The sequence below is a fragment of the Podarcis melisellensis genome (assembly GCF_964234715.1).
Source record: "Podarcis melisellensis genome assembly, chromosome: 1".
NCBI classification, from domain to species: Eukaryota; Metazoa; Chordata; class Lepidosauria; order Squamata; family Lacertidae; genus Podarcis; species Podarcis melisellensis.
Window position 1 is genome coordinate 65,937,510 of NC_138528.1, and position 144,179 is coordinate 66,081,688.

General features: G+C 41.7%; 3 protein-coding genes across 9 annotated transcripts; 2 read left to right on the forward strand and 1 right to left on the reverse strand.

Annotated features, from left to right (window-relative positions):
* The first annotated feature begins 19,065 nt into the window (after window positions 1-19,065).
* On the forward strand, window positions 19,066-24,774 carry PTH (parathyroid hormone). Its single transcript, XM_081903504.1, has 3 exons — window positions 19,066-19,141; window positions 23,197-23,287; window positions 24,410-24,774. Exons 1-3 carry the CDS (start codon window positions 19,117-19,119, stop codon window positions 24,675-24,677), a joined length of 384 nt encoding a protein of 127 aa, XP_081759630.1. The 5' UTR covers window positions 19,066-19,116; the 3' UTR covers window positions 24,678-24,774.
* Window positions 24,775-30,719: 5,945 nt separating this feature from the next.
* Window positions 30,720-59,615, forward strand: BTBD10 (BTB domain containing 10). Of its 7 annotated transcripts, XM_081926930.1 has the most exons (11): window positions 30,780-30,853; window positions 33,025-33,080; window positions 39,718-39,876; window positions 42,619-42,762; window positions 49,583-49,773; window positions 51,533-51,815; window positions 53,393-53,495; window positions 55,219-55,339; window positions 55,809-56,006; window positions 57,783-57,893; window positions 58,461-59,615. In XM_081926930.1, the coding sequence occupies exons 3-11, from the start codon at window positions 39,776-39,778 to the stop codon at window positions 58,769-58,771; spliced, it is 1,563 nt and encodes a 520-aa protein (XP_081783056.1). In that variant the 5' UTR covers window positions 30,780-30,853; window positions 33,025-33,080; window positions 39,718-39,775; the 3' UTR covers window positions 58,772-59,615. The 7 variants fall into 7 exon arrangements, with proteins under 7 accessions (XP_081783060.1, XP_081783055.1, XP_081783059.1 ...); XM_081926929.1 differs by lacking the exon at window positions 33,025-33,080 and having other exon boundaries at window positions 30,735-30,853; XM_081926931.1 differs by lacking the exon at window positions 33,025-33,080 and having other exon boundaries at window positions 30,757-30,853; window positions 39,747-39,876.
* Window positions 59,616-60,514: 899 nt separating this feature from the next.
* BMAL1 (basic helix-loop-helix ARNT like 1) lies at window positions 60,515-103,803 on the reverse strand. The gene is made up of 19 exons (XM_081926913.1): window positions 103,659-103,803; window positions 83,716-83,849; window positions 82,488-82,635; window positions 81,610-81,630; window positions 80,635-80,673; window positions 80,183-80,224; window positions 78,256-78,413; window positions 77,625-77,704; window positions 75,538-75,630; window positions 75,144-75,261; window positions 74,568-74,717; window positions 72,126-72,372; window positions 69,093-69,199; window positions 68,651-68,801; window positions 67,193-67,281; window positions 66,461-66,569; window positions 65,512-65,605; window positions 62,104-62,206; window positions 60,515-61,196 (listed from the first exon to the last, which is right to left on the reverse strand). Exons 3-19 carry the CDS (start codon window positions 82,625-82,627, stop codon window positions 61,036-61,038), a joined length of 1,902 nt encoding a protein of 633 aa, XP_081783039.1. The 5' UTR covers window positions 82,628-82,635; window positions 83,716-83,849; window positions 103,659-103,803; the 3' UTR covers window positions 60,515-61,035.
* Between the last annotated feature and the right edge of the window lie 40,376 nt (window positions 103,804-144,179).

Consider the following 144,179-nt stretch of genomic DNA (forward strand, 5'->3'; position numbering starts at 1 on the left):
AATTTGGATTTGATCGACATATGGAGGATCAAGAACCCTCTAGGGAAAGAAGGAACTTTCTTTTCTGAGGCCCATATGACATGGACGCGAATCGACCAAATATGGATAACTAGAGGGCTGGCACCTAAGACCAGAAAAGTGGAAATCTGCCCAAAAACCTGCTCCGACCACAACGCCTTGAGAATGGAATTGAGACTAAATACAACCGGATCGTTCAGATGGAGAATGAATGACGCCTTGTTAAGAGATCAGGAGATTGTTAAGAAGGCCCAAAAAGTTTTAAAGGACTATTTTGAAATAAACTTAAAGACAAATGTGGAAAAAAGAATAATTTGGGACGCAAGCAAAGCAGTGATAAGAGGGTTTCTAATACAACAGAACACGATTAAAAAAAGACTCTGGAATGAAAAGAAGGAGAAGATCTTGGAGAAAATAAGAGAAGGAGAGAGAAAACTGAGATCCAGGCCCAAATCGAAGGAAGTATTGAGAGAAGTGAAGTTTTTCCAGGCTCAATATTCGAAACTGATAAATCAAGAGGTGGAATGGAAAATTAAACAAATGAAACAAAGATCCTTTGAATCTGCAAACAAATGTGGAAAATTGTTAGCCTGGCAGTTGAAAAAGAGACAAAAACTTAACACAGTTACAAATCTAGAGATTGAAGGGAAAATGGTTCAGAAACCCGAAGAAATCAGAAGGTCCTTCCAGAAATATTTTAAAGAACTCTATTCTCAAAGGCCACAAAAAAGCTCAGAGGTGGACCAATTTGTCATAACTAATGGATTACAAAAAATACCCCAGGAAATGAGAGCAACCCTGAACTGTAATATTACAACCCAAGAAATTGAATGCGCCATTCAGAACCTCCAACTGGGCAAATCTCCGGGACCTGATGGGCTTACTTCCAAATATTATAAGGTACTGAAGGACTCATTGACACAACCATTGTTGGAAGTTTGCAATCAGATTATGGAGGGGAGGAAGGCACCGGAAACGTGGAAAGAAGCCTTCATCACGTTGATCCCGAAACTAGAATCTGAAAAAACTCAACTTAAAAACTACCGTCCTATCTCACTCCTAAATGTGGATTATAAAATTTTTGCAGACATTTTGGCAAGTAGGTTTAAGAAAGTCTTAAATGAAGTTATTCATAAGGACCAAGCAGGCTTTCTCCCTGGTAGGCATTTATTTGACAACACAAGAAACATCATTGACATTTTGGAGTTTTTACAGATTAATTCAAACACAAGAGCGGTGTTGATTTTTATTGATGCGGAGAAGGCCTTTGACAACATTTCTTGGCTGTTTATGAAGAAAAATTTGGAAAGGATGGGAGTAGGGCGGGGGTTTGAAAATGGAATAGAAGCAATTTATTCAGAACAAAAGGCTAAATTGATAGTAAACAACGTGGTGACAGAGGAGTTTAAAATTGAAAAAGGGACACGACAGGGGTGCCCTCTATCTCCTCTGCTGTTTATTTCAGTTCTGGAGGTGTTACTGAACATGATCAGAAACGACCAGTTGACACAGGGAATTGTGGTCGGAGAGAAACAATATAAACTGAAAGCTTTCGCAGACGACTTGGTATTAACATTACAGGAGCCAGCCTCTAGTACTAAAAGAGCGTTAGAATTAATTTCTGATTTTGGTCGGGTGGCGGGATTCAAGCTGAATAAACAAAAAACTAAAGTTTTAGCAAAAAACTTGACAACTACTGAAATAGAGGAGTTCAGAAAAGAAACAGAACTAAATGTGGTTAAAAAAGTAAAGTACCTAGGGGTCCATTTGACCTCCAAAAATTTGAATTTATTTAAGGACAACTATGAGAAATGTTGGTCAGAGATAAAAAGAGATCTGGAAACATGGTCAAGATTAAAACTTTCCTTGTTGGGCAGAATAGCTGCTATAAAGATGAATGTATTGCCGAAAATGCTATTTTTGTTTCAGTCCCTCCAGGTCGTGGATAAGGTGGAATGTTTTGGAAAATGGCAGAGGGATTTATCCAAATTTGTCTGGCAGGGCAAAAAGCCCCGAATAAAGTTTAAAATACTAACAGATGCGAAAGAAAGAGGGGGGTTTGCCCTGCCGGACTTGAGGTTATATTACGAAGCTGCAGCCCTCTGCTGGTTGAAGGATTGGATCTTATTGGAGAACACCGATGTCCTTGACCTGGAGGGATTTGATAATGCTTTTGGGTGGCATGCATATTTGTGGTATGACAAGGTTAAAGTTCATAAATTGTTCAAAAACCATATTGTCAGAAGGGCAATTTTCATGGTCTGGTCAAAATATAAAGACTTATTGGAGAGTAAAACTCCGAGGTGGCTCTCACCGATGGAGGCCAAAGCACGTAAAAGACTCAATATGGAGGCCCACTGGCCTAAATATTGGGAAATAATTGAAAAAATTGGAGATAAATGGAGGTTACAGAGTATGGAAAAGTTAAAAAACAAGGTGCGAGATTGGTTGCATTATGCTCAAATTCAGGAAGTTTTTAAAGCAGACAAAAAAGTGGGTTTTCAGGAGGAAAAATCGAAACTAGAAACAGAGTTGCTTGAGCCAAAATCCAAGCTAATTTCGAGAATGTATAACTTGCTGCTTAAATGGAACACACAGGATGAGATTGTCAAATCCTCTATGATAAAGTGGGCACAGGATTTGGGGCATAACATTATGCTTGAAGACTGGGAAAGGTTATGGAACACCGGAATGAAATTCACGGCATGTACTGCCTTGAAGGAAAACATTATGAAAATGATATACCGGTGGTACATGACCCCAGTCAAGCTTGCAAAGATATATCACCTGTCTGACAATAAATGCTGGAAATGTAAGGAAGAGGAAGGGACATTTTTACACCTCTGGTGGACCTGCCCGAAAGTGAAGGCCTTCTGGGAAATGATACATAATGAACTAAAAAAGGTGCTGAGATTCACCTTACCTAAGAAACCGGAGGCCTTCCTTCTGGGCATGGTAGACCAGAGGATGGTCAAGAAAGATAGAACTTTCTTTATGTACGCTACTACAGCAGCGAGGATTCTGTTGGCAAAGCACTGGAAGACACAAAATCTACCCACATTGGAAGAATGGCAGACGCAGCTGATGGACTATATGGAGTTGGCTGAAATGACTGGCAGAATTCGAGACTCGGGAGAAGAAGAAAAGGAAGTTTGGAAAAATTTTAAGGACTATTTGAAAAAGTATTATAAGTTGTATGAATGTTAAAAAATGCTCCTTTCTAGGAAGGTATAGCTTCAGTATCGGCAAATTTCTGAATTGATAAATAAGACACTATAAGACAGAAGTGAGGTAACGAAATATTTTTATTGTGTGGAAATTAAAAATTAATGCAATTGTATCGAAATGTTTACATCAGATAACACGATAAAATGGAAGATATATTGTTATGTACAAAACAAGTCAACAATTTGCTGAGGTTTTGGTTACACAGGGAATGCAGTGCTCGGGAGATGGGGGAAGTCCATTGGATTCATGGAAGTATGTATTTGAAAGTGGAAATTTGTTTATTAAAAACCTAATAAAATATTTATAAAAAAAAAAAAAAAAACAAAGGTTCAGGTCATTAATTATTTGTCGGGAGGCCGATTCCGGAAGATGAGCCTTATCAGCTTGGCTGTGGGGAGATCCCGACAAATCCGTCAGGTTGTGCATCCACAGTGGTGACCAGAGGAGGAATGACCACTGGGAGGAGTGCAGAAAGAAGAAATGCTACAGGACACCTGTAGCAGGAAAATCAGATGCCTTCATCTGTCCCAGGTGCAACAAAACAGGTCTCTCCCATATCGGCCTCTACAGCCACAGGAGGTACTGTAACTTCCCAGTGGTTTGACTTCATCCCCGAAGGCCCACTCTTCCATTGCCCTCCCACTCTTCACTGCTTCCCATCAGACCCTCTAGGGGAGGGGTAGCCAACAGATGCTACTGGAATACAACTGCCATCATTCTTGGCCCCATTGGCTGAGGCTGCTGGGTGTTGGAGTCAAACAACATTGGTAGAACATCTGCTTTGCATGTCATCTGTAGACATTTGAGTTCTGTTTGCATTTTCTGACTGTAGATATTGGAATTCTGTTTTCTATTTTGGTTCTGGCTGCTATGCCTGTTGAAATTATACGACTGGACGTTGTAACTGTTGCTGTTTATTGGTTTTAATGGTTAGGTATATATTGTCAACCACTTTGAGATTCATACATTTATAAATGAAAAAGGGAAGTTTTTCCAATAAACAACACGTTTCTTTGAGCTGCCTGTAATCTTCTTTATGTGAAGCACACGCTCTTTTATTATGTCATAGATGCTTTAATTGAAATACCTGCATTGCACTTGCAGGGGTTTGGACTAGATGACCGTCGGGCGTCCCTTCCAACTCTGCAATTCTATGATTTGAGGAACCACTGTTGAATACATAAGAAGGGACATAGAACTGTGGAAGTTCAAAACATAAGATCTGCTAGCCAAGGAAGATTTAGCACATACTAATCTTTAGAGATATCTGAGAAGTAGGAGAACAGGCTCAGTAAAGGAAAGATCCCCATCTAGTGGTGACTGAGGAAATATGTGTTAAAATTGAAGAGATGGACTTTCCAATATACTTTGAAGTTAAGGGTTGTACAGTATTTTCTGAATGAAAAACACCTCCCTGAAGGAAAAACATGTGAAGGTACAGTCTGTCATAGGTAACTAGTCCAGTTCTTCTACCCTCCTTCCTTCTGTATGAATTCATAGATTACCTCAAGGTTTAATTTTAAGTTAGGCCCAGCAAAGCTGAATCTGCCCATCACTTTTCCAGAGTAGGCCCAGGCCTAACTATCACTTTAGCCAGTACTGCCCCTTCCCATTGGAAAATGAAAAGGTATAACTAGTGTTGATATAAGAAACCAATATTTCTCTTTGTTTCCTCACTCTGTGTTTTCTATTTTTCCTCACTGCTTTAGGTACCTTCAACCTTCCCCCCACCCAAGGTTCTTCTGGAGACTGTTTGGCTATGGGCAGGTTTTGGATATCAAGATGGTAATTGGATATTTGGCACCCGGCTTTCTTCAGCTGCTTATTTATATGCAATTATTACAGTTAGTTTTGAAGAATACAGAAATAGCACTTGTCTGAACACACATTTTCTTGGGAACTGTTTACAGGGTGGGTGAGTGGAATTCCCCCCCCCCAAAAAAAAACCATGTCTATTGATACTTTGTTTACTTGCAACTTTTTGAAATTATTATTATGTAGCAGCAGTGCTTTTTTTCTAAAAAAATGTTTAGGGGTACTCTCATTTTCCTACTCATATTGAAATACTGCCCCTCAATGAGGCCAAATTTAGATTCACAAAATGTTTAGGGGTATGCATACCCCCAGAAAAAAGCACTGTGTAGCAGTAAGGTACAACATAGCAATCGGCATGCTAATTATTTGTTATGGTAACATCACATCCTTGCCCACATGTGTTTTTAAGAAGAGTTTTCAAAAGTGAGCTTTTGGGCACTACAAAGCACATTGCAAGACCCTTTGCAAGGGGCTTGGAAAGAGCCCAGAGCTGTGCTTTGAAGACCCAAGGATCATGTGGTTGGAGGCACTTCAAAGCACTGGTTTCACCTGGCATCACCGTCATGCCAGATGACTGACACTTGGGTGGCCCCACCCATCCACCAAATTTGGACTGTGGGGATAGGGGAATAAGGACCTGATGCACCAGTAGGTTCCAGATTCCCACCCCTGATGTATGGTTTAATGGGTCCAGAAAATCCTGTTGCCATCAAGAGTTCAATGTAAGGCCTGGCAGCCAGAGCTTGTTGGCTTTTTCCTACTGTGAAAATCAGCCTAAATTTGCATCTATAAATAAGATGTTGAAAATGCAAATTGGGAAAAGACACCAAAAGCCTCAGCAGCCCAACGTTACCCAATGAATTCAGGTTGTGTATTTGGGCCATCAGAGCCAATCCTTTGTAAAATATTCAAGCATATTTCATCGCTTCCCAGGCCTTTCTGTGCCTAATCCACCCTCCAGACAACCAGTTTATTGAGCATTTGTCTTCTTTGCCAGCACAGTACTTCTGCAGTGGTTAACCTTAGGCTTCACACGGTTTCCTGCATTAGTTTAACTGGCTAACCCTTCTGTCCTGTTTTCTAATGTCCATTTCACACTGCCCTCACCTGTTCCATCATATGTTAACCACTCTACTGCCATGTTGCATTAAATGTCATTGACACTCAACAATGAGCAATGAGCATCTACAGATGTCAACTGAGATGTTCTGTTTGTTTGTTTGTTGTTTGTTTGTTTGCTTGCTTGCATTTATACCTAACCTTTATCTCTGAGGAGCTCAATATATGATGTTTATGCTTCTCCCTCTGTTCTCTTAATCTGCACAACAACACTGTGAGGTGGATTAGGCTGAGAGGCAGTGACTGGCCCAAGGTCACCCAATGAGATTCATGACTGAGTGGGGATTTGAACCCTGGTCTCCCATGTCCTAGTCTAACACTCTAACCACTGTACTACACTGGTTCCACCTGCCCCATATCCACTGCTGTTTCTCCATTATTCACTCCTCTCCCTCTACATCCCGCCATCCTTATGCCCTTTACCTTTCTGGTATGAAAGCTGAAAATACTGGCACACTTTTGTCATCGGGCAAAAGAAAAAAGGTGTGAGACTTGAAATGGGTGGGAATGCAGTACACCCTTGTATGCCATCTCATGGCTCGTCATGCAAACAGCTGTGGCATGAACCTGTGAAAACAGCAAGAATGTTATCATGTGAAACTCCCATGGTTTTCTGGGTTAAGGGGGCTGCAAATGGATTTTTCCAGAACCAAATAACACAGATATGTCCATTAAAATAACACAGATATGCCCATTAGTTTTCCAGAAGTGGCTTTTAAATCATGTGAAAACTCAAAATAACGTGCAAATTAACAGGGAAACAGAATAAACTGCAGAGTGAATCCAGCCTACGTCCGGTCTTTATTGAGCATTCGTTCTGATTTGTTTGTGGGGAGGTTATACAACAATGAACGTTCATCCTGAAATGCTTGTGTGGTGTGTATATATATCTTCCCATAAATAGTTCATTTAAGCTGTATTTCCCCATCACTTTCCCAATGGCAAAAAGCCAATTTTTAAAAAGTGAATTCATTGTGCTAGGGCAACAAAGTGGTTCCATCCTATTTTTATTGCACAAACCGAAATTTCCAGGATGTACTTGGATCCCACACACAAAATACAGTCATCCCAGAGGTGACCTGTCATGAAATGCTGTTTAGTGTGCTACAGTATTGTAACAGAGATGTCAAGGTTTGTCAAATGAATGATGACTACATTGTATTGAACCTGATTGCTTAGTAATGACTACTGATAAGGAGTTGTTTACAAGGAGATACCTGCTTAATGACTCTCTGTGAGAAAAATTTCCTTGTGTGAACATTGGTGACTGCTGAGCTATAACGACACATGCAATATGCTCCATTTCATGCTGGTGGAGCAGTTAGAAAATGGGCAGAATTAAACATTTTTCAGCTGGCTAAGGAAGGAATGGGCGATTCACATTTTGCTTCAGGGTAAGGGCATTCACAGGCAATGAGATTTGATTTGGATCTGTATCTCTGTTGCTTTGGGAAGCAGCCCAGTCTGTTCTAAGTTGCTCTGTTGTCTGTCTGGCTCAATTTTTCTTTCAAGTCCAGAACAGTTTATTTAAGAACAGAGCTGTTTCCCACCATTCACTATTATAAGGAATAATAATAATAATAAACTATAACTTTTTCTTCATTTGACAGAAGTGGATAAAATTTATAGGCATAGGAACAGAGGCATACCTAGGCTCCCTTGTGTCTTTGGCAAGGAGCTGTATCAGTGTCCCCTGTCCCTTGTGCCCGTCGATGAGCAATATCCAGTGACTTCCTCCACGGCCATTGGGGCTGGGTCTTCTCTTCACCTCTTCCCTCCTGCTCCTCCTCTGTTGGTCCGTCTGTCTGAGCTTGCGGACGAGCAGACAGGCTCCTAGCCTTTGAAAAACCAAAGTCTATAGGTTCCCTGCATGAAACCCCCTGGATGTATCTGTCTATAATTTGGTGGTCTTAATCCACTCTGGATGGGCTGCTGTACCTGCAAACCAGTTGTGTGAAAAGCGGGGGGGGAAGCTATAGTCATTTTTAGATTGCACAATGTGAAGGGGCGGGTTCTAATTCTGTCATGAATAAAAAAAGTTGAGTTAGAAAAGCACAAAATAGCTCCAAGACAGCTTCCCAGGGCCACAGATTCTAGTCACAGCTTTTGGCCAGTGGGTTCCTCTGTGGAAACAGAACAGGACATTGGGAACAGATGGGATTGGGGTGGGAGAGCAGCTGCCCCTCTCTCAGCACCCACTGGCTGAAGTGCCCCCCTTACTTAGGCGAGGCAAGCCCTCATCTGATCAGTGCTGACGAAATGTACTACTGTGCAATTTTGCTGCAAGGCTCAGATTACTTATCTTTTCTACTTCAATACGTGTGAGAATTGTTCGCTAAGGCGCTGGTAATGCCGACGTGATGATAATGCAAGCTAAGGAAATGTGCCCTTCATGGTAAGGGCGTATGAGATCTGTCCCTGCTTGCAAATAGCCATGAGGGAAAGTTCAGAACAAATAAGTGGGCGGGGGGGGGGAGAGAGAAACACGGGCGGTTAAACACCCAAGAACCTGAAATAATTGAGATAGCTGAACAAAAAGCCGCAGTCATAGTATGCTAGGTCGAGTACCATTAGTTATACAGGCATTCCCCCTATTGTGTGCTATCAACACGTGTGGTGCTGGGAAATAATTAAATAATTTAATTCACAGCCAGAAATGGTGAGAGAGAGCTGGAGAGTCCTCATGGCTCACGCAGAGACCCTCCTTGAAGCCGGAAGAGAACGTCAGTGAGGGCAGAGGAAGCCCCAAAGAGAACAGAGGCCCAGTAGGGCTTTGTTGATGCTGCTCAGCCTCCCCACTGAACAGCTGGTAGTGCAGCAGCAGCCACTACTTTCCCATGCATCCTGCAGCCTCCAGCTTGCCCCAGAACTTCAGTTCCAGTTGTGGATGTTTTTGGCACAGTATTTTTTGACTGGATTTGAGAGAGAGTGGCAGAGGGGGTATTTAAAGGGTGTCTAGATGGTGCTTCCCACTTATGCGATGTTCCCTTATATGTGTGGGACTCCGGAACGTAACCCCCGCGGAAATGGAGAGTTGCTTGTATTCAGGTCCGCCGAAATGTTTCACATTCCCCACCCCCACCCCAGCAACAAAAGCTGAGAGGAATACTCCCCCCCCTTTTTTTACCTCATGTCTCTGGTTCTACAAAGGCTATAAATGTACTTGAAAAGAAAGCAAGAAAGCAGAGAAACTGGGTATTTTATTTATTTATAAAAATATTTATAGACCACTATTTTCGAAAAGCTCAAAGTGATTTACAGCAAAACTGTGTGTGAGAGAGAACTTTAAAAACAAACATTAATTGACCTTTTTGAAAGATGTCTTCCTAATTACCTGCATAGGCCTGGCAGAATAGTCAAATTTTTAACAGGCTGTTAAAAGTTGAAACAGAAAGTGCCTGCTGATTATTGTTCATTGTGGGGAATACCCATAGACAGTTGTCATGCGAGCATAACCATAGGTACCTCCAAAGCATGCGGGTAGCTCAGTTGGTACGGATGAGACTCTTAACCTCAGGGTTGTGGGTTCAATCCCCAAGTGAGACAAAGAGATTCCTGCATTGCTCTGGGGTTGACCTAGATAACCCTCGTGCTCCCTTCCAACTGCAGGATCCTATGATTCTACAAAGAAGCATTTTCTTAAAATATGCCTTTCAGGTGTTCAAAGCCCAATGTGGTTAGAGGTGAGTGCAGGTCCTCTCTCTGTTGCATTTCTGTCTCTGATACCTTCCATGTGTTGTAGAGCAAAGGTCTACAGCAGGGAGCTTGCTGTATGCCTGGAAGCTCCCTGTGTGAATTAGAACTCAGGTTTTAAAAACAAAAACACAAACCACATGGGAGCCTAGAACGGGTTCCCTTTTGCCTTCCAACACATGGAAAGTGCCAGGAGCTGAGTGACAGGGACATGCCAGAGGAGGTGGGGTTTCCATCCTAATGCCTTTAGGATCTCGGCGTGCGACTATTTAAAGTCTCAGGCACAGATATTAACTGCATGACTTGTTACCAGCTGTGTTTCACAGTCACAGGAAGATATATGATGCAAGGGAATGCCGGTGACAAAGTAGTTATCGTGCTGGGTTAGTGAGCTAATACGGAGCAGTGTTTTATTACATGACAGGAAAAGGGGTGGGGCCCACGCCAACAGCAGCTGCCGGTGCAAACTGTCTGAGCAATGTCAAGAATGAGAGCCACCCTGTGCATGAGAACGGAAGCAGAGCTCTGCTAGATCAGAGCAAAGGCCCATCTCACCCAGCATCCTGTTCTCTCAGTGGCCAACCAGATGCCTGTGGGAAGCCCACAAGCTGAACATGTATGCAACAGCATGCTCCCCATCAGCAAGAGTCAGTCTGGTGTAGTGGTTAGAGTGTTGGACTAGGACCTGGGAGGCCAGGGTTTGAATCCCCACTTGGCCATAATGCTCACTGGGTAATCTTGAGCCTGTCACTGCTTCTCAGCCTAATCTACCCCAAAGGGTTGTTTGGGGGATTAAACAGGGAGGGTGCAGAACCATGTACACCACCTTAGGCTCCTTAGAGAAAAAGTGGGACATTTGCACAATGAATGAATAAATTCCCAGAAGCTAATTTTTAGGATTTGTACACGCTGCCATTGACTCTGCATCCAGTGTGCTCTTGTGGCTGGTTTGGGAAGTGGTGTACACACGGCATTAACCACACTATATCTATCCTTGTATTTGACCTGTCATTTCTTATGAAATGCTGCAGTTCCCCCAGATCAACTTCAATTCAAATGGAAAAAAGAACAAACTAGCTGAGTTTTAAACTGGCAATGAATCCATCGCTGCAGAGCCATCGTGGCTCTGGCAGTGGAGGTAGAACACAGGTGTTGTGGCTAATAGTCACTGACAGCTTTATCCTCCCTGAATTTCTGAAAACTCTCTTTAAAGACACCCAATTTTGTTTGTGTATTTATTTATTATTGCATTTATATACCACCTTCATCTTCCAAGGAGCTCAAGATGGTGTATATGGTTCCCTCCCTGCATTTCACCCTCACAATAAGCCTGTGAGTAGGTTAGACTAAGAGATAATGACTGGCCCAAGGTCACCCAGTGAGCTTCATGACTGAGTGGGGATTCAAACTCTGGCCTCCCAGGTCATTGTCCACCACTCTAACCATTACACCACACTGGTAGCCATCACTACATCTTGTGGGAATGAATAGTTCAACTGTATACTGTGTGAAAAAGTACTTTCTTCAGTTTGTCCTGAAAGGCCCAATGTTCAGCTACATTGGGTGGCCCAATGCTGTCGCTTTTATCGTTTTTCTGTAGGCAGCGCTTCAGTTCAAATCATAAAGGCTAGTTCAATAACTGATCTTTTCATACTGGCAGGAAATGGCACAGCTAGTGGAGGACACCATGCAGTGAAGAAACGACCTGAGCAAGGTATTGTTTTCTTGGGAACCAATAACATGACCATCATCCCCATGTTGTCGCATCCATCTACAGAACATTTCTGCAGAAGTTATCAGTTCATCTGCAGAAATTGCAGAGAGTGTGAGAACTGGACCTTGGCATTTCTTTCAAGCAGCAGTGCTGGGAAAATCTCTTGTTTCTTTCTGCACCACAGCCAGTACGTCACCTGCTGTGTGCACCTGCTGAACACTCCTCAATAGGGTAGGATTTAGAGTGTGTTCCAAGACTGATTGTTTTATACCTTAAAGCAGGGGTGGCCAACTTCTTCAGGGCCACTCTGTTTTCCAGGTGCTCTCCCAGGAACTGGAATTGATGGATTTAATGTCACCAAGCAGTAAAGGCTTCACAGGTATGGGTTGCATGAGCCCAGATAGTGAACAATCATCCTTTGGGGAGGCTTTCTAGAATGCACATGAGGAAAACAATACAATAAAAGTTGTATGAAAGAAGTCAGACCTGCTAAAAAATGTTACATTGCAGAATAGTCCCCTGTGACTACAGTATATGAGCGCTGGTCTAGAGCATATTTTCTACAGCGTTTATATTTTCTTGCATGTGCTCACTGGAAGGACAGATCGTGAAGCTGAGGCTTCGGTACTTTGGCCACCTCATGATAAGAGAAGACTCCCTGGAAAAGGGAAAGATTGAGGGCACAAGGAGAAAGGGATGACAGAGGACAAGATGGTTGGACAGTGTTCTAGAAGCTACAAGCATGAGTTTGACCAAACTGCGGGAGGCAGTGGAAGACAGGAGTGCCTGGCGTGCTCTGGTCCATGGGGTCACGAAGAGTTGGACACGACTAAACGACTAAACAACAACAACAACAACAAAGGATTGGCTTGTTAAGAAATTGAACTGCATCCTTCTCATGTGAATTATTACAAGTCCGGCTGATGAAGAATTGATCAAGATTGGCTGGTGAAGCATTGAACGAAACAGACTGGTTATCCGGAAACTGTTCTGGCGATATTTGGTGACAGATTATGTATATATCGAACTTTTGAATTATTCTACCGCGACTGGTGAAGATTTAGAGACTTTGATTGTAATTTCTGATCATTTGTATTAGTCTATAAATAGTGTTTAGTGTCATTGTTATTGGCCATCGTGTTGTGTTATATTGCTCAGCTTGTCTATATTGCAAAACAGGGGTCTGTTTAAGGACAAAATGTTACATTGCAGAATACTCCCCTGTGACCCTGTTTTCCTCCCCAACATCCAGCCAGCATTCTGTGCCCGCTGGTGACTCTCAGTCCTCATTGGGATACTTTGGCATGGGGGAGGAGAGTTTCCCCCACTTGGTGTCTCCCCCAAGTTTTTTGGTTCCTCCTCCCTCCTTGTGCAAGAATGGTGCTGTTTTGGCAATGACACTCACCTCTGAACACTGGTAATAGAGACTCACTGCTTCTTATTCTAACAAGCAAAATTGAGAGCAAATTATTTGACCATACCTTGAATGAAATTTGGTAGCTTCCACAGAAGGTAGAATAAGTGCTTTGGGGGCTGTAACAACTTGTGGGCTACCAACGATCTAAAGTCATAAAAATATAAGAGGTCAGCCTGAGCTCAGTTTTAGATTAGACAAGCTGAGTTTGGAGATAGAAGTTGATGGTAAATCAGAAAAAATATAGGGAGCTGTGTGCTTGGGAAGTTCTAGCAGTGATGAACATTTCTTCTCCTTTAACAGCCTTGTGCATTGCCATGCAGGTCAATTTCACATAAGAAGTGGTTCTTGCTTGTTGGTTTGTGAAGTGAATTCAAATCTACATTGGCCTACATGCTCATTCACATTACCAGTGCCTCTCTTCCACTTTTCATCTTCACTACAAACAGTCAGGCATTCATTTAAAAAAAAAAGTGTGATGGATAGCTCAGAGTTGATTTTGTCAGGAGCTCGTCCTACACTCGAGTAGGACCCTAGCAGAGACACATGCCCAACTGGCATCTTCTCTCCCTCCTGGTCGATCAGGAACTTCAAAAGCTTTCTTCTGCCTGAACTTCACAGCGACCGATGCCAACAGACATTGGCACACTTAGGGATCCGCAGAGTCTTTGCAGCTTGCGTAACAGAACTCAGCAACTCAGCATTTTGGCTAATCTACATTTATTACATATAAACACATACGGAGCACGGCAATATGGTTCCCTCTCTCTCTCTCTCTCTCGCATTACACAGCAAAGAGAATGAACTGTCAATAGTCCCACTTCACGGAACACAGTAACACAAACATCCTGCCTCCATCACTTCCTACTCTGTGAAATGGAAACATAGACCATCATGTGATGGACAACAATCCCATGACTGTAATCATGGAGCAGGAATTCTAACAGATTTAGCTCTCTCATATGAGAAATACCTCTGTCCTCAATTGATTGTTGATGTACTCTGCTCTGATTTTTACTTATTTGCTGTGTAAACTCACACTTCACAGTATAAGGTTAAACTGTTTCAGCGTACCTTTGAAAGGCATCTGAACTGCCTCCCATACTTTTAGCAGATTTTAGCAGATTTAGTAGATGGTGCTGAGATCTGAGCTATCTGCACCATTCACAGAAAGCCTAGCAATCCCATGGATTAACACTGTAGAAGGTAAATCTGTTTCTGGGCTCCTTCACACAGTCTGGGATGGAAAGCCTAAATTGCATATGGGGCTCTGGATCATGCCATGCATCAGGTGTGGGGAACCTCTGGCCCTCCAGATGTTGCTCAACTACAACTCCCATTTCCCCCGGCCATTAGCCATGTTTGATGGGGCGGATAGGAGTTGTATTTCAGCAACATCTGGAGGGTCAAAGGTTGCCCACTCCTTTCACACATAATGAGTGTTGCTCGGTGCTTAAAGGACTCAGGACACAGACATATCATGGCACAGATTTGCAGGTGCCATTTTATTTTATTTTCCTTTTATTTGCAGATTCATAAATTGCTTCGCAGCCAAAAGCTACTGAACGATAAGATAAGAACGGATCAAAGATGTAATAAACCAAAGCAATAAACCCATTTCCTACAAATGCATAAAACGATGGCTCCTGTTTTGCAGAAAGCAAAACTCCTTTATTTAATTTCTATCCCCCCTCCTACTCCCTGCCCGCTGCATCAACAATGCCCATCCCATCTATTTAACAAGCAGATTATGTGGGGTCTCAGGCATGCTTTGTCATTCCTGGCGCAGAGTGTCTTTGTTGTTGTTATTGAGCACTGGGGTATGTCTCTGAGCCTAATAAGATGAAGCGCCTCTTCATGACTTTCCTTACCAGCATTCCTCTGCACAGCTCATCAAGCCTGGGATTCTTCTCATTAAAGAGAGATGAGGTAACCATCCTTCCCCATTTAGGCTTCAAAACAGCTATGTAATGCTAGATGAATCCCCCTACGCAAGACAAGGTGTGAAGTGATGGCATGCGGATGACATGTCTGCCTTCAAAACATAGCATATCCAGCACAGAGCACTGTATGGAAAATGCCTGAACTCATGCATGGTGTATGCTTCAGACCACCCTGCCACCTCAGATATATAATGCAAAGTCCACTCAGCAGCTAGTATATATCAATAAATATGCCCTGAGAAATCATGTATTATTGTGACTGGTGCTGAGATTTTAGAAGGTAAGGTCTTCTGCAGAATGACCATGAGACTCAAGGACGGGAAAGCAATTTGATCTTGATTGCATTTAAAGGCTAACCTACCTAATTCATGCATATCAAATACTATGCAAACTGAAACACAGCCATCCTTCAAAATTCACACTTTTTTGCAGTGATATTTTTGCAGCGCTACTATCAGAGCCTTGCAGTGTGTACAAAAATGCACACACTAGGGGAAAGTGTGCATAAAAATGCATATATGAGTGAAAATAGCGTACAAAAATGCATTCTCCTAGGGGAAATTGTTTTGCATATATTAGGAGAAATTTGTAATAAAATGCTGGTGATTTTTCATGAGGACTTTTAAAAAAAGATGAGCTGACATCGAAATGTGAAGAACTGAACTGAAGAGTGCAAAAATGAGAACTTGAGAGAAACCAAAATTGACACATTCTCCCACCCCTACATGAGACTTAGTCTTTCTTATACAGTTTATGCTTTTCTCAATCAGAGACCACCACTGCATTTATAGATATTGTCCACCTGATGAGAGTGACAGAATTAATAAATGCTTGGGATGGTTGCACATTGCACAATATAAAGAGGTAGAGAATATCTTCAGAAACATTCAGATAGTGTTGTTGTTGTTTTCAAGAGGGACAGGTGGGCAAACATGTTCTAGAAATTTGGCCAGCACATTCTAGCTTGTGGGCTTCCCATAGGCATTTGGTTGGCCATAGTGAGGCTCAGATGCAGAACTAGAAGGGTCATTGGGCAGGTTCAGCAAGGCTTTTTCTACATTATTATCATTATTTATTATTTATTGAATTTATATACCGCCCTAAACCTGGGGGCCTCAGGGCGGTTCACAGAATAAAATCAAGATATAAAACCACAAAATACATAATAGAAATAAAAACAACCCAATTGCCCCACCCCATTTTAAAAGGCCATAGGATATAAATCAGATCAACCAAAGGCCTGGTTTAAAAAGGGACGTTTTTGCCTGGCGCCTAAAGGGGTTTAATGAAGGCACCAGGCAAACTTCCCTGGGGAGAGCATTCCACAGGCGGGGAGCCACTGCAGAAAGGGTCCGTTCTCATGTTGCCACCCTCCTGACCTCCCAAGGAGGAAGCGCACAAAGAAGGGTCTCAGAAGATGATCTCAGGGTCTGGGTAGGTTCATATGGAAAGAGGCGGCCCTTGAGGTGTTGTGGTTCTGAGCTGTTTAAGGCTTTATAGGTCAAAACCAGCACTTTGAATTCTTATGTTAATGTTGGGCTCTACAGAGAGCATGGGACTAGTGTGCACAAAATAGGAGTCACCACCTGGTGGAAGGGAAACAGTTCAGCGGTAGGATACATGTCATACATGCAGAAGGTCCCAGGTTCCTTTGAAGAAGATCCAATAAAGAAGATCAGGTAGAAGGTGATATGAAAGATCTCTGTCCAAGTCTCTGGAAAGCAGCTGTCAGTCAGTAGATAATACTGGCCTGAATATTGTTAAGAGTCAACAATAGTGAGCTAAATTATTGTTGTACCTGATATGAAGTAGCTTCCTTTGTTCCTATCTGCACATAACAGAGTGGCTGGGACAACCAAGTTAGATGGGTGGGGTGCAAGGAATAAAATTATTATTATTATGAGTAAAAAAAATGAACTAGTATTTTGAAAGCCCACATTCCACTGACATCCTTTGCCTCTTGTCTAGATGCCCATTGATTGAAGAAGTTATTTTGAAGCTCAAAATGATCAAGAGCTGTTAATAAACAAGTACATTGTCCAAGCATGACATTTTTGTCAGGGCTGTTATAGGGCACCAGGGCCCTTCTGTCAGTTTTTATCCTTCGCTGAAAGCTTCATTTGGTTGCTAGTGTTGCTCAAGAGACACCCGAGGCTACGTCAACTTGGTTATGTTATGGACTAGGCATGCTGCTGTGGTATGTAAGAAGCCACAAATCTTGTCAATCAAATCAAGATCTAAAGGAGTTAACTGACGGTGCTTTCAGATCTCCATTGTGTCAGGAGAGAAACATTCTTTAGACACATTTAGAATGGTTGCCTCACCACAACCATCCATGTGTCACCACTTACTCCTCCTCCTTCCTCTTCCTTGGCTGTGGCATTGTTAGTGAACACATCTAATGCGGCTCCCTCACGTGCGCAAGGAGTCAAGCACTAATGCACTGCACTGTAGCCCCTTCAATAGCTTACAATTTATGAGACTCCCGTAAGTAAATGAAAGTGTTTGCATGCTCAAAGGTAAGGAAAGATTTTTATTGCCCTTTCTCAACTAAAGTTGGGCAAAACAGGAAAAAAATGTTGCATGAGTAGGAGAAGTCAACATCAATGTGATTTGTCCTCTTGTATGGAATACAATACTGTACATTTTATTGCACAATTGCACATAAGTGCATCATTCTTTTTACCAGAGCAAAGACAGCAACATTTATTTATGCTCTGCTGCACATCTTAAGGTCAGTGGAAGATAATGATGTATCTTTACATCTATATTTCATGTTTGGATAAACCAAAACACACAAATAAACCTGACCAGATTGGAGTACAGATAACTGTTTGCTATTCAGTGGGAAAAAGGCCACACTCAGCTTTTTCTCTCAAAATGTGAGACACCAGCATCTTCACTCTATAATTGCTGTCCTTCAGAAGTTCACGATGCCCAGAGCTTTAAATCTGATATCCAAGACAAGGTCGTCATTATAAAGTTATTTACAAATTTTAGATTACTAATAGTGGGTTCAAGAGATGCAATGATAAATGATTAACTCTATCCACGTTAAAGCTCTTTTTTGGAATCATAAAGTCATTGAATCTGAAAACAAATGGTGACCTATGAATGTCTCCTCTTCACACAGAACTTGAATATTTGCAGTTTGACCTCCAGCTTTTCTAATTCTTTTATTTTTTTCAATATCCTCAGCCTTCAGATTTGTCAAACACTTGTGGTCTTGACCCACTGTCAAACAGCCCCAGGCCCTCTCCCCAAAAAGACCCTAATTCGGAATTAATGATTGTACATTGAAATCAACACATAAGTGGGGTCCAGGACTGTCCTCACTCTCCCCACCTGATGTTGCACTTGCATGGTGGTTTGCCTCACCTGTTTACACCATTGTGTTCTGCACAGAACTCCAGATCACATGGATGCCTTTGCACGTACATGTGAAAACTTCCTTACTGCAGATGTATGTAATGAACACATGGATGTCAGTGCGTGGGACAAGGCAGTGTGTGCAATGTTGTGTGCAGGCCCCCACTCACGTGTTGATTCAGTGTGTCATATCATATATATCGTATGCATTTGCTAGGCCAGTGGCTCTGGCTTATGGACCTAATTAGACTGGTCAGGCCTCATCAACTGACCCATGAGGTCATTTTAGCCGAGCCATGTCCACCTTCCCTACACCTGATGCCATACATGATGTCAGATGTGGGACAGGCAAAGGGACAAAAGGGTTTGCAGGTACCGCCAATCAGTTAATTAGTACCTGCATAGGGTTGACATATCTGGAATACTGCAGTCGGCAGCAGCGTCCCGGCAGAAATCAGGAAAATGTCCAGGAAACCCTGGATATATGGCAGCCCATGTTGGCAATGCCATTTTTGCCCCTTTCCCTTAAAAATACCTCAAAAATGGCAAAAACTTTTCTGTCTGGATTTTCAGAGTTCGCAGTATGGCAACCCTACATCTGCATTGTGCGTGGCGCTTTGAAGTCAGCTGATTGTTGGGCTTCAAATTGCCATGCCTAAGCTGTTTTATTTCAAACAATGCAGGTGAGATTCGGTCACTTGGCGCCATTGTGATGTCAGGGGATTGACAGGTGGGTGGCCCATGAGAAGAGAGAAGGATCCAGTCAGCAGGCCAGAGCCAGTTTCCTGTCTCCTTGCTAGTCCATGGGTTGCTTGAAAAAAGCAAGCGGTAACCTTTCCAATGCAGCTGCATCTTTAGGAAGGCCACCCCTTCCCAATTAGTAGTGTGGTGTAGGGGTAAGCCAAAACACTTTTCAAGTCTAATTGCTGGTGGGTGGGAAAGTGTGCATGTGTGATGTCCACAACAATTTCTCCAGGTTGCAAATGTGACTATGGACCAGAAAAGCTGGTGATCCTTGCACTAGGTCAGGCATCTCCAACCTTCGGCCCTCCAGATGTTTTGGACTACAATTCCCATCATCCCTGACCACTGGTCCTGTTAGCTAGGGATCATGGGAGTTGTAGGCCCAAACATCTGGAGGGCCGCAGGTTGGGGATGCCTGCACTAGGTATTATAAAGTAAGTAATGTAGGTAAGTAAAGTAGTCATACTGGGATAGCTCAGTTGGTAGAACAGGAGACTCTTACTGTCAGGGTCATGGGTTAGAGCCCCACGTTGGCCTAATGATTCCTGCATTGCAAGGAGTTGGACTACATGACTCTTGTGGCCCTTCAGCTCTGCAATTTGATGGGTCTATGAAAACGTTTCTTCCTACTTCATTTACCCAGGGAGTACAAATTCATAATCATAAAAAGACAGTGACAAGTTGTTAACATATATCATAGAAGCATATCAGTGAAAGACTTCAAAAATCTAGCTTTGGCCAGGAAATAAGGCCATCCACTTAGCAGTCTTCTGCAGAATAATCTATACGGGATCTAAGGCAAAGCCAAAAAGTGGAGGTGGTGGTGGTGATGGTGGAGAATCAGTGAACTCAAAATGTTGCCTGCACCATCAAGAGATATAAATAACTCAAGCAAGTGAGCCAAGTCACCTGCCATGGTGGAAAACAAGCAGCAAAAAGTCTGAAAAACAAAACAATGCAGCCTTCAGTTACTGAGGAAAACGTGTTCTGTCTGCTTGTGCAGAACCAAGATAACTAATTTAAAGCTTTAATCCTATTGTAATAGTTAAGCTGCTGCATGGGGGGGGGGGATGCTTGCTTTTAGGTGAAAAGTCTGGCTTAATAACAGTTCTACTTTATTTTTCATTGTTTCCAAAAGGAAGGAAATAAAACGTTCCAGTAACTGGTGTCCTCTCGTCTGATTTCATAGCTTTCACAGCAAGACTCGCTTAAATTTTCACAGCAAGTTTATGTTGATGTTGCAGTGTGGGTAACCGGTGACGTTGAAAGTTAGGCTACGGGATTGCTCCCTGTGTTGCGATTTGTACTTAAAATCATTTTTTACTGTTACAATAGTCAGCAGGACACCTGTGTAGCTTTTCCTTTTCCTGACTTGAATAGGTTGGATTTAATGAAGTTGAGCACGCTGGTAAAAGTTTTCTAGAGCTTGGCATTTATTTTATTAGCTGTTTGTAACTCACTCACAAATGTAACCGTTTTAGTCATCCGTGGGCTCATTAACATTTAGAGCTGATCATTAATTAATTAACCCAATGACATAATTTCTTTATAATGCATTTTTCTCCAACCCTAAGCTAAGATTCCCTAAAAGTCAAACTCTTTTGAAGTTGCCCAGGTTACTGTATTTTGCCCTCAACTTTTCTTTTCTTTCAATGCCCCATTAACAAAAGCACATGATGGGTGGTACATGAGGGTCAGGGGGTGTGTTTGGAGTGACATCAACTGAGACAATAAAAGAGCTCCTTAGTTACTTAGAAGTCTTCTAGACCAATTAAGCAGATTTTAAATCAACTTCTGCGGAAAACCTGCTTGAGAAACTTTGGTAAGGACTTTTTCTATTTTCTTTTGAAAGCAATTATTTGTAGCAAAATCAAAATCAATTGTTTCATCCATTATTGGAATGTCAACAGAGGCTTTTGACTGCCAGTCTAAATTGTTTCTTTAACCAGCAGCTTCTGAAATCTGTCAGGGAGACTTTTGCTACGATGGAAACCTATTGACTAGTTCAATAATCATGTAAATCACGTGGAACTGTTTGGATGATAGTCATATAAGATGTAACTATAGGTATTCTTATGCCGCCGTAGTAAAAAATAATATGCATCACAGGTATTGCTTTTAAAAAACACATTGAAAACTTTAATTAAAGTTATTAGGCATCTTACTGCTGTTTCTTTTTTCTTAGTATAACTCTCAAAATGTAAAGCTAGACTTGAAATTGGGCTCAGATTGTTTTCTTTCTGCTCCTTGCATCAGCAGCAGCAATACTGATCACTGCAGAGATTTTCACAGCGCTCTGTCAGTGAAACATCCAATGATTGTGATGGGTTTATGCCGGCATGTAGCTTGAGCACCAGATTTTCTGTGCCTATAAACTTTATGGAGCAAAGCAAAAGGAAATGTGATTTCCTTTCCATAAGGAAGGTAGAGAAAAGAAAAGAAAGAGTTTGCTGCAGTTTTATCTATGTCACAATGAATCTCTGAGTGAGGGGGAGTTTATGGCATAAGCAAGCCAGAATCAGGTTAGAAACAAGCCTTTCTTTTGTCTGTGATGCCATTTGACAAGAAACAGGCAAGCTAATATCACTAGGCACAACCCAGTGCTATTTTATGGCCCATTGATTCATCAACATGCTTAAATCTCTACTATTACAATCAGTGGGACTTGACAGGGCTTAACCTTAGCTTAATGGGATCAAGGGACACAATGCTATTAAGATCTAAATTAACGCAAATTGACAGAGAATTTAGTCTGGATAGATATATGTAGAATTCAGCATGTGATTTGTGTGGCTCTCCCATCTTGAATCTCCCTCCCTAGCTACCTGGGCTGGAATGTCTCAGAGCCATCTCCTTCCATGTACACTCGTCATACACCAGGGAATACGCAAAAATTGAGTTAAGCAGTGGTGTAATGTGTTGGTGCAATATATATATTCTCTCACTCTTTGGTGAGAGAATCCCAGCAGAGTATTAAAGTCACAAAATATGCAGCAAAGTGAAGCATGGAAATGTAGGCTGTTAGATCTTTAAAATATCCCTTTAAAGTTTAAAGTGAGTTTCAAAATGCATGGGCATAGTATGGGCAGGGCAAGAGGGGCCATTGCCCTGGGCTCGTTTATTTATTTTTGGACAGCTCATTTTGCTCCTTATGCCGGACAGATGATCCTCAGGTGCAGAGAAATCATATGTTTTAAGCGTCTCCTTGTACAGTCGTACCTTGGAAGTTGAACAAAATCTGTTCATTCGGGTTCCAAAGAACATCCGCAAAGCAGAACACTTACTTCTGGGTTTGCGACGTTCGGGAGCCAAAATGTTTGAGTCGCAAGGTGTTCGTCAACCAAGGTATATGACTTTAATCATGCGGGTGTTTTCACAGAATCAGTAAAGTATTGTGCATTTTCAAGCCCTCATGTTTGTTGCGTCAATATCCATCAAGGGCAAGACCACTAAAATCCACTTCATATATTTTTAAACAGGCATTCCTGTTAATAACAAAATATTATTTGAGTTGGGGTACAATTCCACTGCATTCAGTCCCTGCTTGTGGGCTTCCTATTGGCTCCTGGTTGGCCACTGTGAGAATGCTGGACTAGATGGGCCATTGGTCTGATCCAGCAGGCTCTTGGACTAGATGGGCCATTGGTCTGATCCAGCAGGCTCTTGTTATGTTTGTATGTTCATTGCCCATGCAGTATTTTTCATTTTATAGAAGGTGGCTAATGAAGCAAAGGGCACTCCCCTTATATGGCTGGCATATGAATATGATGGAGAATTATTTTCACTGGACAAATCTCGTAATGGCTGGTTGCAATACCTCAAGTGGCTTTATGGAATAGACAAATCACATTTATTTTAATAAACACCAATGTTCTGTACTGTTCTCTTCAGTCTAATCTGGGGAAACTATAAGGGAGAGAAACTAATAGGCTTAGTCAAGGTGTTACAAAGTGTGGGGAAGTGAAGTTGTTCCCCAGTTTGCTTCTTTGTTCAAATAAGAAAAATACACTCCCATTACAGTCTTTTGCCTGAACATCGCCTTCTTGAATGCTTTGATATTTATGTATAGCATTCTATTTAATATCTCATATTGTCTAACTCAATCCAACTGTGTGATAACTTTCTTTCATCTCTTATAGTTATCATGACTTCAATCAGAGACATGGCTAAAAGTGCAATCATTTTATGGGCAGTCTGCTTCTTTGCCAACTCCGATGGGAAAGCTGTGGTGTAAGTACAGTATATTGCTGGATTTGTTTAGAAAGTGAAAGGAGTTAATGAGCAACATATTCTAGACATGATGGGGTGGCAGCTGACTGCTGCTGCTTCTTGCTCTGATCACCTCACTAAATTGCATGAATATTTTTTTGTGAGTAAAAATCCATCATGGGGACCACTAGATGGACTGGAATCCTGATGAGGCCCCATTTGGTTCCAAGGAAGAGTTCCTCTTGATACAAATATAAAGGTGTAGAGGGGCCAATCAGAATTGGGGCCACAGTAGGGAGAAAGGAGTTGAAGTCCTGAAACATCCTACCAGAGTGATAATCAGGAACCACCTCCCACCTGGATGCCTTTTAACTCCAAAAAAATAAAAATAAAAGTCAAGGAATTGCTAATTATGTGAACTCGCATCTACTTTGGCCCATAGGTGCAGTTAAAGGTGTTAGCAAACTTTGCAGCCTGGGTGAATTAGATTCTAGAGTTCAAAAACTTTATCCATGCAGGAACTATTCACAGGATGAGTAGAGATGAGAGAGAGGGGGGGGGGACAGACATCCTGTCTCAACAAAGCTGGGGAAGCAGGGGCATCTTACCCATAGAGGCTAGTGGTGCGGGGCACCAGGGCGCCAAGTTCTGGAGGGCACCAGGGAAGAGGTGGAGGCTGGATGTGGCACCTCCTGGCATCAGCTCGCCACCCTAGCCCACCTCCGCCTCGCCCAGAGCCTCCGCGGCCAGCTGAGCCAGGAGGTGCCACCTCCAGGCCTCCGCCTCTTCCCTGCCAGAGGACCTGCCCTCCAGCCACTGCCTGCCTCCTCCAGCCCCACCGGCAGCGCTGTCCTCCCGGAGGGAGCTTTGCACCACTGCGCCAGATATGCTTAAGGTGTCCCTGTGGGGAAGGACAAACAAAATGGCTAGGCTTTTAGGGATGGAATTCACTTAGACAGAGAGGCTTACAAGCAAGTACTGGTTAGATTGCTACACAAACAGTGGCATTGTGTGGTTTGAGGTAACAGATGCATTAATTACAAACTTAAGCGAAGGAAATTTATTTGCTTTTCTCCATCCAAAGGTTGGGCTGTTAATGCTATGTGCTTGTTTTAAATCCCACCTTATTTATCTGTATTACAGGAAGAGGTCAGTGAGTGAAATGCAAATGATGCATAATTTGGGGGAACACCTGCATTCGGCAAACAGGCAAAACTGGCTCCTTGAGAAACTGCAGACCGTGCACCATGACCCCCAGGCTGACGAAGCTGCAGGAGCAGTGGATGTTAAGGCCCGTGAGGTCCGAAGCTGGAGGTTGCTCCCTGATGACCTGCAGGCAAAGCTTCAAAAGAAAGCAGTGGATTCTAACAAAAATTATAGAGATGCCACCTTCAAAGCAAGACTCCAGTGAGAGGGTCCATAGTGTTGTCTTTCCAGCTAAGTGCATACAGTAGTGAGCAATTAGGGCATTTTGTTATTTATTGTTTATAAAATGATGTTTAAGGGCATGTCTGCATGATGCTACTTCTTGGGGATTAGGTGTGCTTCTGCTGTACATCTCATTTCTCCTAGTGTACATGTCAGTGGGGGTTCACACACTACTTCTTCAGCTCTTCATATGGCTTACCAGGTGAATTGCAAGGCAGGTGCAAACTGAGCAGTCTACATTATTATCTTCCATTATTGGGGTAGGTGGCATGAGAGGGACCCTTACCTCCCCAAGGATATCTCCTACACTTCTTGAGTGCTCTACTACTGAGCCTGACACATTGGTCTGCTGCTGTAAGGACATGTCCAAATGAATGAAGAGCATGTATTGCCCAGGTCACTCATTTGGATCTCCAGATGGAGGCAACACAGACAAGCCAGTTGGATCCATTAATCCTCTGGCAGGGTAAGCTGGTGCCGGCACCCACCAGTTACCATCTTCTATCCAGCTTGTTGAAATAATGCAGTTTGTTGCCTTCTCCTGGCATTTAGGAAAGGGAGTGGCATGGAGAAGTCCAGGCATCAATTTGGGATGTTACAGTCCCTGTCTTAGTTTCTGGGAGATGGTAGCCTCCTGTATCCAGGCAGGCAGTAGCTGTGGAGATCTGGTTTCACTCCCATCTCTCATGGAGACAATAATGTGAATCAGCAGTGTGTGTGTGTGTGTGTGTGTGTGTGTGTGTGTGTGTGTGGAAGATGGCACAAAAACATTGATTTGGAATTGTCCCCATTCTTAATACACGGTCACTGGTAAAATTTGAATAGCTTAAGAAATTGACAATGGTTTTTATCCAGAAACGAGTAGCCGTCCTGCAAAGGTACCATACATTTCAGTAAGTCTCCAAATGTGCTAAACTAAGGGCTCGTCCCACCACTTTCCCATGGGACAAACAGCTGTTGAATCAGAACAAACGTCCATTGGTTTTTCTGTGGATTGACGTTTGTTCTGATTCAGTGGTAAACAATGGGTTTTCCCAGAGAAAGCAACGGAGACAAGCAAAAGCAGCGGAGACCTGAGTGGCTTTTGGATTGGCACCACTGCAAACTGACGAAGGGCTTTTGGGGAGACATGGGAGATTCATCGAACTCGGACTGTTAGATAAATGTGCACAGCAGAACCAAATCAGAAGGGACGTGTGTTCTGATACCTGTAGAGTACGCTAGCTTGTAAAATATTTAAGCTCATAGGCTCAAGTTATCAGCACTTTATTTCATAAAGCCATATGGAACGAAGGAGCACGCTCATGGAGCAGACTAAATCTAGTTTAACTGTCATTGCCTCTCCCCGGGGAACTCTGAGAACAGTAGTTCTGGCGGAGAGTCTAGAGCTCTCTTGTAGAGACTTCACTCGGTGCCACACCAAACTACAGTTCCCAGGATTCTTTAGGTCAAACCATGGCACTTAAGCTGGCATAAAACACACATTAGTGTAGATAGGACTTGAGACTTGGACAGTATGAGGATGTGCTGCCACATTCATTGCAAGCCCCGAGCACATTTCCTACCACACATACAAAGGCTTCTCCAACACCAGGGTGGATGTTTGTAGCCCTTGCTTACCCAGAGCCCAAAATGTGCCTCTGAGCACCTTACCTGCAAGTAAGTGTGCTTTGAATCAGAGCCCAGCACCCAGATCTGAAATGTATTTCCGTGGGAGCCCCATTCAAGTCAAAGGAAGTACATCTACATAAATTTGTGAGGCTACAATCCTATGAATTCTTGCTTAGTGGAGACTTGCTCTGAGTAAAAATGCACACAATCCTACGCTATAAGGGGAAAACATCAGGGACACATCATGGGGCACATATAGTCAACTGCCCAAATTGATCCAGGACTGGAGATGCAGATGGTGCAAGATTTGAGACGGAGGCCATAATCTTGCATTCTCAGCAGCCACAAACTTCCAGTTGAAGATGTTTCTTTTTCACGTGAGACCTAAGGAAGATCAGACGCTGCTACTCTGCACTGGCCTAATCCAGTACGGTTGCTTTTATGTCTGTCTCACCTGTTTGTACGTGTGGCACCTCATGCATTTTGCAAGAGTTGGTGAATAAATAATAAATGTCAAAACACATCCGCCATTTTTAGACTAGAAGTGTATTTGCAAATAGCGAGCTGACATTCATTATATCTAGACAGCAAGGAAAATTCTGGCTCCCTTTAAATCAGTGGCAAAGCTTCGATTCAGGGTCAGAATATTATCTTGGACCCCTACTAAAGACATGTTTCTGCAAACAGACAATACATTACTACAGACCCTTGAACCTGCAGAGAACTGCATTCAAATGGCATTCCATGTGGGAGCAAGGTTCTGACATGAGATAGGGTATGTTTGTGGGACTAAGACCTTAATATGCACTTTCTATTTATTATTTTGCTGTATGTTCATGTCTAACTTACACAAATGTATCTTTATTCCTTTATATCTGTATCTTGCTAATGAATTGTCAAATAAAATGGACCAAAAGCTCTTGGACAGTAGTAGTTGAAAAGCATAAACCTTTGGTCTTTTTGTCGTTATTTATGCATGCACTTTCTCATAATTTCGGAAAATAAAACTATTCAGCTTAGTTGAACCAAGTTGTCATTGAGATCAGTATACTATCATGGCAGGGGGAGAGATCAGTATGAAAAATTAGTTTTGACTAAGTTCCTATTTAGCTCAGTGGGGATAGGTTCAACTAACTTAGGGATGACTTCATCATTGTGCTAATGTCTTAATTGAAGCAGGGCAAGCATTTTGGCTTGCCAGATGAAACAATCTTCCCTCTCCACCCCCTGTAAGCCGTTCTGAAGATTCTCCTGCCCCCCTCCCCAAGCCAATTTTGGTGGACATGGAAGGAGAGGAGAGGGGTGAAGTCTCATTGTGCAAGTGGAAGTCCACTGATGGGAGTCACTAGTTGAATCCCACCTTTTATTCTGGATCTATCCTACTGTATTTAGTCAGTAAAGCATGAGACTCTTAATCTCAAGGTCTCCGGTTCGAGCCCCACGTTGAGCAAGATGCCTGCATTGCAGGGGGTTGGACTAAATGATCCTTGTGGTCCCTTCCAATTCTACGATTCTGTGATTCTAACAAAGTATTTATGTTAACCTGGAAACACGAGAAAAAACATGGCGGGGGGAGCAGGGATAACTCTGGGAGGACAAGCTCCCCCTGTAACATGTTCAAATGCTGGGAAGAAAACACCAAGTGCATGGTTTTCCATTTGACAGTTGCAGCTCAAGCTGTGACCCCCTACCAGGGGTGAAAATTGTGCTCTGCAAGTCGCAATGACAAATATGCATCTGTTTGTGACCAGTCCAGTCTCAGCTGTTTAAGTTTATTGCAATGACACCATGAGAAGAACTAAGAGACAACAATGGAAATTTTTTACTGAGCACCACAATGTCTGTAATTACTTGCAATACATAACAGCATGCTCTAGCATTATATTTTGATGAGTTAACTGTGGGGTTTTGCGTAGGCAGAGAGAGGCAGTCTATCTGCAGTGTCTATCCTACTCCCTCCTTATTGACCTAGCCATATTTCGATTTGGTATCAAGATAAGAGTTTGGCCCAAACCATGCCACTTTTTTGGCCCAAACAAAACAAGATATAATGGATAAGAATAAGAAACATCTCAACAGTCCTGCCATTAGAGGTCATTATTGGAGCTGAAAAAAATAAACGTAACCATTCAAGGACTTTGCTCCCATAGTGATATTATCTTCAGGCAGAACAGACAGATGATTAAGCTTTTCAAACAAAGCAGGAGCCCTAAAGACAAAGTCACAAGACCCATTTTTAGCTGGCTTAGTCTGCTAGCGTGTGGACCAGCAGTGCTAGCATGTGGAGAAAACTTTTAAGAGTTTCACAGATGAAACTCTTTCGGATGAGAGCTCATTGTAGGATCAGTGTTACTTATGCACACAAGTTATTCACAGCATCCATACAAGATAAATAAAAATGCCAGCTAGTATTCCCCCCACCCCAATTTAGTTTCCCCTTACCATGGAAAATTGGATAACTAAAAAAAACCTCTTTTACATCTGCAGTCACTGCTGATGTGGCAGCTTCTTAGCATATTATTTTTGTTGAGCAGTTTGCTACCAGTGTGGTGACGTTTCAGTGGGTGGCCTCCATTGCTGCGCTCCAAATTTCATTTGCTTCTCAGCTGAGCACAACCTACCCATTTTGTTTCTGGTGACACAAGCAGGCTACCTAAAGTTGCTGGTGGTTGAACCTTTGACCTTTTGCATGCAAGGCATGCATTGTACCACTAAGGTAAGTTCCCTACCAGATATATGCTCTCCCCTTCCAAGTAACCATACATTGAACTGGACTACAAATCAGAAATCAATTATGGCAGGAGTAGGAGTGGCGGTTATGTGGAACTAAGCTTTGACCTAAGAGCCCCCAGATGTTGCTGGACTACAAGTTCCATCAGCACTAATCCTTGGCAGTGCTGGCTGAGGCTGATGGGAAATGGAGTCCAACAACACCTGTAGGTTCACAACTTGCAAAACCCCTGACATAAGGCGTTAAGGACTTGCCCAAGAAGAGCAACTTGTTGAGCTCACACCCAGGGCTGATATTATTATTAAGGCCAACTAGATAGCCACCTAGGGCACAGACCTCAGAAGGAGCACAGTACTAACCTTTGATGGGCACAGTTTTTGTTATATCTTATAAATTTCTGATTTTTTAAAATTTTTAATTTTGAAGAATTTTATCATTTATGAAGTACCAGTAATTAGTACATTAGAATTAACTCGTGGGCTGCAGAAGTGATGAGGGTTTTCAACAAGTTTTGATAGATGCTACTGAGATTGCAAAGGAACTAGAAATACTACCAAACTTTTGAGAAAGAACAAGTTAGAAAAAGGAGAAACAGCAGCAGTTTAAATTTGTGGCCCAAGAAAAGGAACTGCAAGATCCGAAGCAGATATCCAAAGTTAGGTTTCTGCTATGCTGTCTCACAACACGACCATAACAGCCTGTTGAAAACAGATTCCAACAGCCACCACACTTTAATTCCCTATTTGGCTTTCTCTGTGATATATACAGTATATATATATATATATAAATCAAGATGTACTGAAGGCCTGCAAGAATTTGGAGAAATAACTGATGCTCAATGGAAACAAAGTTATGGATGCTGAAGATCTGTGCTGTGGACCTATACAGCAATAGCTCGAAAACTTTCAAGAGTCTATGCTTCTTCTCTTCATACTACAACAAAAACTCCTGGATAATGTGCTCAACGTTTCTAAACAGTTTTGGATTTGAGAAAGATAATCAGTTTGCTGTTTCACCGATTCTTGCAATTTAAAATAAACTTAGCAGCTTCAACGGTTGTGCTTCTCATTTCTTTTTCCTGCAAGACATCTGTTTCTGAAAACTGAAGTTAGCAAATATGTTTTTTGGGTTGTGGAGATGTGCCAGTACTGTAGTTAGCCTTGCCTAGGGTGCCAAATAGCCAGGCCCCGGTCATGCTTACACACGGTCCGAGCGTGTTTATTATTATTATTATTGTTATTATTATTACCCCGCCCATCTGGCTGGGTTTCCCCAGCCACTCTGGGCGGCTTCCAGCAAAATATTAAAATACAATAAAGTGAAATAAATGAAAGAAGCGCCGTCACAATCCTCCACTGATGCCCAATTCTCGGGGGACGACCGTCCACTTGAGCAGATTCGGGAAAAGCACGGGAGGAAGGAGCAGACGTCGCTGCGACCAGAGGAGCGGGGCTAGAGAAGAGAGCGCCGAGGGGCGACGATGCCGCCGCTGCAGCCACCGCTTCCTTCGAACGCGGCAGGCGCCTGCAGGAAGAGCCGTTCGCCGCGGAGCAGCCAACCCGCGCTCACCTTCCCCCGCCTCGCAGGCAAGCCGCCCGCAGCAGCCCTCGCGCGGTAAGCGAGCTTCGCGCTCTCCACCCGCTTCTCCTCCCTCCCTGCGGCCAGGCGACGCCTCGCGAGCTTTCCGCGCCTACCTCTCGCGAGAGCAGGGGCAGACGGCCGGCCGGGGCCTAGTAGCAGCAACAGTTGCCGGCGAGAGGCGGCGGTGAGGGGGAAGCTCGGCGAGGCTGGAGCCCCGGCGTCGTGGGGCGCAGCAGGTGAGGAAAGTGGGAGGGCGGCGGGAGGCCCTTTAAGCTTCCCCCCGGGGGGTTGTTTGGGGCAGAATGGGAGGGTCGGGGAGACGGTGGTCGGCAGGCAGAGGCAGGACAGCGGGCGGCGGCCACCGGTTGTTTTCTCCCACGGAAGCGAGTCTGAGCCGGAGATCCGAAGCGTCGCGGTGGCAGCCAGGTTGGGGCAGGTGGGCGCTGCTCGTCTGTCCTGGCGGAGGGTGGGTGGCCGTTACCAGGGAGGTCTATAAAATGAGGAGGGTCAGCGGTTGTTGGGAAGCCGGGTACGTGTGGTGGTGAGTGCCGCGTGGTGGTATTAAGGTACGGTTGTGTGTGTACACGCGCATACCTGACAGTGTGAGTGTATGCGTGACGCGCGTCAGATGCGCGTGTATCTGCGTCTACCTGACAAGTGCGGCAAGACAGGTTTCTCTAGGAGGGGGGTATCTGTTTTAAAACCCATGTGGACCACAAAGAGTTGCGAGGAAGGAAGGGCGGGATTGAGGTGGTGGTGGTTGTTGTTATTATTATTATTAATTTATTTATAGGCTGTTTACGGCCTCGTTCATGGTGATTCCCGGTTCCCAGTGCCCTCCTTCCTCTCCTGGTGCTCTTAGCGTTTTCACCGACGGGCTTGTTGGGCGTATGGCTGCTCCCACAGAAGTGCCTTGTCACGGGTAGCTCACCTTTGCCCCCTTCTTTGCCACATCCTGCCCTGCCCTGCCCTTCTGGAAAGGTGTTGGGGGGCATATTGGGGAAAGCCCGGGATGAGGAGGTGGAGAGGTTGTGTGTGTGTGTGGGGGGGGAGAATTTTAAGAATACAATACTGTACTCAAAAAAGTTGGACTGTTTTGAATCTTTTAACGGAAAGCATAGATTTATGGGAAAAGTTGCCTTGTAATTTTCCCAATATATGTGCTGCTCTTTCTGTAGCTTATTCTGACTTTGGTGTTCCAAAGAGAGCAGGCTTAAAATATTTCTAATGTTTACTTGGGAAGATAAGGGATGTTGTTTGTGCCACAAATCATTTACAGTGTCGTTTGTCGGTTTTTTTATTACTATTCTTAGAGTTGGCTACCAGTACAGGAGAATGCAGTTGGGTCCAGTAATTCCGGTATCCCCATATCTGTCACATCACTCGTTCCAGACTTATCATTTATTCTTTTATCCTTGTGTCATTCATGTAACTCAGTTGGTGCCACTGTTTTTGTTTAGTATTGTATTTCAGTATTTTGAAAAATATTTTCTAACAATACTTTTGATGTCATGCCACATACCTTCTTTATAAATTGTTGTTGTTGGCATCCGTCATCTGACAAAAATTAAATTCCAACAGATGGTATTTAGCCAGTTTCTTTCTTTTGGAAAGGAGTTATTGGTTCACATAACATGGTAAACCAAACCTTGGCTTAGCTGACACACTGCACTGACTTTAGGACTAGGAAGGAACAAAGTGGTTACAATTTCCTCTCCTCTCCAGTAGCCTACACATTTCTGCTAAGCTGTGGTTTGGCTTGTGTGTGAATGTGGCCATTTTGTCAGTCATTTTATTCTTGCAGTGTTAAAAGTTTTAAACCATAGATACTTAAGACATGTAAAATGTTTGAGTACTTTTCTTATATTTCAAAACAATTTGGGTGTATTAATGGACTTGTTCAAATATATACATACTTAACTTAGATTTGTATTTAGGCTATACACTTCATGGAAAATAATAGAAAGCGTCTCAGACTAATCTACTGGATTGTAACATGACAGTAGATTATGGATGACATCCAACCCTAGTCATATTTTGATTTCAGTGGGTCTGCTCTGAGTACAACTAATATTGGATATCGCCATTAATATTTTAAAAAATGTTATTCTTGCCTAAATAGAGATTTTAAGCCTCATTAAATCTGTGTGGTGCTTCAGTGAGACACCATGTATCTTTTGTAGTATAAACATCCCATTTTATTGTAAAACAGTTAGCACTTATGATCCTGGAATTTTACACAACAGGCCTTTATGTTTTCTTATCTGCTCTGCTTCTTCAAAACCTACAACTTCATTATTTTCCTTTCACAGAATATTTGCAACTACTAAACTAGTATGCTTTTTTTTCTTCTTTTGCCTTACTTTGGGAGATGCTCCATCACAATTTTTCATTAATTTGTCTCCAGCCTCCTCCAACAATGCCCCCTTTATCATAGTAATGTAGAACAGTGTTCTGGCTTCGGTAAGTAAAAGGAGAGACTTAAATCTGGACAGAAACAGGAATATATTTATGAGAGCATTTTAATTATGTAAATATCAGTAGGAAGAATGTGATTCCTAGAGGCATTGGGCATAAAGGCAAAATGTCCATAATTCTTAAAAATAACTACATGCTGCTGTGAATTATTATTATTATTTATTAAATTTGTTAGTCACTTTATGTTGCCTAGGGCAACCCAAAGCAACTTACAGACAAACAAGCAAGACAATAAACCCCACAGAGATACAATAAAACCAAGAGGAAAATTAAATGCTGTACATTAAAAAATCCCACCCACTCCTAAAAGGCCACAAATAGTTAAAGTCCTGGTTACAGAGGAAAGTTTTTGCTTGGTGCCAAAAGATATGTAGTGAAGGTGCCAGGTGAGCCTCACTGGGGAGAACATTCCATAAACAAGGGAGCCGCCGCAAAAAAAGCCCACAGAACAGTTGCCCCCCTCCAGACGTCTTGTAGAGGGGGCACATGAAGAAGGGTCTTAGATTATGATTGCAGGGTCTGGGACAGTTCATATGAGGAGAGGCAGTCCTTGAGGTATTGCCAGCAGTTTGAATTTGGCTCAATTGCTAACTGACAACCAGTGTCACTATATGCTAAACCGTCTTGCCCTGGTGAGCATCCTGGCTGCTGAAGTTTCTGAACCATCTTCAGAGGCAGCCCCATGTATAATGTATTGCAATAATCTAACCTAGAGGTTACCAGAGCATAGCTGAAAGGTGCAGCTATCGCCACCAGCCACAACTGATGGAAGGCGCTTTGTTGCCACCAAGGCCACCTGAGCCTCAAGTGACAGCTATGGATCCAGAAGTACCCCCAATAATCTTAGCAGGTGCCACAATATTGGTAATGCAACACATTTTGGCTGCTCAGATCTTTAAAGTATGCCTGTAATTTATTATGTATTTATAACCTGCTTTTCAATAACCATCATAAAGTGACTTACAAAATGCAACCAACACAATATAGTTTAAAACATTTAAAACGTCTTCATCATAACATAAAAAGATATTTGAAAATTAGCTGTCCCAGGAACACAACAGTTAAAGATGTGATATTATAGTTTTAACAATGGTTGTTCAGTTCTTTATTATTGTGGAATGTTTTAAATGGCATTTTAATTAAGTTGTAAGCTGCTCTGTGCTTCTGTTTGTGAGGAAGGTTGGGATAGATAAAAAAGTAAATAAACATTACTAAAAGCTAGCACATAACCTCAACAAATACCTAAATACACAAAACCAAACCACAGTATCACTTTCGCAGCTCAGTTTATATTAATCACTGAAGGCCTTGGAAAACAAATGTGTCCTCCCGGCCCACTTAAACGGGATGTCATGCTGTTAAACATGACGAAAACTTTCATTAAAATAGAAAACCAGCTATTAAAATTTTTACTTTGTGAAGGTCCAAATGGATATTTGGTAGAACTTTAGACAATGACTTAAACTGGAAAATAAAATAAGGTGCTGTTTCCTAAAACTTCAACATTACACTAATGTACCTTAACTAGTGTAAGCTCCTCATTATTCTGAAGCAGCAGAATGCTTACCACCCCTCCTTCTCATTCCATCAGTTGTCTATATATCACAGTGGAACAAATAAACTGCTAATTGATAAAAGTTCTCCAGAGGAAGTTTCTTGACATAATGTAATTTCATGTGCAAAACTATGTCATAAAGTGTCAGTTATCTTGTATGAAAGCCATGACTTGAACCTAGAGAAGTTTACTCCATCAGACAAGCCTATCTGGCCCCAATCATCTATTTAGTACCGTGGGACAGGGAGGGTGATGACATGTAAGAAGAAACAAGGAAGAGAGAATGTGAGGGTAAATGGGGAAGAGATGTGTGAAGATGAGGACAGATGAAAAGGAAAGGGGAAGAAGAGTCGGGTAACTAACCCAAGATTTGCTGGGATACGAGAGTTTGGATTTGGCAGATCTTAGTCTTTCCCAGTTGAGTCAGGTAGATTTTTAATTTTTATTTATTAAATGGTTATATCTTCTTCCAAAGATCTCAGGGCACTTCACAGCATAAAATACAAGATAAAAACACAAAATACATAATAAGGACAAGAAAAACAAACAAACCAATAACCCACAAGCACATTTGAAAGGATAATCAGCCAAAGGCTTTGTTGAAGAGGAACTTTCACCTGGTGCCTAAAGGTGTATCATGAAGGTGCCAGCCAAGCCTTCTTTGGGGAGCCACTGCAAAAAAGGCCCGTTCTTGTATTGTGTTAGAGGCACACTAAGATGGGCTCCCAATGGTGATTGCAGGCTCCGTGTCAGTTCATATGGGGAGGGGTGGTCCTTGAGGTATTTTGGTCCTGAGGCATTTAAGGCTTTATAGGTCAAAACCAGCACTTTGAATTTGGCCTGGAAACTAGTTGACAGCCTGTGCAATTGGGCCAGGATCAGTGTAATGTGTTCATACCGTCTTGCCCTGGCAAGTAGCCTGGCCATCAAATTCTTCACCTGCTGAAGTTTCTGAACCATTTTCAGAGGCAGTAATCTAACGTAGAGGTTACCAGCAAATAGACAACAGTAGTAAGGCTGATCTCACCCTGGCTTAGTCTGTGGCTCGGGCAGTGCAATTTATGCTGATGTAAGACCTCAAAAGGGGCATTCCAGAGTGTGGTAGAATGGGGCAAGGAGAAACTTATGCCTATTCTAAACATTTAGCTTGGTCATATTGTGTGACTTTGGGCTAAGTGCTCAGAACTGACCCACACACTTTCCTGCCGTTCAGGTGACAGTAGCCCCCCCCCCCCCCGAGCCTCCTGAATGGAATTTGGAATAGCAGCAAGTTCTGACATCATTGATTATGCTAGTTCAGATTACACCACCTACAATTAGGAGGAGGAGGATTATATTTATATCCTGCCTTTTCATACTGGGACTCAAGGCTGCTTACAAATTAGCAGAATATATACGTTTCTTTCTTTTCAACTCTTGAGTAGTAGTTAATCCTTACATTGAAACTTGTGGCCAGAGTTCTTGGTTTATCCTTTTCAGTGCATTTTCCACAAGAACTCCAATTTCTTTATGCTTACAAATTAGAACAAGACAGATAAAATTCAAAAAGCTAAGAACATATAAAAATAATCATTACAAATAATTAAACTCACGTAGAATGAAAACAATATAAAAACCAAATCTGTTAAATTACAAGTGATAAAATCAATAAAAACAGCACAGCACTATTAAAGCCCTTTCCTTAAAAAAGATACAGTAAAGTGGAATAAAGCATTGTTGCTTTGTTAATGCCCCATATCTTTCAGGTATTGTCCCTTCACTTGTTACATAGAAAGAGCCCAGAGTTTAGTGGTTAGCACACCAGCTAGTTCAAAATTCATTTATTTATCTACACAGTGGTGCTATCCATGCCTGTGATGGTGTACTTTACAGAGTTTTATACTGAAAATACAAGCCACTATCTGTTTCTTGGGGGAAATATAAATGTAGCCCTTGGGAAGATAAAGAAAGAGTGTGTGTCTTGATAATAAGAATCCAGGCAGGGAGGGAGAAGACTGAGGAGGAGCTTCCTCCATTGGAAAAGTTGTACAAAGATCTACCTATAAGAGCATTGACTTAGAAAAGTGTTGCAGAAGCCTAAGGCATAGAAGGAGTCCAGGGGGAGGATTGTCCCAGTTCTCAATGTCACTGATGCTGTCCTTGATAAAGCAGACAGACACCTTTATCCCATGACATGAGAATTGCAAAACCAATTTCAGGAAAACTCAAATTGTATAGGGAAGTTGTAAGTTTAAAGCAGTTTCAGTTCCTTGCATATTGTTTATTTGTAAGGTTCAACACAGTCAGCAAAATGGACCAACTAAAGTGGAGTGACCAGGAATAAACAGTCAGCTTCAATAGCCTGGAAGCAAGGGAAATGAAAGCCTTGCTTGAAATGGCCCTGAAAACAGATATTAGATAACGTCAGAGATGGTTACAGTTTCTGAAAGCTGTGGCATTTGCTAGTATTTGGATTTACATCTGAGCTAATTAGAAATCTGATAAGGTGAAGCTATGAAATGAGATCATGTCAGTAGCCTAATCAGTAGTACGCATATTTAAATACAGTGCTCTTTGAGCCAGAAGCGTAAGGCCTTCTGCCTAAAAGTTACACCTCTGCTCCTTCACATGATCGCACTTCTGATCCAGTTGATTGTCTCATTATTGGATTGATTTGATCTTAAATGTAACACATTGCTTCTCAGTCTAATACTGGTTCATTAAATATGATGGGTATGTAATATGACAAATATAACTTTTATGTATTTTTTAGATTATTCAAAGCACTTCACAGATTATTCAAATATACCTTACAATAACACTATAAAGTCAGTGAGTGTCATTCCCATATTGTAGAGATGGAACTGAAACTGTGAGAAGAGGAACTTGCCTTAGGCCACCTTGGGAATTCAGGCAAGTGAGGGTTGAACAATGGTCTTTTCAGTTCAGAGCTTCCATGTCTAATGATGATATTTGCTGAGTCTCTTCTTGTGGTTAGCATTTATTGAGATTAATTGTATAAATTACAAATTGAAATGAAAAGAATTAAGATTTTAATGAAGCCTTTATCATGACATTTCTCTCTAACCACTCTTGTCTATTTAGAGTATAATAGCAGAGACCCAGTATGTGTATATTAACAAACTACATTCTTTTTTCAAGTCAAAGGGAATTCAGGGCTATATATTTGTGATTCAAATACAGTCTGACAGTTAGGTAGAAACAACAGTTATACTCCTGTATAAATCTGCCTTCTTATGGTAGCTTCAGCAGAGAGACCTTGCCAAAAATGGCTTTCAGTATTATTACATGTACTATGAATTTGAGTCCTGGTTTGAGGGCTAATGGGTTCACAATTCTAAAAGGACGGGACTAGCCTTCCCTCCCTCTGCAGATTTCTTTTCTCATAGGTAAATTCCTTCTCCCAGAGCAGCCTTTGAATGCCTTCATACCTTGAAGGCAAAGTATGGAAGTGGCATTTGACTGGTCAAAACAACAAAAAGTCGACCCTTGGTCACTTGAAGGGTCACATACTTAAGTACTTAAAATGGTAATTTATCAGTAACAAACTGAAGTCAGTATGCTAATTATATAGTTTTGTTCTTCTTAGAAGCATAATGCATTTAGATTGGCAGATGCCTCTAAACTAGTACATTATTGATTTCACATATTACCACAACATGGTAAGTAGCCGACCGTCCAGATAACAATATTTTAGTGCTCAGTTGACAGCCTCTCCAAATCATGCAGGCTACCAGTTTTATTTCTTTCAAAGCCACACAGGACCTACTTGCTCTGTTTTTCTTACCTACCTTCATGTTCAGTCACAGCACTAAGTGAATGGATGATTTCCTATTTTTCTTGAGATGTTTTCTTCCCTTGATCTTCTCCTGCCCTCTATAGTCTTGATTCTTTTAAGTCTTGGATAATTTTGCGTTGCTCGGAGCTTCATTGTATATATTCTCTTGTAGACCAAAGAAGCAGATTGTTGGTGACTTCAGTAACTACTTGTTACATCTGGTTTGGCTTTGAAATACTTCATAAGGGTTTTTTTAAATAGCTCCGATGATTACACTGTCTAAAGAAACTTCATTCCCCTCCCCACCTCTGTTCACCTGTGCAAACAGATGATGATTTTTATGGGGATCGAAACTAGGACTATGCTGAGATTCAAAGTGTTTATCAGAATATATACTATTAGTGGGGAGTGCCCAGCACTGCCCAGATACAAATAAACAAACAAACAAACAAACAAGCACCTGCTTTTTAAATAGTGTAATTTGCAAGTTTTGGGGCTGTGTTTACACACATGTACACACGCACTGCCCTGGCTGTGGAGCACCTGATCTAGTACCTAATTGTTTTTTGGGGGGGAGATGGGCAAGCATGATGTTGAGCCAGCAAGTCAATAAACCAGTTTAATCTAAGCAAGCCTGAACCAGGATATTATCTCCATGCATATGGACATCTAGGCTGTTGAAGAGAAATGCTGTGAATATTCAAAAGCTCTGTATACATCCTAATTATTGGCCAGTATTCAAAGAACTTGACCCTTATCAGATAAACTGAAGGGCACTTTTGCCTTCTTTCAGACAATGAACTGAAAAGGTTTCATGGCAAAGCATAAATTCAAAACATACTTTGGATTAGGTGAGAGGAGGTACCAGCCATTCAAAGGAAATGGTGAAAACTTCCAGTGTTATATCATAAATGGGAGGCTATGAGGCCACATTTTGCTATCTGTCAAAGACAGATATTCCTATGACTCATGCATTAAAGAACCTAGAGTTTCTTGCTTAAACTGTTGATGCATGTGCAGTTAAGCATTTCTGTATGTACTATTAAAAGGTAATTAAAGAGGCTGCTATCAATGTTCCATGTCGGCAAACATTCATGCATATAATTAAAACTGACTTCCCATAGTGGAAATGTCTCTGTACCATTGCCAAGTTCAGGTTTTTTTGTTTCTAAAAGTCTTGTTATGTTGACTGTGTGGGTGCATGTGAATAAATAGCAAAATGCTTCTAATTTTGCTTTATTATTATTATAAATGGCATTTTAAAGGTCAATGCTGCTCTTTTAATGTAGGTTATGAGTGCTGGCTGTATGCTTTTCAGAGCAGTAGTGTGAGGAAGCTTGGAGTGGAATGGCAGGACGGCCTCATCCTTATGACAGTAACTCCAGTGATCCAGAGAATTGTGATCGAAAATTGCATAGTAGACCCCGTAAACTTTGTAAGCATTCAAGGTAGGTAGCACATATGCTGTATAGCATCTCAAAACTTTAATCCAAATTGATTCTGAAAAACTATTGAAAAGTTTGATACTCTCAGTAACAGATGATAAACATCATTCTGAGTTAATGTATCATTTTTTGTATCTTTATTGAGCTTGTTAATCACTTCTCACTTCTGCCAGCTGTAGCCATCTGAGAATGTGTAAAATACAGAATTCAGTTGACCAATTATTGATTATGTCATCTAAAACTTAACAAAAACACCGACCTGGGTAGAAAGATGTTAAATGAAACAAGTACGCCACTAGGTATAAATTATACACATCTAAGGCAATATATATGGTCAAATGAATAATCTGAATAACCATTGTCCTGTCAACAACACTGACTATTTGACATACTTGTCTAACTACATAATTTTTTCTTCTTCTATAACTTGACTCTTACTGTGCTGAACCAATAGGTAAAGGCATTTGATAGCAGAAATAATTGCTTTGCAGCTTGCATTGCCATAATAAAAAATGTTAAGCAAATTAACACCTGGCATCTTTGCATGTAATAACTTTAAATTTAGAAGTTCATATACATTCATTGTACTTCAAAATGATCCTCTCTGCCTCGCTGGGTATTGAAGTATTCATTGCAGAGATGGAAAAAGAAGTCTAGAATATTACTGGCAGAAGGTATCATTGCTACTTTAGCACTAAAAGCATGCTATTGGTTTAAGACTGTTAACAGGACACCTTAGAAGCCACTGTGCTTATATGCTGCCTTGATTAAGGTTACCAGACCATTCCCCAGGACAGTCCCCGGATTTACAAATCAGTCCCCATACAAAATCCATCAAAGTTGAAAAATATCCCTGGATTCATTGAAAAAAATCTGGTAACCTTAGCCTAGATGGCCTTAGTCAGCTGGTGTATATCGACAGAGCTGTCTGTGAATCATCTAAGAAAAGAATGGTGAGCAGGCATATTCTAGGAAGCCGCTTTCCAATTTGAAATTTGCTGTTTCTGGAAAAATCTACTCGGTCCTCAGCTCTGGGTGATTTCCAGAAGTGATAAAAAGCCCGATTTCAGCAGGCTTTCACTAGATGGGGATATGTTGGGTCAGCTGGAATAGCTTGTTTGCTTAATATGCACTGCAAAAAAAGTTGTTACTTACCCTGAGCCTAGGACATCAGGCTTGGTTCAAAAAGCTGAACTGCAAGCAGCAAATTCTGTTGTAACAAATCATGCAAGTAATACAAATGAAAATAAAATTGCATTATATGAATAAAAGTCATTGGCAACTGGGACGCAGGTGGCCCTGTGGGTTAAACCACAGAGCCTAGGACTTGCCGATCAGAAGGTTGGCGGTTCGAATCCCTGCGACGGGGTGAGCTCCCATTGCTCGGTCCCTGCTCCTGCCAACCTAGCAGTTCGAAAGCATGTCAAAGTGCAAGTAGATAAATAGGTACCACTCTGGCGGGAAGGTAAACGGCGTTTCCGTGCGCTGCTCTGGTTCGCCAGAAGTGGCTTAGTCATGCTGGCCACAGGACCCGGAAGCTGTACGCCGGCTCCCTCGGCCAATAAAGCGAGATGAGCCCCGCAACCCCAGAGTCGGTCACAACTGGACCTAATGGTCAGGGGTCCCTTTACCTTTAGCTTTTAATTGGCAACTAGCTTTGTTTTCTGATTTCTATACCACCTTTTATCAAAGGATCACAGGGTGGTTTACAGTATAAAACACAAAAATGCATGACTTTAGTTTTAAAAGTGTACATTTGGAGATAACGTTTAGAACAGAGAACATGGGTCATTATGCTGTGTTTATTTTTTGGAATATTATGGAAAATCTCACAACAAAATTGTTTTCAAGCATTTTAAGATCTCAAAAAACAAACAAACATTTGTTACCAAAGCTGGGTACAGGGCCATCAATAGCAAGTACTCTACTGCAAAACTATGGCATGCTCCCCTTCTAGACTCATTTGTGGAAGCTGTTTGCTAGAGAATTAAATACTGGATCAATCTTGTATTATTTTTGCAACTCCCAAACACAGTGGCGTAGCGTGGGGTGTGCAGGGGGGCCCCGGCCGCACCGAGCGCAACATCTGGGGGTTAGGGTTAGAGGGCGCAAATCCACGGGTTAGGGGGCGCAAATTACTTGCCTTGCCCCGGGTGCTGACAACCCACGCTACGCCACTGCCCAAACAAAATAATAATCTAGCATTTGGGGTCATGTGACACTTTACAGATGAGCATAATTTATTATGAGGGGCTTCCGTCCTTTCTGGAGTTAGAAAGAGCTAAATATTTGTTTGCTTCAATAGTTTCTTGCATTTTTGAGTTAAGAAGAGCTCTGCTGAATCAGACCAAAGGCCCATCCAGTTGAGCATTCTGTTCACAGTGGCCAACCAGATGTCTGTGGAAGCCCACAAGCAAGTCTTGTCCCCTCACATCAGCAGCCTAGATCTTGGTTTGTAATTGTATAACTGAGAAACATTGAAGTTGTGGAAGAAAGTCTGGTTAGAGCAGTTACAGTGGCTCCTGCTTATTCTGCCCAGGCAGTTTCTTAACCTGAGTTATCTTGACTGTTGCCTTTCTCTCCTATGTCTCTAAACAGGGTGGCTTTTATTAAATATCTTTAAATATCCAAGCAAACCATATGATCCCAAATGAAGCTCTTTGATAGTTTGTGTTGCTTTGAATGACTACAAAATCAGGCATGAAAGATGTGTGATAGAATAAACCTTTTCCCTTGTTTTGTTAGTTTATTGAAATCTGACAAGCTGGCAGGACTAGAAATAGCTTCACAGATGGCATTTGGCAATATACCAAGCATCTCTTCTCTTATGCGTTCCTTACACTGTCCATCAACTCTGTTAGCCAATGGCTGCTCAGAGATGAGGAAATGGTAAGCATGAATTCAGCTTACAGGAGGCTGTGAGGTCAGACGTCAGTACTGCACTGTGCACGGCTGAGTCAGTGGCTGCGAGAAAATGAATTGAATTAATATCTAGGGGGCTTGCGTCTCTGAGCACTTAATGGACTGAATAGCTGTAACAGGATTGTTACCCTTGAGGGTGAGAGGAAAAGAGGATGCTAGAAAGTAAGGCAGGCTAATGGTGCAGAGGAGTACTGAGAGGAGGATGGAAATAGCAAATATGCTGAACTTAGCAAGTAATGCCAGAGGATGCTGAGCTGGCTTCCAAATCTACCGCCTGGAAGGGAGCGGATTTCCTTTGTACTTTGGTCTCGATATTTTCCCCATGTTTTTGTGTTTCTTCCTTGTTCTACGCCAAAAGCAGGTGCGTAACCATTAATAATCTGAACAGCATTTAGCAGGAGCTGGAATGCAAAGGAGACTAACTGTCCTTTGTGTAGTCTGATCTCTTTAAATGTCTGATATGACAAAGAGCAGATGTGTGTGTGCATGATCTTTTGTCTCAAGGAAAGACTGTAATATAAACAGAAATGTTATTGTTGGGTGTCAAGATGCATTTATTTAGCTTAATTTAAGAGGAGTTGGAAGTTTGTAGATCCACTCAAATGCAGTTTCTTAGAAGGGGCTATTTTTAAGTTTGGTTGACTAGCTTTTTTAGTGCAAGACAGAATATTCTTTTATTGTTGTTTGAAAGATTCATAGACAAAGTTTTTGTAGGTGTAATATTTATTTGAAATGTACTCTATCACTTAATCAGGAAGATAAAAAGATTTGGTTAGTAAGTCTCTGAAAGTGTTGGCATTTTTTTTTTAAAAAAAGGTACTCTAAAATCTGAGTTTTCTCATTGTTAGTCCCTACACACTTCTTTAAACTATGAATATTGAACATGCTTCTTAAATCTGTAGTTTTAACATATTGCTTTACAGCTCCTAGAGTTGTACTGTATATACTATAAATGCTTATGGCTGATAAAATAGTTGCTTTCATTTTAGTTGACTTGAATATTTTTTTGTAACTGCATCATTTATTGCATAATTGTATTTTTATTGCATTTTTAGTGCATTATTTTTGTAGTGTAGAGCATCATATGAAGTTGTTTAAAATATGAGAAAATTGATGGTTTTATACACAAAATAGCTGATAGAAATTAATGGGTTGTTTTTCTTAAGACTAGTTTGGATTAGTTCAAATCTAATACTGTACTATATAGAGGCTTCTTAAGGTTACATGTATGGTATGTGCTCTGTGCACATCAATATGTTTGTGTGAAGTGACTTGCAACAAACAGTTGCTTTATGTGGTTTGCTGTTGTAGGAAGACAAATAGTGTGGAGTCATCCATTCATGTTGCAAGCCACTACATGGGAATGGCTGGGTGATTCTGTGTGATAATGTTTTGAGTTTACAAACGAGGGTTTATGTCCCCTTCAAATTACCAGGTTTGGGCAGCAATCTGTATTCTAGGTGCACATGTGTTAAAGTACTATGGCTAACTTTTTTTTGGCCTGAGGGCCACATTCATTCTTGATCAACGTCTGATTGCTGCATGCCAATGGTGGAGGTGCCCCCGCCCCATACATATATCAACAGACACACAGCCCAAATGATCAGTCTGATGACTGGGAAGTGGGTGATTTGCATCTCCAGTAGGAAACTGGAAGCCCTTCCCCGGGTTGTGCCTATTCCAATTCCAATTATTCTTTTGGCTCCTGGCACTAAAATGGGTAGGGTTGTAGAAAGGGCAGAAAAACTGCTAGGGGGACTGAGTCACGCCCCCCTAACTGGGGAGTTAGCCCCCCCTACACTACAGTAAAAGGTAAAGAACCCCTGGATGGTTAAGTCCAGTCAAAGGCGACTATGGGGTTGTGGCGCTCATCTCGCTTTCAGGTTGAGGAAGCCGGCGTTTGTCCACAGATAGCTTTCTGGGTCATGTGGCCAGCATGACTAAACCGTTTCTGGCACAACAAAACACCGTGACAGAAACCAGAGTGCACGGAAATACTGTTTACCTTCCCACCACAGTGGTACCTAATTATCTTCTTCCACTGGTGTGCTTTCGAACTGCTAGGTATGCAGGAGCTGAGACAGAGCAATGGGAGCTCACCCTATTGTGTGGATTCAAACCGCCAACCTTCTGATCGGCAAGCCCAAGAGGCCCAGTGTTTTAGACCACAGCGCCACCCACATCCCTTACATTACATTACAATGCATGTTTCCAAAGAACTGTGCTAGCTCCTCTGAGTTGCTGATATTTAGCAAAGACTAAAATATGTCATGTTATTTTTTAAAAGAATATTTTAATTTCTGTTTTTTCATAATACAAGCAAACAGCTTGCCGATCAGAAGGTTGAACCATGTGTCAGCAAAGTCACTTTTTTTGGTCCTCCATCGTAAGTTTTTCTGCTTGTGCAATTTACCAGACATTGCAATGCCAACAGCTAAGAGTTAAGCCAACTCCATTTTCCAGTGTCTACCTATTATTAATTTAAGTGTATAAATAAATACATCATTTTCCCAATAGCCAAAGGAAGTTGAACTGAAATATTTGATGTGGGGGTAAATAATCAATTAAGTGCACTTACTGAGTTTAAATATTAACATTCAACAAGTTCCAATGTTTCACCTGGAAATTTATTTTTATTAAAATGTTTTAAAACATTTGATTTCATTCTGAGTCATGGCAGTTGAATAACATACTCAGAGGTTTTTTAGATTTTAAGAAAACAAATGAAGGCACAGAGACCTGTTAATACACTAATCAGCAACAGAAGCACAGTTTTTGACATGAAAGAGAGACTTTTCTGTGGCTGCTCCTATATTGTGGAATTCCAAACAAAGTTTAGAATGGCTCCCTCTTTGTAGTCTTTCCCATGGCAGCCTAAGACCTTCCTCTTCAGACAGGCCTTTGGAAACTAAGGTGCAGACAGTTCTGATCACTGGGTTGCTGTCAGGGCAAATTGTATCTTAATTGTTGGTTGTAAATATATGGCAATGTATTTTATTTTTGCTTTTAACTAGTTTGCTTTTATTATTCTATATTTTATGATTAATGTTGTAAGCTGCCTTGAACCCCAACTTGGGAGAAAGGTAGGGTATAAATATATTGAATAAATCATTTTAATATCCCTGAAAAGCTTCCTAGGAGTAGTCACCTGGAAAGCTAAGTACAACTTTGATTTTAGATTTTAATGATTCCGTGTTCGTTCCAGTTTGTCCAATTTGATTTGTCACAGATTAATTTTTAGAAATTCATTGTTTCATTAAATTAAACATCTTCCATTCTGAGGTCTCAGAATGGTTCTTCCTTTGGCACACAGGGATAGCTTTCAAAGTGGCAAGTATCTGCTCATCCCCAATACTCTCTTGGTCCTTGCTGCCAACACTCAGTGCATACAAACTTCTTTCATTTCTACTCTTCCCAGTGAAAAAAACGTCTTGAAGCACTCAAGAGTAGAGTTGTTTCTGTAATTCTCCTGTACATAATTGAAGAGAATTGAAGGATATTCTCAGTTCAGCTTCACACTTCAATTTATGCTATTGTTTCATTGTTGTTTGCCTATAATTTTTGGGGTATAAATTTCTGAAACAAACATTTGCTGTGATTTTCATCTGGAAACATATGCCATATTCTTTGTAGAGGAAATAGAGAATATTAGCAATATAAAATGGGAGTAAAATATGTTTTAAAATTAGTTTAGATTTTCCTCCTCAAAATACACATCTCAGTAGCTTGACAAAGAGTTTAGGGATTTTAAAATATATATTTTTTTTACTGTGGTTCAGAATAAAATTCCAGTAGCATGATTATTCTCTATTCTAGAGTTTCAGGCTGCCTAAGGAAGTATATTATTGTGAGTCATCTGCAATACTTCCTGTTGCACCTGTTTACAGTAGATAATTTCCAGGTTTTAATATGCATGAGGTTGGCTTGTTTTTGAAAACAGCCAAAGAGAATTGTATTCTGTGGGTTGTGTAGACTTGCTCTGGGGCAGGACGGACCTTTAGGGGACAAAACAAAAACTTAAGCTTAAATGCAGATGCAAAATCATGACTTAGACTTTTATGAAATTTTACTTCCTTTAGCTAACGTATGTGTCATGTCGTGTTTCCTGCTTTCTTATTTCCTATTCTAGAGTTGGAGATCTCTATCTTTCACTAATGTTCACTCTTTGTCTTAAGCTGCTTATAGATTTGGAAAATGACTTTCAGAAAAGCAGCTTAGCATGCAGTGAAGGGATGGACAGTAATAATAAATACAGCACAGAGTAGTGCCAGCTTTTTTCTCCATCAGTAAACTACTTCGGGCAAACACTTGAATGATCTAGGTAACTGCACTTTCGGTCCCCTCCCTCATATCTTGCAGAAGTTTTGAGAGGTTTGTCAATATGCGTAGGAGGGTGTTTCTCCGTCCTGCCTTTTCAACTGGGCATAGGGTGCATTCATCCTGTGGTGGTTTTGTGTGGGCCGTCTGTCACTCTGAGGCCTGCTTCACACTTTATGGAACAGGAGGGTTCTTGTATTTCTCCAGCTTGCTGATGTGTCTTCTTATTGGCAATGGTAAAGGGAGCGGTGAGGATGCCGTCATATGGACGCCATGGTTCCTTTTGTTTCCTCCAGTGTGCAAACATATAAAACATTCCAGAAATAACCTAGTTGAAATATTGTGGCAATGTGAGAGCTTGTCTTTCCTGTAATATGAAAAGTGTCCCTTTGATGCCATGCATTAGTTACGTTCTGTTGAAGTCAAGAAGGGGTTTTCTCCCACCTAAGATCTTGAGGGTGTGTGTCCCTTCCCTTTTTGGCATAAAGGACCATCACAGAGAGAGGGTTTGCGATGTGTTAGTCATAACATGCAACTAATAAATATATAGGCTTTGCTTCATGCTTGAGATCTGAGATGATAAGAAATTTCTCCTTCATCAGGTTAGCTAATTCTGTCTAGTTTCCGTCAGCCAGTGTGTGGAGGATCTAGTCTTAGAGGCTGGACTTTCTGATACTGCAGTTCCTCCTTGATAGATGAAGACATAATTCTGTGGAACGCAAATACTTTTTGCTTGTCACATTTAATCTTAGACCTGTTTCATCCATGCAGCAATCCATGTGAGGCAAAGGAGGCTATTTGTGTGAGTGGCTTACATTGAAGTTCAGGCACATTTTAACCACATCATTATTTCCTCCACACACACCTCTCCCTCCACCCAGTCATTTTTAATTGGGGTGGAATCCCCCATCATATCAGGCCTCTTCTGTGATCCAGTGCGATGGGACAGAATGTACATGAACTTCACCAACCAGTTTTCAGTCCTCTTCTGCCTGTACCAGGACCTTGCTCCCAGAACTACATAGGTTTTGAGGCAATATAATGGGACAGTTGAAACGGTCAGTTAGCCACCTGTTGCTCATCTGTTGATAATTTGTATATAAAAACCAGGACCATTTATATTGCCCTTTTATCCTACTTGTGGATTTTTGTAGGCATCTAGTTGACAGCATGGGACTGTTGGATTGAAGAGGCCTTTGGTCTGCTCAGCTCTTCTTGTGATCTTATTGGGGGGAGGGGATGATAAATCAAGGCAATTCTATCTATTTAAAATGGCAACAAAAAGCTGATCTAAATAGCTGATTTAAAACAGGTTTCACATTTCTTAAGAGAGAGAAAGAGTGGTGCAAATCTGACCACTAAATTGCATTATATTACAATAAGATTATGTACCGTGTTTCATTCTTACAAGCAGACTTTGCACCAGGACAGTTTCTGTCCTGCTGTTTTGAACAAGCTTTGCTACATTTGCCTACAGCTCTATTGTTCATCCAATTTAATATGCATTCTATTAAAAAGCAATTCCGCATTAGAAGTAGACTGGATTGGTGATTTTTAAATTTGACTGCTCAGATTTTAGAGGAGAGGCTAGGGTCAATCAGAGTGTATGATGTCAAATCACTGTTAATTTTCTTTAAAGGTAAGACACCACTTCTGCAAAAAGGAAGGAGCTATATTAGCTGTGTGAATATGTACAAGTTAGTGGTACCTGCTTTGAAGCTTTCGGAAATGGTCTAAGGCTCCAAGCATGCAAATAAGCAGGGAGAGATTGTTTGATCTGCTGCTGATGTCACAATTGCTTCAAGGGAGAATGGAGCCAAGGGCTGTGGCACAAGGATGTGTCTTGGGAGTCACATAGACTTCCTTCCCCACTTGCATGTAGAAGAGGTGGTGGAACTAGAGTGCAGATGTGGCATTTCTCTGGTTCCCCTTGTAATTAATTTTTCAGCTGACCTTTAAAACTTATTAATTGTACTAATTATAAATATTAGTGTTGCGGTATCCTTTCTGTCAAACTATTTCAAAAAGTTTGAGGGTTTTTAAAAATAGGAATAATTCAAATAATATTTATCTCAATTTTGTTTTACTTCTGTGTCAGTATCTTAAATTTTGTTTCAAAGGCGTTTTACATATTCTTAGTATATTGCATGTTGTGAATATACTTTTCAGTGTGCTCCAATGAATGGTCCATAGGATCTTCTAGAGACAGGGTATTGCAAGCTGTAATAAAGAGGTGAGCAACATAATGATTCTGCCAGGATGGACTTGAACTTTCCCACAAGCAATGTGCCTCTTCCTAATTTTTTCAAAAATAGAACTTGATGTTAGGATGCCACTGAGGTTAGGAAATAATTTCAGCTAACGAAAGATTGGAAATAGACCTGTTAATTATTGATATTCCAGTGTATAGATTGCTTTGTAAATCTTAATATGACAACTGTAAACTAAACATAAACATTTGTCTTTCTAGTTCTTATTCACGTGTTGCTAAAGGAGATTGTAGCAAAATGAGTCTCCATGGTGCTAGTGGTGGGCATGAAAGGTCACGAGACCGACGTAGATCAAGTGATAGATCACGTGACTCCTCCCATGAAAGGCTTGAGTCTCAGCTCACCCCGTGTATCAGAAATGTGACTTCACCAACAAGACAGCATCAAGGAGGTATGTAAGGAGAGAACAGCACCTAAAGTCTTTTTTTAAAAAGTGTACTTTTTAGTAACAATAGCAATCTTGACATTGCCATATGTATGAATCGATCCTTACATTTCCTGAAGACATATGTGTTTGTCTTCTTAACTGAGGTTAAATCTAGGGTTATTTCACACATGTGATGCAAATGCAAAAGCTGCATTGGCCAGTATGTTAATTGGCATTACAGATGTCCATCCTCCACTTTATTTTCACACCAGTAGTTAGCTGTGAACATAAATAGTGCAACAGAGGCCCGAAGGCTAATTTGTTCTGTGTTCATATGCAAAACTTGGATCAAAAGTATGTGAAATCCCAACCCCAAATAGGTTATATTGTCAGAGCCTTCATTGAATCATATGATAATAGAAAGCACTAAAACAATTAAATAGATTTATTAACAGTTGTTTTATATTGTGAACTGTCCTGAGACCTGTGGGTGTAGGGTGTTATACAAAGAAGAAGAAGAAGAATTATTATTATTATCAGGGGATAGTAATCAACCATTGTAGAGTTGGAAGCGATCCTGAGGATCATCTAGTCCAACTTCCTGCAATGCAGGAATCTCAACCAAAGTATCCATGACAGATGGCCATCCAACCTTTGCTTTAAAACCTCCAATGAAGGAGAGTCCACCACCTTCAGAGGGAGTCCATCAGAATTTTTTTTCTGATGTTTAGTTGGAATCTCCTTTCTTGTAACTTGAAGCGATTGGTTTGAGTCTTACCTTCCAGAGTGAGAGAAAACAAGCATGTTCCCTCTTCCATGTGACAGCCCTTAAGATACTTGAAGATGGCTATCCTAGCTCCCCAGTCTCCCCTTATTCAGGCTAAACATACTCACCTCAAGTACTGCACACCCTTTGCACTTTTTAAGTGAACATACTTTTGATTTGCACTTTTGTAAAATGAGGTGATCTTATTTGCTTATCACAGTGAACCAGGGCTTCTGGCCTGTTGTGGTTCACCATGAGCAAGTGGCATGCTGGTGTGCACAGCCCAGTCTCTTCTCACTTCTTTCTTTGCCTGGCGGTACAAAAAGAAATCAACTTGAAAACTTGTCACAGTGTCTGAACCTGAGATCTTAGCTTGTTCCCTAAAAGGCTAGGATTCATAAGCCAACAGCAAACCATGGTTGATTATCTCAAGTCTTGGATGTAAGATGTGACTTTTCCTTCCTCCCCCGCATGTATAGGTTTGCACACTGATAACCTAGGACTAGAGATAACTGAAGCTTATTTGAGAAAAAGTTGTATGTGTGAAATACCACTCCATTCATACAACTTGTCCCCTCCCCAAGTGTTCTGTCCCAGCAGTCTGTGGGAAGGGAAACAGATCACCCACTTCCACTCTTAACCTCAGGAGTTCCTATACTGTGGCAGCGATAATGACTGCTGATCTTCACTTCCTATGTCCATGGACAAGTGCACAGAGAACCCTTCCACTGCCGCTCATAACAATAAGATTCCATTCTGTGCAGCTTTCACCCATGTAATGATAAGCAGAGCGAAGGTTAGGAGACTTTCCCCCTTTGTCGTCCTTCACACCACAAGGTCACACCCTGCTGCCACTGTACCTAAGTCTAAGATCCATGTGGTTTAATCAATACAGTGGCAGCTCTGCTTGTAGGGTCACAATAATAGCTGCCCCCTGTGAGAATGTACTTTCTGATAGTGTAGAATATTTGGACACTGCAACACCATTTACAATATTTTAAAAAATTTTTGTTGCAGAACGTGAGAAAGATCATAGCTCATCTCGTCCAAGCAGCCCTCGACTTCAGAAAACCTCTCCAAATGGTTCCAGTAGTAGTATTGGGAACAGTAGAAACAGCAGCCAGTCAAGTTCAGATGGAAATTGCAAGAATGCTGGCGAAATGGTATTTGTATACGAGAATGCAAAAGAGGGAGCTCGGAACATAAGGACTTCTGAGAGAGTAACGCTCATAGTGGACAACACTCGATTTGTTGTAGATCCTTCTGTTTTTACTGCACAGCCAAATACAATGTTGGGCAGGTCAGCATTTATTTTTTACTGCATATGCATAAACTGTACTCCCTGAATTGCTGCTCAGAACAAATGTTCGGCTTGTTCAATATTTTTATTTGTTTAAACATTTTTATTTATTTAAACAAGGATGTACACTTTGGCAACACAAAAGAACAGGAAAAACCAACAGAATGAATGAAAACTAAAATTAAACATACAAAGTACAAATTTGAGTTGTTTCATTTACTTTCCCCAGAAAAAACAGTAATTATTTTGATGCTGGAGGGCAATAACTTTTAAAAAAAGTTTTATTTATAAATATCAAGATACTTATGATATTCTTAAAGCTAAAAGATTGTTAAGAATTCCAAATTGTAGCATATTTCATAGGAGTCATTTAAATATTTTTATCATGAAATAAATTGTTTTATGAAATAAATTGTTCAATTTTCTATACCTGTTTTACAGCTGTCTTGATTAAATATTTTTGTGCAACATTTCAGGTGAAATTAGCCTCTTTTAGAGTTGGTACCTTTTCTCTCATGAAATGCAACTTAGATATTGGGTGTTTTTATCCTTGGGTAAACCTGTCCATGGTGCAATTCAGTTGGAGAGGAATATATCTTACATGACTTTCTCTACAGTAGTTAATTACCTTATAATGAATTTCCTCATGGGATGTAACCCGTGGCGGTATTGTTCTGCAGTGAATTACCAGATTCATTTTTAGATAGTATATAGTATTAGGGACATATCGAGGTCTGTTCTTCTAGAAACCAGTAAGGTAACTTCTAATGGCCGTGCTGAGTAGAGTTGGCTCTTATCAAATTCAGCAAAGGAGGTAATAAACCTTTTATGGATTGATCATTGTCCATTTTAAGCTGACATTTTACTTGAAAGCATGTATTTGTCCCTGCTACTTATGGATTAAAGGACACGTTGTAGATCAAAATGACAAGACCATGCAGGAGAGTGAACTAAACCTATATTACCATATTTTTCCGTGTATAAGACAATGCTTTTTGCTAAAAAAAAAAAAAATTAGGCAAAATTGGGTGTCTTATACACGGATAGTGAATGCAGAGGGAGGATGTGCAATTAATAGCAGCAGCAAGCAGGAGATTGGCAGTGGCGATTGGGTGGGTGATTGGTGGCTGCAGCAAGGCCTGGCGATTGGCTGCGGCAGGTGGGCTGTTGGTGGCAGCGAGCGGGCAGACAATTGGCTGCGGCGAGGTGTGCGATTGGCAGTGGCGGGCAGGTGGGTGAGCAATTGGCAGAAGTGACCCCCCCCCAAGCTAAACAACTTAATTTATTAATTTCGGGTTTAAAAAAATATGGGTTGTCTTATAAGTAGAAAAATACAATAATTAATATGGGTTAGTTCACTCTCCTGAATAATCTCTTTGTATTTTATGTGTTCATATTTTATTTGAAGTAACAAGTCACACAAATATTATCTTAGAGAAGATGCAAGAGTTATTATTTTCTGTAGCTCTTAACTTGCTACTATTCTTTCTGCAGTTTCACCTTGCTAATTTGAACACTAATGAACACTGTATATCTGAAATGACTTCTAAGCAAACCTTTTATATATATCTATCTAGGATGTTTGGATCAGGAAGAGAACATAATTTCACACGGCCCAATGAGAAAGGAGAGTATGAAGTGGCCGAGGGAATTGGCTCTACTGTGTTTCGTGCTATTCTGGTGAGATTACATTACTTGCTGCTCTTTCCACATTCATAAGTTTATGTACAAGAGGTACAGATTTTTTAAATGGTTTTGTAGACTTGAAAAAGAACACCTGAACATTCATCCTATTATATCCAGGGCCTGTGCGGGTTGTGATTGAGGGTGACTAAGGATTCCTGCTATTCCATTGTGTGTGGCATCTCTCTCTTTCATTCTCACATATATTGAATGACATTGTTTGAAAGAATAAATGTAATAGGAAAATCCTTTACAATGCAGTTTTGTTTCCAGCTGTGTAATCAAAAGGCTTCAACTGAAATTGAGGGATATAAAAGGTGGTATCTATTTTTAGATATTTTATTGTCTCCAATGATAAAGAAGTTCTACATAAAAGCTTATTATTATGGACCTTTTGTATCACAGTATGGCGGTTGAGATAACCTATTTCAGTACTGTGAGAACTGTTCTAGTGCCAGACATTAATTTCTGCAGTGTTTGACTCTAGACCAGTGATTTTCATCTTTCCTTGTTCACAGAACTCTTTCCATGAAACTGCTGGGTATTTCAGAGTGTTTTTCAGTGCACACTTGGTTTGCTTGAGGTGCTGCCCATTCCTATTGAGTGTCACGTGAGCTCTGTAAGCTGAGTTATAGAACACAGCCAGCACCACTGTGTTGAAACATTGTGGGGGAATAGCAGGCAAGCTGTCTTTCAAGAACCACTGTTCAATATTACTGATATTCTCATTGAAGAATCTCCAGTAATCTTCCAAGGAACATCAGGATCCCGCCCCCCACAGAGTTGTTTGTGGATGGCTAAGTGGGAGGGTGAATCCAATAGGAAAAAATAGAAAGAGGTGTCAGTTTGCATTTGATGTGTCTAATTAATTTGAGAGGGTTCTGGAAGCTTCTCTGTGTGAAAGAAACTAGTACTAGTTCATGATGTTCGGGTTATTCCTTCAGAGAAGCTGAGTACAGCTGGCTTAAACTGGTTCTGTTATCTTTTTCTGTGAAAGTCATGCTGACTATAATAGTAAGGGCACAAGGAGCCTGGGTTTCACACTTTTCTATCTCTCTTTTTGTTCTGGTGTGGTGTTCTGTATATACTATGCTTAGTGTAAGGTTTAGTTTTATTATAAGTTATTGTAAGTTTCAGTTAGGTCTGCTGCAACTGGATTTCTTATGGACAGTGCCAATCCTGAATGTATTGGATTTGTGACCATTATGCTCATTTGCCTTCAGTAGCAGTAAAGCTCTGTTGGATGAAATACAATTGCCTCTGGTCTATTTTGGGGGAATCCTGCAACATGTTTAGGTTTTTACTCTGATAGCTATACTTTGGAATCTGCTCTGGTTCAATATGAGTAGAATTCATGAAAAGAGGAAACTAAAATCTTTGGCCAATGTTGTAGGACAGGCAGGCACCCCCTGAGATGCACAAACCACAATAATGCAGGCCATTTGGGTTGTACCCAGAAGCTAATTGGCATCCAGTACAGTCATTGCAGGTTCAGCCTTCTATGTTCCTTTCATGCCACACCTGACAGAAGGTATGCTGCAACTTTCTGCATTAGCTCTATTTTCTGCTCTGTTACCATGTAAAAGTATAATAGTAAGCTAATTTTGTCTTAAGATGGTAAAACAGAATTTTTGGAGAAGTGAAAAACTTTTCAGTAAGGAATTAGATGCTCCTTTCCAGTGTTTCATGGTAGTATAATTTTCCTTTTTCTTTTTCTAAGGATTACTACAAGACTGGGGTGATCCGTTGTCCAGATGGAATATCTATTCCTGAACTTAGAGAAGCTTGCGACTATCTCTGTATTTCTTTTGATTATAGCACTATCAAATGTAGAGACCTCAGTAAGTACACAGTTGAAACTGGATTTATATGTATGTGTTTTCAAGATACCTTGTTCCAACTGCAAAATATTTTCCTGGAATAATATTTATGCAGAAATACAGCTATCTCCTTAAAAAGAACCCCTCATTTCCAGATGACTCTCCATATGTATCATGGCATTATTTTCTTGTAGATAATTCCTTAACATCATGGAAATACACAGGAGAGGCTCAATGGGGAAATGAATCTTTAAACCTACATAGCCTGTTATCTGAAGCATTACCAACAAATTCTTTCTCTACCACAAAAACCATATTGTTCAGTTTCCCTAGTCAGGGGAACGACAGCAGAAGCTTTCCCCTTTTTTTGGTCTTGAAAAACTGTACTGACTAAAGTGTATTTAGTGTCTAAAGTGTATTTAGTGTACTGACTAAAGTGTCTTTCTTAAATAAGTGTTCAGTAATATTGATTTGGTGTTCTTGATTTCAGGTGCTCTTATGCATGAATTATCAAATGACGGCGCTCGGAAACAGTTTGAATTTTACCTTGAAGAAATGATACTGCCACTGATGGTAGCCAGTGCTCAAAGCGGGGAAAGAGAGTGCCACATTGTGGTGCTCACTGACGATGATGTGGTCGATTGGGATGAAGAATACCCTCCACAGATGGGGGAAGAATACTCACAAAGTAAGTCACTGAGGTTTTTTGAAAGTAAATTTGGCTCTGGGGTATTTCTCCAACAATGCATGCACATATCCTCAGATAATTTTCATTAAACAAACAATACAAACATCACTAGAAAACACCTGATGGTGATCTCTAAGAATATTTTTTTTAACTAAATAGGTAGTGGTGTTTATGAATTAGGTGCACATTGCAATACAGTTAAGGTTCTTGTTCAATGTGGGGAATTTATTTATCTATACAGAACATACTTAATTGACTAGTGTATTAGAAACGTTTTCAGCAGGTGTCTAAAAGTTGACACTGAAGGTGCCTATTGGCAAGAGTATTCCACAATAAAGGTAAAAGGTAAAGGACCCCCTGGACAGTTAAATCCAGTCAAAGGCAACTATGGGGTTGCAGCGCTCATCTCGCTTTCCAGCCAAGGGAGCCGGTGTTTGTCTACAGACAGCTTTCCGGGTCATGTGGCCAGCATAACTAAACTGTTTCTGGTGCAATGGAACACTGTGACAGAAACTAGAGTGCACGGAAATGATGTTTACCTTCCCACCTCAGCAGTACCTATTTTTCTTCTTGCACTGGCATGCTTTCGAACTGCTAAGTTGGTAGAAGCTGGGACAGAGCAACGAGAGCTCACCCCATCATGGGAATTTGAACTGCTGATCTTCTGATGGGCAAGCCCAAGAGGCTCAGTGGTTTAGATTACACTAAAAGCTCTGTGTCTTGTTATGAAGTGAACCTTGTCAACTTGGGGAATGATCAGTGCCATTCTTGCGGATCTTGGTGATCGAGCTTGCATATAAGGGTTCAGGCGATCCCTGAGGTGTCCAGGACCTAAGTTGTTCAGGGCTTTGTAAATTAATGCAAGGATCTCAAACCTGGCTTGATAGTTGGAGGAAGCAAGGAGAGAAACGACAGCATTCAAGCTGTCGCATTCAAGGAGTGACAGCATTCAAGTTCTGCATAGAACTTGTGCAAAGCCTAATTTTGCTTAACCACGATTACTGACCTATTGTTATTTCCAAATGCAGTCTTTGCATAAATCCCATCAGCAAAGTGTGAACTACATCGCAGCAAATTTTGGTTAGTCCAGTTAAATTAGAAGTGAAGAAGAGAGCATTCACAAAATTTTGAAGTGGGGGCAGTGCTTAAAACCTATTCCAATTTCTATTAATTATCTCACATTGGATTAAAATCTTTTGCTATGCCAGTTTGCAAAAAGCACTCACTGGCCCGTCACGTTGTACATGCTTTTAAGAAAAACAAATCTGGGAAAAGAGTACATGCACTTTTTAAATAATAGAAAAGCTTTCAAGAAGGAGGCCCCAGGCACATCAACTGCTTTTTAAACCTTTGCATGATGAGTCTGAAGGCCTGAAGGGACTTTTAAAGCGTTTGAGTGAATGTTCTTACAGCTGCTGCTCACAAGAGGGTTTCTGTCTTATCAGGGTACCTCCTCACAAAGAGTTTCTAATTGTATTCAGTAGAACACACTTAAAAACCTCTTTAGAGCTTCATGTTAATTGTCCAAAGGTGTCAAGGGTAGCCCAAGTACCTGGAGACACTGGGAACAGGGCTTGCCTGCAGTTTTACAATGCTTGACCTCTGTTCTTTGTGTGGCAAAGTGGGTACAAAGGATTGTCTTCCAATTAAAGTTGCAAGCATTGTAACACTGGGGGAGAATGCTGCATCCGTTGCTTTATCGACCGTTGCTGCTGAACCAGGAGTAAACACTGTATAACATTTTATTCATCGGTGCATTGTGTTCCCTCCCCCCAGTTATTTATAGTACAAAGTTGTATCGATTCTTCAAGTACATTGAAAACAGAGATGTGGCCAAGTCAGTCCTGAAGGAAAGAGGCCTTAAGAAGATTCGATTAGGTATAGAAGGTAAGAGGTCTTGGAATTATTTCCTAAGCTACATCAACAACAGATCACTGTGTGTGCACTTCTGCATTTACACAAATGGAATAAGACAGGGTAGTGCTGGAAGGCAGATAACGAGAGAGAGAGAGAGAGAGAGAGAGAGAGAGAGAGAGAGAGAGAGAGAGAGGAAAAAAGAGAGAAGCCTTGAACAAGAATGTAGTTGATCATTCTGAATGTATGGACCATTTGATGATTCATGTGTACATGAGTAAATCTTCCTTCGTAAGTACCAGTGCAAAGCCTACCTTGATAAATAAGCGTAGCTTGAAATGTTAGTGTTTTACCTCTTGTGGTCTGTTAGCTTGTTATATATGATATGACCCTACACACAAATGACAAAAATATATTGCTTGAAGGCAGAGTGCCAATAATATCTTCAGTGGAGGGTGGAGGAGGTCCTTACATGGAACAGTGCCTAAAGCTAAAACACCTGCCTGGTGTCTTAAAGTGTTATATTCTTTTAGCTGCCCTGGAAATGAAGTACTTCTGGTTGAAATGCGTGCAAATTTTGTTTGTCTTTTAATATTTCAGGTTACCCCACATACAAGGAAAAGGTTAAGAAGCGGCCTGGAGGACGGCCAGAAGTCATCTATAATTACGTCCAAAGACCTTTCATCAGGATGTCATGGGAGAAGGAAGAAGGGAAAAGTCGGCACGTTGATTTCCAGTGTGTAAAAAGTAAATCTATTACCAACCTGGCAGCAGCTGCAGCAGACATTCCCCAGGACCAGCTGGTGGTGATGCACCCCACTCCCCAAGTGGATGAGTTGGATATTCTTCCTGTCCCCCCTCAACCCAGCAACAGTGATGTGGATCCTGAGGGACAGAACTTGCCACTCTGATCTGAACTCTTGGTTAAACAAAAGCATGCTATTATAAAAATGAAGATGCTGTAATGAGCTCATACTGCACTACAATTCCAGCTTCTCTCCATTGTGTAATGAACATAAAATGTTTTAGGATATTGCAGTATGGACTTACAAAAGACCAAAGTGGGATCTGATTATGGTTTGTGGGAGTACATGTCTAACAACATCCTGAGGTTCAGTTACATACCTGCATATGTTTACCAGTAGGTTTTGTGGTATTGGTTATTTGTATGGTGGACTGTCCTCATCCTAAGGCTCTCTGTCACAGCAGGATTTGGAAGTTACAGTTTATTCAGTATTTTGGTACACGAGTGGGCAAAATGCAGACTTAAAATTGATAGGGCACTTTATTAATGGTGGACAAAAAGAATTCTCAAAGCCATTTTTATAGTCATGATGCACAATGTTGAGTCTAACAGTGTGCTTCTTTCAGAGACTTTCTATTCAGCTAAATGTAAATAGTTTGTTCTGAATGGAGGTGATGAGCCTACTTTGTTCTCTTATGGACGAGCACAAAATTAATTCTTGCCACTGGGGCTTTTGGATTGTGAGGTTGAGATCCAACAGCCTTCTTTTTCAGATTTATTCAGTGAAGGGTTTTTTCATGTTTGATGTGAGCCATGTTCAAGAGTCAGGAACATACGATACGGGCTTTATCTTAAAATTCTGCCTTACCTTAAATCTGTTCACAGAAATATTTATTTACTGAGTTTTTTCATAAGTGTCATGGAATAGGAAAATGCAAATTGTTCACTCTTCATTTATTAACTGATTGTAAACGAGTTTTTCATTCAAATAAAAATTTCCATTATTTTAATATTAGCTGTGACAGTAATTTATTACGTATTTTTGTAAAACTAGTAACAGAATTTAGTGCCAAAATCAATGCCCTTTTCCCCTCTCTTTTTAAAAATAAAATGCCCTGACAATCCACATCTGACAAAAGACTGGTCTTTTTTAGGGGAAAGCATTTAATGGTATGGAAGGGACCTATATCCTAGGTCCCAGTTGCAGTCATAGTATATGAGGACACAAAGACGCTGTTGTAAGGCAACTTCCTATATTTCTAAAAGTATAAGATTATATATGCAGCTCTGTAAAATCAAAAAAGATCAGTACAACAAATGGTATGTGGAAGTTATTCATTGTAATGAGGGTAGACTGGATGGGATGTGCATCTTTGTATTGGAAGGTGTTGCAGTAAAGTGCAGGAGGATATTTAGATTATGATCATGAGATGAAAATCCTCAAGAGTCAAGAATAAGTAGAAGCCAACAAGGCAAGTGCAGTGACCTGGTGGTTAGCAGCACCTAACACTGTACTTCCTCCCCGTATGAAGGTTTTTGTATGTCGCTTTTAGGCAAAACTTCATCTCATAAGCCTGTATTTCTTCAGTCAAACCTTAACCACCTGCTTTTGTCCCCAGAGTATCTTCTATGCGCCACATCTTTTCCCATGCTTCAGAAGCTAGGCTGAAACTTGGAGGCATTTGACTGAAGAAATACGTTGTAGGAAGTCCTGGTTGTGTGTGATTTTAAAAATTGCAGACCCACATTGATGCCAGGCAATTCAAAGGATTCCCATAAGCATACTTGTTCAGGCAAGGCCATCACTTGCTCAGGGGGCCCCTTGCTTCGGAAATACATTTGTTGTTCCTTTCGCCGTCGTCATTAAGCACTTCAACCAGAAGTGCTTTTTCAATCCAAATAAATGTAATTTAGAACAAGGGAAAACATTTTATTTTAAAAATATTTAACTGTCTAATACATTACACTTCAACAATATTTATAGTAAAGGATCTTACAAGAAACAGTTTTGATACATTAGTATAAGAAATATCCATTATCCACATGGGGGACCATTTTTGTAGTGTAAAAACACACCATACAGCTGAAATGACCATTTGCATATAAAAGCTACCAGTGATGCCAGTGCTTAGTTCGCACAGTGATCTTTTCCTTTTTTAAAAAAAATGTCAACACAAAAACAGAATCCAAAATATACAGTTAACGCAAGCTATACACAGCTAACCAAATCAAAGACGTAGGAGGAACACTGTAGCAGGTTGATCTCCACTTGGTGGTCTGAAATTACACATGGGAGAAGGATGACTGTTCTGTTGATATGGCTTTTTATGAAATTAAAACATCAAAGCAATTCAACAAGCTTCACAGATTGGAGAACTCCACCAATAATGCACTTTGATATATCCGTATTTCAAAGCTATTGGGTAGCATTTACAAGGGCCATGGTAAGTCACTAAAATCGACAGGGCCCCCTAGCCCTGCGTCAGCTTCCAGAAGGCTCATGATTACAGCCATTGCTGCTTCATCATTGCTGGGGCTGCTGGATCCCTGGTCGTTGTCTATCATGTCAATCCCTATATGCGAGTTTTCCCCTGGAAATAAAGTGAAAAAAGTGAAAGCTATAGTATGATGAACTCTGCCCAAACAGTATACGTAAGACCCTGAGATCTCTTGAGACCCTCCTTCATGTGCCCCCTCCTCAAGAGGTCCACAGGGGGGCAACACAAGAACGGGTCTTTTCTGCAGTGGCTTCCCATCTGTGGAATGCTCTCCCCAGGGAAGTTCGCCTGGTGCCTTCATTATACACCTTTAGGCGCCAGGCAAAAACGTTCCCTCTTTAACCAGACCTTTGGTTGATCCATTACATCCTATACCCTTTTAAAATGTGTTTTTTGTTATTGTTGGGGAGGGCTATTGCATTGCTGTTTTTATTAGGTATTTTGTGGTTTTATATCTTGATTTTATTCTGTGAACTGCCCCGAGACCCCAGGTATAGGGTGGTATATAAATTTAATAAATAAAAACAGCTGAGATAAAACAATGCCAAACTACAAAGAGGCATCACTTTTCCCTTTGTTCTGTATACTGTACTTTGTTCTAAGAAATTTAATCAAGTTTTAAAGATGAAATATTCCTAGTTTTCTTACAAAAAATAATAATCTGATGCAGATAAACATGCAAATGAATCGGTGCTCTAGAAAAGTTGTAGAATATCTTTATAAGAGAAGAAGCAGAGGGTTAAATACTACTTGTTGGGAGGGACTCATCTGGAGAGGGGGTTTCCTGTATCAGTGACATCAGGCTGGTGACCCTGAAGTTTCCCCAGGATTCTATCAAGAGAAGTTTGCCCTCAAGATTTAATTCACCAATATTTTTAAGTTAGAGGGATAGAACCCTAACCCTAAGGATTTTTACTACATAGTGACTGGGAGTGAGTAGTTCAATTCTCCATTCCTTCTTTTATTTGTCTTAGCTTGTCTTACATGGTTATATACTTACCAAGAATGGAAGAATTGTCAGAATACGGGTAGCCTGGATTGTCTTGGATCTGGCTAGATAGTAAACTAGTAGGAGGAATGTCTGGAGTTCCACCATTCAAAATCTAAAGAGAAACAGATAAAACATAGCAGACTTTAGTCTCTAGCATGATCCGAGCGCTCTAATCGTAGCATGTTTTGCACACACGACCCTGTTACAAACTGTTAACATTTACAGAGCTTATGTTCTGACATTACTTATTTATTCAACCATTAAGCTGCCCTTCACCTGGCTCAGGACAGAGTGACTTACAAAATACTAATGAAAGTTAAGCAAGTTAACAATAAACGGGCCAAATTTTTAAAAAACCGAAAAAATTGTACACCTTTTCATAATTTCTCCTGATTTCTACACGTTATGGTATCATGCTATGGTGAATCTTAGGAACTTTGTGGCTTTAACACCTGAATTTGAAGCAGAGGGAACCATTTGTCAACTTTCGGAGGATATTATTAACTTCAAATTTACATTTTGACTCAGCAAGAATTTCCCTTTGGGCCTAGCAACAACCCATTCACAATGTAACAAGTCATCACATGGGGTTTTTCTTCCCACTGAAACCTGCCAGGCTGCGGAAATGAAAGGTGAGTCAACATGTGATGAAAGCTTATTTTAGTGCTTATGTTAATAGCTCTGCTAGTCAAGCTATACTGTCATCGGAATGATTTAAATGTGCTGCAAGTGAACCAATAATAGATCGATACAAAATCTCTGAATAGCCAAATTATTTTTTTAGCACTATAATTAAAAAACATGGCGTTACAGGCAATTAAATTTTTATTTCTGGCAGTAAAATGACCTGGTAAGTCCCTGCCTTGCATTCCAAAGGCCCCAGGTTCAATTCTTGGCATCTCCAGGCAGGACTTGGAGATAGCCACTGCCGGTCAATGTAGGGCAGAGCTTTCCAGACTTGTCATGTTGGGGACACACTTTTTAGATATGCATCATTTTGCGACACAGTAATTCAGTTCCACTAGCAAACTGGAGGATAAACTAACCCCTTTCTAGCTCCTGGAGGAGTGCGGGGAGCACGACACACCTACACACTGCAGCCGACACACAGTTTGGAAAGCTCTGGTGTAGGGAATACTGAGCTAGGTGGGCCATTGGTCTAACCTGGTAGAAAGACAGCTTCCTAATGTGCTTTGTCACCTGGTTTGCAGTCACATACCAATTTGGGGGTTGCAAACTTAAAAAAAGACTCAGTCCCTGTCTAAATAAGTTTTGTTCTCTTCCACTCTTATGCAGGCACTGGTGCCACCTCCAGGGGGCCCTGGGGGCCTGGGCACACACAGAATTTTTGCTGTGGGAGCCTAATTGTAACTATTACTGGCATGTTTTACTACTATTTCATATACAAACAAAGTTCAATTGAAACGTCGCTTAGGAAACTTTCAGCACCTACTCTGCACTTTTGAAATGAGGACAAGGGAGGAGAGGAGGGAACCTAAAACCTAAACAAAACCCAGCCGGGAAGATCATGCCAGTACTAAATGTTCACCAGGAGATGGCAGAAGCACATTTCAAAAAGGAGTCATCGCATCAGTAAGAATGTTTGAAAGGCTTGCTGTGTTAGGTGGATCTGTGTGCAGCATTATCAAAATCTGCTTCACAGGGAGGAAGGGTTGGGGTGTGTAAATCAGGAGGGCCATGGGCAGAAGAAGAGGAAGGAGGAGGAGGTGGTGGTGGTTTGGATTTGATATCCTGCTTTATCACTACCCTAAGGAGTCTCAAAGCGACTCACAATCTCCTTTCCCTTCCTCCCCCACAACAAACACTCTGTGAGGTGAGTGGGGCTGAGAGACTTCAGAGAAGCGTGACTAGCCCAAGGTCACCCAGCAGCTGCATGTGGAGGGGCGGGGAAGCGAACCCGGTTCATCAAATTACAAGTCCACCACTCTTAACCACTACACCACAATGGAAATATTGCAATGCGGGAGGGTGAGATAAGCAAAAGAGCCAATTGGCACTTGCTGACTGTGGTCCCTTGTAGGCCACCAAAATAACTGTCAGTCCTAGACACCCATGCCCACTTACTTCCCTTGTGGAGCTGGCGAATGCCAGGTTGGCCGACAATAAAAAAATTATCATCCATGACAATAACCATGGCTCAGGGGACTGAGGTGGCAAATATTACAGAAACCTGGGAAGGTGGGTGAGCAGACTTGACCTGTTTCAGCTGAGCACACCTGGGTATTCAGTGCCGCACGAGCATTGGTTGGAGAACTCAAGGGTGGCTATTACTGTCATTCCTAAATTTATGTCTTTCAACAGGAAGTCAATGTGCCTGGTGTTGGGCCAGGGAAAGAGAATAGGAATGTTATTGGTGCACTGCCTGTCCCACCACCCTACCATCTTCCTGTCCAATCTGGTTGCAGCAATAATGTTGGAGAACCCCAAAGGGTTTGTTCTGAGGGACCAGCAGTGACACCAAAGGCATGCTATCGGGCAACAGCCATGGGGCTGTCTCAGTACACCATGGGCTCAACACAGGTTGCAGGTTAATGCACTGCATATGATGTATGCTACTAAGTAGACTGGATGTGACTCTGTGGCTGAAGGTGTCATGGACAGGCCACTTCCTGGTGGTTTGGACTAATGGTGGCAGTACCAACTCCAGTGATTGCTAAATGCTTTGGGTGAGTTTCCAGCTGGCCTATCTGACACTCCTGCAGAAGCCTTGGTCTTGCTACAGGGTGGCAAGAGTTGCATTGGGAGAGAGACAGGGAGAGTATAACCCTGTTGATTTTCCTCAGTATCTTAGCAGCTTTTGATACTGTCAACCATGATATCCTCTTGGAGTGCATCTGTGGTCTGGAGGCTAATGAGATAGAGTGGTTCTGCTGCTACCTGCAGAGTTGTTTCTAGGGTGTGGAACTGCCCAATTTCTGCTTGGCCCCATCGGAAGTTGAGCTGTGGAGTCCCACAAGGTCCCATCTTGTCCCCAGTGCCACTGCCATTGGATGTGGTCATCAGGTGGTTTGGAGCCCAGAGGCATCAATATGCTGATAGCATCCAGGTCTATCTCTCTAGACCATGAGATGGAGCTGTGCTAGTGCTGAATTGGTGCATGAAAGCAGCAGCGCATCGGGGTAAGGGCCAAGACGGCAAATCACATTGAAAATTGAAAACTTGCGCATTTGCTGTAGAGAGATAACTTTCCGGCAATTTGAAAAGTAACTTTGTTGGCTGTACGTGTTCCAAAAATATTCAGAATGGACCTTACTCTTCCCCCGAATTGAGCTGCTGAGAATTCAGCCCTACAGAATACTAATCTAGCAACAGGAAGTTCTCACAGGATGTCTGCACATGCGCAGAATATGTGAGACTGCTGAGAGAAGCCTAGCAATTTTAAAGACCCCATCTCACCTTTTTGCCTCCTGGCGAAGAAGTGTCAGGGGGAGGTGTGCTGGTCATGTTTAATGGACTAGAGCCACAGCTTGAAGGCGAAGAGCCTCTTATCCTGTCAAAACAAAAGCAGTCAGATTAGAAAGGTTATGCTAAACAATGCAATTAATGTTTGACCAACTTATCGTATTCATGGCAACCTGTCCCCTACCCACTTTGGAACATTGTACCCAAGGAGGTCCTATCTCTCTCATTATCAGGTGTGAGAGAGATGATGCTCTGGTTAGGACTTAGCATTTTGAATTTTAACCTGCCAGATGTGTTAACCTGTTCTGGTTTACATTGCCTTGGTGTTCTCAACTGTGTACATTATTGGAAGTAGAAAACATAACATGAGGAATTTCCCACTGACTATAACCAGTGATATTTTTCTGGGAAAAAAGGTGCCGGAACTCACCATGAACACCTCCCTCATTCTCTTAGAATGGCAATGGTGCCCTCCTGAGAGGTGCCAGAACTGGGTTCTGGCAAATTCCAGCTGAAAAAAAGCCCTGACTATACCACTTATGGTTCTTTTCTCCCTCTCCCCTATCAGTGATCAACATAATTTTGAGGCAGAGGTTTTGACCATTTTGGCTCATTGCTCTCAACATAACCCAATGTATTGCCACACATTTTTCTCTCCACATTTCTACAGAAACAGCTACACCACTCACACAGACTACTGTAAATGCATCAAGAGAGAACACACTTGGTGATAAAAGTGAATGCATATTTGTTCTGGGCTTGTCAGGTTTGCCTCCTGCTCCTGCAACGACCAATAGTAACACTACAGCAGCTATTGATTTCTTGTAACCTGAAAGCAACTAAACAGGGATACTTGCTATTTATGGAAAGGAAGCAGCTGGTCACCTTTTTCTCTCGAGATATAGAGCTTGAGATGGAAGAACAGCACTGGGGCTTTCCTCACCTGTGAATCTCCATAATTTCTTCAGCAATCATTCTGCCAATTTTTCCGGCTCCTGCCCTTGTTCCACCTGGAATACCAGGGACTGTTGGAAGGGACCTTTTAGGACCACCTTTATAAAGGGGGGAGGAGAGAACATAAACACACATGAAAATTTTAACACACATGAAAATTTTAACACACATGAAAATTTTAACACACATGAAAATTTTAGCAGAAAGCAGAAAATGTCCCTTGTCCAGCACTCTCTCTTCCATTTCCAATGTTAAATACTTTACTTCAGTAGTCAATACTTTACTTCTGTGAAATTGTCTGTGCTTTCCTTCCTTGGGCTACTTGTTCAAATGACTCCCAAAGGAAGGCATATAGAATGACAGACAGGACACCTACATATTTTGACCAACAAGGGATATGTTATTAACAGCTAAAGTGCGCCAAGTTAGAGTTTGTTAGAGTAAGACTAGGAAGATCCAGCTTCAAATCTTCACTCAGTAATGAAGTAAAACTTAACTCCTATGTTACACTAACTTCACATGTGTTCTTTGGCTCAGGGGCTCATTTGGACTCTGATATTTGGCACTTGGGGCTCATGAAATTTAGTGAGCTTCTTAGCTTCAAAAAGAGCCACTTAGAACATGGACTTGACTGGCTGACTTAGCTTTGATGGTGGAACACCAAACTGGCTAAAGGGGCTAAAAGGCGGCTATGAATGGCTTTGTTCGGTGCTCTAGTTACCTTCTCCAGCCTGGAGCACACTGTCCATGCTGTGCGGTGAAGCTGAAAGCTGTGGGAAAGTCGCGTCTCCCCCATCAAGTACATTGGCACTGCAGGGAGGGAGGTTTCAAAAGAAACAGAAAGACAAATGAGACCCTTGGCTTGAATGCAGCCAGTCACCGTGTTTTCTCTTTTCAGATCATAGCCACAAAGCCAAAGACACACAGAAGAAATTACAAGCTTTGCATTACAAACTGATCATCAAGAAACAGATCATATGTTGCACAAAAGACAAAAATGTAAATATCACGTTTCTGCCTTTCTGTTTGCAATACGTAAAGTAGAACTGGGATTTCCAGATCTCAGCAGCAGCAGGGGTGAGATCCACTACACATTACAGCAGAATCAAGGAAGGCGGAAAGGCCGTTTACATGCTTGGAGCATTAGGGAACATAGGAAGCTGCATTATGTGGAATCAAACCATCAAGTTTGGTCATGTCTACACAGACTGGCAGCATCTCTCTGGAGTTTCAGGCCAAAGTCTCTCCCACCCCTACTTGGAGATGCCAAGGATCAAACCAGGGCCCTTCTGTAAGACAGATGCTTCGCCACCAAGCTTTGCTGCTTCCCATTCTTGCTTCTGTTTTTCCTATTCATTTTTTGTCCCTTGAAGAAATTTTGAAATGATACCCCTAAATTATAGGCCATAACCTACATTTCAATGGCGCATAGCAACAGAAATAGTTGCCTTCCATGACCCAAGGCAATCAACAAGGTGAAGACCCTTATTTTGCAGAAGGTTAAATATTTTCTTGTCCTTCCGGCAACTTTCGGATAGGAAAACAATTACCGAATTTTTTGCTCTATAAGACTCACTTTTCCCCTCCTAAAAAGTAAGGGGAAATGTGTGTGCGTCTTATGGAGCAAATGCAGGCTGCGCAGCTATCCCAGAAGCCAGAACAGCAAGAGGGATTGCTGCTTTCACTGTGCAGCGATCCCGCTTGCTGTTCTGGCTTCTGAGATTCAGAATATTTTTTTTCTTGTTTTCCTCCTCCAAAAACTAGGTGCGTCTTGTGGTCTGGTGCGTCTTATACAGCGAAAAATACGGTAGTCTAAATTGGAGCATTCTGCTATATTTGAACATCAGGACTATTTGGCTGTTTCCAGTTCTGTCATTATTTGATTAAATATTTCTTGACATTGAAAAGCAGATCAAGTGGCTCAATGAAGTGGTAGGGACCTATGTACTGTCTTGTCGATATGTTGATGCCCCAAACCAGGCAGCATGTAGGGTCCAGTTTTGCAGGCCACTTGATACCACTGGACCTAACAAAACTGTGAAGTCAATGGGAATGTCTGTGTATGCTTAGTTACCAAGCAGATAACAATGTGCTGATTTTCTACGTCTGCTTATAACTCCTTTGAGACATAGAAAGGAGGATTAAGTGGCCAGCTTATCAGCTGAGGAAAAATACTTACGATACCACTGTGTTAGTTGAGACAATATATTCTACTTCTTTGGTCCACGGGTTCATGAAACTGAACCAACAACTCCTCAGTGTAATAAAAGATCCGTCTTTGACTTTAAACTTGTAACAATTAGTATTAATTTTCTCTCTCGACTGTAAAACTGAAAGAAGGGGGAAATGGGACAAATGTTAATATAAATGCACACTCCCTAGATGGTCTTGTGTGTTCATCACTTCCCATTGTGTGCTCCTTCCCACTGTGGCAAATTTCCTACATATGCACTATTATAATTACAACATCAACTTAAAATTTTCCCATTATTCAATTTATCCAGGTTGTGTTTCCTAACCACTCTTTCTTAATAAAAAACAGAAATAAAGTCAGAAATAAAAAAAGTTTGGAATTAACTACCACTCCTTTGCATTTTTATTTTTTGTTTTGCTTATTTTACCTTGTCGATGACATTCTGCAAGATGCCCTATATCATCTTGATGAAAATATTCATAACATGAAGTACCTAGAAGTTCCTGTGGTAAATATGCCAGAATTGCAGTTGCCCTAAAATATAAAAGGTTGTTTAGTTAAAAAAAACAATACTTAGGCGAAAACTACTATATGAAAAAGGAGTGCCAGCAGACCAGAAACAGATTGGCATGGCCTGCTCCTTTGCCTTCAAGGAGAAACTTTTACTGCCAGAGAGAAAGACTGCGAAAAACATGGGCCCTCACACTGAAGCTCTTTCCTTTCCTTTTTGTTGTCACAACCAATGCTAATTATTCAGTATATAACAGCTCAACGTGGGAACACGGTTTCAGAAAATATGGCAGAGGGGTGGAGCAAAAGCATGCACTTAATTTATTTATTTTAACAACAACAACAACAACAACAACAACAACAACAACAACAACAACAACAACAATAATAATAATAATAAAATTTATTTATATCCCGCCCTCCCCAGCTGAAGCTGGGCTCAGGGCGGCTAACAACAATAAACTACTTAATATTTCAAAAATCTCCAAGTAGTGTCCCAAAAGAGATATGTTGACCACAAATGGACAGATGTACACAAGCACAATGCCACTGATTTCAATGGGCTTCAAATGCCTGTAACTGGATGTTGGATTTTGTGGTTACAGTCAAAACTCAGTCTATTAACAAATCAAGAAATTAAGTTCATGTATGTGTATACTTTTGGTACAGTGTTAAAAAAGGGGTGATAGCAAATGTGCATTGAGTGTGAGACCAAAGGTACAAAGAAATGTAAAATAAGAAGTGACAAAAATGTATATTATGTGAGAGATTATTCATGAAACCTTTTCTTTTCCACCTCTGCTCTGTAATCTGCATGTTATGATTTAGCTGCTAGTAATAGGATCTTCCTTCCTGTTGCCAGGACAGTAGGTTGGCATGGAAATCTCTTGCATGCAAATATATTTCTTCTGGTATTCTATCAGTAGTTTTTAAGGTACCATCTGTTTTAGCATCTGTATTCCAGATAACTCTGGGGAGGCTTTGTCAAGTATTTTCAATTTAGCTATTGGCATAAAAGAGAAACTCACTTATGAAAGTACTCAAGGAAATAAACAAACATGATGAGCACCCCCAAGGTTAAAGATCCAAATAAATTTCTGTCTTCCACTAAATCCAGATTAGCTCTTCCAGCTGCCAACTGGCTGAATAGATTATAGTCCAGAAAGCTAAAGGTTTATTTTCATACTACAATAAGGGATATAACTTCCCATGGTAACTTATTAACATTGGAGAACATTTTCCAGTTATTAGCTTTTACCATTTAATATTTAACTGGCAAGGGTTAAAATGGAAACACTACCAAATGAACGAATGTATAGCAATTCTCCAATGTATTCATATATTTAGAAATCCAAAGTGATATAATCCCTCCTTGCACAAAACTGAAAACATGTGAGAGCAGTAGCTCCAATATAGAAATAGATTGCTGCCCACAATGACATTGCTCACTTCAGTAGAAGGCTACAAAGGTGGCATTTTGCTGTAACATTACAGAAAGCTTTCAACCAACGCTGAAATTGTAGTCGAGATTTTATTTTTGTGGCATGCCATGTTCTCTTTGGCATGCCAAAAATGAAGGGAGAAAGGGGTGCACAGCAAATATGCCACACAGCCATGCTAATTATTCAGTTATGACTGTGTAAAGTTCCTTCACCCTCAAAACAAGCTTCACTTGCACCAAACAAAGAGTGAAAGGCAGGTTGTGCATCTTTGCATAAAAGAATCACATTTTTTTCTTTTATATCCCTTTCTTAGCCCCCCTTCTAAATACTAAGCAGGGGCATAGTTTGGTTTAATAAATCAAGTGCAAATGAATGATAATGCAACAAAAGTGGAAGCTTCATGTATTTTCTCTTTATCAGCAACCCCTTCTATTCCTCACCTTTTATAAAGTTGAAGTAAATTCAAAGGATTTAATTTGGGGAAGCCATGGGTGTATTTTTACAACCCAGTGGGGGTAACTAAGATCTTGTAAGGCTGAGAGCTCTTGCACCTACTCTGGCCAGTCTCATCATTTAATTTATCAGTTTCTTCCCACAAGGAGTCTCAGAACGACTTATAAAAATAACATTCCATAACACAAATAATCTTAAAATCAAAAAGCAACACTAAAAATAATCAAATTATAAACACAACACGAGCTGTCCCCCACAACGTAAGCATCCCTGCCAAAGACTAACCCTTTTAATTGTAATTTCTTTAAAACTGTTTTTAATGTTGCATTTTAAATGGTTGCTACCTGCTCTGGAGCCTTAGGATAAAAGGCAGGTAATAAGTTAACAGTAACAACAAATGCAATAAGGGATAAATACACAATTGACTGGGAGAAATGTCTTTCCTGACACCAAAAAGATGCCAAGGCCTGGGGCTGGTGAACCTTCCTGAGAGCATTCCACAAACAGAGGGTCACCCCTGAAAAGGCCCTTTGGACTATTGGTGGAGGGGGCACACAGAGAAGGGCCTCCAGTGTTTACCTCAAGCCCTAGATATAGGTAAAGTAGGTTCATAGTTTATTAATGTCTGGGCCATTGAAGACTTTGTGGGTTAAAATCAGCATTCTGAATTTGGTCCAGAAACAAATCAGTCAGATTGTGCTTTGTTTCCTGTGCTATGCTAGGAGGAAAGGAGATAATATGAGCACCATGGGGGGTTGTGGATTGCATCCCATTTTTCTAACCAAAAAGTTTAATTATTATTCATCAAACTAGGTGTCAATATTCTTGAGCAACAAATGATTACATTTATGCCACAGGAATTCTGCCTTTTAGGGTGAGAAGTAATTTAGAGTCACAAACTGTGGATACATAATTGCTCCAAAAGTACTTTGCAATTATTTATTTTCATAACTAATATTATTGCTGTTCTGAATAAAAACATTAGTAGGTAAAAGAATGAACTTAAGTCAACAGACCATTGTCCTGATAGCATAAATTAAAGATGTTGTTCTTACCTCTGGTCTACAAATACAAATTTCCCATCAATTGCATGCCGAGAAACATATTCTGTCGGTTTAACCCTGATCTCTCCATTTGCTGGTTGAGGAACTACATGAGGATGTAACCGTCCAATTGCAACGAGACAGCTTAAATTACAGCCTTCATTATCAGGCTCATTGTCTTCGTCTAGTCCCATTTTTGTTGGTGGCCAGCTTTTTAAATATCCTGTGCTATGGATAGTGCAAAAGCTTTTCCGGTCTGCTACAAAAGAAAATAAGGTTTATGTCATCAGTATTGCATTGGTGGGAAAATGGCAGCTTGGGGTTCAGGCACATGAAACATCTGGCATCTTAAGCATTCAACTTCTGAAGAGCTGTACAATGTGCAACAGGCTGTATGTATGCAGACTTCCATGCATATGCTTGGTCCAGGACCAGGAGTTCTTGGTTTCTTCAGAAACCAAGAACTCCTGGGTTGGGCAGGGAGAGGATCAAGAAGTTGCTACAGCAGTGCTGAACAAAGACATCTGCCAAAGTGGTATCAGGCAATTTTTGGATCATCATCTTGGTCAGCAGCTGGTAGTTTTAGCTGACCATACACCAGAGAGTCTGCAGGAAAAGCTCCTCATGGAGGGCTCCAGAAGGGTCATGCAGTGGGTTCCAAGAAGCCACTGCTGTTTTATGGCCCACCATAGGGAGCAATATCAGGTTCCCATTAGCAGAGTCCAGCTCTTGTACACCTACCTAGTTGTTATCATGGACCTTCAGAAGAGGACATGTGCTGCCTTGTTAATAAGAAAATCAGACTACACACCCCATTCTGACAGTATGTGTAATGCACACTGCTTCAGTAGAATTTATAGATATGTTGAGAAAATGGTCATTTTAAAAAACTAAGCTTTTTTAAAAAATAAGTTTCATGTGAATGAACTCCTCACTGGTTTGCATACTATCTAGATCTTCTTGAAAGATCAACTCATTTAATTATTAAATTATGCAATCCCCTCAGTATCCAGAGTTACCAACATTTCAAGTGTTTAGAACATAGGATCATTCTGATTATGCGCTTCCAAAGTGCAGTTTTATTTTAAAGATATTGATTTTCGAGGCTGAGTCCATTATGATGAACTTGGCCGGTTCAATCTTTCTCCTTAAAAATATCCATTGCTGTTACACTTAAGATAGTCAAATAATTTTATTTCCAAGCAAGGGCAACATAATCTGATCAATGCAGGAAAAGGAAGAGAAGGACTCCTGCTGGATATGTCAACTTTGATACTTTGTAAGTCAGGTGGACAAGTTTGCCATAGAATCCTCAATACGTCCAATTTAGACAGTTGACGTTGAATTTCCGGGGCATGGTTGTGATACTGGCTTTCTATCTGTAGTAGGTGAAGCACAACCTTTTTGTCTTTGTAAAATGGTTAAGATATTAATGTCAATGGGCTGGACACGGGTGGAGGAAGGGGGGTGCTGTGGGTGAGGGCCGCCCTGGGTGTCACCACTGAGGGGGGTGACAAAGTGCTGGGTGGCACTCACCGTGGGGCCTGCAGTGCGCCTGAGCCACACAACTCTCCCAGGAGAGACGCAGTGGCTTGGGCACGTGCAGGCTCTGTGCTGCCCAAACGGTCTGCCTGCTGCCTCCCTCCAGCTGTAGGGCGGCTGAGTGGGAGGAGGCAGGCAGACTCTGGGGGCCTCGAGGTGCGCCCCGCCCCTATGGGCTGTTCGCCCCACCCTCACGCTGGCATGCTGTCCCAGGCGCCTGAGCAACTTCCTCTGCCATTGGGGCTGGAGCCAGGGACTCCTTCCGAATTCATAGAAGGAACTGCTATCTTGCTGAATTTCTCAGGGGAGGGAAGACATATTTCCCTAATTTCCCTTTTCTCTGAAGCTCCCTGTATCTCTTCCCATCCGCCTTTGGAGGGCAACCAACATCCTAGAGCAGAGTTTCAGGGGACACAGGGGGAAGGACGAATCAGATAAAATTACACGTTTTATCATCTTTGGCTCTGAAAGCAGTTTGCTATCAACAATTTAAATGTTATGTCTACAATCTATATTCTGACCTCACTAGCAACTTGCGTCACCAAACATATACTATTTGAGAGCAAAAAGTCTTAGAAACTGTTAAGAGAATTGACTGTTTTTAGCAATAGCATTATTACAATGTTATTATTTCAACCATTTGTGGACTCAAAAGTCATGGAAGGACTGTAAGCTAAATCTCATTTCCCAAATGATGCTTTATGTAGCCAGTGCAAATCTGATCCCATATGCAAAACCTATGAAGTGCTTCATAAGGTCAGAAACTGTAAGCCAGTGGGAGTCAGGTTTCTTCTTTATTTTTTCACATAGTTACAACTTTGCAGGGTCTTATTTGATCTCAGATAAACACCTTAATTGGTAGGAATGAACCAAAATTATTTTTCTAGATTAATCAAGGCATACTACTGATACCTTTCTTTTTAGAACAGGTGGAAGGAAAGTCTTTATCTTCTACTTTCACGGATGGTCTGTTGCATTTCATCCTACAAAAGAACGAACGTCTTGCTCCAGAGCATAGTCGTGATGGTCCAGGCGTTATATCTGTTTTAACTGGAAGTCCAGCTGCAGTGGGGTGAAAAAACACCAATCCAAAATGGTGAATCTGGCTTGGCTTTAAATTTCTATTTTCAAATATACAGATCTGTAACTAGATAGTTCGTATCCATGAACATAACTCAAAAGAATGATATTCAATGGAGACAAAAGCAAAGTTCTGCATTCAGGGAAAGCAATTACGGGACTGGAAATACTTGGCTTAGCAACAATACATATGAAAAGGATAGTGGAATTTCAGTCGATTACAAGCCAAACATGAGTCAGGAGTGTGAAACTGCTGTAAAAAGGGCCAGTGTGATTTCATGCTTCCTGAGTTGAACCACAGTTTCCAAGTAACAAAAGGTAATAGTTCCACTTTATTTTGTGCTAGCTTAAAATCATCAGGACCTGTGAACTAGCCAGTGGAGCTCAATGAACATTCCAGTCACTCACTTTTCGCATCTATGAGCCTTTCCCGTGGTGCAGTATCAGAAGAAGAAAGTTGCTCCTTAACTTTGGCAATATCTTTAGGATGAAGGTAGTCAAATAAACTCTGACCAATCAGATCATTCTGCCAATAAAGAATGTTAACAACCAATTAAATTATTACAGACATGCAAGAAAAACTGTTAATAGCATTTTTGTAACATTTCAATTGACTGATATTTTAAATGAATGAAAACAATACTGTTTTTGTAAACTGAAATATTTCACTTCAACCCATAAAATAAAACAGAGAACAATATTGATAGCTTAAGCACAGAGTCATCTACATCCACCACTGAGTTGAACAAAATATGTTACAAGGCTCTGTTCTTTTCTACATCATAAGAAAGACAAAATATACCTGACTGTAGTTGAGGATCTTGAAGACTGATTCTGACACAAACAGTATTTTGCCTCTGTCACAGCCCACAACGAAGAGAAAACCATCTGCAGCCTAATTGGGAAACACAGGACGGCCACTTTGTTATAGTGTGTTATTTACACATTGTTAAAATTATTCACAACATGCAGTTGAATTTCGGTAACCAAACACTTTGCATTTAAATGTAACTAGATTAGCACACGGCAAAAAAATTCAGTGGAGACTTGAGTATGGCGACACTATTTTTTTAAAATAATGCTGCCAGAAAATGGCAAGGCAAAATGGCTGAATGTCACTGGTAAATGTCTATTTGTAAAGGGTAACATTCAGTCACACCTAAGCAATTATTTAAAAACCACCTTACTGCACTTGATCTTTTCTTTTTAAAAAACCTTTCTTTAGGGAAATTTCCAAAAACTGCAGGGGGTGACGTGAGGGTGGGGTGGAGAGTAAGGGGTCATCTAATCTTCCTCTTCTCGCTCTAACGAAACCTTTGTCAGGATCTTAAGAGTTTGCCAGGAGCTGTTCATGTGTGTGGGTGGAAAAGGCCATAGAAGCAGGGAAGACAAAAATGACTCACTTTCATTGGGCTGTTGCCAGCAATCTTTCCAAAGGGGCTTCTAGGAAACCAGGAGAAAAGGAATTGCTGGAAATAGGCTAGATTAATGCAAGGCAGACTCCAGAACATTATTCTTGTGGAGTATCTTACCAGACACTTGGAAAGGGGTCATATGCATGCAAAACAAAGAATGAAAATACTGCTTGAAGATCTTGCTAGATCTTTTCACCACATTAAAGGGGGGGAGAGGTTGTCTTACACCACAAGATGGCACCCCTTTATCGCTTGGTTTATACCTCTTATCTGACCATGATGAATCTCACCCAGGGTGGGAGAGAGTTGGGTTCCTTTTACTGATGCCTTTTTCTAAAGTTTCATAGGAGATGTTCTCTTCCGATCTTAAAAATAAGGTTATAAATCCTACTTAATTTCACTGGAGTGCTTGTCCATATGGAAGCATACAGAGCCAAGCCTGAATATTTGTATCAGTTGCACACCAAAGCTGCTTCGGCAGGACAGAGACTCGGCATTCGTTTACCAGTGGGTAAAACCTGCAGGGCAGTCAGATCAAATTTGCAGAACGCAAATGAGATTTTGAAGATTTGTGGCAACCAATGAAAAGGAGCGTTTTTATGTTGTATAGCATACTACTAGATACCATGTTTGTACCGACAGGTAAGCAGATGGGCTTTATTACTGTAATTCACTGAAACAGTATGGACACCCCAAATTTAATAAATATCAAGTCAGTTTCCACTAAGTTTTAAATATCACACGTTGCCATAAAAAACACCTTGAGCCTGACAAGAAATTATAGTCAGTGTCATCCTTCACATGCACTTCAAGCAAAATCAGAGGTTCCCTATCCAATACAGAATACATTGTTGCCTGAAGAAAACACTGGAGTGGGGTGAATAGACAGCGAAATCAAAGGCCATTTTCAAGAAACCAAGGTGCTTCATCTCCCTTTAGCATTTCTGCTCAGGAAACACATTAGTCAACCTCAAAACAGTAGAGCATTATGAATTATATAATCACTTTTTGTAGTCCCTGGGAATTTATTATCAATTTTTTGGTTTACTGGCTACTAATCCAGAATTTCATGTTACTGGGGAGCTTACTCAACACTATATTGAGGTTAGCACAGTGTGCTCATAACAGGCAGACAGCGACTTGCTGGTAAGTCCATTGGTTTAAAAAGGGCTGAAGCAGGGCTTTTTTTCTGGAAAAAGAGGTGCCAGAACTCACCATGAATGCCTCCCTTGCTGTCTTATAATGGCGCCCACCTGAGAGGTGCAGAAATTGAGTTCCAGTACGTTCCAGCTGAAGAAAGCCCTGGGCTGAAGCTTTTGCATATAGCATGCATCTCCTACACTGGAGGAATTTATGGTCGCAGTGTCTGGTATAAGAGAACTCCACCCTACATGAAAACGCCACCATACTTACAAGAATCTTCTCTTTCATTGCACACTATACATGCTTTCATGTATCTGAAGTTAACACATACCCTAAGAATAAGATGTTTTAGTTCATCGTCTGACAAAAAGGCAGGTTTGTAGTTTGCTTCTGTATATGGGTTTGTGGCACCTTAAAGGCAAAGGGAAGAAAAGTAATTATTCTTTGAGTAAATAAACCAGTTGTGCCAGGTGCAGAAGGGGTTACATTCTATTTGCACAACTATTTTCAGTGTCCCTAGTCTGTTTTCTAGTAATGCTTAGAATGATGCCTCAAATACTAAAAACCAAGTAGACGCTGCTCCCAAAAGCTACTATGAGACAGCAGCAATTTCTTTCTATTCAGAAACTTACAAACCTTTTACCAATAAAGGTTGGCATGATAAAATATCTATTTTGTATCTTTTACTGGTATGAAAGCCCCTTTAACAAATCTGTAGATCACATGGTGCAAGCTAGTTCAAATCTCACTTCAGTCAAAATCTCACAAGGTGCCCTCAGGTAAACTGCTGCTCTTTCATTCTCCCATCTAAAATAATACTAATCTACTTAACCACAATGGTGTAAGCAATACTGAAATAATAAGTGCAAAGTGCTTTCACTGCTCCATCACACCAACATTTCCCCTGCTTTTTAAGTTCCACAAGTAACCTCTCTAACTACACAGGTTGTTTTAAAATTTACCTCTTAACGTCTTCATGTGCTGAACAGCCATTCTCAGTACCGTAAGTTTATCTAGTTTTCTGGACATAGCATTGCATGTTGGCACTAAAGAGGCCAATTCATCGATAAAACTGTTCATCTTATCACGGCGTCTTTTTTCAATCTGACTGTGAGCCTCCCTAAGTGATAATGAAATAAGGATCATGACATTTCAGGTATCCAGAGTTACATCACAAATCTTAATTGCTTTTGTGAAAAAAGAGACAGGATTGCTTACATTATCAGTTATCAGGAGATAAACCTTTATTTACTTTACATTGGCTACATAATGAAGAAATGAAACAAAGTAAACAGGAGGATGAAAGCTGATGAGTAAATTGAGGGAAACCAACTATAAATGAGGATATAAAGGTAAAGGTAAAGGTACCCCTGCCCGTACGGGCCAGTCGTGTCCGACTCTAGGGTTGTGCGCCCATCTCACTTAAGAGGCCGGGGGCCATCGCTGTCCGCAGACACTTCCGGGTCACGTGGCCAGCGTGACGAAGCTGCTCTGGCGAGCCAGCACCAGCACAGTGCACAGAAATGCCGTTTACCTTCCCGCTATAAAGCGGTACCTATTTATCTACTTGCACTTAGGGGTGCTTTTGAACTGCTAGGTGGGCAGGAGCTGGGACCGAATGACAGGAGCTCACCCCGCTGCGGGGATTCGAACCGCCAACCATACGATTGGCAAGTCCTAGGCACTGAGGTTTTACCCAAAGCACCACCCACGTGGGTAAAATGAGGATATAGTCTTGGTCATGTAAAGGGAAAAAAAGAAGTCAAGAATCACTGCAATTATCTGAAATGAATTATTTTAGTTTAGACAACAACCCTAAGCCTCGGGTATGCCAGCCTGCAGGAAAACAGACAGACCATTTCAGAGCAGCTTTCAAGCCATTTCACAACACTCAATTTGTCTGGCAATCAAATTCTAAATTGGACTTCCACACAGCATGAAGGCGAGGCTTCACTAGAAAGATGCTGAATGGGTAATGGTCAGTGATGATCATATAGGTGTTGCAGTGTGTGTGATGCACAAGCACCCACAGATTCTAGGGATCCACCAAACTCAAAAACCTTAAATGATCATATAGGTCAGGTGCGTATTGCAAAATATTTTGATGAGTCTACTCATCAAATATTCAAAAATATGTAAAGTTAAAAATGTAATTGTTCTAATATAACTTTGCCATGCCAATAAATATCATGCATGGATATGTATTTATAATTTATATATATTCTAAAGATATGTACTTCATAGTTAATTAAATGTCCTTTTTGCATAAGAGTGTTTCATATCCTGTAAGAAAGGTACATCACTGTATTGAATCTTAGTGATGCTGATCTTGAAAAGTATGGGATGAACCTGAGCCTGCACTTCTAACTCAATTACCATATTGTTTAACCTTTTTGGAATCTGAACCCAACATAAGGTCGTGGTCTCAAACTCTGAAGTGATTCTATGATTTGCTGTAGCAAACATTATTGTAAGATTATGTGTTTAAATCACATCTATCGTACGTGGCACATTTATTACTTGTATAAATCTCTCTGTCACGTGATATAGTTTAAATACTTCATAATTAGCTAAATCTTTAACTTCATCCACAATCTATAGACTGGAAACACTAAGGAAGCACAAACTGCAGGGTTTGAAAAATATCCTTGTTAGTGGGAACTATATGGGATGCGCTGGCAGAAGAGAGAAATGTTGTAATCTCTGGATCAAAAAATGAAATGGCTTTTTAATATAACCTGGTATGCTCATTTCTCATGAGTGTAGGAGCATAATTTTCTATTAAAGAAATAAAAATCCATTATAGGAACACATCCAAAAGGCCTTTATGGATCACATCATAAGCTCACTCACTGTTCGTGGAGTTAAAACAAAGACCCATTGTTTTACCTTGCATTTTTTATTCTGCCTTGCTGGTCTGTATATTCCAACCTAGCAGAGAACAAAAGTGATACAAATCAAGTCGAGACAGCAATATAATGTTTGCCATGAGACAAGGTGAGGAAGAAAGATGCTTTTCAAATAAATCTATACTCAAAGCCCACTTAAATATGTAGAACTAACTGCACGATGCTTTGGGTCACAGCCACTTACATTTCAGAAGGATCACAACTACGCATTTTCTCACCAAGGTGAGGATTTCTATTTCATCTAGGTGTTATATTAAGACTTGATCTTCCAGTAGGATTACCCCAGTCCTTGTATACTCTCCAGATTCTCACAGACCTCAATTACACTCCACATCTCCTTATCTCACTCTCTAGAATTATCCGAGCTTTACTTTGAATACACTTATTTTTCAAGATGCACAATCAATTCAGCAATGATACACAAATAAATACCTTCCATGTTGATCATCTTTATCTGTGTCCATACCTTCGCTACAAAACCAGAACAAAAGAGAAATCAACAGGGTAAAAATGCAGCAGAATTTGCTTCAATGATCCTCACTCCCACACCTTGCTAAAACATAAGCATTTACACAAGTAAAAACAGATGGCGTGCTGCAGCAGCATTCATTATATCTATATTTTCTGAAAATAACCAAGATAAAAAATGGGCTGTTGAATGGCCATGAGCAGACATTCACCTCCACCCCACATTTAAATGTATCCTTGGAACTTGGCCATCCTTTGTAATGCATTGATATATCTACCTAATTTAAAAGAAACAGCAGCTAACTTTAGAAGGTGGATACATTAAGGACAATCTAGTTAAACACATGAGCCTGGTTCAGGCATTTCTCTCCACACAACTGATATAGTGCAGCAAGTGACAAGGGGCCATATGCCCCGTCTCCCCATCATGCTTCACAATCCCCCCTTCTCAACACTGTACATGAGCTGTAGGAGCATCTACAGAATATGTATAGGCTATCGCCATGATCTGGAACCCTATATGCTCTCATGGGGGTGGCCTATGTGCATTTGGCGTGAGATACCTACAGCCCCACTGTCTCTTCTCCACAAGATTTCTATCATCTGATGAGCACGAGACTGGCCTGCCACTGAAAATGGCGAGCCATTTCCCCCTCGGCTAGCCCTTTCTACATTTGAGGACAGAGCGTAGAGGGTGCAATGCCAATCACACAACAGGAATCCAAGTACTGTGATACACACACACACCTTCCCAAGAGCTTTTTTCTTTAAAAAGGCGTTTTATCAGAATCATGAACTTTGCTTACTAGTGACTAGCCAGATAAACAACAGTTAATATAGACTGTGCTTGAAAACAATCAGATTTTTTCTCTTGCAATTCTTTTACACTGTGAGCATTGTAACAAGGCCCTCCTTACCCCATATGATATTTGTACTTACTCAAAAGAAAAGCCATCGAGTCTGAAAAGAGAGAAAAATATTGTTTAATGTATACTAAATGATGAAAAGCGTTTTCTATCCACATTCAGTTTTCAGTCAATCTTACTTTCTACTATTTGATCATTGCAATTGTGTACCTTGAGAAGATTTTTATTAAAAATCTGAACCTCCTGTCTAATGTTTCAGTAGGATAATTGCATTTGCAAACATAGGTATAGGTCTGTTCTATTCACACACGACTTTTATTTATTTATATTTCTTTCATAAAATTTATATACTGCTTGATTGCGGGGAGGACACCTCAGAGTGGTATACAAAAAACCCCCAATAAAATTATCAATAAAAATTAACAACAATAAGTTAAGACTTTTGAAAAAGTTGAAATATTTTATTTATTTCATAATATTTTGTTTCAGGTGGACACTAAAGAAAGTAATGTGTGAACAATGTGCGCTTTGGGCCTGACAAAACATCTCTGAACTTTTTCTGAAAGCAGAACTAGAATAATCAGCAAAGAATGGAATCATTTGTTCAGCTTTAATTCAACTTACAATTAAAGACTTGTTTATCAAATAATAAAACAAATAATACCCCCCTATAAATGCAAATATTTGGGATAAGAACTAATTGTGCCACGTTTACAAAGCAGTCATTATTTATGTAAATGAAAGTCCATTGTCCCCCAAAACTCAATTCTCTTCAAAAGAGTGTATTTGTGATTTCCCATTAATTAATAGATCACTGTAGGAATTTTTTTACAGGTTGAAAAACACCTCATCTATTTCCACTATTTCTGGAAGGAAAACGGACTCCAAATAAAAATGGAATTTTAACAACAGGCACAGCTGAAAGGTTATACTAATAGGAAATGCACTTACTGATAATCAGTAGAACTGCCTTTCCTTTTCCTATTACAATCCATTCCTGAAGAGTTAAGAGAACTAGAGATTAGGTCAGTGGGGCCTGGTGACATAAAATCACTGATTGTAGAAGAAATGTCCATCCTTTGGTCAGCCATTGGATTGTCTAGAATTACCACAAAAAGAAGAAAAGAAGCACAGGAAATTGGTTTACCGAATGGCTACACCACAAGAATAGTTAATGGGTCCATATAGCCCCTGCTATCCCTAAGAGTTAACTTCATTACAATAATTTCTCACAACAATTATATTAAGTATAATAAGAAATATTTTCCCCTATTCTACTGGAAGGAATAGATAAAAAATGCCATTCAGTATCAGAAATAATGTCTATTCCAGTGCTCCTGAAAAGCTCGCAAGAGAGGTAAGATGGAGACAGCCATTTTGTTTGTTCCCATGAGGTGGCAGTCAAAAGTACATGGGGTTCTGAACCTGGATGTTCCATGAAGACTAATCACCATAATCCTTTGAGATTTTTTACAGTCTGTTTTTAAAGTCATCATGGCAAGATCACCTAAGTAGTCTACTGCTGAACAGAGCCGTTATGCCCAGGTCTACGTCTTGCCACTGGGACCATGGCTGAAGCCTACAATTTCAATTCGAGTCAAGAGAAAGGTGACTCTGGTAACAGTTTTGCTATGCTTTTTTTAGTCTTCAAAGTGCTACAGTACTCTTTGTTAAACTAAAGCTGTAGCCAACAAGATTGCTCTGAAAAACTAATTGTCATGTAAGTTCCTGGTCACTTCTGAATGTATAGCAGCTGGCGTTGCATCATGTGCTCATATTCCTAAAACACACCATGGATTTCAAGTTCTTGAAATATTATATGAAGCCTAGAATTGATACATTTAAAAAAAGATAAAAAGTGATGGGACTTTATTTGAGAGGATGGCAAGACATCTGTAAAATACAGGCAAATGATAAAGAGTTGGGGAAAAAGAACGGTAGAAAGCAAACAAATTTCTCCATGGAAAAAGAGCTGCCTAAGGTTCAAGTAACTTAAAAGGGGAAAGAGGTGGGGCAATATAATTAGTTTTCAATTATGGTTTTGCGTAATAAGCATTTTTAGAGTTCTTAAGAGTTCAACAAACAAAGCAGTCCACTCTTATTTCCATCTTTGTGAAATATAGTAAGCGTACATACAGACGCAAGCCAAAAGCACCAAAACCCTGATGGCTGTTCCTACCTGTAGACTTGATTTCTGGAATCTTAGATCCACTCTGGAAGGATGTGCACTCCTGCTGCCAGTGCAAAAGCAGCCAATCACCTTAACCCTCCTTTCATTTCCTCCAGCCTTGGTTCTCAGCAGCTTCCAAATGCCTGGGTTGTAGGAAACAAATCACACTGTCAATTTCCTTTATTACATCACCAGATATATTCTTCTGATGCTTTTAAAAAAATGTTCAAGGTGACAACCAATTAACATTGTTCAGTTCAAAGGGTCCACACCTTAATCTGCTAGGAAACATTCCACTTCTTTATATCAGAATCAGGTGAGAGGGTGGCAGTGGTGAATCGATGCCTCGACTCAGTAATGGCCTGCATGAAGAAGGCTAATGTACTGAAGCTCAATCCAGACAAGAGAGAGGTGTGCATAGTTGGCCTTCAGTGGTGACATTCTGTCAACTTCCCCATGAAGAAGCAAGTTTGTAGTTTGGAAAAGCATTTACGTCAAGCTGATACTGTGGGTGGTCAAAATACCATCCATGAGATGTACCAGGTCTGGCACTTTCTAGGCAGATATAGTTACATCAGATTTATCGGAGGTGTCGTAACAACCAGGCTGTAATACTGCAATGCATTACATAGTACATGAGGCTGGCAAAGACAGCTCAGAAATTTCAGTTGGTTCACAGCAGGGGAGGAAATGGCCGTTCTGGACAATTAACAGCATCTTTTAAAAAATCTGCACTGCACTAATTTAAGGTGTTGAGTTGAACCTTTTAATCCCTAAATGACTTGAGGCCCTTTTGTCCCATAGGAACACACCCCAAATGACCCCTCCTGCAAATACCCCTTGCCAGAAAGGGGAAAAGGCTTTTTTCTTTGTATGTGATGTCAGCCTGGAATGCTCTTCCCACAATAGATGAGGGGGACACTTATATCATTTGAACACAATCAAGCCCATTCTGTTCTTCAAGACTTTGCCCACCTCCCCAAACCTGCTGCCCTCCAAACATTTTGAACCATAACACTCATCACCCCCAACCACTGGTCATGCTGGCTAGAACTGATGTGAATTGTAGCCCAGAACATCTGGAGTGCAATAGTGGTTTAAGTGTTTTTTAAAGATTTGAGAGAGCTTTCTGTTTATTGAGTATTGCTGCTGCAATAGATGAATTTTAAGTGAGTTTTATGGACTCTGTTTTAAGCTTTATAAACTTTGCTCATTTATTGGTTTTGCTTGCTGCCTGATATTATGTTTATCATAGTTCTGTTTCTGCTTATATATTGTTTCAACAGAAAAGCATATACAGTGGTACCTCAGGTTAAGTACTTAATCCGTTCCGGAGGTCCGTTCTTAACCTGAAACTGTTCTTAACCTGAAGCACCACCGGAGCACAATTTCTGTTCTCATCCTGAAGCAAAGTTCTTAAGCCGAGGTACTATTTCTGGGTTAGTGGAGTCTGTAACCTGAAGCGTATGTAACCTGAAGCGTATGTAACCTGAAGCGTATGTAACCTGAGGCACCACTGTATTTTAAACAGATACAAACATACATAGTAGTCAGGAATACAGACACATAAGCATGTCTGTCATTACGCAGCCCCAAATGTTGCCTCTCTTTACACCAAATAAAGATGAATGAAATAATCAGTTAAACCAAGAGACCATAAACAAAATCCACCCCTCACATCCATGCGTCATAGCACTGGATGATGACTATTCATAGTTCAAGGCAAAATCAAACAAAATTAAATGTATCTTCAGGCTGGCATCTGATTTTATGGCCCAGTCTGAAATTATGTACAAGGATGTGTGCTCAGATACACAAACTCCCCACCCCCATTAATTTCAACAAATGGAACAGCTCCATGCACACAAAGGAAGGCCATGCAGAGCTACTGTGAATGAGGAACTCACTCGTGCAGCCTTGCAACTATATTGGCAAAACTTTTTACTAACTCACAAGTCTCAGCATGCCTGTGCCAGGCACTTTCAACAGCCTGAACAAGTACCAACCCTTTCCCAACTTAGAAAAGTTTCTCAGCCTGGTTACTTCCTTGGTGGAGACTCTTATAGATAGGTGACTGGGCAACTGCCAGGCCTCTAACCTATGTATGTACAGAAGCTCTCCTGTGTGGACTGGAACATAATTGGGGGTCAATACTGAAATGAAGCCCCTGGAAATGGGGGGGGGGGCGGCACACACACAGCCAAACATTAGATTGAGGCACTTTCCACGAATGGAAACCCTGCTTATAGAAGGCTTCTCAGCCCCATTTTGGGAACCTCCTTTTCCCTCAGCCCCTCATCCCATTCAACAACATTTCCTGACCTCCAGGAAAGATGGAGTTGGGAAGCTTAATTCCTTCAGCCCATCTCTGTGCACTTTACTCTGTATCCAACCCAACAAAGCGTACTATGCAAACCACCTGTGGTTCAATATTTACATGTTCACAAAACACAATTTTTTTCAATAACTTCTAATTAAAATGTAATTTTACTACTTAGCCTCCTGCTCTCAGTGTTAGCATTGCTATTTGTATGTTGCCTTACATAATTTCTAAAACTTTTTTAATTGTTAGATTTTCATATTCTAGAGTAAGACTGATATGCAGCCAAGAAGAACACATTGTATGCTTATTTGCACAAGAATGTATATCTCCACCCTTTTAATATTTACTCATAATTCAGGCTGGTTAAAAACCATTAAAATAGCTCCTTTGTAATAAAATATTAGAAGCAAACAGTTTAAGACACAATTTAACAGTTTAAGAACAGACAAGAATAATGAGGTAAAATGACATCTACTAATTAAGGTAAAAGTTTGCTGGAAGAAAAAAGCATTTACCAACCAGTGGAAAGTGGCAAAAGGCCCAAATGAGCTTCACAGGGCAAGGACTTCTATAATTTGGATGTGAAAAAGATTTCTCTTGTTGTAGCCAACTGTAGTATAGAAAAATTCATAAACCTACAGTCTGTGGCCCATCAGCTGGAGCGCTCCTTCCTGAGCCTTAAAACCTTTCTGAAATTATGTTGCTCCTGAGCAGGAAGAGTTGTCTCTGCAAGGCAAGGCAAGGTAGAAGTGCCTATATTTTTTGAAGAGTTGATGGTCTCTCCAAAGCTGAGGGGACTTTCACTTCATTTAGTTTTAAAATGAACTAAAATAAAATGACTGCCAGGTGATTAGGAGTCTTGACAGCTGGTACAAAATAACCTCTTAGGTTAGCCACCTCTGGATTAAATTAACATGGCAGCCCTAATGATTTACAGGGCAATCCTGTCCATGTCTACTTGGAAGTAAGTCCTATTGAATTCAGTGGGGCTTATGGCTGTACTCTTGGTATAAGTAAGAAACAGGAAGATGTTTACACTATCAAGATGAAAGGCTAGGAAGCCTAACATAACTAAGGTACGAGAATCATGTAAAATATTAAGTAGATATGCTACAGTTATCTCCCACTTGGACTACTATTTTAATTAATTGTCTGTTCTTATGTTCTTTGTATATTGCATTAGTTTTATGATGTTAGCCATCCTGAGCCCGGCTCCGGCCAGGGAGGGCTGGGTACAAATATTTTTTTTTAATTATTATTATTATTATTATTATTATTATTATTATTATTATTATTATTATCATCATCATTACTGCAACATGCTCTATGCGGGGCTACCTTTGACGGTGACTCAGACATTACAACTAATCCAGAATGCGGCTGCCAGACTGGTGACTGGGAGCAGGCTCTGGGACCATATAACATGAGTCCAGAAATATCTCCATTGGCTCCCAGTACGTATCTAAGCACAATTCAAAGTGTTGGTGCTGGCCTTTAAAGCACTAAGTGGTCACAGCCCTGTATACCTGAAGAAGCATCTCTACCCCCATTGTTCAGCCCAGACACTGAGATCCAACTCCGAGGATCTTCTGGCAGTTACCTCATTGTGAGAAGTGAGGTTACAGGGAACCAGGCAGAGAATCTGTTTGGTGGTCACGTCCACCCTGTGGAACACCCTCCCGTCAGATGTCAAGGAAATAAACAATGATCTGACTTTTGGAAGACATCTGAAGGCAGCCTTGTATAGGGAATTTTTTAATGTGTGATGGTTTACTATGGTTTATTAATTTGCTGGGGTGGGCTTATTAATGGGTCAGATGAGTGGCTTATTTATAAATTTAACAATAACAAATTTCCAACAAAGCCAGCGGGACATGTATTGAAAGCCACTATATTTTTCAATGCATATCTGGGATGTCTTCTAACTCTGCTTTCTTTAACACCCCCTCTGCACTGCTTCCCTCACACTAGCCGTGTGCTAAAAACAAGAACCATTATAAAATCCACTACACTGAGGTTGCTTTTTAAAAAAATACTCTGTCATTAGTAACCTCTGGTATAATACTTGTTAACTGCCAGGCGGCAGCTACTCATTTTATTACAATGTAATGAGAGAGAACACTGACAATAGATCTTTCCTCTTGTTTCTCAAGGCACTGCACAAAACAGCTCACAAACAAGGCAACCCTGCCCTGCTGTAACATACTCTGAACACCCACAGTCCCAAGCACAGCCAAGTTCTTCATATTGTGACCCCAAGCCTGTTGCCAAGATACTTCAAGGATTTATTTGAAAGAATGCCATCTAGGCCACTTCCTGATTAGAGTCCTGGTAGAAGAGAACCAAGTCATGCTCTCGATGGATCGCATTCTGCCGCTGCTGCAACTCTCCCTCTGTTATTTTATCTTAAAACATCTTCTCAGAGAGATACTGAATAGAAATCAGGGATCAAGTCACAGACTCTGCCTGCATTTGGATTCAGGGCTTCTGCCCATCGTCACATGATTGATTTAATCACGCAGCAAATCAGATCATGAGCACATAAACACCTCAATGAGCAAATCAAGGTCAGAGCAAAAAAAAAAAAAAGTAGGTCAACTTAAAAAGTCTGCTGAGGCACCCATCTGGGAGGTGAGACCTCAACACGCAAGCGCTGCCAGCTCCAACACTGCCTACAGGAAAAATTACTGTCACCATAAAACAATGCTTGTTTCTTTCCAACGAGACATCACTCCTCACTTGCTGAATCACAAGTGGACCACACCACGAAGGCATTCTTTTTCAATTACCAACAATGTCTGCACTGCACTTCTTTTAGCAAAAGAAATATGAAGTTGTGCCTGCTTTCATTATGCATCCCCAAATGACAAAAGTATACAATGCAGACTTCCCAACAAATAACTCTGCATGTGTTTTGTGAACGGAAAATTATGGAAAACGTAAGAGTAGCCCTGCAGGATGAAAACAAAGGTACATCTAGACTGGCACTCTTTTTCCCAAAGGAGAGAAGCACATGCCTCCAGGAACCTACAAGCAGGAATGTCACGCCCCAGAAACTAGCTTTCAGCTGCAAAAAGTCTCGACCATGGATGTTTGATTAATGCAGGGGTCAGCAAACTTTTTCAGCAGGGGGCTAGTCCACTGTCCCTCAGATCTTGTGGGGGGCTGGACTATATTGGGAGGGTGGATGAACAAATTCCTGTGCCCCACAAATAACCCAGAGATGCATTTTAAATAAAAGCACACATCCTACTCATGTAAAAACACGCAGATTCCCAGACCATCCACGGGCCAGATTGAGAAGGCAATTGGGCCGCATCTGGCCCCCGGGCCTTAGTTTGCCTACCCATGCATTAAGGCATCATGACTAATAGCCATTTCATTACAGCCTCATATGCAAACCTGTTTTCAAAAACACTTCTCTGAAATGAATGCTTAAAGGGTTTTTCAAACAAACAGTAAAACTAAAGGGGGAAAGATTGAGAGAAGTGAGTACTTGGGCAAGTGGAAAGGCTAGGAAGAGGAAGTGAGAAAAGGAAGAGGTTGGTGGGAAGAGGAGGCAGAAGAGACAGAAGAAAACAGAGCAGTAATTCCCAACCTTTAGAATGAGAGCCCCCTTTTAACCTAAACTTTATTGCCACTAATGTAAAATATTCCTGCATACAGGACTATCAGTTGTATAGTTCAATGAAATCCGGAATCCCTGTAAGTAAAGCTATTTCAATATACAATTAATCTGATTCTATTTTATTTATATTTCATATCTGTATTTATATTTCCTTTTTTATAAGCCAGCAGGCATTGGCAGCAAATGCTACTTAGAACAACAGACCCAAAAAGTCTGCCTTCCCAAATATCTTAAACCAGAAAATGGCCAGAACTCACACCCCACACCCAAGAATTAGGCAACACCAATCCACATAATTTATCCCAATAAAGCACAAGAAATAACGTCAAAACTAAGAAACCGTAATGTAATCAGAAATTAGGAAGCAAAAACTCTGCCATTGGTCCATAATACAAATCCCATTAAAATTAAAAGGAGAGCACAGTGAGACTTGTAAAGGCTTTGATAAATTTCCCCCACTCCCATTTGAACCTCCAGAGGCACAAACAGGAGACAAGGCTGTTTTAAAGCCCTTTGCAAAGGTGCTTTTTGAAGCAACTTCTCTCCCACTTTTAAACATACTGTAGCTTGTTCAAAGGAGAGAGGAGGCTGTTTCAATGAATGTTTTTGCTTTAAGTGAGCGGGCAAAGGGACAACACCTTTTCTGTCGCCTTGGAATGGGATAGACCCCAAGTTGGCTCCACAAGTTAGTGTCTGTCAGCATCTATATTAAGTTGAAGACCATTATTATGGATGTCTCACCATATTTTGTCCAGATAGATATGTAGTTGATTTCATTATACAACCATATATGACCCTCTCATAGACTTCTCAATTAATCAATCAAGCTTGGACATAGATTTGTCCATCCATGGTGGGCTGCTAGGTGAGTAGGATCGAGCTGGCTTACAAGTTGGTGAATGTACCCTTATCACTGGAGGGTGGTGCATATGATTCCTTCCCAATGCCTGCCAACATGTAATGGGTTTGGTTTTTTTTAAAAAAGGATGCTAAGACTGCCCCTCCCAGAATGAAGCATATCTAAGCCCACCAAAAAGACATTATAAAATTCTGAGATAAGGAATGTTAAAATGACTTCTCTCAGTAGGTAGCTATAACTTGGCTCATGGCTCACCAAAATAATAAAGTATTCCCCCCCCCCCAAATAAACAATAGGAAATGTTAATGAATGAAAAGCCTGCAATTACATAAAATATATACACATTGAGGTTGAATACACATTTTCATAGTGTACTGAACTTCAAACAAAGCTCTGACATCTTTCCATAGCAGCTGAGTTACCGCCTTGCATTCTGGCCATGTTAAACCTGACCTACCTATAGGTTTGGAAAGATATGAACAAGTCCAAGGGGATGGTTAAGAAACACAGTCAAGGAATTATAAACACAATAAAGCTTCAAAAAGGAGTAAGTGCTCTTTTTTTATCCAACTGGCCACAAATCACAACCTCATACATTGTTGCAAGTAGTGCAAGCAAATCTTTAAGCAGCTACAGTATCAGACAATTTACAGTTCTTGACATCCATTCTGATTTTTAGTGCAGCTCTGAGCTTTGTGGCTAGCAACAATCTGTTTTAGTACATCAAGAGCAATACTAGCACCTGCACTGCCTCTACCTTAGGCTACCAAATCAAAAGCTCGTAAAAGCCAAACAAACCACCCAAGGCAAAGAGTTCCACATTCTTGATGGCATGACATAAGAGATTCTTGCACATCCCTGCCAATTGTACCTCAGCAGGTGATGGGACATGCAGAAAGACTTCACCAAATGTTCTTAGTAGGCAATGATCTTACTAACCAGCTCATTACATTTTTTTATTTGCCTGCATGCCTATACAAAGTTCCATTAGCCATTGGCATTAGCCATCGGCAACTATTTTCTATGTTTGTTTTCAGCCTCGCCCGCCCTCAAAATGGCCCATTTCATCACACAGGGACACAATCATATGAACCACACACACTTCATGTAATTGTGAAAATACTTGTGTCAACTGTATCATATTAAAAGACCCAGATTTAATGGAGCAACAAAACAAATTTAGAGAACGTAAACATCTGTGTTCTGATTTACAATATTTATTAGAGAATTAGAGAATTTACTAGAAAATTGTTTTTTGCAAAGGTCCCAATTTACTATACATTTTTCCTTAATTGTAGTAAAAATCTATCACCCTACATTTCATGTTTGCTTATTCTGTATATTTTTTGTATATATTTGTTTCTCACGCTATCCAAAAACTGCAGGATTGATTATAAAAGAAACAAGTGTCTATAAGGCACTTAATCACATTGAGTTGTTACACTGAACCATGGTTCAGTGAGACATGATCAAAACTAGCCTCCTCCCAGACTCATTTATGCATTTTGGTAAGGATTATTCACAGAGGTATACTGTGAGCAAAAGATGCACCTCAAGCTTTACAAAAACAGTATTTCAAGCTGCATAACAATCACTGTAAAGGCAGGACCGCCATGATGCTTTTGGTACATTTTAAAGAGATGCATGCAGTGTGATCCAGGCATGTATAATCAGAGGAAATTTTCATTTAGTCTTACTCACTAGCATAGGTGCTAAGGATTGCACTTTGACTTTTCCTGCGTATGTAAACAACACCCTAAGCCAAAAACCTTGGAAAAGGTCTCGTTCTAATCTACAGTTATAAATTATGGACCTTGTGAACATCAAATAGAGCTTCCTATTCACCTAGGGGAAGATATTCTGAAATCTAAGTTTTAAACATAAACCATTACTGTACATCTGGCCAGCCATCCTTCACCAACCTTGTGCTTTCCAGATGTCTAGAACTACAAGTCCCACCAGCGCCAGCCTGCTTGGCTCTACTGAATAAGTCTGATGGGAGCTGTAGTTCAAAACATCACATGGGGTACCAGGTTGGCAAAAGCAGCATTGACTCCCACAATTTTTTTTACACCACACATAATAACAGGATAGACATACACATATTTCTGTGTTCAGCATTTCACATTACTTGTCAGTTACCAAACCAAACTGTATTTCCTGAAGAATCTGAATTGGTGACCTGCCACAGTCACTTATCCTAAAACATGTGCTTTATGCACAACATTATTTAGAGAAATCACTGGAATAAATCCTTGAACTAAGCCTGTCCACCATTGTTCAATTAATAGAATGTCCCCCAAGGGATCAAGTATGCAACTTTATAGGACTATATTTACTATGTCTACTAGGAACAGAAACCACTGATTCCAACAGGGCTTAATGCCAAGCAAGTATGCTTAGGTTTACAACCATGCATCAGGTAGAATGCATGCTTAAGATTGCAGCCTTAGAATGACATGAGGCCTATGCCAGAAAAGAGACACTCTGGGCAAAAGCAGATAAGAGTTCAACAAATGCTGGATTTACTGCTGAGGTGGGAACCTTTTAGGACCAAAGGCTGCATTCCCTTCTGGGCAATCTTTCAGGGTTGCATGCCAGTGGTGGACAGTGACAAAGGTAAGAGTGGGTGGAGTAATTAATAGACATTTGACCTGTGTAAAATACACTGGTTTCTACACATACCTCTTTATACCCTCTACCCAGGCAAACAACAGTCTTTATAATGTTCCAAGTACACATTCCAGCCAGGCACCAACACTCCAGGAGGATGAAAATAATGCTGGAGATGGGGTGTAGCATGGGGAGAGTCCCAAAGGCTAGACAGAGAGTCTGAGGTTTCCCACCCTTCTGCAGGCACACACAATTACACGGGCAACCACCTACTGTAGTAGCTGTCTACAGCATAAGGAGAATTTTCAATGGTTCCTTAGATTCTAGATCCTATGCAGAAATGTGAGTAAAAGTCTCATAATGTGAGCAGTTGCTGTCGGGACACTTCTAAACCTACTGTGGCAAGTCACCACTTGGCAGTGGATATTATTCATGCCATTGCGATGATTAAAAAAAAAGACACCCTTCAACTTCAGGCAATACCAAAAATAAATTTTCAAGCTTGCTATCTAGATGACCCTACCTCGAATTAGAGTGTGTGTGTGTTGTTTTTTTTAAAAAATAAGCTATCAATTTTATACACCCTTTACCCAAATAGGTAATTATAATGGAAAATACTGCCCTATACCAAATCAGACAGTTGCATCACCTAATCCAATATGATCTGCTCTGATTGGAAACAGATCTCCAAAGGCAGAAGACTTTCCCTTTGCCTCACCTGCTCCCTTATCCTGGCGATCCCAGGAATTGTACTGTGCAACAGTGGCGTAGCGTGGGTTGTCAGCACCCAGGACAAGGCAAGTAACTTGCACCCCCTAACCCGTGGATTTGCACCCCCTAACCCTAACCCCCAGATGTTGCGCCCGGCCCCCCCTGCACCCCCCACACTACGCCACTGCTGTGCAAAGCTGGTGCTCTACCGCTGGCCCTTTCCAAACAGAGGAGTTTCAAACATCAGGGGCTGCATACAGTATATGTTAATGTTGCAATTTGGCCTGGGTTTCTATGATTTGCAAAATGAAACCTGCACAGATCCATTGGTACTGCCTAAAAATACAGGCACTGTCTTATGGGATCAAGCCATCTAATCTAAAATTTCTTCATCAATGAGCCATCAGATGCCCGTAGGGCTCTCCACATGGGGAGACAGAAAAAGAGAAAGAGAGGGAAATGGGGGGGGGGGAGGAGAAGGACTGGAGCTGCCATCCTAGATCCCAACCTCTCCACTAAGCAAATTAACTAAGGCAAAGATGCATGAGACAATTCAGAAATCAGATTGACAGGCTGCAGCAGAGAATGAGGTTAAATGTAGTTTCCAGATTTTCTTTTTGAAACTAAAGTCTACCCCCGCCCTTATGAAGTTATTAACTACCCTTCACTTACTGAAACATGAGTGCTTACATGAACCAATTTAAAAATGCACTATGCCAAGAACATATGGGAACTGACAGTACTGCTTATGTAGAACAAATGTCACCAAATCAATTATGTGACAAGCAAAATAAAAAATATTACAGATGCGCGCTCTGTGCAAAACAAACAAAAAACTCTAAAAAGTTTAATTCTCCTAGCTGTATAAATTTAGGCTTCAATCCTAAACAGGCTTCCTTTGCAGTAAACCCAACTGGATACAAATCCAAGCAACATCTAGATTAGTCCCGCTCAAATCAATGGGAGTAACTTGATTTAATTCCCAGGAAGAAGCAGTGTGTTGAATGTTGTTTTAGGACAACCCTTCAGATGTTTTGGACTACAACTGCCACTATTCCCAGCCAGCATGGCCAATGGTCAGGGACAATGGAAGCTGTAGGCCAACAGGCTGGGAAGGCTGCATTCTGTTATCTCAAGTCAGTTTGTAACTCAGGCTGCAACCAGTCCATTACTTGATGCCAAACTGGGTCTTCAGATTGTGAAGTACTTGATAACTTATGAATAACAATTTCTCAGGGATTCTGGACAGAGATCAACTTGCAATCCTTCACCAGAGGATCAGAAGGCAGCACATAACCCATACATATTCAGTGCTGTATCAGTTCCAGGCCATTGTCTCAACCTTATTTTTCATGGGTACAAAAAGGAAAATAAAAGTTTGCTACAGACAGAGGGCACAATATGATTGTGTTTGCCAAAATGCAGAAGCAGCTATACCCGGGTTTATAAAAGTGGAGAGAATAATAAGGGTGATATGAAATATTGGCTGCCCACTTGTATTATGGATCTTCACTTGTGCAGATGAGACTGGTCCTTCTTCTCCTTCCCCCACCATGGATGCCCCTAAAATTTGCTTCAGGAGTTGTCAAAACCTCTGGAGCACATTGAAGGCATGGGGGAAGAAGAGGAAGGGGAAGGTCTGCTAGTGCAATGTTGGATCTTGCCCTAAGAATACAAGCAGGGCTACAGGTTTAGTGGGCTTTTGTAAGAATCCATGTTTAAATGGTAAGCAATATAGGCTCACCTGCAAAGGTAAAAGGAAAAATAATTGTAGACAGTGATATAGGCAAAGCAAACCCGCTTTCAGAAACATCTTGGATAATGCCTGAGATTCCAGAAGGCAAAAGCAAACCATTTTAATGCTAATGATTCAGAATTATTATCCAGCAATAATGATGTTTTTCAAAAAAAAAGGTCTAGCCTAGTATTACCATTAAGTAGAATAAATAACCGCTATGCTGCTGACATCCAGTTCTATTTCTCTGTTATATCTGAATGAGTAGAGGCTATACCTATCCACTGCCTGGATGCAGTGATGGGTTAAGTGAGAGCCAACTATCAAAGAATGAATCCTGGTAAGGTGGAGTCTCTGTGGGTGAGCAGTTCCCACATCTGGGAGGTAAGGAGTTTGCCAGCACTGAATGAAGTTGCTCTCTCCTGAAGAAACAGGTACATAGTTTGGAAGTGATCCTAGATTCATCTGTCCCTGGAGGCCCAGGTAACCCCTGCGGCAAGAGGAGCCTATTATTAACTTAGCTTGGTATGCCAACTACGCCCTTTCCTGGAAAGGGAAAGCTAGACCACCATGATCCTTGCATTGATAACCTTATGATGGGACTACTGAATTGTGCTCTATGTGGGGCTTCCCTTAAGACTGGTTTAAAAGCTGCAGGCAGGTTGCTGAGTGGAGCACCTGGACACATAAATATTAAAGCTGCGCTGAGGGACAGAGCAGCTACCAGCCATGTTCCAAGATATTGCTACTAACATATAAAGCTCTAAACAGCTTGGGACCAAGTAACCTGACCGGCTGCCCTATATAGACCTGTAATCACTTATATGACCTAGGGAAATTATACCCTACAGACTATCACAGGGCAGTGACCAGAAAATAGGCATTTTCTGCTGTTGCCCCTGAACTATGGAATGCTCTTCCCCCTGCCATATATTATTTGCTTCAAATGTTTTGTGAAGGCATATCTTTTTGCCCAGGCTTTCATTTATATACAAGGTTGGATTGTGCTATTAAATTCCTGTGTTTACCTGATTCGGTTTTATTATATTGGGGTTTTTTGTTTTGTTTTTATACTGTTTTCATATGCCACTTAGGGAACTTTAAAAATATGATGCAATCTAGAAATGCTTTTAAATCAATAAATCACATCAATATATTAAAAGTACCCAGGACTGGAACCTAAGATTGGTAACCTAAGCACTGATTAGAAAGCAAGTTCCAATGCTATCAATAATCCTCACCTTTCAAGTAAGACTGCAAAATTACTGTATTTTTTTGCTCTATAAGACTCATTTTTTCCCTCCTAAAAAGGGGAAATGTGTGTGCGTCTTATGGAGTGAATGCAGACTGCGCAGCTATCCCAGAAGCCAGAGCAGCAAGAGGGATTGCTGCTTTCGCTGCGTAGCGATCCCTCTTGCTGTTCTGGCTTCTGGGATTCAGAATATTTTTTTTCTTGTTTTCCTCCTCCAAAAACTAGGTGCGTCTTATGGTCTGGTGCGTCTTATAGAGTGGAAAATACGGTACCTGAGGCTATCACTGAAATCAATAGGATTTTCTTTTCAGTATTCACACACAGGATCAAGCTGTTAATGTGTATACTAGAGTGTGAATAAGCTTCAGTGAGTTGTGAATGGAGTTACAAGATCTTTAGACTAGTATATGCCATTCACAGGCAATATTGTTTGCTGTAGGAGTAGCCCACTGGCACCATTCCTACTAGAAATTAACCCAACACACTACAGTGTGGCATCACACCAACATCACAAGCTGTTCCAGCTGACTTGGAAACATCTCTTGGCTGTTGAGTCTCTTAATACCAAACTTCTCAAATAGCAGGAGGCTGAAAAGGTTACCAAGTTCGTGGGTGCCAACTATTACTCATTGCCATCATAGGTGAGAAAAGATGACCTGGAAGTGTCTCCTTTTCCCCCTAAAATGATCTTTCCGGACACAATTAAATCGAATTACACACTGGCTTATTTATAAGAACAAAGCAGGAAGGAGGGATAATTTATCAACAAGTTTTACTGCTCTTCATGTTAGTTGCTTCACGTTTGGAGGACAGCCAAGAGTCTGACAGTGTTAAAAGAGTTCAAAGCTCATTTTAGGTATTACTCGTTGCCCAAAGCAGCGCAAAGGGGATGACGTTCTCCTTCAGGTTTACAGAAAAGGTCACAAACATTTTTGCTCGGCTTTTAGGGATCCAAGGTATCACATTATTGAGACTCAATTATTAGATATCAAAGGGTTTTCCTTTTCCATTATAAACTGTTTAAGTATAACAAAGTTCCAAAGAGAAGAATACATATATTGAATATTTTTTATTGCCAAGTGTATGCTACATTAGTAGTTGGAGAAAATAGAAAACAGGTTAGAAAAATGCAATAGGGACCATACAGAGATTCTCTCACTGAATAAATGAAGCTGCCTTACACCAAACATTTACCAATCCAAGTCCATGTGTCTATGCTGACTAGCTGAAAAGTCTTTAAGGTCTCAAGCACAAGTCTTTTCCATCCCTACAACCAGAGATAAATGTCAGAAATTGTCTCTGTGGTTTTCCACTTGCAACACATGTGCTCAGTCCTGTGCTATACATTCTCCCGTTGTTCTGTGTACATTTAGTAAGAGGTGAAAAATCAGTAAGTCAACTCCACTGAACATTGACTTAAGTCAGTTCACAAGCAAGGCAAGTCTTTTTGTTTAACCAGGACACCTTCCCTCTCCAAACAAGTAACCCCAAAAGTGTATCTTAACCTTGAAGAATGATTTGGTAGCCAAACGGCATTTGCCATAACTTCTCTGCAAGTTCATGTGCACCAAGCTAATATGTTGCCAACCTGGGGTGGTCCCCCCCCCAACTTGGTGAGAATGAGATGAAACACAAGCCAGCATCAACTCACATCTTAAGAGAGCTGTGGGGAGAACTGCTGGAACTCATAACAATGTGTGTGTGGTGGGGATGATGAAAAAATGAGCTGCAGGCATTCTGCACAGAAAAAGAAGGTAAACAGTGGCAATATAACCACATTAAATATATACCCACACGAATCAATGGAAGGAAATGGAGGAAATTGCTGGATTTTTCCATTTATCTCAGTAGGAGGGTACTTTCCTATCCTTTAGCAGGAAAAAGGATCAAGTCATTGACCTAGGCTGGAAGATGCCTTAAATGTACCTTGTAAAACTATTATGCAGTAGGATAGGCTTACCAGTGAAGTTCTGGTAAGGGGAACAAAGGTTGCATCTTTACAATAGCCAATGACATTGTGGTTGTTAGTGGAGCATGGCAGAAGCAGTATTTCCAATCTACATTCATACCCTGTAAAAAGGTAGAAGGTACCTTTCATACCCTCTAAATATCGTTACATCAATATAAGCTCTTAAATTTAATGTTCAATACCTTCCAGAATGTTTGACTCAAAAAATGATAATTTTACAGAACTTGTGGCCACCTAAATTATACAGAAGTAGGTCAAACTTTAAAATTTGAGTACAGAATAAATATTGCCCATATTCTCTATTCAAAGAATTTATTAGAATTACCACAGCATATCTTTATAGGCAATGGGCTTAATTTCTATCAAGTTAGTATGCACTACCAAAAATCTAGATAAGTGTATTCTATTGCTTTCTGCTTTCCAACAAAATCAAAAAGGCAAAAAAATGTAAACTTACTAAATGTGGCTTGTAACACTTTTTTATCACTTACAAGACACAATTGGTTATTTGTTTACCCTGGGAGTTGGTAAAATGCATTGTGAAGTAATATAAATACTATTCTAAAGCACTGACTTTTTCTTCCTCACCTTCTTGATTTGGCCCCTTATCCACATGAAAACTTTCTAGCTCTTTAAATACCGGAAATATACTTATGTACATTTGAGAGGTGCCTTGAATAACATTTCCCATGAAGTTATCAAGAGATCTGCTCCTCTCTAGGACCAAAGGGCCTCACATTCATGGCAATGGTTGGGTCTGTTGTAGAGCACATGGACTTCAGTGAGGAGGAAGTGGATTGGAAGGCTCAATAAACTCCCTATGAGGATACCAACTCTCTCTCTCTCTCTCTCTCTCTCTCTCTCTCTCTCTCTCTCTCTCTGTGTGTGTGTGTGTATTCAACAACAACTTGTAAGGCACAAGGTCAATTTTACGGACACCTAATGAAACACACCATTAGGCTTCCAATTCTGTACTTGGTTCAAATAAATATGAGTTTCATGCTTTGGTCCTTACATATCTGGCTCTTCCCACATGGTCTCGAAAGTTGAAAAAATACCATGCAAGGCAGTAACAGGATATACTCCAGTTCTAGAGTGCCCCACACTACAGAACTCTAGCCTTCCCAAAGCCATTATTTCAAAAAAGACTGTGGCATTTTCTGTTTGGGTTGTCACCTAGAAACTGTGGTTAAGCATGCAGACAGCATGAAGAGTTTTATAAATGCAGCATTTTTAACTGCAGTATTTTTACCTTCTCTACTCTAATTTAAGGGCATCATTTATGGCTATCAATTTGTAGTTTACTACTGGGTAGGTTATCAAACCAAATAAAACAATTTATTTTTAGACCATTACAGCTACATCAAGTAACAGTTTATCTGAAGTATTAGAATTATCCTCTTTCATTGACAACCTAGTTCTGAACACACTTTTTTGGAAGTAATTTCTGTTGGTTTCAATGCATTCAGTAATCTCTTAGGTGATCAATTTACAGCAAAATGTATGTGTGACTAATTTGTTGCATGGGAACTATGCTCAAGGTAATATTTCTGTTTGTGATTTTTTTAGTACTCAAAATATTTTTGTTGCTGGGGAAGTGATCCTCCTCTAAGCAAGCACACTCATTGCTACTCTTGAAACATGGTGTTAAAACATGGTGAGCACTCGCTGGATAGTGCCTGTGGCATTAAGTGACAAGACCATGGCTCCTGACCCATATCCATGCTATTTTTGGAAATGCAGACCCTTGGTGGCTGTGTGTTCCTTTCTATGCTGCTAAAGCACTAGGGGGCTGATGCAGCACTAGTTTGTTTCTTTTGTTTAAAGCAGTAACTCCAACCCCCTTTTCCCACCATGCATGTTAAAAATATTAACTCAAATTTGATTTTTACAACAGCCTACACATTTTTACTTATAAATTAAAGTCCCACAAAGTTCAATGCTGCAAGTAAGTGCACATAGAACTACAATTACAGTATTATGTGCATGCTTGATGTGGCCTTCCCATGGTGCAAAGTCAGAACTAGAGCTGTCATCTTGCCTTGTTTACAAATATAAATATTCTGAACAGCAGCAAGGGAATTCCACCAGCCCACATCTATTACATGAACGCAGGATGTCATATTAATGGCACTGCATTGGGACCAATGCAAGTACAACACTAAAGTGAACTTTATAAAATGCTTAGAAATCTCTTAATCCCAGGTGAGGCTACCATTCTAACCATACTTATTCAGATGTAATTACCACTGAAGAACTTCCTTGGACCTCAGTGTGGCTCAATTTAAGTATGGTTAGAACTGCAGCCTCAACACGTTTCAATGTATCAAGCAGAACTACATATACCCTGTGGGCTTACACATGCATCATACTATATCCAGAACACATAAGCTTTCACAAGTGCATTTAATCTTGTAAGAAATTGATTCTTAGTCCATAGATTGCCTCTCTGGTTCTCTTTCATCTAAGGACAAATAGACTGATAATATGCCTCATCTAGGGGTGGACTTTGGTCTTTTAAATTTCAGCAGTGCCCTGTGCATGGTCAAAATTCGGTACCACTCCTTCTCACCTTCCAGTCTGCTTAATTCACTATTTCATAGTAGTGACATCCTATGGCACCCCCTAGGCTTGGTACCCAATGTGGCAGAACCAGTTGTATTGCCCTAAATTCGCCTCTGCCTCATCTGAACAACTTGTAAGCACCTTCCATATCTCTTCTGATTGCTCTAATTGCTGGAATAAGCAATCAGCACAACACAAATGTTGATTTTGATCAAAGTCTGGAATCAAGGAGCTCACTTTGCTCAGGAAAACAGGGAAACTAAATTAACATAGCCACTGAAGGTTACGCAAATGGCCAATATATCCACTACTGACTCAATTTAATAGGCACAGAATCCCCCAGCAGAGATAATGTGAACAATGCAACATACTCCTATTGCATGGTGGCGCATACACTAGATGGTTTTCAGTCAACAGGTTATCATACATGAATATATAGGCTGCAATCCTAAATACACTTTGAGTAAGCTCCACTGGACACAGTAGGACTTACAAATAACATGTAGAACAGGAGTAGAGAACCTCTGGACTACAACTTGATCAGCCTCAGCCAGCATGGCTGATGGTCAAGGATGATGGTAGTTACAGTCAAGCAACATCTGGAAGGCCACCAGTTATCCACTCCGATGAAGAGTGGATTATGCTCTTAAACATCACTCTTATCTAGGAAGCTGTCTTATACTGAATCAGATCATTGGTCAATCCAGCTCAGTATCCTCTATACTGACTGGGAGTGGGTTTCCAAGGTTTCAGACTGGTGACATTCCCAGCCCTACTTGGAGATTCTGCATGCCAAGCAAATGCCCTACAAGTGAGCTTTGGAAACTTCATTAATAACTACGAACTCACCAAGCACTTACAAAACTATTTGCCTTTTCCCCATTCAAGCATTTTAATGTCCTCTTTTGGTACTTTTTCTTGACAAAATTACAATACATCAGAGATTTTGCTATTTTACACCAGGGTCTATTCAAACTTTACTTAAGAGTGAGTTTGAGTATATCCTCCTATGTTCAGGGGCCACCTGACAAATATATCACCATGCATTAAGATGGGCAGCAACATTGTAGCAAGAGAGTGAGTTTGGTATTGGTTAAAATGATACAAAAGACAAGGTTTTTAAGAGTGTAATATGCTTGATGGATACAAACTCAATAAGAGCAAGAAAGAAGACACAAATGCTATCTTTATTGAACAATCATAGTATCTAGTTCAGACTTATGAGCAGGACAAATCATTTTACCCAACACATAATTATTTGCCTTGGTCATAAATCTGAACCAAAAAACAGTGTATTAAGAAATACATATGACATCCCCACTAAAAGAACCAGAACCCAGGAAAAGGAAATAAGATCGTGATCTTATGTATAATTAGCAGGGAGTAAGTCCCACTGCAAGTCAGCTTTATCCTCCTAGAAACACAAGGCCCATTCATCTTTTGTCTCCCAAGTTTTGCCTCTTACTAAGTTTGCATAAGTTATACTTTAAAATTAAGATCAGTTACTAAGGCCTTACTAGTTGCTCAGTTGACCACAACTTTGTTTCTAAAATAATAATAAGAGGATGGGCTGTGGATTTACAATGCCAGTACCATTCCCACCCTGTCCACTGAATTTTTGTTTGAAAAAACCTCTGTCCAGAATACCACCCAAGTAACACTGCATGTATATAGGTTTTCTGTTGTTTTGTTAATAGGACAGCCCTAGGTAAACATACTCCGCTCCCTGTTCTCTGGTCCAGAGGAAGACAATCTAATCCCGTTTCCTTATCGCTCCTTAGCAAATATCCCAGAAATAAGTCCAAGAAACAGAGGGAAAGGGGATAATTTCCCCGCGTGTGCATGCGAGCACCCTTCTCCCTCTCCAGTGCACCGACCCGGAGGCCCCGAGGAGGAAAACTACCTCAAGTCCTCATCCAGAGTAGTAGATGCGTTTAATCTGTTGGGCAAGGCGCCCGCCTCCGGAAAAGTCTCGGGCACAAGCGCCCTGGGATGCGTGAGACAGATTTCACACATGCACCCAGACCCGCGCTTTCCGCGCACTCCCACCCACCCACGGGCAGCACGCAGAGGGCAGCAGCGCAGCCCGAAGGAGAGCCACCTCTCCCCACACCTGTCAGGAGTCGAGAGGGGCTCCGCATTTCGCCGGCAGGGATCCCCCGCTTCCCCGCACTGAAGTCACCGAGCAGGAATCTCCTCCACCAGCTCTCCCGCTCCCCTCCCTCGCCACCTCCATCTCTGCCCTCCTCCCCAGCCTGACTGCGGAAGGGAAGCGCTCCCCCGGTCCCGTTCCTCACCGTTTCAGAAGGGCGGCGGCGGCGAGCGGGGGGGGAGGTGCGTGGGGGTGACAGTGCGCGGCCCCCACAACGGCGCGCGGGATGGCAACACAAGCGACGCCCGGCGCGAGCAGCCCCCTATACCTGACCTACTTTCCGCCTGGCTTGCCACTGAACGTCGCACCACTAACCTACTTTCCAGCCAATGGCTTCTCCCCCCGCACCAAGCCCCGGCCCGCCTCCCGACCAATCGCGGGACAAAGCTACGCGGGCACGACGCCCAATGGGCAGCCGAGGAGAGGCTTCGCGGGCCCGCCCTCCGCCCCGGCCGTCCAACCGGCGGCGTCGGCAGAAGAGAGAAACGCGACGGAACGGGGGATCAACGCTCTCGTTCCTCCCGCCTGTTTAAAGGGCTGTAACTTGTGAGGCGGCGGGGAAGCGAGGGGGGAGGAGAGCGGAGGAGGAGGAGGAGCAAGGCTCCCCCCCCCCGCGCGCTCTTTCCTGCCGGCCTGTTGTTGCTCCTCTTAACCGGTTGCGTAAGTGACTGTTTGGGACGGGTGGGACCCGGATGTCTCCCTGCTGTATCGCCGAGCGCGGGCTCCAGCCTTCCCTGCGCGCGCGCGAGCGTCGCTGTCGTCAGAGCGCTGTCGTCAGAGCTGGGCGGGGACAGCGGAGTCTGTTTTTCTTCTGAGGGATTTCGCTGCCTCTGCGCGTTTTCGCTCCTCGCGGGGAGGCCCCCCTCCCCCGGGAATGGCGCGCGGCTTCCCGCTCTCGGCGCCCTCTCGCGCCTGTGCCAAACGGTCAGTTCACCCGAGCAGCCTCCGCTCATCTCGGGCAGATGCTGCTTCTGGTGCTGAAGCGTTATTGGCTTCCCGCTCCGCCTGAGGGATCGCCGGCGCAAGTTAATGTTATGAACACGGAATACCCCCGTTGAAAAAAAAATTATTTGCTGATCGCAAAAAAAAGCCTCCTTTGCGCTGCCTTGTGCAACTCCGCATCCAGGATCCTTTGCATCTCCCGACGTGCGCTGTGAAAACGTCCCCATCCATCGCCCTCTGTTTCCATCTCGACAAATTCCAGAGGACGGCTTATTGCGGCAAACGCCCACACGGACTTCTTTGCGGTGCCATAAGAGACCGAACAGATGCATTGCGACTTCTGCCACAATGCATGCTCCTTAATTTAGTCATTTGTTTACATTCTTTGCATGGTTCCTTTTCTTTTTTTCTTTCTTTTGCCCAGGGGACTTACAGTTGTGAAACACTAAAACTGAGGAATGGTGCAAATGGTCCCCCTTTAGGAGCTGGTGGCACAAGCTCTCTGACCTGGGCTTCCTCTCCTCTTCTCCCTCCTCTCAGGGCAGATGGGTGTTGAACAGCTCCAGGGCGGTGGGAAAGGGACTAACCCATCAGCTCTCTTGGCCCTTGATTGTATTTTTTGATTATTTTTATAACTATTTTTATCTTCCTGTTAGCCAGAAGCAGCTTGCATGTCAGTGATATGAAAGACAGTCGCTGCCATCAAGCTTACAAACTAAAGGTTCACTATTAATAGGATTACATTTACAGCTGCTATACTGCTAACAGAAGCTGAGTTAAGGGATCATATATCTAATGAAATATCTCCACTGGTTCTGTTACTTTCTAAACTCAATTCCAAGTGTTTTTGCTTATTTTTAAAACCCTGCACAGATGCCTACTGTATACTTTCAATACCTTCGTTCACTGAAATCTTTAGCTGAGGCCTTTCTCCAGGTGTCCCACTTTCTTAGTTTAATGTGTGACACCTTGAAATAGAGCCTTTCCAGTTGTGGCTTCCAGTGTTTGGATCATACTCTCCAGAGAAGTTCATCTGTTGCCTCCATTGCTGCTATTACAGTGTCAGGAAAATACTCCCCCCCCTTTCCCAAGCCTTTTACTTTTTTCTACCATTTAAGCAGAGTGTAGTATCCTGCTGTTCTTCAGTTTCTATCTGTCCTGCCATTTTTGTCCACCACAATTCCACTGCAGCGTATCTCAGACTACATCACAACAATATGCTGCAAGATTCCCACAAAAATCATTGTGTGCTGCTACAATAGTAACTTCTCTCTTCCCTACTGTGACCACCCCCTCATACTGCCACAGCTTCAACTCTGTAGTTGCCATGGCAACATCAACCTCCGCAAAGTGCCATAGAAGCACTGCTGTAATGCCATAGCAATGACATCATGCTGCCAGGGATGCTGCCCATCCTCGCCATCTTCACATGCCGTAACAAACTGCCACTGAAGTATTTCAGAGTTTCACAAGGCACATAGGAACATCAGCATAACAAACACATTACTGCCCTATGCACTTAAATTATCTGTGCATATTTTATACCAGTAGCTGCACCCCTATTTGCTCCACTTGCCCCCCTTTACCAAGCCGGGGGGGGGAGCAGGGTACACTTGCCCTGGGCCTCAGAGGGCTAAGCTGAGCATAGGCAGTGGGCACCAGGGCCCTGCTGAACTTAGGCTGTCATGGCAAGAACAAGACTCCTTCCCCGGGCTTCAGACAAGCTCTGCATGGGCTATTTAGAGATTCCCCTTCCCACTCTGCGCAACTACTGAGATCAATTTTCAGCTTCCCAACCCCATTTATGAAGGCGCTTCTCTCTCTGCAGTCCCATTTTGCACTAATTTTCACTTTTGCCCCATGCCCATGCCCCCTCGTTCCCCTCCATTTGTGCAATCTGCTCCCCAAACCACCCCCATGTGTTTCCAGTGTTTTCCAAGCTCTCCTCCCTCCATGGGCCACCTGAAAAATGCCTAGGGTCTTGGAGGACCAACTTAACAATTTTTCTATCTGTTGTAGTAATTGTAGCAGACTGCACCGGAGGCTGTATGCTTTTTAATTATGTTTTTATTTATTCTATTTCTTACAATTCAAAGTGTAATACAATAAAATACAATATTAAAAAAGCAACAAAAATTCAAATTAAAACCATTTTATGTGATGGATGTTCTATCTCCCATATTCAACAACAAATCTACAGACATGCTGTGAACCATCTGAATGGAGCTAACGGACCACAACTTGGGAAATATTGGTGTAGAGAACAGAAGCAACTAGCAATATGGATTCAGCGGAACTTAAGCACTTATAATGAAAGCGCTAACTATTAACACTCCTATTGAGAGTTTAGATGAATGGGATTTGAAATGGTTTAAAATGCTTGGATTGTGCCTTTGGTGTTCTAAACTGCACCCATGAAAACCTATATCATTCCACCCAAGGGTGTATGCCTGATAATTGGTAAATACACAACATGGAAGCACCCTATATTTATTGTGTTTTTATGAAGGAGGACAGGAAGTACTTAGGGAAACATTCCAGGAACATTATTCATCTGTATTTGTGAATCAGACTGTAGTCAAGAAGGGAGTTCCCTAAGAGTGCTGAACAATCCTTTTGAACTTGATCTTAACTGCACAAGCAGCACAGTCATTCATCCTGGAAAACCAGGAAAGCCGGATAATGTATTGTGGGCATGCTCAAGAAATAAACTACAGCCTTTTCAAAAGTTCTTTTACTATAAAACCTATTTTGCATAACGCTAGTTACAACATTGCGGCTGACTCTCCCCATCTATCCATAATTCAGATGGTAGCCATTGTGGGCCCAACGTAGGCCGAGCAGTAAACAATGCAACTTAATCTTATCAGCCAATCTGCTGACTGGCATTTCAAGCTCCTGGTGATGTCTCCTTAAAACTGTAGTTTCCTTTTAGCATAGCAGCGGCAGAATCAAAGTGAATAACTTGCTTATGATGAATGCTGGCCATCTTTTCAACCTGGAGCCCACCAGCTGTTTTGGACTACAACTCCCATCAGTCATGTGGGTGGGGGAGGGACTGATGGGAGTTGTAGCCCAAAATGGATGAAGGACAGAGATGTGAAAAACCGCTCTAAAGGGAAGAGAGAACACGAAGTTGGCAGTTTTGTGAGTCAAGTGCTGTAGTAAAATTCATCTAAGTGTTCCCTGTTGCATATTGCCCCCCAGAGTCGCATAAATCCAAAACTTTGCTTTTAACTTGTGTGAACTCACCTTTATAATTAAGGAACTTGACCTCTCGATTGAAATGTTGTTAAAGCCATCAGTCACCAATGACAACACCATAAGAAGAGCCTGCTGGATCAGGCCAGGGGTCCATCAAGTCCAGCCCCCTGTATTCACAGTGGCCAACCAGATGCCTGCGGAAATCCTGCAAGCAGGACCTGAGCACAAGAGCCCTCTTCCCTCTTGTGGTTTCCAGCAATTTGTATTCAGAAGTATTTCCAATTGAGACGACCGATATTGTACACTGCAAATGCAGTTGCTCCATAGATAATGCACAATGGCATTACAATGTCGATAGTTTTATTTTAAATTCCTTTCCTAGTGATCCCTAGCATGGGATTTGGCTTCTTCACAGGTGCAAGCACACTGAATTGAGGTCTTCATTGAACTATCTACTACAACCCCAAATAATGATTATGCTCAATAAATTTGTTTTTAAACAAGGCTGTATAACTCGATAAGATTCTCAGATACTTCTATAAGGCATTCGTTCTCCATTAATTGTAATCAATGTCCCCAAGCATAATATTATATTTATACCACTGTCCTTTTTGTTTCACTATGTGTTCATGCACTCTTCTTCCTGCCTTCCCAGACACAAGGACCAGGGTGGCCGCCTGCATTATGTTCTTCTGTTCTTACACCAAAGTACCTTCCAGTTTCACTCCAGCAATGACTGTTGCCTAATTTCATATTCAGTTCTCCTGGGCTGTGCTCCACCCAGACTCCTGCCCATATCTTCCTGTCCACATTGTCTACCTTACGGTCTGACTTCATGGTTTTGATCCCTTGGCTCCACTGGCTCTTCTTGCTTCACCACTCTGCCTTTCTTACTTGACTCATCTTGATTATCTTCTTAGAGTCTTCCTCCTAAAACACAATCCTGATAAATGCTTCTGACATCTTTCTTCTCCATGACCATTGACTTATGAGTGAACTTTGGGAATCCCATAAATTGCACAGTGCTCTTTAATGCACAGAATACCTGTTGCACATGCACAACTTCTAAACATACTCCTACATACTGCTGTTCTAATGGAACTGCCTTCTGTACTAACTTTCAAATGTTTAGTTAAAGCATTTTTATGCCACCCACCTTGTGCAGACAAGGAAGAAAGACTGCTCTTCATGCCCAGTTCAGCTGGATCCCTAGGAAACAGGGTGTCTGAAGGGATCCAGTTATGGCAGTGGTTCCCCATTAGGGGCCCGGGGATCCCTGGGGTCCATGGAATGCACCCGAGGGGACTCACTTATCTTTCTAATTGCACAGTGAAAGCCTTGCATGGATCATCTGCTCACAACCAGCACCTGCTTGCTGGCAGGGGGAAAACTTGTGAAAGAGCTGCTGGATGGTAAGTGAGCTGGGATTGGGCACAAACCTCTGACACAGTTTCTTAGGGTTCTTGTGATTGGATGGGGCGAGTGGGGGGGAAGAGAGGGCAAACAGCTCACAAGCTTATCATTTTTTTAAAAAATGTAAGGGATTCCTTTCCCTTGCTCTCTACTTTTTAACTGAAAAGAACCAATTGCTTTCAACAGCTGTCAAGTTTAGAGGACTCTCACACTGCTTGCACTGTAGGTAGGGCTTTCAGTGAATCTTTCCTGATGAGTTTGGGATTCATGTCTCATCTTGGAAGTCCAACAGGGGAAATAGCTAAGCTAATTGCCACTATGATTAGCACAACAGCTCACCCTCTGATGATTTAGTTTAGTGCTAGGGCTGGGCGATATTTTCTTTTCAGCTTTGTGGTATATCAGCAGCTAAACACCAGTATATGCTGATATATCATGATGGCTGGAATTTCTCTTGGCTGCTTTGTCCCATTTTCGGACAGTTCCAGCCCTGCACAGTGAGTGAGTCCTGATGCCTATCGGGCTCACGGGCGAACTGAGGAGCATCGGGTCTTTGCTTAACTGCTCAGCTGGGGGATGGAAGAGGCCTTCCACCCCACCTCACCCCAGCTGAACGAGCCAATGGCGGGCTGGGGCTCCATTAACTGTTTGACTGAGGGGAGCAGCAACCATAAACCCCTCAGTGAAGCGGTTTCATGTGAGCTGGTGGCAGGACAGGTCTCCATAAAACTGCTTGGCTTAGGCAAGGGCAGCAACATGCTCCTCAGCCAAGCAGTTTAAAGAAGCAGAGGGAGGGAGGGATAAGCTGTATTGTGCCTCACCAGTGCAGCTTGTTTCTCCCTCTGCCAGTATGAGGGCAGAGTGGGATGGCTTCACTCAGTGGTATATTGGTGAAACCGCCGCCACTCCTGAGTCCCTCTGCTACCAGCGCCGGCTGGAGGAAGTAAAAATCAGTGGTGGCTTCACTCGCCATCGCAGTCTGCCCCTCATACCAGTCATGCGCGATGCATCAATACACCATCCAGGCCTATTTTGTGTGAAGGTAGTCTGCATGGGTGTTGTTTTCTTGTTTTCTGTGGGAAGCAAAGTGGCTACATTTGGGGGTGGGAGGAAACAGATCCTAATACAGTAAATTAAAAAGCTGATTGTTCCTATTGGGTAATCAGCAAGAATAAAAACCTCACTCCAAGTAAGTACTGTATTTAACTAATTAATCTCTTTAAACCAGGCATGAAACTTGGGCACAGGAGGGCTAAACAACAACAACAACAAATTACTACTACTATCACCAACATTACACAATTCCAGCTGTTATCTGCTCCGTCTTCACCAATACTTCATCAAGCCCCAACCAAGCCTTCACCTATGTCTTGAAGGTGCATGATCCCTCAGTTAGCAAAACCATATGCTGCAAAGTTTTTGCTAAGGTGTACCATCTCAGAGTACAAGTAAGGAATAGCATGTCTGAATACCCTCTGATATAAAAAGACTTCTGCGTATAGAACACTTGCAAGTTAAGGAAACAATTGCTTTTTAAAAATTCAGTTGTAGTGGAGCAATGGAGAGATGTTTTCCCTACTGTCTGGGGATAGTCAATTTGTGGTAATATCACAAATTTTATGGTCTGCTTTTTAGTATACCTTTGCTTATTAGGATTCACCCCACATTTTCTTCAAAAAAATTGCTTTGCACAGGTAACTACCATAGAGTTATCAAAATTTTCAAAAGTAAGGGGTCCATGGCTTGGCTTTCGAAAAATAGGGGTTCCTCAGTAATTAGCTAATTGAGAACGATTGAATTATGGTATATAGCAATAGCACATGTCCCATTGCAATCAATTATACAGACCCCAATTTGTTGTCTTAAGTGGTAATTTCAGTGGGCAGAATACAGAGCTTGATGCTGGAGGAACTTTCAAAATAACAAAGGGAAAAAACAAACCAGGACACAATGAAACCAGTTCAAATTACTAAAACCAATGCTTTAAAATCAAGAAGAGGTCAAAAGCATTAAGCATTCAGGGAGACAGGATTGTAACCTATACTAAAAGCTTGGTGAAATAAAAAAGTCTCAGCGCCTTACCTTAAACCTTTAAAAGAGAGAGGGGTCCAAAAAACCTCGCCCTTACATGGCAATTGTTCCAAGCTGGCACTTCTTAAAAGGGTGAAATCCAATCAGATATCTTGTTTCCTTACACCTTCACATTCACTAATAATTTTATTGTTTTCCCTCTTTGCATCCTTATTTTTATAGCTGCTGGGCTACTGTTAAGTTGTGCCATCTGCCAGCAGCAGATGGCATCCTAGCAAATAGAAACAATGAGAAGGAGCTCTATACACATCAGCAAATTTGCTTTGGGGGGCAATTGATTTATCTCCTCTTCTTTTTGAAAGCTAGTCTCCAGACTTTGGCTGTGTCTTGGACAGTTCCACTTAGCTTGCTAGATCAGACCCAAGCAAACCTTAGTCACGCCCCTCCCCCCAAAATTCTGTAAGCATTGCAGAGACAGGGCCATCTTAAGCATATCCAGAGCTGTGGTGCAAAGATCCCTCCGGCCTCCCCCACCCCGGTTTCCCAGAGTTGTCAACCTTTTTTAAGGGGGGAACACCAAAGTTTTTGACCTTTTTAAGGAAAGGTTCCCCAGAGTTGTTAACCTTTTTTTTGGGAGCTGACACCACACTTACACATTATCTCTAACAAGCCCTTAGAACAAAATAAAATGAAAAGGTAGAAGAAAATCTAATTAAGTCCTCAATTCCAAAGCAAGACTCATTCAAGACTCAGCAGTTCTTCTAATTCATTCTCATGATTCAAATAACCACATATCAAAAAGTTAAAGCAATCACGAGTTTGTTGTTCTTTAAATAAATTAATAAAGACACAGACAATGCAGTTCCCGGCCAATTTGTGTTTAAGTACAAAGCTGATGTTTTCAAATATTGTGGGGTAAAGCAGTGACATCCTGAACATAACAAGGACCTGAAACATGGGTCACAAAGGCTGCTTTCCCTTCCACGATTTTCCCACATTCCATAAAAATTGCAAAAAAGAGAAAAAAAGAGTTTACTTATAAAAAAAGAACTTAGCAAATTTATGTTTTAACACCCTTTGGATTCCCAAATCCCACCCACCCTTTCTCGGTTTTGATCCCCAAACCAATAACCATCAGTCCATCTATTCTCAACCTGGATCCCAGACTTCTGAGGCTTTTAAACCTTTCTCAGTTTCTCTCTGCCGGTTTTTTTGACAGTCCTTTATTTTCAACACCCAATCTCGAAGAAGCTCTGTCCCAATAATGTCCAATTTTCTTCCAGGCAGGCCTCTGTATTTAAGAGTGGAGCTCAGATTATATTTCTTAAGTCTTTTAAGTCTATATGTCCCTAAAGCTCCAGCCTCCATCTTGATCAAATTTATGCTACCAGGTCTCTGGTCTAGCTTGGTCTTCCGCAACATTGTGGCTTCACTTTCATTTTCCAGAAAATCCTCATATGTCTCTTGGAGTTTATCAAATTTCATTTCCCCAGCTGCAGCAGCTTCTGTTCCAACTTCAAGGGCTTTTGGTTCAGTAACAATGACTTGTGTCAAATCTCTTCCTGTTCCCGTAAGATTTTTTACTTTTTCATTCAATGTTGTTATCCTTGTAGTCAAAATATCACTCTGGTCCTTGAGCTTTCCCAGGAGATAAAAAGTCCTATTCAGCTCAGTGAGTATTTTTCCACTTGCAGCCATTTCTTGCAATATCTCAAAATTCCCTCTAGGGGGATTCTATTTACTTAGTATCTTTCCAGTATCAATCCAAAAGTCAAATGTAGTTTATTTTCCTTTCTTCCCGACAATTTGTATCCAAGTTAAAGAAAGTCTAGCCAGCAGAGTACCAAAAACAAAGTTTCCTTTTGTTCCCCAACTTTGACAGCTAATTTGACAGCTGTCAAAGTCTTCTGAATCTTTTGACAGTCTCTCTCCGGATCACTCCCGAATCTCGGGGGGTTACACTTTAGCCTAAACCAGCTCTTATCCTCCAGCAAAATTAGTTGTACTGTCCAATCGCGAAAATAATGATTTTTCTTCCAAAAAGACAAAGATGTTTCTCTCAACTTGAGTTATCTGGTCCTTGCTTTAGATTGTCTACAAGACGGGGGGGGCGGACTTCCTTTTTACACCACCCCCGATCGTACCGAATTTTAAAAAAGAAAATTTCCCTTTTAAGTCCAATTTGCTTGTTACTCACGGGTTGTTGCTTTTTAGTCCGAATGTTTAAAGGAAAAAGTCAGCGCTCTCCATCCATGGCATGCGGCTTCGCTCAGCAAGGGAAGCATAAGACTCTCAGCACCGCGCCGCTCCCCGTCCCCTGTTCCGAAGCCTTTAAAAAGGCTCCTTTGCGAGTCAGGGGGCCCTAATGGTGCCCGCCGAGTCACCACATCCACAGGCATCTGCGCCTGTGGTTTTTAAGGGTCCCCGCGTCGCCGGCGCGGTAGAACCCGATCCCTACTGAGCCGATCCCCTCCGGAGCTCGGAGGGAATCCACCATTAGATGTTGGCGCTAACCCGGAAGTCCCCTGCAATGTTTTTTAGCTTGGATTGATCTCAAAAACCTTCAGTGCTTTTCTTTTCGTTGGATAGGCAATTAAAAGGCTTGTTTCACAATAAGGGAGAAGGAGGGTTGCTGGCCTGGTTTGGTTTGTCTTTGTTCTAGTTTTTAGCATGTGCTTAGTACCATAGTTTCAGGCTGTGAGCCGCCCTGATATCTATGGGTGGAGGGCAGTAGTAGTAGTAGTAGTAGTAGTAGTTGTAGAGTGGTACCTCAGGTTAAGTACTTAATTCATTCCGGAGATCCGTTCTTAACCTGAAACTGTTCTTAACCTGAAGCACCACTTTAGCTAATGGGGCCTGCCGCGCTGCCGCCGCGCGATTTCTGTCTTCATCCTGAAGCAAAGTTCTTAACCCGAGGTACCACTGTAGTAATAACGGTGATGATATTTTTCGCAGGGCTTGGAGTAGGTGATGGCCAGCTGCTGGAATGAATGGGGTTGGTGCTAAATGGTCTGGCTTGCTTTACAACCCCTAGAGACCTTGTTGGGGGGCAGCGGCAGAGAAGTAGCCCACCCTCCAAGAAGAAGAAGAAGAAGAAGAAGAAGAAGAAGAAGAAGAAGAAGAGCAAAGGGAGGAGGCTTCCCTTCCCCGGGATAGAGTTGCCCATAACATTAAACACAGGGCATGATTCCAGGGAGAGAGAGAAACCAGGGCAGCAGCTGCTGCTGCTCACGGCTCAGGCTAGATGTAGCTGAATAGTACAGGCAAGGGGACCCTGCAAGCAGGGCTGCAAACCCAGTGTGGAGGCTCCATGGCTGGAGGAAGAAAGGGGGCAAGTCGGGGGTGCCTCTCTTCTTCTTCTTCTTCTTCTTCTTCCGTCTTCCTCTTCCTTGCGCTCCACTTCCCCTTGCAATCACCCGCCTCCCTCTTCCCACAGGGCGGGTAGGCGGGTGAAAGAGAGAGAGAAAGAGAAAGAAAATGAGAGTGCTGCATGCCAGCCAGCCATATGGTTGGCAAAGCGCAGCTGGCGGGTGCAGGGAAAGGGGAGGCCGCTGGCAAAGCTGTGCAGCTCCCCTGAGAGGCCAGCACCCTGGCACAAAGCACCAATAAGCCCAATAGGAAAAACGCCTCTGTGCAGAGAGTTTAGCTAACTTTGCCAAAATGTAAATGCTGAACAGAACTAATACAGAATTAATGTCTTCCGAGATTTTCAGGATCTCGGCTGTGGAGCTGCTCAACTTTAGCAGAATTTCTTCCTTCGCACTGAATTAACTTCCATGCCAGTGCAGGGCCGGTCTTGCCATGCAACTGGGTGGAGTGACCTACTTCAGAAGACACCTTGAGGGGGTTTAGAGATGAAGGTGCAAGAAGTCAAATGAGGTTATGCAGTGATGCTTCCGTGTTCAGGGGGAAAGCAGGATAATGAAACTGTTGGAAAATTGGAAAAGCTCGCTGGAAGAAGAGAGGGAGATAGTTAAACCTTTCTTTCCTAATGTTCTGGCAAAAGCACGGGAGGAACAGGATTTATCCTTGGCATCAGGATAAATAAAAAAAAAAGGAGGTAGAAATAGCAGGCTTTCACCATTCATAGCATGGCTTTACCTTGCACAGACCACTGGATGTGGAAGTGCAAGAAAAGAAAAGAAAAGAAAAGAAAAGAAAAGAAAAGAAAAGAAAAGAAAAGAAAAGAAAAGAAAATATCACCTACAGCCAGGGGTGCAGAGTCAGGCTACAGTGATCTCTTCTGGAATTACCTACGGTTCAAATGTGCAAAAATGACACCTAAATCAGAAGCCAGCTAGATTGAGTTTACCCCAGCTTACCAAAAAGCCATTCTTGCTTCCAGAATCTGAGGCCAGTGGCAGCCATAGAAAACAAAGAAATGCAAAATAACAGGGTGGTTCTAGAATGGAGGGGACGCAGGTGGCGCTGTGGGTTAAAGCCTCAGCACCTAGGACTTGCCGATCGAAAGGTTGGCGGTTCGAATCCCTGTGGCGGGGTGCGCTCCCGCTGCTCGGTCCCAGCGCCTGCCAACCTAGCAGTTTGAAAGCACCTCTGGGTGCAAGTAGATAAATAGGGACCGCTTACCAGCGGGAAGGTAAACGGCGTTTCCGTGTGCGGCTCTGGTTCGCCAGATGCAGCTTTGTCACGCTGGCCACGTGACCCGGAAGTGTCTCCGGACAGCGCTGGCCCCTGGCCTCTTAAGTGAGATGGGCGCACAACCCCAGAGTCTGTCAAGACTGGCCCATACGGGCAGGGGTACCTTTACCTTTACCTCTAGAATGGAGGATCCTCAGGTGCATAACAAACAAATACAAAATGAGGGAGTCTGGACTCTAGGTAGCGCTGTGGTCTAAACCACTGAGCCTCTTGGACAGGCACTCCCAAACTCGGCCCTCCAGATGTTTTGGGACGACAATTCCCATCATCCCTGACCACTGGTCCTGTTAGCTAGGGATGATGGGAGTTGTACCTTTACCTTACCTTATTACAGTACAACAACAGGGCTCTCCATGGCTACTTGAGCAGTGATACAAATGCGATTCAGAAGGCCACTCACACACTTTCCCACTGTGAGAATGGGACTACACTCCATAGCCCTGCCACCAGCATCATGCACGCCAGCTGCTCTGCTTCTAGCATCTTTAGGTACCACACAAACATCTACAGGAATGGGAGCCATTACACCAACTAGGCTCCTGGCATCTGTTTATCCAGCATGCCTGCAAGGATGGTGCTTCTAAACATACAGCTGTACACACAAAGGCTTCTGTCTGACCTGGAATCTCAATTGTGCAGGATTTAGATCTTGTGGAGAGCAGGGATGGCTGCCCTCCCCATCTCAGGTGCACGATCTGACTTGTAAGCAAATTGTTCTCCCAAGATCCCTGCTGATTTTGGTGGTGGAAAAAGAATTTCAAAAAGGCTCCACCCAGCCCAGTGCCCTTCCCTGGTCATTTGATGAATGGGAAGGGCATGATAAACCCATCCCCAGTGAATGCATGGATCAGTTGGGGATATGCGTGTCTTTGTGTCCCCTGTGAGTGGGTGAATCCTGCACATGTGTCTTTGTTCTGTATGCATGTGTGTGTGGTGGGGGTCCATGCAAGACAGTGAGGTGGTCACACTCCTCACTGGTATGGCATTCTCACCCCAGATGATCACCCCAAAACAAATCCAGTAGTTGAACCAAAAAATATTAGCCACTCCTGGTACACAGGGTGGGACACTCCATTTTCCAAATTGGCAGATGTTATTGTGAACTGCAAACACATTCTGTTCTGATTTGTTAGGTCTTGCCAGCTAATGTTTTCAAACAATGGAGACTTCTGAGCCAATTTGATTATGAGGAGACTCAAAATGAACCAACCTGGTGCTTTCTTTTAACAAGCCACTCTGTAGATTGCAGTCATATATATAATGAGTTGCCTGGTTAGCAACCTCACGGCTCAAGTGATGACTTTCCAGGTTTTTGTTTCTCTTAAATTCTCAACAATGCATCGCCCATGGGATGTCATTTGGTGTAGGCCACTAGTTTCCTGGTTTCCATTTCAAGGAAGAACTCTCACCCACTGATGCTGTTATTTATTTCCCCCCCCCCTCCATTAATGCGCATTGTCATCAATCCTATTTCAAAGCTAATTTGTGGTTTCTACCTCACAACTTCTGCATGCTGTAAATTCAAGGCAAATCTTCACTGTGCACACTCAGTTCTTGACATCAAAGGCATTTTCATTGTTAGCAATGGGAAATGATAATATATCCCGAATACCTTAGACCATTGCAAAGGCTCCATGGACTTCGCTTTCTTTGTCCTTCATATAATTGCCACTGACAAGAGTTTGCTTTGATGTGTACAAAATTAATCATGCTCCTATTTTCTGCTCTTTGAGGACGCCAGTGAGGTTTGCGCACTGGGCTCCATCCGCTATCTTTTCATTTCCATGGTTACTATTAGTCACCATCATTGTGTTAACACCCCTCAAATGGCACACTGATTATTTCTCCTTTCCTGAATGTAGTACAAAACTGGCCAATTAGGTTACATTCAAATGTCAGTCTGGCTCCCCATGTTGTGATCTGAGGTACAGATTAGCTCCTCATTGATTATTATTTTTTTTAAAAAGTTGGCTAACAACTGTTGATCACGATAGTATTTATTTAACAGAACTGCTTAAGGCCTTCCCCAGTGTTATAGTTGTTGGCCTCAGGATAGCTATCTGTCTTCATTTCTGTAAGAAAAATCAAAATGTAAGGGGATGTATATATGAGCCTCAGTGCTAGCCCTACTATTAGGTAGGTTGAGGCAGCTGCCTTAGGCAGTTGATTTTGGGTGGCATGAAATGGCAGCAAATGGTGCATTATTTAATTTATTATTATTTATTGTGGGGTTATTTTCACTCCCTGGGAAAGGGAGAATTACTTGCAAGGTTTTCTCCCTCAGATGCCAGAATAACTTGGCTGTCCTGGGGTACTATTGGGGTTGGGGACAAATTCAATTCATTTCATGTTTAAAGGTGAATCTGATTTATTTACACTTTTTGAAACAATATGTGGACTGAATTTTGCAATGCGGCTCTCCAGCCATGTAACTTGTGCCAACATACATATGTGCATTTTAATGTGTGCATTAAAATGCACATATTAGTGAGAATAACATACAAAATGCATTGTATTAAGGGGAAATTGCTTTGCAGAAGTCTGTGCAAAAAAAATACAAATGTGCCTATAGAAGGAGAAATTTGCACTAAAATGCTGATGAATTTTTGTGAGTGTTGGAAAAACGAGAAATGGATAGGAACTGAAACTGACATTCACCCGTCACTAGGGGAGCTGTTCACCATTCTGTGATAGGCTGGCCCTGGTGAGCCGCTTGCTAAAGCTATGCCAAAGAATATAAATGTACAGGATTAAAAAAAATATTGTACTATCAGGGCCAGCCCTATTGTTAGGTATATACAAGGAGGCAGCATGTGTTCCACCTGAGCCCCCTAGCTATATCCTACTGTTGGAAGACTGAACTGTCCATGCCACACAGTCTGTTCTGCACCTGCATAACTAGCCTCCTATCCTCAGATGCATTGAAGGAGGCTGTCCCATTGCCAGCAATGAAGTAATATTTAGCAGCCGCTCCGCTTGAGTTCTGTGTACAGAAGGGTGATGGTGGTCATCAAGCAGCAAAATGTATTGGGCTCACCCTGGGTACCATGGGAGGGGTTCTTGAGTCCTACCTTCTTTAGCTGAAACCTCCTCTCCCAGAATCAGAGCTTTTGGTTGCCCTTCCCTTCCTTTTTGAGGCACCGCACACAGAACTGTACTCAGTATTCCAACTGTGTTTGCATCATAGATTTGCATGCTCCCGACAGCGCCACATTTAATTACAGTGGGATCGTGCAAGTGAAATTTGTAACCAGAATTTTCCCAGGTCATATTCACAGTTATTTCCATTTAACAAACACTCCACGGTGTGCTTGCTCCTTTCCCACCAGTGCCTTATTCACACAGTTCATGCAAGGGCACATGGACTGCTTGGACACTGCTCATAGGGAGAAGAGAACAAGCCAAATATCACAAGCAAGCCCAAGTCAAGATGGGGTCATGCTTGACAAGTATTTGAGATTAACCAACTTCTTGTCCCAGCCCCCTCCATCAGAGCAAACTAATGGTAGTAGTAGATCCCTGCTTTATCTCCCTTTTCAGATTAGCTATTTACCTCCACCTGCTGTTCAAAGCGAGAGATGTCACAATTCCAAATTCTGTATAAGTTTACTCAGTGCTTTTTTCCCTTAAAAAAATGTTTAGGGGTACTCTCATTTTCCTACTCATAATGAAATACTGCCCCTCAATGAGGCCAAATGTTTAGGGGTATGCGTACCCCTGCGTACCCCCAGAACAAAAGCACTGAGTTTACTACCCTAGCAGCTGGGCCTATTACAACATACTGAATGGATATGGTTCTCTCTCTCTCTCTCTCTCTCTCTCTCTCTCTCTCTCTCTCTCTCTCTCTTTGTGTATGTGTGTGTGCGTGTGTGTGCGTGCACACACACACACACACACAAAAAGAAACTGCATAGGATTACTTAGAACCTGTCAGGGAACTGACATCGGAGCCAGAAGTGGAGGCAGGGCTCCCAAGCGATGCTGGAGAAGGGCCAAGCAGGGAGAGCGGGAACTCATCGGCTGGGGAAGGAAATCAGCGTAACACCAGGGATAAAGGGGGGCGGATGGGGGAATCGGAGAGGGAGCTCCAGGACTCTTCGCCAGAGACCAGCGGGGAGAGCACAGGTCCTCCGCTACCCACACCCACCCTGCGCAGAAGACTTCTGCGCAGGGAAAGTAGGCGTAGACTTGGCATCAAAGAACTTCTTTGCTGGAAGAAGTTCAAGAAACGCCCACTGACGGATTCTGCTAGCGACTGAACAGCCACGAAGTGAAGGGCTGTCCAGCCAGGAAAGGTTTAACCAGGCTACCTAGGCAGGAGTGGCTGCAACTTATGCACGAGCAACCCCCATATAACCATTACAGAACCAAACTCATCAGAATCTGCAGACTGAAGAAATTATTATGCTGTCTATCTCCTACTCCCCATTTTCCACTAAAGCCTTGCAGGTTCATATGTTCACATTCATCAGGCAATGTGGAGCAATGGCATACATGTATCAAAACCACCAGAAAGCAAATGCCACAGACTATTTCAATATTGGATCCAGGGATGTTTGCAGAATTTCATTTTTGCAAACCCAAGTACAAATGGACCTGCACCACCTGGACCAATGTGCAAATCAGAATATTGCCATTCTTTGGCTTTGGCACTTCTATGGATTTTGTGCAGCAGTTCATGGCTGAAAAAAGTCTATAATGTGTATTTTGAAAGAGAACAGTTTAGAAATGTGCATTTTGAGAGAAAGAAATGTTTAGGAATACCTAAAAAAAAAGAAAGAAAGAAAATGTGTTCAAAATATGTATTGTGATGCAAAGTTCCATACATATATAGAGATATATTAAAAAACCTCTGCAGATTCTGGCTTAATGGCTGATCCAGTATACCATACAATCTCATCTTACACAGGAGGTTGGTTCCAAGGGTTCTGCATATACTTAAAAAAATGTATATCCAAACCGCTGGACTCACCCCATTGGGAAGCAAGGCACAGAACTTAAAAGCTCTTTTTGTGACCAAATACCCTGATGCAAACATTACTCTTTTAAGCTCTCTACCTTGCTTCCCCAAAAAATGGCCCTCTGCATGTGCCCGATCCACATTTAACTTGTGGGATTTCAACCAGCTGGCCTTCTACTGTAATTGAAATTGCACAAGTAAAATGCGTGTAAGAAATGATCGTACTGTGCCTCAGCTTAAGAGATATTGAATATCATACATAACATCAATAAATCAGTGTTTGACATGGACAGCGGCTAGTGTGGGCAGGTGCAAGAGAAGGGGGGGGGGTGAAACATGGGAGAAAAAGGACAGCCAAAGCCAAAGACAGCCAAAGCACACCATGTTTTGGTGTCAAATGCATTTGGAAGTGTTTGTGCAGGTGGTGATGCTGTCATGATGCCTGAGGCGAAGGGTAAGATGGCAGGCGTCCCACCCTGTATTACTTCAGGAGTGGTGATGGGACAGCATCCCAAAGGCGGCAGGTTCGCTTAAGAGATATCAGGCACGCTGCCTGGCACACGCTGATCTGTTGTTCAATGGGAGGATAGCTGGGAGCTCAGGAGGAATGGCTGAGGGACTGCCCCTGCTGCTCTGGCACAGGCAGGTGGCTGCATGAAGCAGTCATCTTACTTTGCCTAATGGTAAGACCAGCCCTGCAGGAACTGCTGCAGACTGTGGGCTTCTGGTCAGTGAGGCTTTGATAGAGGATTTCTAGGAAATTGGGGGGAGGTTAAGAACTAAAGCGGGGGGATGGACGGACAACCTTTCTCTTGATTAGGTTCCTATAGATGTTTGTACAGTCGTACTTTGGATCCCGAATGCCTTGCGACTCAAACATTTTGGCTCCCGAACACCGCGAACCCGGAAATGAGTGTTCCGGTTTGCGAACGTTTTTTGGAAGCTGAATGTCTGACAGGGCTTCCGCGGCTTCTGATTATGTGCAGGAAGCTCCTACAGCCAATCGGAAGCCGCAGCTTGGTTGTCAAATGTTTTTTTGGAAGTCGAACGGACTTCCAAAACATTCCGTTTGACAACCAAGGTATAACTGTATAAGAAAGTGAGTGCAAGTCAAGCAAGACAATATGTTTAATACATTATTGCATTTGCTGCATCTAGTTTCTTCCCCCCTCCGCCCCCCTCTGTGAAGGAACCAGGATCACGACTGCGGATGTGAGTGGAGGAGTGATTTTAACTCATATCCCTGACGTGGTTCTGAGAAATACAGTACCATTGACCAATTTGTTGTTGTATATATCTATCAAAACACAAGGGGGCATAGTTGCATAGGTTTATAGCAATAGATGTAAGAACTGGGTAGAACTCTAAGAACTTTCTTTTTGTGAAGACGTAAACTTTACTTTGTAAAAGTACTTTACTTTTTCTTTTTTTACAGGTTCAACACATCTCAGGTCTATTAAAGGGAGGTGGGGGAAGGGTACAAAAACAGAGCCAGAAGCAATAATCAAATCCAATTGGAAAATTAGAGATAGAAGAAGGAAGAAAGTTCAGTGGTACCTCTGGTTACAAACGCTTTGGGTAACAAGCTCCGCTAACCCGGAAGTAGCTGTTCCTGGTTGCGAACTTTGCCTCAGGATGTGAACAGAAATTGCGCGCTGGAGGTGCATGTGCAGCGGGAGGCCCCATTAGCTAAAGTGGTACTTCAGGATAAGAATGGTTTCAGCTTAAGAACGGACCTCCAGAACGAATTAAGTTCATAACCAGAGGTACCACTGTAAAAAGGTTTACCCTTACATATTACAACTTATTCTGAATGGAATTAAAATTTAAATAGGATTATGATACATTTGAAAGTAAACCAGAAAAGCAAACCTTCTGTTACAGCAAATCCTGTTAAATAATAAAACATTTGTAGTTTAATATTTAGTTGTGGAATACTTGGGAACCTTTTTCCTCATACCCATGGAAGATTCTGATGAGATTCCCAAATTGTTATAAACTTCCCAGGAATGTAAATTTGGTTACTGCGAGCAACAAAAAATGCTGGCTTTGGTGTGATGTTAGTCTGATTCAGTTCAACTGTGCTAAGCAAATTACAGACCTTGCGTGGAGCTACTGTTATGATACTGAAATGCTTTTATAGCATCCAACAACCTCTCAGTTCAGCACCCTCAAATGCCTTTCTGTGTTTCTTTTGCAAATAACACATTACAAATTTAGCTCATCATGAGTCCTAAGAAGGCCCTCCACCTTTGATTTCTACCTGGCTGCAATTCCCTTTGCTCAGCTGATGCCAGAAAACCTAATCTCAGCAGCTAGGATTCAATATGAGGCTGAGTATTGCTTTTTCAATATCACTAGTTTGTCCTGCGGCCGCAAACTAAGTTTCCTTGGTAAAAAGCCCTGCTAATTTCAGTTGATCTTACTCCCAAGTCACTATGTGAAGGATAAGGATGAATGCTGAATATTGTGGCCAGGTTGTTGAGTGGAATATCTGGATGTGCAGATATTACACCTGAAGTGAGGGAACAGCATTGGCTTGCCAGTCAGCACCAGGCCATGTTCAAGGTTTTGTTGTTTTCTTCTATATTCTTTACTCACTAGTTTTATTGGTTTTAGGTTGTATTTTCAATTTTGTGAAAATTGTTTTCAAATCAAAAATGCAATCCTATGCATGTCTAATGAAAGTAAGTGCTGCTGATCCCAATGAGACTCATTCCAAATTAAAATTGATGATGAATCGCTGAAATTATTTGGTGAAACAAAGGTTGGTGGGGCATTTCCTGAAATATGCTCCTCAAATTACAGGGTCAATTTTACGAACTTCTGGTTAAATCGCTGTTTCTTACCAGCTGTAAAGGTAAAGGGACCCCTGACCATTAAGTCCAGTCTCGGATGACTCTGGGGTTGCGGCGCTCATCTCGCTTTACTGGCCGAGGGAGCCAGCGTTTGTCCACAGATAGCTTCCAGGTCTTGTCGCCAGCATGACTAAGTCGCTTCTGGTGAACCAGAGCAGCGCACGGAAACGCCGTTTACCTTCCTGCCAGAGCGGTACCTATTTATCTAATTTCACTTCGATGTGCTTTCAAACTGCAAGGAGGGCAGGAGCAGGGACCGAACAACGGGAGCTCACCCTGTTGCGGGGATTCGAACCGCCGACCTTCTGATCGGCAAGCCCTAAGGCTCTGTGGTTTAGACAACAGTGTAATTTTCACTTACTTTGTTTTTAAGAATGAATTGAATCGGGGAGGGGGGAGTTCCTTAACAGAATTATGGAAACACTGGCTTATCACATTCCAGGTTCTTAGATAACTTCTAAGAAACAAAAGTATTTGATAGCAGTTTTACACAGTAATCTAATGAGAATTGCAACTAGCATGGGGGCGGGATGTAGGAATTCATTCCTCTTTTTGAAATGTACAACTTTGTCTCACGATAATCTAAAGTACATTTGAAAAGCTCCAGAATGTGCAAAGTGGGAATAGCTTTGCTACATATATCATCATATGAATGAGCTGCTGAAGAGTGTGTACCAGGGGAAAGATTTCCTGGGAACAGTGCCCAGACCTGTGGCACGAAACAGTACATTTTTAAACACAAAAGGGGTGGGAATAGGGCTTGATGATTACTGTGTTAGCCTGCACTCAGATTGAACTGTACGTAATCATAAGCTGGAATGAAATTCATGTTTACACACTTTCAGAGCACACTGCCATTTAAAACTCTGAATATAGTGCACTTTCCCCCTTAAGGGAACCGTGCATATATTGTACGCTTTTGTTTGCTTATACATATAACTCTTTTCTCACATTCATCATTCTAACTCCAAGTTCTCCCATTGATTTCAGAACCAGTATGACAGGCATTTGAGCATATATGTTTCGAGGCATCATTGCTTGCATTCCACACTTGTGGAGAAAGTAGATAGAGAATCTATTTCCTATCCGTCTCCTAACACGAGAACTTGTGGACATCCAGTGAAGCTGAACAAATATAGAAAGTACTACTTCACACAGTGCATAACTAAACTTTGAAGTTCATACCCACCAGAGGCAGTGATGGCCGCCAACTTAGATGGTTTGAAATGAGTCTATTGTCAGTGTCTACTAAGCATGATGGCTGTGTTCCACCTCTGCTGTCAGAAAGAGCCGGCTTCTGAATGTCAGCTTCTGGAAACTGCGGGAGGGGAGAGGGCTCTTTTGCTGAAGTCCTGCTTCTGGGTTTTCTGCAGGCATCAGGGCTGGCCACTGAGAAGAGGGTGCTGGACACGATGGGCTGTTGGCCTGACCCTGCAGGCTCTTCTTATGTCCTTGTGAGGTGGAGTGGAAACCTCTCTCTACACCATGCATAATTGTATATACACTTTTATCATGTCACCTCTTAACTCACCTTTTCCCTAAACTAAGAAGCCCCAAATGCCATTGCCTTTCCTCCCCTTTGTGGAGCAATACCCCCTTTTCAAGTGCCAAGCAAAGAAGACAATACTGGGCCAGTTGGATCAATGCATCGATTCATAATAAGGCAGTGTCATATCGTCATGTGTTTGTATTATGATATTAATTAGGGTTAAATAAGGTTGCTCCTTAATACCTGCCTGGACATGGGGCTACGCTTTCGAGTGGCCTGAGGCACTAAGAGAGTGTGCAGCTGCATTGCTTCCCTGCCCATTCTCTCTATCATTAAAAAAAACCCAAAACACTACTTTGATTTGGGTTCCTAGGTAGTACAATGTTTATTCTAGTTTGCTTGAAAAGGAGCTGTGGTGCAAAGTGTTTTGCATTGGATCTTGGAATGTTCAAATACCAGCAACATTGATTAGGAAACCCTGGAGAATGGAATAATTACCTTTAGGTGAGCCCCAAAAAGAGAGTTCCAGCTTTCTTTCTTTAACCTCTGGTTAAGTACTTAATTCGTTCTTGAGGTCCATTTTTAACCTGAAACTGTTCTTAACCTGAAGCACCACTTTAGCTAATGGGGCCTCCTGCTGCTGCCACGCCGCCGGAGCAAAATTTCTGTTCTCATCCTGAAGCAAAGTTCTTAACCTGAGGCACTATTTCTGGGTTAGCGGAGTCTGTAACCTGAAGCATCTGTAACCTGCGGTACCACTGTACTGGCCTACATACTGTGCTTTAAAGGCAGCATGATACACAGGCATTTAGCATAGGAGCAAGATGAGTAAAAATAAGGTGGCAGTTCTATGGGTCATGACTGACAGGTGGATGCCCTACCCACCTGTCAAAATGCCCCATTGGAAGGGGGAGTTGGGGGTGGTCCGGGTTCAGCTGTCTTGATCCTGCTCTCTACCCCTGATTCAGCAGATGAAGCTTTTCTCAATAATTTTGTCCTTATGCTGAGAAAGGCTTCCTTTACGTCTCACCTCACAGTTAAAAAGGTAAAGGACCCCTGACAGTTAAGTCCAGTCACGAACGACTCTGGGGTTGTGGTGTTCATCTCACTTTACTGGCCAAGGGTGCTGACATTTGTCCACAGACAGTTTTTCTGGGTCATGTGGCCAGCATGACTAAGCCGCTTCTGGCGAAACCAGAGCAGCACACGGAAATGCACAAAAGCAGAGTGATTAAGTCGGTTGACAACCACTGTCCTGAGATTTTAAAGCAGGGAGAGAAAAGAGTCAGCTTCTTGCATGAAAATGCTCAGATAAAACAAGAGAAGACGTAGCTGTTAGTATTTCACACCTCCAATGGTGCAGATACTGCAGATGAGCTGCACCTTTTCCAGCCTGCTTTTGCTGGGTCTTTTTCTCCATCCTTCTCTCTCACCTTAAGTAGTAGGAACTGGAAAATCCTATTCAGCACTATTGGGGAAGAGAGGAGTACAGATGAGTGAGGCAGGAATGTGATTAAAAATAGACACACACTCAACCAGTGTGAGAATTGGCACGTCTTTCTCGTTGGTCTTCAGCTTTTTCTTACGACTTCCCCTTTTCTGGATTCTTTCATCTTTCCATTTCTTTTCATCAGGGCAATCACGCAAACCTACTTTCCTTCCCTCCTGCAGGTGCTAGAGTTGCCTTCTGCTTCACTCCTTCATTTGGAGCCCGTGGCAGTCAAGATTTTGATAAGACAGGTGAACAAGGAAGAAAAAGCAGCTGGAGGATGAGGCAGAGAGAGACGAAAGAGCTCTGAGTGGAGTGGGACCATTTCCTCATCCTTTGGAGCCCCTGGGAAACTCAGGAAACCTGAGTGGGTGGGGAGAGTGGGTGGGGAGAGTGGGTGGGGAGAGTGGGTGGGGAGAGTGGGTGGGGAGAGTGCAGCTGAATGGAACACAGATGTGGGCAGCCTGAGGAATTACCATTCATCTTGGGTCTGTCCATTAAGGCAAGAACAGAGTGAGAAACTAGGGTGATGTCTGCTGTTTCCAGGAATTCTTCTCGTTGTGAGACTTTTGTGGATGAGCTGAGAGTTTGTTTGGACCCTGGGTGAGAACTCAGCAGCTGAGAGGGAGCATATGTCAGAAGGAAAATGAATTGATATTGATGTACATATATATGAAACTTTGTGTGAATAGAACGTTTTCATATGTAGCTGTATTTCTGTAATATTTAATTTAAGTTGTGTGTTGTTGCTTCGGTTTTTTGCATACTGCTTAGAGATTTTTCAAAATATATTAAACGGTATAGAAATTAAATGTTCAAATCATCGGTGCATCAAATCCACTTTGAACTGCCATGTATACACAGTTTGCATTTGTGAGTACCGTAAACTGCTGCCTCTGGATTTAAAAATGCTTCAGCTTGCATTGTGAGAGAGCAGGCAAAGAAAAATTGCCTAGCGCAGCTTGAATCGCTGCTTCTCTACAATTATGTTAATAACTGGAAATCAGATTTAATTGATATTTTAGGGTTTTCACATAGCAAATAGAAAGTTTTAAATTTCCTGACATAAGCAGATAAAACCTTCTCTCCCAAGAATCCCTAAGCATTTGATGAAAGCTTTGTGCCAAGCAGATGCAGTTCTTGCTGAGAAGGCTCTCTATTTTTGTCACAAACTTAAAGAAAGCAACTTTAATTTCAGGTTTGTTTAGCTGCAGCCTTAGAGAGATTGAAGCTCTGTTATTTGCCTTGTTTCACCAAAAGCAGGACATTCACCTTGTTGGTTGTTATACAGTAAAATAAACAGGCCAGATTCAGCAGAATTGAGAGCGGTCCTAGTAGATTATCTGCTACCCCTTAGGGTTGTGGCATCTAAGGACTGAGGAGAAATTTTGTGAGGCAGTTCTCCAATAAAAAATGTGTTCAAAATTGAATATACTAGAGGGAAGGTGTACATGTATGTTTATACTAGTTAAAATAGCATACAAAAAGTGTTATATATGAGGACATTGCTTGCTATATATCTATATCTAACGGCCCCATGACCTGGAAAGCTGTCTGTGGACAAACACTTGCTCCCTCGGCCTGAAGCGAGATGAGTGCCACACCCCACTCACCTTTCGTTGGACTTAACCGTTCAGGGATCCTTTACCTTATCTATCATCTATCTATCTATCTATCTATGGCTAAGTTGCATATAGAAATGTGTATAATTAAAGAAACGCTGATGACTTTTCATTAGTTATAAGCAATGTAGCAATGTGGGAATGTAGGAAACTGAACTTAAGACTAAAAAAACCAAGAAACTGAAGTTGGCAGATTCACACATCCCTAGCAAAGTCAAAACTTTGGACCTGTACCTTTAAATCCCTTGAGGCTGTAGCTGGTCCACCCTGGCACAGGGTGAGGCAGCTGCCTCGGGCAGCAGAAATGGAAGAGGTGGTACTCCCCCAAGCGCCATATTTGCCTCACTATTGCCACAGAAGCAGCTCAGGTAAGGATTAGGGGTGGAGAGGGACCACCAGCAAAGCTCTGTGCAGTACCTCCCATCTCACAGAGCTGGCAAGAGGCAAGGTATCCTGCAGCCAGCTTTGCAGCTGGCAGGGAAGGGAGGTTTGGAAAGTGCTTCTCCTTACCGCGAATGGCTTTCCAGAGCTTTCAACCCCTCGGGCCCAGTGGGCTGCTGAGACTCGGCAAGGGCTTGGTGAAGGTTTCTCCTTCCCCTGTTGGAATGGAATGAGAAGGAATGGCTGGGAGAATTTCACCTCGTGTGCTGAAACGTCTATGGGTGCCTCTTCCTGAGACATTGAAACATAAGGAAGTGATGTCTTCTCTTGCCCATTCCCCCCAATCTTCTCGTTTGCTCTTCTTGTGTTGTACAAAGAGCCAAACCTAAGCTAAGCCAAACCTTGGTTTAAGCTTAGCATCATCGTACAGCAGTAAAAATGACCGAGGAGGAGCAAAACAGCTGTGAACTTCACTCCAGAAGCCTCCAGATTTGCAGTTGTGTTAGGTGAGCTGCAGTTTGCCTATGGTGACATGTGAATATGTGGCTCCTTCCAGCAGCGTCTGCAGCCAAGCTGGTGCCAAATGCATTGCTCGGCTTTCCTTTGGACCATGTCAGCAAGGCCAAGGGGGTGGGGTGGGGCGTCTTATCATCTGGGCAGCCCAGGACCTCCATACACACAGCCCAGGCTTGCCCACCAGGGAGGTCACTTGGGTGTTGCTAACGCATTGGCTTGTCTTCACCCCTGGAGGCACACTCCATTGTCTCTCAAGACAGTCGGATGCCAACAAGTAGAGTGCAATAGGACCAGTGGAGGAAAGCATTTCAGTTCAGTTTGCTTTCAGGCGTGTGTGGTTAGTGTTAATTAGGTCATTTGGGGAGCAAATCTGCATGCATGCCACATCCTTCGTGTGCCTCCTCCTCAAGAGATCCAGAGGGTGGCAATACAAGAAGGGGCCTTCTTTGCAGTGGCACCCTGCCTGTGGAATGCTCTCCCCAGAGAAGTTTGCCTGGTGCCTTCATTATACACCTTTAGGCGCCAGGCAAAAATGTTCCTTTTTAACCAGTCCTTTGGTTTATCTGATTTACATCCTATGCCCTTTTAAAATGTGTTTTTTTGGGGGGGGCAGGGCAGCTATTGGGTTGTTGTTTTAATTCTTATTATGTATTTTGTGGTTTTATGTTTTGATTTTATTCTGTGAACTGCCCTGGGACCCCCGGGTATAGGGTGGTATATAAATTCAACAAATAATAAAATTATAATAATGGGGATGGGGAATGGAATGGAGGCAAACTGTGGTTAAGAGGACTCTGGCTCAGAGTTTAAGCAGGCCCAGATGCCTGCTTCAAAAGCAGAAATGTCTCTGTTTGTCTGGACTCTGCTGGTTCATGGGATACAGAAGGCTTAGCAATGCTTCAGTCAAGCTGAGATAGTATTCCTGTGCAAAGGAAGTGCAAGGTATGACACTCCCTCCAACCATGAGTGCCTGGTGACCCTGTGATGGACCATGAGATCCGAAAAACTGACAAGACTTTAATCTGGCTGAGATTATGTACCAGGATGAAGTAGGCACATAAGTGGCTCCAAATCACCTTCCTGGGGCTCCTTGTACCCTGCTAAGGCGTGAGAACACGTCACTCCTCCAAAACCATTAAAATTAAAATGGAATAAAATGAAACACCTGTTTCACAGGACTGCACTCCTGATATCATCTGCCAATACAGAATTGAATGGCCATGAGAAAAGGTGGGCTGAAAGGAAAAAGGTAAATCAAGACAACAAAATTGGGAGCTGTAGCGAAACCAAAAAGAAACTGGGCCCGAAGTGAATTTCTTATCTGCCTAATTTTAGTTTTGCTTAGCTCTGAGTTTTTCTAACAGATTTTGGCTTGTGCTGGGATCTTTGGAGACCAGACTGCTTTTTTGCCTTCTTTCTTTTCGTGCTAAACTCAAGGTGGCGAGTTTAACAAACTTTGAGATGCAACATCTAGAACCATAAACTTTTTTTTCAGGCGGAAATATCTTCTTCTACCCATCTCTCATTGAGTCTTAACCACAATGGTCTGATTTTCTTTATTTTCTGATGTTTAGTGATTGTACTTAATTGAACTCTTCACCTTAACATTTTCTTCTTCAGGATTTAGGCAGCTGCAGGTGTCTCTGAATTCTTTATTGCTATTTTGGCTCTTTAGAAACTGTGTTACCCATTCTGCCGCATACTGAATTTGGCAGCAAAACACAGCTTTGTGAAGCCTTTACTCTGAAGTAAGTGCCTTTGATTTCAGCTATTTAGGACTGCATCCCTGATGCTCAAAAGTCACAGGTCAAAGGATTTGACTATTGTTTGAGTTGGCCCAAATTTAGAAGCTTGTGATTTCAATTAGCAGGTTGGAATGTCACCATGGGAAGAGTGTTCTTCCCTGTAGGTACTGTCCTATGTCTTAGCTAGCTTATAAAACCATTGTGTAAGATGGCCCCTTGGCTTTCACTTGTTAAAGCCTCGTTCACCTTTTTGCTCTGCTGAGCACAACTTTGTGACTTTGTAGCTGAGGAATTAAGATGCGAGCACAATGGGGATTTACCAATAATTGTTTGAAGATTAAATTAAATGACTGTTCTGTATAATATTTCTGAGTGGATTGGGACGCATGGCTCTAATTGCCTGCTTGTCTCTTCTCGTTTGCTACATGCCATTGTCACTGCTGAGTTCTTTTGGAACATGACTTAGGGGTGGCATAGTTCTTACTGAGCATTAAGAACTACTATAGGTTTTTCCCCCAAATTGGCTTTGCCTTGTGTTGCAAACAGACTTTAGCATCTTTGTCGTTTGAGTTCATACCTGTATTTGAAATAAAAATCTGGTTTATAAATGTTCACACATAATTTGTTTACATATTTCCACAGATAATTATCCGGAGCTAAAACTTAAGACTTTGCTGGCTTAAATCTTTTGCAAACAAAATTCACTGACATACTTTAAAATTGAATTTGCAGATGAGGAAATGCAATACTTTTTAGTCTCTAGTATCTTACCGTTTTGGTTCTACACTGATAACACATTCAAACAAATCTTTGCCTGTTAGAATCATTCTAATACAAAGACAATTAGTAGTGAAAAAAGTGTCATGTTTGTGAGAAAGTATTATTTCAAATTAGGCCTTTAAGTGGCTAATTTATTTCCACTTACGGAGCATTAAGAACTTTATTAAATTTGTAATCTTATGATTATCATCCATACAATGGAGTTACGCAATGATTCCATAATTTCATAGTGCTGCAGGTTATTTCTGCTTGCCAATATATCTTCTTAATTTAGACACATTTAAATAAGGCACATTATTGAATATATTGTTGAAGATATGACATTTTATTTCCCCCTTCTATATATTTTGAATCCCATGTATTCAAGTTATGTGTGGTGAGGTCTTTTGCATGTATAGATAAGTACTGTTGAAAAGCCTGTGTTGAAAAATAAGTTGGTGGTTTATATAAAGATACCTTTGATGCTGGATGTGTTTCTCTGCTTGCCTAGCAAATAAAATTTCATATACATGATCCTTCATTTATGCCTTTAGTGACGTGTTGGATTGTAGCTGTGTTAAATGTCAAGGGTTGCTGCTTTGGAAAGAAAGAAACACTCTTTGGTCATCAGCCAAATTGTCAGGATGAGCTGCTGCTTTGACATCAGAGACACAATTACTTTGAGGTTTGACAAATTCTTGGGAGACATAAATTGGTAGGATTAGACAAAGCCATCTTTAGAACTAGTCAGGAAAAAGTACTTTTAAACAATTCAGTGCTTATAGTTGGGGCAGAAAGATAGCTTTTTGGAAAGCTAAATGCACGTTAAGTTAACCATTGTACAAACCATTTCCTGATTCACATTCTCACCATATATTCCTGCACATTGCAAACATTATACTTTTCCTGATGTAGACATTAGTCTCTCTCTCTGAAATGATAACATGTAAGGCCTGAAATAATCTCTTGCCTAATTCTGTGTACTCCCACTCCTCCAAAAGAATGTCCTGTTAATTGGAGTTGTGGGTAGGAAGTTCCTGGTTCTGGGAATTAGGTAAACAGCACTCCCTCTGAAGGAACACCTACACAACTTTGGAGTGCTCCTTGATTCTGAGATACCAAGTGTCCTGCGACAAGGGATGAGGTGAATGACAGATAAACTGTTACTGATTGTCTGTTGTTTTAGTAAAGGTATCTCCCTTTAGATGCTTGTGAGCAGTGAGACACTCATGAGAAATTCCTGTGCCATTTAATGACAGGGAATGTATCAAGCCTGCAAGAGCATTTTTTTTATTGTGCTTACGGAACATTATAACATGGAGAGGAAAGGAGGCTCATTCATGCACAAATCTCCTGGTGTGAATTGGATCCGTTGGATAATAGTCTAGGAATTTTAAAACTGTAGTACCAAAAAGGCAGCAGAAATAAATAGGCAACTGGAAGTATATGCGGCTAAAAACATCAATATATGAAAACAGAACATTCAAATTAAGAGACATTCCCCATGAAAAAACAAAATATGCCTGTGTTAAAAGCTTTGGCGGTGGCAACATAAAAATCCAATTAAAACAATGAAAAGCTAAAGATTAGCCATCTGGGGAGCAAATCTAATGGTAATCACTTCATCTAAAAAAAATAAATAAATCACATACTGTACACTGCAGGGAACAAATTAGAGGGACTTCTGAGCATGTTCTGCTATGGTGAAAGAGATTCTTCAGATCATTCCATCAGTGCAAGCTTTTCAGCTTGACAGATGGAACAAGCCGCCCCCCTTCTCCCCCTGCATGTTGTTCTGAGGGTTCTCCTAGCCTGCCAAAGCCAATTTTGGGGAGTGTTGAAGGGGAGGGGGGAAGCCTCGTTGCACAAGTGAACATCCTTGTGTAGCCCATAATTTCTAGATTTTTCGGTGTAACGGGAAGCTAGGATTGAGAGCTGAATTCTAGCATGTGCAGCCATTTACACAAAGGGATGAGCAAAGTGGCTGCAAAGGAGCTCCATGTACTTACACATAGTTTGTGCGTAACCTGAAAACCTGCCACAGCTGGGGAGTTGATTCTTGTGGTGAAGTAATATGTTTTAAATGTCTGTTGGATGTGCTTTGTGCATCAGTCATATCCTTTAAGTTTTTGTGTTCCAGTTTAAATCAAGATAACTAGACAATGGGTTAGCAGTTACCACGTGGCAGCCTTTACCAAAGGTTTCATGGGCTTTGAAGACGCTCTAATTCAGCAAGCAAGGGAGAAATGTGATAAGAGGAAGACACGCTTGGCAAATCCACGCCGTGAACAACTCCCACCCGGAAACCAATGTCCCCATTGTGGAAGGACGTGTGGATCCAGAATTCGCCTCTACAGTCACTTACGGATTAACTGTTAAAACCGTGTTTATGGAAAACAATCTTACTCAGCTACGAGTGATCGCCAAAGAAGAAGGACCACATGGCATTCATCTGGTGAGCCTTTCATCCCTGGTAATCGGAGGAAACCAGGAAAATTCAATACAGTTGTACCTTGGGTTAAGTACTTAATTTGTTCCAGAGGTCCGTACTTAACCTGAAACTGTTCTTAACCTGAAGCACCACTTTAGCTAATGGGGCCTCCTGCTGCTGCCGCGCCACTGGAGCACGATTTCTGTTCTCATCCTGAAGCAAAGTTCTTAACCTGAAGCACTTTTTATGGGTTAGTGGAGTCTGTAACCTGAAGCGTATGTAACCTGAAGCGTATGTAACCTGAGGTACCACTGTAAAGAGGGAGATTCTTTGGAATCTTGTTTTTATGTTGTATGTTGGATATGTGACTGTAAAACTTTAATTTGAAAAACCAAATACAGTGGTACCTTGGTTCTCAAACTTAATCCATTCCAGAAGTCTGCTCCATAACCAAAGTGTTCCAAAACCAAGGTGCACTTTCCCATAGAAAGTAATGCAAAATGGATTAATCCGTTCCAGATTTTTGAAAACAACCCCTAAAACAGCAATTTAACATGATTTTTACTATCTAACAAGACCACTGATCCATAAAAGGTAAGCAATAATCAATGTACTGCAGTCACACAATCAGTCAGTAGCTGAACTGGGTTCCACACAGTCACAAAAACAAAAAAGCCGCAAAAACAAAAATGCAAAATAAATAGCAAAAAGAGACAGACCTCAGCATAACACTCAAAACAGAAGTGTGGCACTCAAATTGGAAGCATAACACTCAAAACGGAGCATGTTCGGCTTCCGCAAAAAGTTTGCAAACTGGAACACTTACTTCCGGGTCTGCAGTGTTTGGGTTCCAAGTTGTTTGAGTACCAAGGCATTTGAGAACCAAGATATCACTGTAAATAAATTTATTTAAAAAGAAAGGGAAGCTATGTTGGGAGCTTGGGAGACAATTTGTTCCCCTTTCCCCCTGTTGTCAAACAGAAACATTCCCAGAGCTGGCAAATTCAAAGGAGCTCTATGTCTGGATATGTCTGCATCTAGAAATGAGCAGATGGATTGAGACAAAGAACTTAATCAGCTTACTTCACAATGAAGACCTTTTTTTTTTTCACCTGCTCTGTAAATGTTGAATTAGTTATGGATCTTGTCACAAGGGGTGGAATAATGCTTTCCCATCCTATCTACAAATTACAAATATTCTCCCCTTTTGGACATACTGTAATAGGACAGCCTAGGTTATCCAGCTGTATCAATCTTTAAATGCTGGGAAATAGCACAGCTTTGCAGAGGCGATGATGTGCAGTAGAATGAAAAGACACCTACAAAATTAATTGTATCTTCAGTAGAGATGTCAGAGAATTCCATCAGAAAGAGGAGTGGAGATTGCAGCATTCTGCATGTTCGTTAGAGGGCAGGAAAGAAATCATCTCCTATAAGCATGTCTCATTGTGTAATCTACTATCTCCAACAAAAGAGCAGATGTGTCGTGTGGCTTATTTCCGCGTATATATGATTTACACACATGCACACACATCACTGCAGCGTGATATTCCTCACATAGGAAACATAGGAGCTGTTCTTCAGAAATGCCTTGAACCAGAGCACTATAATTGCTAATTCGAAAGGCTCCAGAACAGGGGTTCTAAATGTTTCTTTCCCGCCCCCCAGGCCCCACTTGAAATGGCCAGAAATAATGGAGGCCCGTTACCTGGACGAAGCTATGGCACTTTAATTTATGGCAAGTGAAAGATTCTCCCGAATATTATTAACAAAGTATCTTTTTTAAAGTGGAAACACCCGACAACTTTAGATTACAAATTCTTATGAGCAAGGGCTTGTTTCAGCATATCACTGAAGTATAAACTAGGTTATGACTCTGAAAACGTAGAGAAATAAATACCGTATCTGATACTGTAAAGAATACATGGCACACAAGCAGCTTCTAAATTGCCTGTTTCAGGTGCCAAATTCCATGCAAAGCCTCAACAAACAACATATCCAGCAAACTGCTCTGTGCTCTTGATTGATGAAAAGCATCTCTGAGTGGCTATGGACTCAATGTAATTCTGAATTGAAGCAAGAATAGTTCATATATATATATATACAGTGGTACATACGCTTCAGGTTACAGACTCCGCTAACCCAGAAATAGTGCTTCAGGTTAAGAACTTTGCTTCAGGATGAGAACAGAAATTGTGCTCCAGCGGCAGCAGCAGCAGCAGCAGCAGCAGGAGGCCCCATTAGCTAAAGTGGTGCTTCAGGTTAAGAACAGTTTCAGGTTAAGTACGGACCTCCAGAATGAATTAAGTACTTAACCCGAGGTACCACTGTATATACACACACACACACACACACTGGCATTCTCTCCCTCTCCCTCTCTCTCTCTCTCCCCCCCCCCCCACACGAAGTCAGGAAATAAAAATTTTCTAATAGATGTTTCAATTCATTATTATGAACAACTAAGGGGGGGGGGAAGAACTTGTTTACTGGCATCCATTCACTAATTTCTGTGCAGATATATTTTTTTTCTTTTAAACTGGCATATAAGTGACAGCTTTGAGTATACACAATACTCTTTTGAACATTAGAATGACTGAAAAGCATAAACGACAAAAAAATAATATATCACAATTTTAATTAAGCTGCCTTTGCTTTAGAGTCTCAGTCAGCATTACTTGTTTAATGGAGAGATATTACTTTTGCCCATGCAACATACACATTCATTCTCTGAAAGGCATTATTGCCTGTGCTTCAACACGAACTTTTCTGACTGTGTGCCAAAAGAGTGATCTACCAGAATATTTTAGCATTTCTAATGATAGGAACTACAGAGATAAACTTAATCTACATGCAGATGCACATAATAAATTTATATGATGCCTCCAGGAAATGTCTTTATGACTTTTAACAATTTTACTTTGGGCTTAATGCAGTCTCAGTCTTCAGAATCCACAGGTGGATGATTGGAAATAGCTAACAAGAAAGGGCACGATGCCTGAATCAATGCTTATCCATAAAACAGGAATTTTAGGGTTTTAAGCTCCAGTCCATGCTAAGTTTTTGCTAGCGCAGCCCGTACTGAAGCAGTCATGTGACCTGCAGCCATGTTCGAGGGGGGTGGCTGTATAAGGCAGCAATGGTGCTCCAAAAACCCATTCTCATCAATTAGGACTTAGCTAGGCTGGATCTAGACTCATCAAAGAAGCATTTCAGAAGCTTTGTAAATTTCAACATGGAAAACAAGTAGAGAAACACGGGACTCCATTTCGCCATCTAGTGGCACAATGTTATATCGTACATAAAGGTAAAGGTAAAGGGACCCCTGACTATTAGGTCCAGTCCTGACTGACTCTGGGGTTGCGGTGCTCATCTCGCTTTATTGGCCGAGGGAGCCGGCATACAGCTTCCGGGTCATGTGGCCAGCATGACTAAGCCGCTTCTGGTGAACCAGAGCAGCGCATGGAAATGCTGTTTACCTTCCTGCCGGAGTGGTACCTATTTATCTACTTGCAGTTTGACGTGCTTTTGAACTGCTAGGTTGGCAGGAATATCGCATATACAACGCATATAAATGGCTTTTTCTTTACCAGTCTAGCTAGCGATATAATAATAATAATAATAATAATAATAATAATAATAATAATAATAATAATAATAATTATTTATTATTTATACCCCGCCCATCTGGCTGGGCCCCCCCAGCCACTCTGGGCGGCTTCCATAGAAACCAGGAAACACTAAAATATCATACATTAAAAACTTCCCTGAACAGGGCTGCCTTAAGATGTTTTCTGAATGTCAAGTAGTTGTTTATCGTTTTGACATCTGCTGGGAGGGCGTTCCACAGGGCGGGCGCCACTACCGAAAAGGCCCTCTGCCTGGTTCCCTGTAGCTTTGCTTCTCGCAATGAGGGAACCGCCAGAAGGCCCTCGGCACTGGACCTCAGCGTCCGGGCAGAACGATGGGGGTGGAGACGCTCCTTCAGGTATACTGGGCCGAGGCCGTTTAGGGCTTTAAAGGTCAACACCAACACTTTGAATTGTGCTCGGAAACGTACTGGGAGCCAATGTAGGTCTTTCAAGACCGGTGTTATGTGGTCTCGGCGGCCGCCCCCAGTCACCAGTCTAGCTGCCGCATTCTGGATTAGCTGTAGTTTCCGAGTCACCTTCAAAGGTAGCCCCACGTAGAGCGCATTGCAGTAGTCCAAGCGGGAGATAACTAGAGCCTGCACTACTCTGGCGAGACAGTCTGCGGGCAGGTAGGGTCTCAGCCTGCGTACCAGGTGGTAGTTGGTAGACAGCTGCCCTGGATACAGAATTGACCTGTGCCTCCATGGACAGCTGTGAGTCCAAAATGACTCCCAGGCTACGCACCTGGTCCTTCAGGGGCACAGTTACCCTATTCAGGACCAGGGAGTCCTCCACACCAGCCCGCCCCCTGTCCCCCCAAAACAGTACTTCTGTCTTGTCAGGATTCAGCCTCAATCCATTAGCCGCCATCCATCCTCCAACCGCCTCCAGGCACTCACACAGGACCTTCACCGCCTTCACTGGTTCTGATTTGAAAGAGAGGTAGAGCTGGGTATCATCTGCATATTGATGGACACCCAGTCCAAACCCCCTGATGATCTCTCCCAGCGGCTTCATATAGATGTTAAAAAGCGATATATATGCCTTGTATGTGCGATATAACATTGTGCCACCAAATGGTGATGTGGAGTTCCATTTTTCTCTACTTGTTTTCCCTGTTTAAATTTGTTGTTGTTGTTTAGTTGTTTAGTTGTGTCCGACTCTTCGTGACCCCATGGACCAGAGAATGCCAGGCACTCCTGTCTTCCACTGCCTCCCGCAGTTTGGTTAAACTCATGCTGGTAGCTTCAAGAACACTATCCAACCATCTCATCCTCTGTCGTCCCCTTCTCCTTGTGCCCTCCATCTTTCCCAACATCAGGGTCTTTTCCAGGGAGTCTTCTCTTCTCATAAGGTGGCCAAAGTACTGGAGCCTCAGCTTCAGGATCTGTCCTTCCAGTGAGCACTCAGGGCTGATTTCCTTTCAGAATGGATAGGTTTGATTTTCTTGCAGTCAATTTACAATACTTTAAACTGAAACACTTCTTTGATGTGTCTAGATCCAGTCATAGTTGCAAGTATACATAGAAGGTTCATCGCAGGCTGTGGTGTCTGCATCTGAGTAGGAATTATCCTTTCTACACAGCTGTCATGTGCTGAAATGGCCATGGGGGTGGAAAGCTATAGCTAGTGGCAGAGCACATGCAGAAAACCCCATCTTCAGTCCCTGGCAAGCCCAGGTAGGGTTAGGAATGTCCCTTGCCCAAAAGCCTGGAAAAATGCTGAGCTATAGCAGACAATGTTCAGCTAGATGGATCAATGATTTGACTTGGTATAAGGCATTTCCCCATGTTTCTATAGTTCTCTCTTGACTGGTAGGGCTGGGAAGAAATCCACTATGAAATGTAACAGCCACTGCTAGCCAGCGTAGAGTATTCTGAGCCAGATGAACCAACGATCCTATTTAGTATAAGGCAACTTCCTGCGCTCCTAAAATGCCCTTAGATTAATATAAATTAACATGCAGATTTTGCAATAGTGAAACATCTTGCTGAATGAAAATGTCAGAGCTGTGCCATGCTCAGCTTTGCCAGCTGCCAATTTGGAAATAGAAAGTAAACTGGGAAATAAAGTTCCAAGAAGGAAACAGGCTTTACATATGGGGTTACTCTGCTATAGAGAACTAACTTGACATTGCTCTTAGAGAGTCTCCATTTCTTCACATTTTGTATTTTTAACCGGGGATGTGAAATATACAAATAACTTCATAAGGCTGCCAGAAAAGCAACTATTCTAACCCAAAAGAACCAAAGGTGCTCCCTTTGGGGAACCCATGGTAGTTTTAAAGATTCACTGAATCCAGATCTGGAATACTGTCATATGATGATACCCTCAAATTTTGAAACCTCATGTAAACTTTTAGGGAAAATTTTACCTTCGAGGATTTTAAGGACAGGAAGAGCATGTTTCTGGCTTTAGGTTCTCAGTAATTTAATAACGTTTTGGACAGATTGTCTGGCTTTCATCCTAATAGCCTAAATAAATATTTCCCAACTGCCAAGTGCAGACAGCATTACCCTTTGGTTTCAGTTGGACTGGGCTTGTTCAATTGCATGGCTGCAAATGTACTGTGCATGAGAAGATTACTTTCTACCCAAAAACCGCAACCCTTGTTTTATCATAATTGATATATCGTGTTGAAACTTACAAAAGTTTCCCGAAGCTGACAACAGATGCCTCAAGCCAACTTGTGTGTAGGAGAACAAGACCATATCACTAATGCATTTCCAGAGAGTTTGGGGCCTCTTTACCAGCTGGAGAACAGTGATAAAGCATGGCTTGATTTGTTTTAGTTTTTGAATGTTTAAGTGGGAACCGCCGAGGGTGTAAGACAAGCAGGTTAGTCAGAAATGCCTGCTTATTACTGGAGTTTGCCACATCCACTTATCTTTTTCTTTAGTATGGGCACATATTAGTGCATATTTGAAATCACTGAGAGTTAACTTTGGCTGCTTATACACCATATATTTAAAGCAACCACCCTCTCTGAATCATGGGAACTGTAGTTTAACCACCATAGTGCTACAATTCTGAGCACCCTTAATGAACCACAGTTCCTAGGAATCGGGGGGAGGGGGTTGTGAACGTGCTTTAAATGTATGGTGTTTATGAAGAGTTGCGCACATTCAAGTACTATGCCAAATAAGTTGTGTCTTGCACTAACAGAGCCCAGTGATTCAATTGTGCCGTGACTAGCAGCATGTAAACAAGCAGATGCAAGCGGAAATCCTCTCAATTGGATTAAAGGGCTGAGAGATGGGTGGATAAAGGGGTAGAGCTCATGTGGTTTTTCCGTATGTACACACACACAGAGAGCGGTGCATTTAGACTAATTGGAGAAACTTCCCCAAGTGCTGTTATTTGTTTATGTGAGCGTGTTTTTAAAGATGATTGCTGCCAACTGAGGCCATGTGCTCTGGTTCAACTCTACTTCTGCTTTCAAAAGGCAGTCGCGCATGACAAGGTTAGCAGAATGTGGGCGGGGATACGGCGTTCAAATGTGCGCCCTACAGAAGGCAATGTAGCTCAGTGTCTGCACTCAGATGCCAAGTAGATTTATGCCCATGCTCCCTCACCCAGGAAGTGATTTGCATCAGAAGCACACCGATGCCCCACAGAAGCAGGCTTATGCACACCAACTGCTTGGATTCAAGTCAGCGGCGTACAAAATAGCAAACCATTTCATCTTAGTTCTATGAAATCCTCAAGGATGTATAGTTGCCTGATTAAAATTAAGGCTCCGGGACCCCAGCTGCATCCCATTGTAAAGGCAGGGTGTGTACACTTCCATTCAGAGAGGTCAGATTTATACTCCCTTTGACATTAGAGACTGAGGGAATGCAGATGGCAGCTGTAGCTTCCTTTGTCAGGTAATTCATGAAGAGGCTCTTCTGTTGCCATTTCATGGCATCTTTTCATGCTTTCTCTCAGCAGGAAGCACAGCTTTGGGGAAACGGATGCGCTGGAGAAAATCTGGGGAAACAACACTAAACTGCCCCAATAAGCCTGACTTTTAAAATTTGTCTATCCTGTATGCATGCTTAACTAAAGTCAAAGGAAAATGAGAGAGAAGCTAAAGTAAGTCTACATCTCGGCAGGGTTGCTTGAGACTACCCTTATTTAGATGCTTCATTCTCAAGGAGAGAAATAAAAATATTCCATGTAAACTGAATGGGGACATACGTTAAGCCCTAAGAGGGAAGGCTTAACTTACTATGTCATTAACACTCTAACTTGCTACAGGATATCATTGGGGTCAAGGGCTTAAGAGGGTTCAAATGCCGATTAGACATCTTTAAAGATAATGAGAACTTCCACAGATGCATTAGATAGGATTTTTTTTAAAGAAGTGCTATAAACCGTCAGACTTCCAGAGTGTAAACCAGCCAGGCTGCCTCTTGTAACCTTCTGTGTAGTCTGTTAATGTTGGTCTGGGTAGTTCAGGCCGCCAGGGCTTCATCCAGAGATGTTGCCTGTCTGTGGCACTCGGGCAAAGTGGCCATGTGTCCTACAGGGAGCTCTTTGAGGGAAGGGCTGTTGCTCAGTGGCAGAGGGTCTGCTTTACACGCAGAAGATCCCTGGTTCAATCCACAGCATAACTAGACAGGGCTAGGAATGTCTTCTGCCTAAAACCATAGAGAGTCACTGTCAGTCTGTGTAGACAATAATGGACCAAATAGAAGGTGTTCTGAAGAGGTCCTCTATCTGAAGAGCAGCCTGGTCCAGGTCTGGTTGAATGATAAAGAACTATAAGGAGCGAGAGCAGTTGGAACTGGGACAGCACAGTCCAGATACATCCCCTGGCCACAGTCTTTCCCACTATTTCATTTTAGCTCGGTTTTTATGAAATATAACCCCAGCCTGATACATTAAAACCAACATAGCTTTAAAACAGGAAACATCATGACAGGAAGTTCAGTTTGGGCAGATACAGCATCTCACTATGGTGAGATGTATTGTATTTATATTAAAATTATGTTAATTTTTTCTCAGTTTCTATGGATAAAGTAGCATATACATGTTTTATGTGAATCTCTGTCCCTTTTTATCCTCTATCTTTTGGGTGATGCAATCTGGCCACCGTACTTTCAGGACACTTGCACCTCACAGTCTGCCTCTCTTCATGTCTTTTTGTCTCCTCTAGAGAAGACACATTAAGTCCTTAGGCACTTATTTCCTAATCAAATACACCTCTTTTTTTATTGGGGAGGAGGAGAGAATATATTCACCTTTCAGTATCATGAGCATGCTGCATTTTTTGTGGTGAGGCAGCAGGAATCTCCTACATTTCATTTAGCTTTGAGAATCAATTTACAACTTGCCCATATCCATATTACAGGTGCTCTGTAAATTGGGAAACCTGCCTCTGCAACTAGTAACTCTGCAACTAGTAATAGTGAATTATTTCACAAATTCCTCCTCTTGTAGTATTCTCCTTCTTCTCAGTAAATTTTAAAAGGTGGTTTGATAATCTTATTTTTCATGGCAGGGTGCTGGAAAGGGGGGAAAGGCACCCTGTAGAGCGTTGTTATAGATGCCTCCAATAACTTGTACATATTCCAAGGCAAAATTACTTGGATAGTTTATTTGAGGACAAATTTGTCATCTTGTATAGTTAAGCTCAGTTGTTTATCTGTCAGAGAATCCTCCCTTGGGGCCATCTGAACAGACAATACTGATTTCTTTTTATGAGTAAAGGAGGAAAGCTGGCCTGTCCTTTAAGTGAGGAGATGTTTCATAAACAAAAAAGGCTCACTAGACACAGAATTGATAAATAACCAATAAAAGCCGATACAGTGGTATCTCAGAAGTCGAAACAAATCTGTTCCGGAAATCCATTTGACTTCCAAAATGTTCAGAAACCAAGGCACAGCTTCCAATTGGCTGCATAAGCAATTGGAAGCTGCAGAAGCCGGGTCGAACGTTCGGGTTCCAAAGAACGTTTGCAAACCGGAACACTCAATTCCGGGTTTGCGGTGTTCGAGAGCCAAAATGTTCAAGTCGCAAGGCATTCGTCAACCAAGGTACGACTGCATTAAAAACAAGTCCAGACCTTTGTTTTCCAGTTGAAAGGCCAAAAGGGAACTGTGCTCCATATCTGGCAGAGATTTTACTTGATGAATATTTCCTTTTTTTTCATCTCCTCTTGGAGATAACAACTTAGAGAAACGGGCCTTTAGTATAAATTTGCTTCAGAGAATTCAGCTCTTAGCCATTCAGTTATTTGCTGCTGAAGGACTAACTTCAGTGATTCTGCCTGACACGGGATTTATGCCAGGAGTGCCTGGCTAATCCTCATGGAACACTGCAATTATCACCTACAGGATAGGTGTTAAGTGCTGCCTTCAGAAGGCAATTATCAGCTCTCCTCCTTTCCTGAGCAGGAACACAGAAAGTGCCATTCATTCTCAATTTGAAGTAGAAGATCAGAAAGGAATGCTTGCTTTGCATCTACAGCAAAGAGAGGATAGAATGGCTCCTTTTCTTTTAATCTTGCTTCTATTCCCACACAACTAATGATAAGAGGGTCCTTGCAGTC

Coding starts and splice junctions, on each gene's coding strand:
- PTH (XM_081903504.1), top strand. CDS start 19,117: ATGGGTTGCTTGAAAAAAGCAAGCG. Junction 19,142..23,196: donor TTGCTTGAAAAAAGCAAGCG/GTAACCTTTCCA, acceptor CATCTCTTATAG/TTATCATGACTTCAATCAGA. Junction 23,288..24,409: donor TCCGATGGGAAAGCTGTGGT/GTAAGTACAGTA, acceptor TCTGTATTACAG/GAAGAGGTCAGTGAGTGAAA.
- BTBD10 (XM_081926929.1), top strand. CDS start 39,776: ATGGCAGGACGGCCTCATCCTTATGACAGTAACTCCAGTGATCCAGAG. Junction 42,763..49,582: donor TGCTCAGAGATGAGGAAATG/GTAAGCATGAAT, acceptor TTGTCTTTCTAG/TTCTTATTCACGTGTTGCTA. Junction 56,007..57,782: donor GGGGGAAGAATACTCACAAA/GTAAGTCACTGA, acceptor CCCTCCCCCCAG/TTATTTATAGTACAAAGTTG.
- BMAL1 (XM_081926913.1), bottom strand. CDS start 82,627: ATGGCTGACCAAAGGATGGACATTTCTTCTACAATCAGTGATTTTATG. Junction 75,631..77,624: donor TAAAACATCTTATTCTTAGG/GTATGTGTTAAC, acceptor TTTCCCAATTAG/GCTGCAGATGGTTTTCTCTT. Junction 61,197..62,103: donor TGACAATTCTTCCATTCTTG/GTAAGTATATAA, acceptor CTTTATTTCCAG/GGGAAAACTCGCATATAGGG.